The sequence below is a fragment of the Chlamydotis macqueenii genome, chromosome 5 (genome assembly GCF_036417535.1).
Source record: "Chlamydotis macqueenii isolate bChlMac1 chromosome 5, bChlMac1.mat, whole genome shotgun sequence".
Lineage (NCBI taxonomy): Eukaryota > Metazoa > Chordata > Aves > Otidiformes > Otididae > Chlamydotis > Chlamydotis macqueenii.
In genome coordinates this window covers 7,684,681-7,828,844 of record NC_141560.1, presented here as the reverse complement: position 1 = coordinate 7,828,844, position 144,164 = coordinate 7,684,681, and the positions used below count along the sequence as shown (strand labels likewise).

General features: G+C 40.5%; 2 protein-coding genes across 11 annotated transcripts; both read left to right on the top strand.

Moving 5' to 3' along the window:
- The first annotated feature begins 7,227 nt into the window (after positions 1–7,227).
- On the top strand, positions 7,228–25,055 carry WDR89 (WD repeat domain 89). Of its 7 annotated transcripts, XM_086750180.1 has the most exons (5): positions 7,228–7,392; positions 7,836–7,908; positions 17,130–17,187; positions 17,294–17,443; positions 23,401–25,055. In XM_086750180.1, exon 5 carries the CDS (start codon positions 23,432–23,434, stop codon positions 24,599–24,601), a length of 1,170 nt encoding a protein of 389 aa, XP_086606306.1. In that variant the 5' UTR covers positions 7,228–7,392; positions 7,836–7,908; positions 17,130–17,187; positions 17,294–17,443; positions 23,401–23,431; the 3' UTR covers positions 24,602–25,055. The 7 variants fall into 7 exon arrangements, with proteins under 7 accessions (XP_086606306.1, XP_086606305.1, XP_086606302.1 ...); XM_086750179.1 differs by lacking the exon at positions 17,294–17,443 and having other exon boundaries at positions 17,130–17,289; XM_086750176.1 differs by lacking the exon at positions 17,294–17,443 and having other exon boundaries at positions 17,130–17,293.
- A 25,237-nt stretch (positions 25,056–50,292) lies between these two features.
- PPP2R5E (protein phosphatase 2 regulatory subunit B'epsilon) lies at positions 50,293–128,824 on the top strand. Of its 4 annotated transcripts, none has more exons than XM_086750174.1 (14): positions 50,293–50,947; positions 53,735–53,898; positions 96,134–96,330; positions 107,823–107,924; positions 110,040–110,132; positions 114,635–114,765; positions 114,851–114,910; positions 115,561–115,669; positions 116,713–116,766; positions 116,873–116,923; positions 117,780–117,899; positions 119,006–119,133; positions 121,506–121,592; positions 124,280–128,824. In XM_086750174.1, the coding sequence occupies exons 2-14, from the start codon at positions 53,742–53,744 to the stop codon at positions 124,377–124,379; spliced, it is 1,389 nt and encodes a 462-aa protein (XP_086606300.1). In that variant the 5' UTR covers positions 50,293–50,947; positions 53,735–53,741; the 3' UTR covers positions 124,380–128,824. The 4 variants fall into 4 exon arrangements, with proteins under 4 accessions (XP_086606300.1, XP_086606298.1, XP_086606297.1 ...); XM_086750172.1 differs by having other exon boundaries at positions 50,296–50,947; positions 53,738–53,898; positions 121,506–121,607; XM_086750171.1 differs by having other exon boundaries at positions 50,296–50,947; positions 121,506–121,607.
- The last annotated feature ends 15,340 nt before the right edge of the window (positions 128,825–144,164 follow it).

Sequence of the window (144,164 nt, the reverse complement as noted above, 5' to 3'; positions counted from 1 at the left end):
ATGATGTGGTTTTAGTACAGAATATAGCAGCCCTTTCTGAGTATGGCTGGTATGCTTGCTTTTACTTAGCTCTGATGTTCTGACCCTCCTTCCCCCTTCTGGGGCTAATACTTTTTCTATCCCCACAACTATTGAATATCAATCACATATAGAGAGAAACTTTCTTTTTTAACTACATTTTTGGGTATGAGAAAGGATTCTAAACCTGCTAAGAATCTGTGGAGTTTTTTTTTTTTTTTTTTTTCCTCCCTAAGTGCATGTACATTGCAGCAATTTGTAGGGGAGGCAACTTGTTTTCTTAATGTTAGGAGGAAAGTAACAAACTTCCTTTATGCTGCCATAAAAATCAGTGAAAGGCTGTTGCTTAAATAGGTGTTTTATAATGAAATTCAGTGAAGTTTAAACTACAGCAGACTCAACAAGAGAATCTTTATTTCTTGTGGATATTACTCATTAGTTCAACAGAACTAAAGCCATTTGTTCTACTCTAGAAAACCCTACAAATTAATGAGATAAAACAGCAAGTCTGCAATAGGTGAAATTCCCTACAACTAGATTCTAATCAGTCTTTCCTGAGTGGGAAAGCAATGATTTCCTGATTGTGTACAAGTGGCCACGTTGGCCTGCCAGCCACCTCGCGCTTTCCTGTGTGCAGCTTTCCCATGTGCTACAAGTCATTTTTCCCCACTGTCTTGGACACTTACTTCTCATGTACTCTTCAGCTTTCTGCCTTCAGGTAGCTCCAAAGACTAGCATCCTGCCAGACTACAGCCGTACTTCATGCTCGGTGATACGCCACAGCGCAAGGGTCCTTCACCTCACAACAGAGAGCATACGTGTGCCAAACTGGTTTCCTTAACGCGGTCATCCTCTGCACAGTCGGGTATCTCCATTGTGTTAAAACACTGCGGCTGGTCTGAAATGTGCAGAGTAAGACTGTAGATGATGAGAAATAGGAAGAATGTCACGAGCACTGTAGAAAGAAAAGGGGGGGAGGAACTTGTGTGCAGCAGAGGTAAGATGTTAGCATATGCAGGAGAAAAGGGTTGTGGGAATGGGTAAGGATAGGACATAAGGGATTAACAGAGGTGCTGAGGAAGAAATTGAGGGTTGCAAACAAGGCGTGAGCTGTAAGTCCTTTGCCCTTTTCAAAACATCCTTGAGGTTAGGAACAAAATTAATTCAATCTCTGTAGTCTTTTAATAACTTTTTTAATTCCTTTGTTGTTGTTTTTTTTTTTCCCTAGCTGATACGCAGTTATGTCTGGATATAGCTGATATTCAAAAAGGACCTAGTTAAGAGTTTTGCAAAGTTGGAGAGTGGGGAGCTATTTTGGCTTAGAGTTGTGATCATCTGTTATGGTAGCTAGAGAACAGTCCATCGCCTGTACTAATTCTAATGCAGTCTGATTCCAGGCAGTCTCAGACTTGAGTTTGCAGATGGATTCAGCAGTTAATCTTCTCAGAATCTTTAAAAAAAAAAAAGAAAAAAAAACCACCAACCCCCAACAAAGTTTATTTTCCAAAAGTTCCCCTTAAATGTGTAAGGCTAATTTGACGTGATAGCTTAGCAAGCATAAGCAGAAAGTACATTCTGCTTCCATATCAGTTAGAGACAAAAAAAATGCCCCTGAATTATTTAATCCATCACATTTGATCATCTCTCCTGGTGTGCCAGTAGCCATATTTGGATAATTCCTGCTGTAGTGAATTCAGTCCTCGTTGCTGATCGAGTCCACAGCTGCCTTGGGAAGATGGCCAAAAAAACGCCTGTCATGAAGAGTTACTTTGCGATTGCTAATCTCACGCTGTTAAGCAAAGGGATGTAATCATGTTTGCCTTGTACAGAATGATTAAATTTCAAAACGATAACCCAGACTTCTACTAACCTGCAAAGATTTTTAAACTGAAAATTTAGAGAGGTTACTACTGTACACAGCACATTATTCATTTTTGTGATTGACTTTACAGCATTATTCATGCTGTAATGGCTATTAATTGCTTAGCAGTTATTGCTGTGGAGGACAGTGGATCAGCTGCAGACACTGAAACTATAAATTAAATAAAGCTGTTACTCAAATTGATGCTGCTTTAAGAATATTTTCTCTGGGCTGATGCTTATAGGACATAGTGCTGTCTCATAATTTTTTGATAAGGTTTCAAGGAGTAAAAGTTGCCAGCATATTTAAGACAATGGTAAAAACACAAAGTCAACCAGTTTAGCATTCAGATTGATTACATACTGATGCTAATTAGCACTGCATTCTGCTTGCCTTGCAGCAGCAGTTCTGTTCTTTCCCGATGCACTGGCCTTGTGACAGTCTTGGGACTGTGTCTAGACTTCAGGCTGACTAACCTCACCAATATGTAATTGAAAGAAAAATAAAAAATTCTTATGGTCAGGTTTGGCTCTTTTCACTGAGAGGCATGTCCAGGCATCTTTTTTAAACATCTGGTTGCTGAGATTTCTTTCTTGTCAATGCAAATAAATGTCTATTTCAGAATTCATACACAGGACACTTCAGTAATTATGTAAACACTGTATCTATACAGCACTTCTGAAATACCTATCTGCTCTGATGGCCTAGTGCTTCTCTCTCCCCTGAACCTGGACTTTCAGGAGGCTCGTCTTCTGTAAGTCATCTTCCTGTCAAACACTTTCAATTGGAGTTAGAAGACCAGAGCTTGAAGCAAAGATAGAAATGGTACCAACAAAAAAGTGTACAGCATATGGAATCTGACAAATAAATCTTTAGAAACTATCCCCACCCCCTCCCCCCCCCCAAAAAAAGTCAATAGGTAGCAGATTTGAGCTGCTTCATGATGCACGTCTGTGCTGTATTCAGGAACCCCCCACATGAATGCATTGTCTTAATATTGAGGTTCTTGGGAAAAGCCAGGAAGGGTCACGGCTCAGGCTCGGCTATCCTGTTTACTCTCTGTACAGATGCAAAAAGAGCTGAGAGTGCTATAAGGTGAGCCTTCCCTGGTGCACTTTGGGCGCCCTCGGCTACCACTTCGATACAAGCCTGCTGTTGCATCCAGTTTGATGGTTCTGCTTCAGGGAGGAATAAGGAATTCTTGCCACCAACCAAATTGCCAATTAAAAACCAAATCTCAATATGTACACCCCTAGCATGGATGTTCATAAAGAAAGGATGACTAGGAAAACAGAAATACTTGTCTGCAGTCTGTTTTCCCTACTTGAACTATGCCTGGAGCGTCCACGCAGCCCTTTAGGGACAGTTACCTAGAACACGTGGGGGGAATGAGGAGGAGCCCACAGTCAGTGGCCTGATTTTCTGCTTTCGACAGGATCAAATAACAAATCTTAAAACGGCACTCTGTGCAGGTCATGAGAAAATGTGAGTGGTGTTACCTACCAACAGCAGCATTATTAAAATTAAGAATTCCCACAGCAGAGAGATGACAGGGACAGCTCTTTCACTGCAGGATGCGGAAAGTTAGCTTAGCTCTGAAGTCAGAAGCTGTTAACTCTGAGCTGAGCTCTAAAAAATGGTGTCCTTACTGGCAACTTGACTTTGCAATCAGAGCATCCTTTTTTGTACTATATAATTAGACTATATGGTCTAATCAACATTTGATTTTGGTTTACTAAGTGCTTATTCAGCACTAAGTAGCAATTAAGCATTAAAGTACCTTCAGTAAATCCAGGAACTTTATAATTATCAGTCATAATAAATTTGCCTTATTTTTACATTTTGTGTCAAGCTCTGCAGATAGAATTGCAAAAAGTGATGGAGAGAAGTTTGCCAACTCTCCCCTTGGCAACAAACAGATGAGAACTGAACATGAGCTGTAACTTTTAAAGATCTTCAAAATAAACTCCTCCTTTTCCAGCAAATCACATTACCTTCTACTACTTCAGCTGCAGGAATTTGCTGATGGAATTATCTTCATTGATTCCTGGTATGTAACACTTAACCTACAGGCACATACACGTTAATTACAAATTGCTGTACTGTAAAAGTTGGTATAGGTGGCCAAAATACACTGCCACATAAATAACCTTGACATTCTAGGTAAGACAGCCAAGTAGTTAGGGTGCAACTGCTTGATTTGATAGACCTTACCTGAATCATTCCAGTTAAAACTGCAACAAGCAACATTCAGAATTATCAAACCCTACAAACATTATTTATGAAAGGGCATCTTAAAAAAGTAATTTCAGCTACATTTAGATACTCTCATTTCTTTCTCTGCTTTGAATGCAGTCACAAAATGACCCCAAAAAGAATTATGCTTTCATTCCCCCTCCCTTTTTTTAACTTTGCTGGGGGGAGGAAACACACTTCTCATTGACCTGCATTTCATGCAATACAACCCAAGCAGAAAAAAAAAAAAAAAAAGCAATATGCAAAAAAATATTTGTTGCTGTGTTACGGTAGCACCCAGAAGTTGCTGGCTATAGTCAGAGACAGTTGTGTCAGAACATGTTGTGGCATTATGAAAACACACAGCAAAAAATTCTTGTTCTAGAGAACTTGCTGTTTTGAGTACTTTATCTTAGTCCTAGAGCGCATGACACTGAAACTCAGGTTTGTTTAGGCTACTTCACTTTCTTTCAAGCTAGGAATCGTAAAGATTCCTTTCTAAAAATGTCTTTTAAGTTCTGTCTGTAAAGTAACCGTCAAGTGTTACAAACGATCTCTGGAGCAACTGCCATGCAATAACTGTGGTGAACTTTACAGATGCATTTCTACTTAATATACACTGTGACTCAGCAGCGTTGGTGTGCTATTGCAAAAATTGTACTTTCTGTTAATATGGCTAGATTCATCTGGGAGTACTGAACACCAAATGTGTGTCTGTAGAAGTCTGTCACTTCAGTTGAGCTTGCAGCTGTTTTTACTACATGAACAATGAACAGAAGGTATTTGTTGAATCTGTGGTAATTCTAACCGCCCCAGGAAACTCGGACGAAAAAGTACTAGCTGAAAATGTTTCTCATTGCAATATTGACATTTGCGATACAGCCTTAAGTATTATAATGTATATTGTGTCAAATTCAATATTGTCTCCAGTGAAATAATATATATATTGTTTTGAAATTTCCAGAACAGCTCTCATCAGTTTGGGCAGTGATTAGCCCTGGGTGATAGACTGCAGGGAGACCAGGCTTCATAGCAATGATGGAAGGTATTCACTGTGAAAACAATACACACATAATTTCGGTCTTTGTGCTGTGATGTCATGTGCTTAGATATTTTTCTAGCTTCAATGTACCATGCGGGAAACAAAAAATGGCCCCCAAAAATGATTTTTAATAAGGAAAAATAAACAAAAAGCAGCACTTTTTCATGGCAGTTGGTGAATTGGTCTGTCTTCTGTGATACCTGCTTGGCTGAGAGGCTTCTGTGAGCCCTGCACCTGTGATTCCTCACAAATACAAATAGCTGTATGAATATCTGGTCCTAATAAGCTATTTGGAGAGCACATTTTAAGCTGAGATGTAGGTGAATCATCAGTGCATCTGTGAAAAACACATCAAATTGACCGTCTCACGGTATGGCAGAGTGATCAGAGAGAAGTGTATTCTCTACTCACAGAAATATTGTCGTGCTGGTAGGTATATAAATAGCTGCAGTAATGAATGTAACAGTAGTTACACTGGAGCATGTAGAATTAATCAAAATTTTGCACACTACTAGTGGCAGGCAACTGAACTTGCCAGTACTTTTAAGTATGTTTTGATTTACTTTCTGCTTTTGTTACATGTCAGAGTTAAGGCGGCCATTAAACTGAGGTACAGGTTGTATTTTTTTTCTCATGTTCTGTGGTTATTACCCGTGCAACTGGACCACATTATTGCATTTAGATACAGCTCTTTTATCTTGCTAGAAAAATATACAGTCAGCTCAAATGTTTATATTTTAATTTAAAAAATTGCAGTGGAAACTAAGTGGACAAAAATATTTCCATGTTTAAAAATACTTCTTGAAATAATGTACTTACTCATCTATAACACTGGCAATATTATTTACTGCAACTTACAGCATTTATCAGAAAAGACTACAAGTCTGATTTTAGCTGGTACAAAAATAAAGGTACAAATTACTTTTCTCATGGAATAACATCCATCTAAGATTATGAACTAGTGCAATACTCTGCAATTGGGGCCAAGCAAACCTCCAATGCTGAACAGTTAAGAACAAAACAAGGAATTTTGAATTCTAACACTTTGGGCAATATTAAATAAAAAGTTAAAAGAAGCAAATGTTAAGTATGCTATCCTTCTAATAACCTGTATGTGCTAGCCCATTAAATGGCAAGGAAAAAAAAAAAAAAGAAGGAAAAAATACTGTTTGGAACTTGAATTGGGATAAAAGGCATCTGAAAAAATGTAACAGCCAGCTGAAGGAAATAAAATTAACCCTCCTAGTCTGTTGTTCTTCTTGTTTGGATCCCTCTCAGAAAACAATCCCTTCTGTTCCCGCTGTCCTGGAGAACAGCCGCTCTACGGGCACCCCAGTACAGCTCCGCAAACACCCCCAGCACCTGATGGATTTGTGCAGCTCCTGCTGTAACCGCGTTACTGTGGCATTTCCCTGCTCTTCGACAGGTATTATTTTTAGACACTGTTAGCTACTGCTACAAAGCTATACAGGAAAATTCTGCCCCTAATCCAGCTGACCGCATCGGACCTTATGTGCCACGGGGTTTCGTTACAGAAGTAGTGCATCCTCGTCAGAGACATAAAAATCAAGAACTAGGCCGGTTTTAATTATTAAAGGCCAAATTCTCCGCTTGCTTGCCAGCCTGTTGCGTGACTCTCCTGAACGCTGCTCGAACATGAGATCATGTTCTTTTCGAGGCCTCGGGCACGGTGCCAGGGAACCAGAGCCATCTCTGCGAGCGGACTCAACGCCAGCCGGGGGGCCCCGCTCGCCCTCGGCAGCCCGGGCTCCGTCGGAAGCTGCAGGCCGCGACCTTACACCCACGCCGGGCCTGTGGCCTAGCAGAGCCCCGTGAGCCCTTCTCCGCGATTTCATCGCGCAGCGCCACCGGCTCCTTCCCCTTTAAGAACCCGTAATGGCGCCCGGCTCCCTCAGCTATGGCTGCTACCGCTGCCCAGCGGGGAAGGCCCCGCCTCCGATGCCATGGCAACAGGGCGGAGCTTCCGTCAGCCGCGCGCCGCCGGCGGGAGCCAATAAAGTTGTGACGATTGAAGAGCAGATGGTCACGCCCCCTCTGCCGCTTCCGCCAATCCCCTTCCTCTACGGCGCTTCCTCTTCCCGCCGCCAAGCAGGGAAGATGGCTGCCGGCGAAGCGGCCGGAGCAGCCAATGGAGCGGCTGAGGAGGGCTCCGGGGGCGGGGCCTACGCACGCGGCTGCCGGCCGGCGGCGGGTCGGGCCGCTCTGAGGGGCTGAGGTGAGGAACGCCTGGGGCGGCCGCGCCGGGGTGAGGGCAGGGGCCACCCTGGGGGGGGGGGGTCCTTTGGGACTTGGGGACCCGGCCGGGGTAAGGGCTGCTGCGGGGGTCGGGAGGCTCCCTGGGACGAGGGGGCAGCCGTGGGCCGGGCAGTGATGCCGTGTGGGCGTTGCCGTGGAGAGGGCGGGGAAGGGGGTGCCCTGAGGGGGGGTCGCCGGTTGATGTCGGGGGGGCTCCTGTGTGTTTGGCAGGGGTTGCCCCTGTGGGGTTTGGGGCGGGGGGGGAAATAGGGGTTGCCCGGGGCGAGTGGTTTGGGCTGGGAGAGCAGCCTCCCCGGCGGGTTGGACCCCTCGGGGTGCGTGCGGTGCCCTGTGCGGTGGGGAGGAGGCGGGGGGGCTCCTGCAGTTTCGTTCCCTCACCGCTGTCTTTCCTTTTTGCGCTAGGCTAAGCTGAAGCACCCTTGCTTTTCTGATAGCGATGCTGGTGAAGCGCGAATAGAAACACTCGACCTACACTGTGAGTTTACCCCGTCACTCAGCGAAGCCTGGAAGCTTGGGAAGACCTGGCTGTGCTCTCCAGGCCCTCTGAACAGGGGGCAGAGGGCTGGCGCAGGGTTGACGCTGGCATGGTCACCCTTTCCAGCTTTGATGCTGCGTCCGGGAGAGGGTGGGCTAGGATTGAGCCTGGCATGAGGACTGGGTCGGTGTATCGCTAATTTGGGCAGGCACATCTGATTAGACTTGTGACTGGCCACTTATGGGCTGTCGGGGTTAAAGTTGAGACCTGTATTGCAGATAAAATGTGTTTATTAAGAAGTTACACTGGTAAGTACTAGCAGACCTCACCTAAGTTTGGTGAAGATGGAGATCTTTCTTAATAATAGTAAGAGTCTGAAACAAATAATCTAGAGAAGTCAAAAGAAGAAGAAATAAATGCTTTGATTTCTTGAAAAGAAACTATAAAAATATTTTTAAAGAACAAAAAAATATTTAGAGAATTTACTGCCAAAGCTGTGATACTTATATCCTTTAATGATGTTTTATGTAACCAGCAGGCATTTCAAAATGTGCTGTGTTTGAGAACTAACTTTTTCCCATTGGATACAAGGAGTGGAATTGTTAATACTGTGTTATATTAAGGACTCATGTTGTTTATAATTGTATAATTCCAAAGTAATTTTCCATAGAAGTGTATTGTATATTTGAAAGAATGCAGAAACACAAGGACTTCTCTTACTGTGTTCTTTTTTGAGTCTGTAAAAACTTTGTTCTCACAACTAAGCTATCTTAATGCCTTTTATTTCCTAATATCTTTAATGGGTTTCCTGTTTCAGAGCAATCATCAGATTCAGTGAAGTGTGTGTGCAGAGCAGCTCCTGTAACAGAGTGGCTGAAAAAGTTTCTGTTCACGTGTATCCCAAGGATTGCTTTCTAGGTGCTAATTTTACATAATGCTTGTCTGAAGTTTACATGTTGGTTTCTGTTTGTTTAGAGTTAAAGACTACAGTAGTTATTTGCATTCTCCTCTATATATCTTTTTATGGGGTTAAGGAACAACCCTGTAGGGCAGGTGAGCCTAGGACTCCTCAGCAGCCTCTGCATATTTAGGCAGTGACGTGGGTCCTGGCTGTTTCTTCTGTCTTCTCAAACTTTTTGGAAACAATTATCTTCTTTTTTGCCACATAAGAGTTCTGCTGTACATGGGATGATTGATGCTGTTCAGGTAGTTATTTTTTAAATTCCCTAAGCGTAAGATGAGTTTTCAAAAATTTTTTTTCTTTCACAGTATCAGTCTTGAGCACAGGGATCCTTTGCTGGGCAGCCCTAGGATCTGGTCTGTACCTGACTGTGTGGGAGGTCTCGTGTAAAACCAGAGTGCTGTCATCATGTGCTGACAGCGCTTCCCAGATAGGTTCTGCAGCTTTGACAAGCTTTTACTGTAACTGTATGAATAATGTGATTTCTGAGATTTTCTGAAAAAATCAAAGCAGAAGGAAATCGGCACTATCGTGCTGATTAGCCACATTGATGTGAAGTTGCTTGTGCAGACTTCTAGGGTTTGGTTTTAACTGGTGGGTGAAAAGACATCATCTGTGTGGATCAGCTTCTCCTGTGCAGCGACAGGTTTGTTAGTGGGTTTCACACCAGATATAAAAGAAGAGTGTTGACACTCATGACTTAGTAAGGCCAGGTTTTGGAGATGAGTGTGTTTTGTGGCTTGCAAGTAGTTTAGGTGCAATGAAGGACAAAAGAAAGGCAAGAAAAGAGTGCGTTGCATATATCCACGTGGGGTTGGGAAGTTTGACTTCAAATACACCTTCACCTGCTTCAGACTTTAGCCTGACCCAATATCCTCTTCTCCCTTAGCTCGTCCCCTTCTCTTGTTCCTGTACTGTCTTTTCCTTTAAAAGAAGTGTTAAATAAATTCTTGTTGGTGCATTTCCTCTCTTATTTCCTCCCGCTACCATCTTTTCCTTCCTCTTTCTTCCACTCTTAAGCTGCCCTCAGACTGTTTCATCCTTCCCACTCGCAGCTGTTGAAGCCCTGGAAGAGGACAGCTCTAGTGCAACCCTTTTCACCTACAAACCAACCAGAGCTGGCAGAAGCATGTTTTGTTATTTTGCGGGGCTGGTGCAGTCACCTTGTAGAGATGGGATGTGTTCGGTGCAATCTGTAAAGAAGCTTAGAGCATTTAATTTACGGTTGGTTAGTTAAAAAGATGCGGAGGTAACTTTGTGCATGGATGTGACCAAGCTGTTAGCTTCAAAAATAAATGTGAGTGATTGTGAAATTGTATATAGAAGATTGTTGCTTGGGTAGATAGAGCTTTAGACTGGGAGTGAAGAATGTCTGACACGGAAATCTTGCCTTCAGATTTAAATTTCAGTCTTTTGGATTAATTGTTTCCATGATGTATTTTTGCCTTAGCTGATACTTTGATGCGAGTTTCAGCAAAATATTTCAGTGAGAACAAAGCAGGAGATGGGAGTGGACAGCTCACTGGAAAAAAAGAAAGTAAGGCAATCTGAAAAAATCATGCTCAAATCGCAAGACAAGTACTAAGTAATTTCATTAGGCTGTTCTGAAGGTCCTAGCATAGAATATGTTTTCTGTCCTGTGTCTAGGCCCTACAGGATATTCGAGTGTTTTCAACAATCAAAATATTTTGTAAGTAGTGGCAGGAAGCAAATATTGCACAGCTGTCCATTGTAACAAGTTCATATTAATATTTTCTTAAAAACTCTTCAACCTAATATGTTTTTATTCTGTTTCATTATGTCAGATGTTTAAGTGTATTATCTAGTCTGATCTCCTTTGCAAGACAAACCATCTGTACTGTTGTTTATTCCCTTCACAGACTCTACATAAATTCATCCCCCCTTTTCACATCAAAATGAAGGCACTTCTTGCAGACTGTTAATACTCTCAGACTTTTGTTATTATTTTTATTGCACTGTTTGTATCATTGAAAATGTTTTGAGGTGACCTTAATGTTTAGTTTCAGACTAAAATTTGCAACAGATAGAGGAATGAAAATATTTTAAAACCTCTTAGTCCCTATTGTTTTGCTCTTTGAGACTTATTTTATGTAAGACTTCACTGTGGTTTTACAAGGGCACTTGCTATTTTTCTTTAATTCTCTAGTATTCCAGCTAATGAAAACTTAATGAAAAATCAAAACCAAAGGGTTCTGGAAATCTTTCTTTTAATATAGCAACTGAATCTTATCTGAAAAAAACAAGTGCATTAAAACACTTGTAGTTCCTATGCTGGATTCAATTAACTGACTCAAAAAAAAAAAAAAGCTTCAAAGTTAAGTTTTTGGTTTTTTTTTTTCTGTATTGTGCTTGTGTATAGCAGTGATTCAGTTTGAAAATGTTAATAGTCTTCTTTGCAACTTCACTTTGCTTTTAGATGGATGAATGAACATGTTGTTAATATCTGTAGCTGATGTATGTTACTTTTTGTTTTCTTCAACAGAATCTTCATCTTTTTTCTTTGGTTTTTTTTTTGGTTGATTAGCAACTTTTGACTTGCCCCTCTCTCTGCAGCTAGCTGTAACTACTGTGGTCTTTCTTTTTTCCCATGCCTGTTATTTCAAGGCAAAAACATTGCTCAGCTTCTCATTAAAAATAAGAAGATGTGAAAGTCCTGTACGATTCGTAAGCAGTTAAAGTGGTGAAAAGACAACCCAGTGTTTATCTAAAATTGGCAAACTGCTTGCTAGATGGAGTTACGTGATGGCAGTACCTGGAATAGGAAGCTCCAGATACTGATCGCTTCTCAATAACTTGACGATCTTTTAGTACTAAGCGTTTGTGTATGTTTGTTGATATGGGAATGACAGAGAGCTGGAATTAACCGTTATTATTCCTTTGTGGAATCTGAAGGGACAAACAATTGGCTGTGAAAGCAAAAAATTCTTGTATGCAGTTTGTGAAGGAATTTTTTTGAGGTAAGTGGAGTTGATTTTAGTTTACTCAATATCTGTCAAGATGTCTAAGGAAGTACATGACTCAGTTTTGAAAGGGTGAAAACCAGATTTAAGTAAAAATTAATTGTAGTGGTTTAACATCTCAGATGACTGTTATCATGTATGTGTATTGAATGTTTGTAACATGGGCATAACAGATTGAGAGAGGAAGGGTTTTTAGTTGCTGGATTTAATTTGTTCCTCTGCTTCCCCAGAAAAAAATAGTGATGAGTGTTTCTGGACTTGACTCTTTCTGGATGCTTAGAGAGTAAATAGGAACACACAAAAGTCAGTTGTTCCGTATATGCTTCTGTGTGCGTTGCATGGAAATGAGTCGCAACTTGCGTTGTCATGAAGTCTGAAAGATCAAAAGCTTTGAATTGAATTAACAAAAATGATTCTTTAAAAGAGTGCGTAACTTATTTTTAATCTCTGACAGATCAGAAAGAGAAAATTGCAGTGTCATTGAATTTGAGAGTTGTTTCTTCTCCAGTTTTTGGTGCTAGACAGTTGTAAGTGGAGGCTGTGATTTTTGATTAATAGTCTGATTTGAGGAACTGAGGCTTTTAAAAGGAAGGAAAAAAAATCCTGGTACCTTAATAACGTTCTTTGTAGTACTTCAGGCTTATTTCCTGTGCCTTGCACTGTAAATTAAGTTTTTTTTTTTCCTCTAATGCCACTCTGTTAAGGAGACAATTAGCTTATAGTAAATGATTAAAATTAGTGTAGGAAGATATAGATGTAGTAAAAAAAGGAAGTGCTCCCCTGTGGCCTGAATCTGTGACTCTGCAGCTCCTCGAAGTGATTGAGCTGCTGGTGAGCGGTGGTCATCAGTGACATCAAGTGGGCTGAGTGCGAAATGACAGCGTCTTTCCGTCGGACACCCCTGTAAGTCCCCACTGGCTGTGAGGTTGCCTTCGTGCTCCCATCTCAGCCATGCTCACGTCATGTTTATGTTGCACTGAGAGATGCAGTCACTGCAGGGCAACAAGTCTTCAGTTCTACGTTGCAGTGACTGATAAACATTTGAACTCGAGAGGGAGGCATTGCATTTCCCACACAGCAGCCTTCGCAAAAAGCTGCAGCTGTTTGGAGGGGCTTCCTCAAGTCCTCAGACTTTTATCCCGACAATTTCAGGAGCATGGGGAGAGGAAGCTGCCTTAAGCTGGAAGTTGCGTTTTCTCTGTACACATACATACCCTCTTACTACACTCTTAATACGGCTTCTGAAACTATGCAGTAAGCAAATGTTGTCTGGCTATTGTCTGTCTGGCTACATGGTGTCTTCCAGAAAGAAATGGTGAGCCAGCTTATCTCCTGATTTTCAGTCTGCCTTCCTATTTGTGTTCCGTGCTGTGCAAGGGCAGTTGTGGATGCCAGGCTGATGAGGTTGTAGAAGCTGCTGAAGACAGTCAAAGTTTTTGCCCCCGCTGTTCTAATTGGAAACTGTTTTGAAAGATAAACTTTATAATTTCTGCTCTAATTTTTATTTATGGCCAGTTTATGCTCTTAAACTGTTGTGCCAGTATTGTTCTTGAGTAGCTCCCCTCCCTCAGCATGTATTCCTTTGATGTATTTGTAGATAGTAATCGTATCCCCTCTCAGTCTCTGTCTCTGCCAAGCTATACAAGGCAAAGATTCCCAGCTACTTCTTGTAAAATAAACAGTTCATTCCCTGGGTCATCAAACCTGTCCTCCTCTGCACTTGATTATTGTTTAGTTATCAAGAGATTGGCTTCAGCGAAGAGCCCTGCTGGCAACCTGCTATGACCTTGCAAAATACAGATCGAGTAAAGCATTGAGAACAAACATGGCTTGAGAGCAGGGTTGTTAAAATGCTTTTTATCCTTGTCTTGTTTTGGGGCAACACTGCCTAAGATGCTGGAAAGCTCTTTGTGGATCTCGGGGAAAAATAAATTCCCCACTCAGGTCTTAGAGGTTTGTGTGTGCTAACAAAAGCATATACGTTTTGTTGTGATGTGCCAGCAGGGATTGTCTGTGTTGCTACGTACAGTGGGTTTCTTGATCAGAAAGTGGTGCAGTGTCAATACCTGGTCTTTTGTCCTTCCCTTTTGTTGCTATTCCATTTTTTAAGACTGAGTCCTAAATCAGTCTCATAGTGAAAAAGAAGTACAGGAATTTGCAGTGCAGTGTGGTGGAAAATCACCGTGCACTTGGACGTTACAAAAAGGGAAAAATTATTTTTTAATCTGTGTATGGCACTGGGGTGCTGCATATGGTTCAAGTGTAAACACTGTCTAAAGGCTCTTGAAAACAGAGCTGAAGAGTGCCTTGCATGGGTACACTGTGCACATACTTGATGCCTCAGCATCTTTTAGGCAGACTGAAAGGTAACCTCTCTTGAAGAGAGTATAGTCAACATAGCTCTAAAACCCTTTATTTCAGCCTCTTCCATCCTACTGTTGTCACTTAGATGACATCTTTTCCTTTTGTCTGCTACAAAGCATTGAAAATTGAGCTTAGGAGATGATAAGGATTCAGCAGAGCCTCCAGCTGTCAGGCTGTGCACAAAGAGCATGTTTTGGAAGTTCCTAGTCTGTGAACTGTCATGGGCACACAAGGATCTCCAGTCCCTGGAAAGGGTCTGACAAATTACCTTGATGTGGTGATGTTCTGGATGAGCTAAATATAAAATATGGATATCGCAGGATGTGACTGGTGAAGTTACCTTAGCGATCTGCATATTCCTGGGGAAGCAAATAAGGAAAATGAGAAGTTGTTTCCCCCGCGTAGTCTTGACTGATGGTTGTGCTTGCACAGTACTGCTGGAACTGCAGAGGATTGCTTAGGCACTGATGGTAGCGTAGTGTTAAAAACTGCCAAGCACACGAATGTTGAGTTCAGAAAATAACTGGTGCCACATCTCCACATCCGTGGTAAAGATGAGAACTATAGTAGCTGATTTTTTACAATTTTAATACCGACGGTGGCGAAGCAGTGGCCCGGGTTGCCCAGAGAGGTGGTGGATGCCCCATCCCTGGAAACATTCAAGGCCAGGTTGGCCGGGGCTCTGAGCAACCTGATCTGGTTGGAGATGTCCCTGCTCCTTGCAGGGCGGTTGGACTGGATGGGCTTTGAAGGTCCCTTCCAACCCAAACCATTCTGTGATTTATGCTTGGGTTTTTAAGAAAAGAGTCTCGAAAATATAATAGTCTTGTGTTTTGAGGAATGAGCTCTGGTAATGAAGTGTACTTAAGCTAAATTACTGTTGTGAAATAACTTCTAAAGTATTCTGGTAAATAAAACATTTTATCTCATTATAGGTATTTTGGCACCAGTGTGTGGTAGTCAGAGCTATTTTCCTGCTGTAGCTAAATTTCTTTGTATCTTTTTATTCCAGTTGCTGCTAAATTTAGGCTGAAATTTCCCAGGCTTCCTGTGGTGTAGGAACAAATTGTTTGGAAGAATTTCAGCAAAATTTACTAATATTTGGGAAGAATCTTCTTACTTATTTCCAATGTTTTTTATATGAGGATGTTGGTACCAAGTGGCGATGTCTAAATCAAAGGAAATAAATGTTATTATTTCACAGTCACTAATGCAACTGCATAAGTAATTTTTCCATTTCCCCTTTCTCTGTAGGGTGGATCACTGGGGTTGCCCATTTATGTGGTGGTTTTGTTTAGCTTAAAATGGCCCCAAAAATCATCGCTTTTGGAGTCCTTTCTTGTAATCCCAAACTTGAAAGCACACTGAAGCACTTTTTGATTGTGGAATTTGCAGGTGCATTACAGTGTTACTGTGACTTTTGCATTTTGTCTTGTAGTGTAGGTGTTAAGAACAAAGCTTTTTCTTTTGAAAGTCTGCTGCTGACCGTACTTACTAATGTTTGTGTACACAAGTATTATGAGTTAGGCAAATAGTGTCTTTGTTTCACTGATTAAGAAACTAAAGAGTGAATGTTGCAGCTTGCTGGGAATTACTCAGTAAGCTGTTCTGCCAGAATCAGGACTAGTAAGTGTTCATGGGCCGTGGTCTTGTTCAAATCTGCTCCGACAAATAGCTGTATTTCTGTCTTCTTTATCTGTAAGATGACCATCTTGGTGCATAGCTCTAGTGCCAAGTCAAACAGCAAGCTGTATGACCTTTTAACAAAAGAAAATGCTGTTAGTGAGGAGGTGCGTGAGGAATAGTTCAGAGAAAGGTATGAACCTTCTCTTAGCTGCCCATGGTTATAATGTGGAAGTGTGAATGGAGAAAAACACAGTATTAGATGCAGGAGAATGTTGTAGCCTACATGATTGATTTCCAGCAGTTGCTGGCTGTTTGCAATTGAGAGACTGATTAGTTCTGTATCTTCTTTTCTATGTCTGTGGTTACAAAAAGTAACGTCAATATGGTGTCTACGGTGGGAGGTGCTCACAAGAGAAAGGAAATGACTTTTCTGTGGTTACTGTGGTCCGATGAGATAAGAAAAATGCAGGAGGCTGAGACTTGGATTCTCTTCAGGTTTTGCAGTGGGTTATGTTACAGACAGACACCAGGACACAAAGGTGCTGTGTTCTGAAGCTGTGAGTTATCTAGCATCTGCTGGAGTTGAGAGGATTCCTGTTTGCATAACACTTGGACAGTGAGGTCTTCTGGAGCTGCTGGTTGCATACAAAGTCCACCTTCTGTTCATTGTGAGTTGTTAACCAATATCCTGCGTCCCATCCTAGGAGGAGGTGGTTGTAAAAGAGTGAGTGTTGCAGAACTGGCCGTGACTTCCCTGCTAGATGCTTACCCTTCTTTTAGAAGGTGATCTAATTCCCTCACCCTGTATGGTGTTAGCATGCTGGGCTGGAGTGCAGGTTAGGCACTGTGTGTGCCTGGGAGGAGAGGGGAGAAGGGGGGAGCAGTAGGCACAAACTTCACATCTCAGACTTGTTCCAGTGCAAAAGCCAAGGCCCAGTGCTAGGACAGTTTTCCTGCAGCTCTTGCCCGTTCTGTAGAATCCACTGGAGGATGCAGAGTTTGTCATTTACCTGTTCGGAGGCCATGAGTGTGCAATTTAGGTATAGATTAGCTTTTGCAGAAGGCTTTAAAATATGGTATTCTTTACAAAAATGAAGGAGAATGTATAGGATTTAGAAGATAAATGTCCTGATTACTGTATCTCTTTCTGTAATTTAGCATTCGCCTGGGAATCTATCGGATCTGCCTGTGTAAAATAGGATTGCTTCAGCTGCAGCTTCTGTCAGCTTGATCTGAGAATAGCCATCAGAGAAAACTAGAGCATCTCTTATCCTCTTATTACTTCGCAGGCTCCTTTATTGGATGACCACCTCATCAACACCTGGATGCGATAACATCCTCTGCCTGGTGAGGTCACTACTGGGAAGCCTCTGCCTGGCAAGAAGGTTCTGGGTTGGATCCAGTTGCTCGTGTCAGTGTGACAGAGCTTAGTTTGCTGCTTCTCTGTTGGTAGGTGTGTGTCACTAGCATGGAACTGGATGAAAATAGAAGATTGGAAAAGGAAGATTCTCAAACATGTTTGAAATAATGACACAGCTGCTTAGAGTATTTAGAAACTGTTCATGTATTTTATGTTCGAGCCTCCTAAATTGTTCTAGAGAAGGTAGTTTAGCTATCTAAGCATCAGATTTTAGTAATTTTGACTTAAATTTGAAGCTAAAAATAGTAAGTTTAGCATTTTATAGTTTTGTATGGTGTTTTCTGCCTTATTTGATTTTTTTAATCTGTATATTAGATTGTTGTGCACTTAGATTATTCTTAGGAGGGCTTATCATCTAAATCCTTTGCAACTCTTTACCCTCTCTTTTGGTTCATGTATTTACATCAATAGGCTTTCAGTTACTCAAATTTGAATATTAATTCATTGCAATTTGGACCTGAAGGCATCCCTAAATTTTCTACATCTTGCCTGACTCCAACATATTTTCCAGTGTTGGATACAAAATCAGAATAGATCTTTGTACTTGGAATGCAAAATCTTACACCAAAAAACGAATTTTAAAAGTTTTATTTTGCTGAAAATTTTCAATGTATGCTTTTTATGATTTATACATTTAAAACTACACCTGGTCAAATCCAAAAGTTGTTTTTGTATTCTCTCTCTATGGATATCTGGTGTAATAGTCCAAAAGAGATTTTGTTTCTGTGTTTCTGTACTGACATGAACACCTACTTATGCCCCCAAAAGGTGTGTACACAGAAGTTTGTTTCCTGTTTTTTTTTTTTCTTTTTTCTTTTTTTTTTTTTTTTAAATTGTTGAACCCCAAACCACCGAGCACCTGTAACCTTTTCCCTTTATTCTATCCTAGTTCTGGCTCTTTATCTTTTTCCTCTAACCAGTACTGTTGTTTAAGGCCATTTCCTTGGTTCTTTGTCCCACCTACAGCTCTTCTCTCCATTTCTGGAAAGCAGTGTACCCTCAAGGTCCATACTGGTGGGAGGGTAGGAACTGATTTCATGGAAGGCTGATGGTTTGGTAGACCTAATATTTTTGCTCTTCCCATAGACTTTGTTGTGGCAGTGTTTTGTCTTTTTCCTCCTCTCTGCTCTCTTGATAAAATATTTTCCTCTATACTGCAAATGCAAAATTACATGGACTTTTTTCTTGCTGTGCTTTATGTTTGGAAACTAGATGTAGCTGATTTGAAAGGATGATACAATCCTCTTGGCAGTTTACATCTTGTCTCTGCACTTTAGCACAGCCTCTTGCTCATCTTACTCTGCTCCTGCTTGATAGAGTAAATGCGATTCTCTTTGCCTGGGAATGCTGGAAAAACACCTTATCTCCATGCTTTGGTGAAATTACAAAATCAACTCTAGGAGTTTGTATCCTGCAGAAATTATGCATGCTTGATGAGTGTTTTGTGCTTCCCCTCAGTGCTTAGATCATTTGGCTGAGCCGCCTTCTGTTGTGAAGTGGTGCCAGCGAGGAGAGGTCTCCAAAGGCGTTTCGCGTTAGTGAAGTGCAGCGTAGTAATGCCTTCTCCTCAGCCAACCTTGCGCTTTGCGGATCTGTTTTAAAATGCAAACCACATGTAATGTTGCATGCATGAGTTGCTTTCCACTGCCCAGAGCTCCAGGTCTGTTCTTAGGTTGTTCTTGAACTTTTAATAATCGTGAAAATAAAGGGAGGGTCTGTTTGTATTGTTTATAGTAGGAAAGAACAGTGCAAGATTTCATCTACTGCTGTTCAAATCCCTTGCTATTTTTGGTATTTGACCTCTGCAGAGATGATTGCCAAAACTACAGGTTGTTTTCATTTTTATTACGTGTTTCTACCCTCCTACTCTAAAGTTACTCTTACGTTACTGTTTAAATCTTTGAGGCAAAGTTCCATTTCCATGGTATTTTTCAGAGAGGTAATTGTATGTTTCTGTATGTTGTTGAGCTAACGCTCCCTTTTGGAAATGAGAACGATGCAATTTGGCAGCATCTTGTGTACACAACTAAAAGGAGAAGGAAAATAACTTATGAATTGCCGGTTTATTTTTTGAAAACCTGTCTGGATTAAAGTGAGGCTGTTGGCTGGAGTTGAGACTGATGTTTAGAACACTGCAGAAAGAGCACAGCAGTATATGCTGAGACAATAGTGAATGTTTAGTTTGTGAGGATAGGTGCTTACCTTTAATTTCTCTGTCGTTGGAAAGGCCTGCTGTGGGCACCCGTCTCTTTGCTTCTGGTCTTGCTGTATGGTTGTTCCCACACTCCACTAGTGATATACACGTAACAAAGGCATCTGAAAATGCTGTTCTCCTCTTTGGCATCCCTTCTGCTTCGTGCCTTCTGTGCTAAAAATCAAATTTCTTTAAAGAGCCTTGTAGAATGCCCTGGAGGTCAAAATATTTTAGATTATTTCAGAGTACTGTATGTATTCTGAGTTCCCAAGATGTAATGAGTTTTGAGTGTCCTTCAAGAGGCTTATTGGTTTTGGTAGTTGTGATATCAAGGAGATGTGCAGGGGTTGCATGTAACTGTGAAGTGAAGTCATAGAAAAGATCACAGGAATGTAGTTCCAGAGATAGAATAATGCAGAAATTTCAGGGTTAATTTATTAAAGGTGGCTTTACCTCGTTCAGGGGGTTTAGATGTGAGTGTAGATGAGAGATGCAGCTGTTACATAGGAGGAATGGTGATCACTGAGGATGGGACTGGACTTCTGTTTCAGGCACCTCACCATCCCCTGGATTTTGCCTGTGTTGAGCCTGTAGAGCCAGACCATGGGCCGCTGTGCGTTGGAACAGTGCAGAGCCTGAATTGAATTAACTATCTCATGTACTTGGGGAAAGAAGAGTTTTTGGCCAATGCTATCTCTGCTGTTTCTTCTGAGAGTGGAACAGTTCAAGAGCAAACCGGCTGTGTCAGACAGTTTGTCACGTTAGCATGAGCAGTTTCCCTCACTGATCATGGCAACTGGCTGTTACGCTATATCCAAATTGTGTCCGCTTTTGAAGATACTGACTTTGCCAGAGGATTCTTGGGGACCATAACAAACCAGATACCTGTGTTGCCGAAGTTAAGGAGCGCTAAACTAAAAGTCCTTCGCTTCTGTGGTGCAGAGCACCATGTGCTTTGTAGGTGGCAGCAGTCCAATGCTTAGTTATCTTCTATTGTGTTTGGAAGACCATTGTTTCCTTTTTGTCTCGTAAATTTAACACAGATCCTATTCCTGCCATTTAAACTTTCCCATCAAAATACAACAGTGACTTCCCCTCCTGAAAAGGAAGGGCTGGCAGCTACACCCTGAAGTCTGAGCATGAATTGTTTATATAACCTTCAATCACAATTTTGTAATCATCTGAAGACTTTCTTACTAGGGCAGACATTTTACTGAGTTTTTAGCAAAAAACCTGGCTGTGATCAAATGCAATTTCAAGGCTTCTTAGTTGTTGCAGTGGCAATAGAATTGAAAGCTGTACACTCTGGCTTCCGGATGATACAAATTGCACATCTATCTGGAAACACGAACAGCATTTTCTGGTGGTTCAGAATAGCTGTACCTGTGTCATTTGGGGGTGAAAGCTTGAGAGCTATCTTGGGCTAAGTTTATTTCCCAGAAAATATTTTTAAATCTGGATGAACATCCTTTTGCAGACTCGGGCTTTTTGCAACTTCTGGGTACTTGTAGAGTTCTCTTGCCCTCCCCAGCAGTAAAAGCTCTGACATGAGTGTTGTAGAAACTGCTCATTGAAGAATATTCTCTATCAAAGTCAGTAATATTTAAACAACTGCAGCTTGCTTTCCAAATGGATAACATTTGTCAGGAACATGTCTGTTTGAGTTTACTTGGCCTTTTGAGTATAAAAAGTCTGAATATTTAGAGCCTGAAATTCAGGTCAGTCTGGAAAACTACATTTTTCTTACAAAAAGTTTACAGAGGGAACCCAATTTTTTTTTAGTAACCATAGCACTCCAGGATAGCTGGTTTATGAAAACTCCTTTCTCCACCTTCAAGCATGTGTTTTTGAAACAATATTTAAATAGAAGCTTCCACTTCTGTAATTCTTCAGTAAATTGGATTAAGTAGAAGTTCTCCTTATTAATAATACTAAAATATTTTTATTTCTTAAATTTAAATTAATAATTTGCGTGAGAGTTTTAATAGTTTTGTGTTTGAGCAATGTAGCAAGTAGTGTTTGAGAACAATCTACTTTATGTAATAGTTCTAGTAAAAGCTTGTTCCATTTGAGGACGTACCCAGAAAAGTAAGGAACAAGCTCTGTGGGTAGGGTTGTACGCAGGCTAATGCCAGAAAACATGTTGAACTTCTCTTCAGAGGGGAAAGGAGTTTCCACAGGATGTCTGCGTTTTATGGCAAAAATTACTTGTAGATGTGCTCTGAAAGCTTGCTTTGATGTAGAAGATTAACCTGAGGACCTCATTGTCAGGATATTACTGAGGCAAATAGCTTAGTGAGATTATTTGTGACTTGGGAATTAAGCTTTTATGAGTATGCCTACTTAAGCTGTTTTTTTAAGAATTTGCTCGTTTGTCATATGGCATCATGAATATTTGTATGTACCAAACAGGAGGAGGGAAAGCAAAACCCTGAATCTACAACACCACTGAGAAAAAGGGGGGGGGGGGGAGCAGAATGCAGTTTTGTCATAGCAGCTTTTCCTTTGTTGCTGGTCCCTCATGGACCGTTAAAATAATTACCCCAATACAACTCATACATGGAAACCTGCTCAACCTATCACTAAAAATCCAGCCTGAAGAATTTGCAGAAAAATTTATGATGGGAGAGCTGGGAAGGCATGAGACTATCTTCTTGCATTCTGGGTCTGCCTGATTTTTACCCATTTCTGTTTGGAATTTTTCAGAAAGGGTGCTTTCGTGCATATGGTAACTAGGACTGGGTGCTGGGCTAGTCCTTGAGGAAATAAGGAGATCCTTGAGTACCCTTATTTGCAGTACCTGAAATATGTTTACCAGGGAGAACTCGCTGGATTGTTGACCCCCTAGCAATTGCTGTGATTCCCTCAATGTTCAGGTTTTTATAACACAGAGGAGTAGTCTCACTGAACCTGTAACTTTAACAGAAGTCATTCATGTCGATGATTATGCTTACTGAACATACCCTACCTGTGTCTTTCCTTTTTAAATGGTCATAGTTTGTGAACTTACTAAACCCATGTATTGTTTATGGTGGCAAATATCTAAATTTAAACGCTTCAGTACTTTTTCTGACTCTAAATTGATTAACGCCTTTACTGCAATTATAGAATTCAGATTTCGTTTGTGTTAGAGAAAGGAATTAGGGTTTCTAGGAGGGTTCAGCATTGTCAGAGAAGAATTGCCTCTGAAGGGAAGACTTTTATCAGTTGCACTAAGAGCCAGTGTTACGTGGTTTTCTAGGAGGCTCAGAAAACATTTAGGTTCTAAGAAGAATTGTTGAAAAAGCCAGCGGTGCTTAATTCCATTGAATTCCACTGATGTCACGTAGCCTGTTTAGGTGGTCCATGGTATGCTGACAGGTGTTTATGTGCATCATTGGGTACATAAATTCTTGTAAAATTTCTCATCTGGCCATTTCAGGCTGTAGCTCTACATAATTTTGGTCTTGTTCTCTGCCTACCCTGTGCATATTCCCCAGAAGAAAAGTTCACCGAAGCCTCCTGCAGTTGTACTGATGCAACTCTTTGTGGGCTGTGCCTCCTAGCAACTTCTTAGAACAAAAATTATTCCTCCTTAGGTAGTGACGGTGACTTCATCTTCTTTCCACTTGGGGAGAACATCACTTTACTATTTACTTTATAAAAATAATAAAGCAAATCTAGCTAAGTGACTTTCAGAGGATTCACAGACAGACTATTTAATCTTCTAAGGGGATTATATGATGTAGTGCCTACAGTCACGAGAGACCGAACTCCTTAGCTCGGCCAGCCCTTCCGGTTCTCTCTTTCTGTAAATGAAGTTGTAGTGGGTAGGACACCAAGATAATTGAATTTTTATTTCATCTGTTATCTCTGTGCAAGATGCTTGTTCATATATATATTTTTATAACACTCTGAAATAATATTACCTTTAATTAAAACTCACCTTGGATTTTATTTATTACAGGTTTCTGACAACATTAGGAACAGCGTTTGAGATGACTGCAGTGGAGAGGATTGAGGAGCAGCTTGCTAGTCTGCGCATAGCAAAACGTTCTACGCTAAGCAAGGAACCTGCTTACTTACTGGATATCGACGTTTCCAAACCTGCTCAGTCTGAAAGCAGTCGCTTTGTGGCGGTTTCGTGTTCCAATAAGTCAATTAGGGTATATAACAGGGAAACGTTAAACTTCCTGCGGGAGTACAGTAGCCGTCCTGGGATACTTAATGGAGTCAGATTTGCACATGCATGTGACAGCGTAGTGTTTTCAGCGTGCAGCGACGGTACAGTAAAATGTTGGGATATTCGTTTAGCAACTCAGAAGGCTGTGCAGGTATTTAGTGGCTATCCTTCCAACGTCTTCATCAGTTTTGATATCAACTGCAATGATCTCATAATTTGTGCTGGAACAGAAAAAGTTGACAAGGACACGTTTCTGGTGTTTTGGGATGCAAGAGGCATTACAAACTGTGCCAGCGGAACTAAAGAACCCTTGGGAGTCTATGCTGAAAGTCACAATGATGATATCACTAAAATTTGTTTTCACCCTATTGAACCCAATTTGGTAGTTTCTGGGTCAACTGATGGGTTGGTTAATGTGTTTGACATTAATGAGGATAATGAAGATGATGCTTTGATATCAACTTGCAATTCAGATTCATCAGTAAGTTTTATTGGCTGGTCTGGGAAAAACTATAAACAGGTCTACTGCCTGACACACGATGAGGGATTTTGTTGGTGGGACATTGCTCAGTTAGATACTGAAGAACCAATAACACTGTTGCACGTTCTGGATGTCAGAGACGCAGTCTGCGTTGGAAATGACAGCTTGCATTACCTGGTAGGTGGCTTGTACCACGAAAAGGCGGACAAACTCTTTCTTGTTGGGGGAACATCCACAGGAAGCATTCACCTAATGAGCTGCGGCACCGATGGACTGAGCCCGCTGGGTACCCTTTGCGGAGGACACTCTGCCACTGTTCGCTCCTTCTGCTGGAACCTGACGGATGAGTCTCTCTTGACAGGTGGAGAGGATGCTCAGCTGTTGCTATGGAAACCCGGAGCTGTGGAAAGGTCCCTCGCAAAGAAAGCGTCTATGAAGATTGCTTCTTCCGTGCAGAAGAGAGTAAGAATTCACAACAGCTCCCTCAAAAGCAGGAAAAAGTAAAATTCTGGAAGTGGGAATCTCTGCTGTGTGGAGTTTTCCTGGTGTTTAATCTCTCAGGCAATACTTGGCTGTGCTTTTTCTGGAAGTATCCTGTGGAAAGAACTTGCTTGAATTCTACCCGGGAATGTATTTCGGTCATCGGATGAATGTTGTGGGTTTTTTTTTTTTTTTTTTTTAAGTTGCTAATATTAATGAGAAAAGAGTAAATGTTAGTTCTCGAGTTCTTGAACAATAGGTCTTAAATCATATTATATTAAAATGTTTCTGAGGTTGTTTAATGTCTCAGCCAACATTTTAAATGTGTAATATAGGCCTGTGGCTTGCATAATTTGTTACCTTCCCACTGAAATTTCCTGGCATGTTTTAAAAGCTTTTGTATTTCATGCTGTATTTTGCTTTCTTTACAGAGAACTTAATGAAATTTCTCAATATATTAAAAGATTTTATGTCACATCTTAAAGCCTGAGGGAATTACTTCTTGATGAAACAGAAAATAACTCCTGTTTTGCACTGTCACATCACTGGTTTATAACAAGCTCATAAAGAAGCAGTTGATGGGGCCGTATTTTTCATAGCAAAGATGTGAATGTATTCAACCGAACGGGAACACGTGATTCCAAGCAGCTAGTTTTTAAGAATATGAGAACTGTTAAACTGGCATTATTCAGGGCATATTTCCTGCGTGAAAACACTCAAGAGTCTTGCAAGCAGCTTCATTCTCTCCTAGTAAGTGCGATTCAGAGCGGTGCACCTGGAAGACTGGGGAGATCTTCACTGGGTTAAAGAAATTGATAGGTGTAATTACACCAGCAGTGCTGAAAATCCCAAATCCTGCATTTGAAATAAGCTAGTATCACATTCCAAGTGGGAATGTTAAAAACCAGAAATGAACATTGCCTTCTGAGGCTGTAATTACAGAGTAACAGACCAATATGAGAACTTTAACCAAACCTTTTTGAGGTTAGTGTCTGTCCTTCAAGAAATGTTTCTCTCTGCAGAGAGGTTTTATGCTTAGACATCTCCCTTGAACAGCTTTGTTTTAGTATTCCATCAAATACCTATTAAGCGGTGCAAAAATTGCCCTGTAGTTCTGGAATGGTTGAGTCTTTACGCTTACTCTGCTCCGCCGGCAGACTACAGCCTGTGCATCTGGCTCGGAGCACACAATTACCGTCAGCCTTCTGAGGACCACTGCAGTCAAGTGGTGGTTGGTAATTACGCCGTAGTTAACATACGTGGACTGCAACTGAGCACAGGTGTATTTAAGAATTGCTGTGTTATAGAATAGTTGGGAAGGGAGTTAAGAGGGGTTGGTTTTATTTTTTCACCCGAGGGTGGATAGGTAATTCCTTCAAAACAAGTTTTGAATGTCAGTTTTAGAGGATCAGCCTGCAGTTCAGAAATATCTTCCGAAGTATAGAAGACACCCCTAGTGTATAGTTACAGCTGCGCTGGAGATGCTTTAATCATCTCTGGAAATGAATCCTATTCAACCAGAAGTATCAAGTTTCCACATGATATGTTTTACAAACTGCTGATGTCCTTCAGCCACAACTACGCATCTATAGTTGTTCTGGGTCTGCCTGTTGGTGATAATTAAGATGATTCATTTGCTTTTGTTACTGCTGGTTATTTAAAAGTGCAGCTTCAATTTAAAAATCACATTTCTTTAAACTTTTTTCTTTATTCCTTGCATGAATTCAAGTTACGCCCAACATCCTTATCTGTTGCTTTTCAAATTATTTTGTGCTATTTTGAGACAACTTGGGCAGCGAGTGTCAGGGCTATGACGCACCTGGATCATGTGCCCTTTCAAGATTTGTTCTCCCACGTTGCTAGTTGTTGCCTGTTTCTGTGGAATTCACAGTTTTGTAGCTGAATTGACCAAAAGCTTCAGATCCCTCTGAATTCACTGTAATGCCCTCGCGGGCCTGAATTGGTTCAGTACCAGTAGTTGGGGGTGGGGAACTAGATGATGATTCTGAGACCTATTTCATTGCAAATGCGATGTCTGACTTGCTTTTTAGGGGCTCATCCACTCTTTTCCTGGTGTCTTGACACACTCAGTGGAGTAGGGTCATTGGGTCTCTCTAATGCTTGATTTCTTGAAGACGCTTTTCTGTGCTACATACAGAAGTGCACGGTCAGGGAGCTTTTGGTTGCCTCCACTTTCTTTCAAGTGTCTGTGGAGAGATTCCGATGTGTTCTGCCAGCTGTCTCTGAATTAGAGCAGCAGAGATGGGAGTTTTGGTACTGAAGTGTTTGAAGTATGCAACCTGTATCTGTTATCTTGTTTCTGAACTAGATTGATACATAACAAATCGATACCCATCACAGTTAAAGCTATGCTTTTCCCTGAAAAGTTGGTTTCTCTCTTTGACATACATAATTTAAACAGCAACAGAAGGGGGAAAATGTATCTATGTATCTAAAAATTCTGCAAAAGCACAGCAGCTGTCAGGAGTCTCAAGCTTCTGTTGCCTCTGAAAACACTTGATTATTTTCTTTTTCTTTTGTGTTGACTTAATTTCAGGTTATTATCCATAAAATAAACACAGATAGAACCCACATGTTAAGCAGCAATTAGCGTTGCTTGCTTTTGTAAACTGCAAACGCTGTTTCATAGACCACAGCGCACAGGCAGGATACGTACGTAATCATAAAAATAATAATAGGCTTGAAATTAGGCAGGTTAACCTGTCTGACATTGTTTAATCTAGATGAGTTTTGATGTCTGTAAGTTGACTTCAGCATTGTTAAGAAACGTATTTGACCTTTATGAAACTTATGTAACTGAAACTATGTGCAAGTAGCAGGCGTTCAGAAACGGTCACTGTGTGAATTGTTTAACCCCAGGGGAAGCCTTAATTCCGGAAGCGCTATCAGATTCTTTCCAGTAAATGAAAAGTAAAAATCCAGACAGACTACCCAAGTGCAGAAACCAGTGTCCATCTTTATTTAGAGATGACAGTAAACACGCTGTACAGTGTTTCTGAGCAGCAGGAGAATATCCTGTAGTGAACACATCAAAATAAACTTACGTTTGGCACGTTCCTAAATGTCCTCTTCCTTTTTCTTTTCTCTGCAGGTAAAATCCAACACCTGCACGCTTGCCGTCGCCGTGTTTAGGTGTGTCCCCATTGAACATGGACTTGCCGTCTTTCCTCGCAGTACTGTTACACGAATTTATTTTGGCGGAAATTATTTGAGAAATCTAAATAAAGGTGTGAATTCATTTAGAGGTGGAATTCCGTTAGCCAGTTGTCAGTCATAAGCTATTTTGTGGCCAGATTGTGTATGGCATGTGTCCTATGTATTCAAACGGACATAACTGCATATCTACGTTAAAATCTTAATTAGCAAAGATGCTGATACAGTAAAACATAAAGACACAAAGTGCAAGCTTTATACTCTGTTTCTGAATGGCAGCTTTCTCTTGGCCAGCGATCTTATGGAGCCCTGTAGGTCATACTATTACCTGAAACGATATGTTTTGCCACGTGAAGGGCTGACTCAGAAATAGGCTTTTAAAGGCAGTTGAAGCCGGGCACCTGCACACTTGTGCCTTGTGGTAAGGCATCCTCTCTGTTGGGATGGAGTCCAGCCCAAGTGTAACGGGGGTTTGGAATGGATGGAGTTAATTGCAATGTCAGTTTTTCAGCAAAGCTTTTGTACAGGGAGAAACTCTTCAGTAGGACCTGTTGTGACAGGACAAGGGGTAATGTTTTTAAAATAGAGGGAGGTAGATTTAGATTGGATATTAGGGAAAAATTTTTTACACTGAGGGTGGCAAAGCACTGGCACAGGTTGCCCAGAGAGGTGGTGGATGCCCCATCCCTGGAAACATTCAAGGCCAGGTTGGACTGGGCTCTGAGCAACCTGATCTGGTTGGAGATGTCCCTGCTCCTTGCAGGGGGGTTGGACTGGATGGGCTTTAAAGGTCCCTCCCAACCCAAACCATTCCGTGATTCTGTGATTCTACTCCTGAAATAATTGACACTTTTGGCCTCCCTCATAAAGCTTATCTGCATTTGCCATTGTTAATTTGGAATCATTTCTCTCCATCCCTTTGAAATTATCTTCTGTCATTTAGCTTCTTGGTCTTTTTTTGGGAGTAGTAGTGAGTTATGTTTCAATGTCTGCTTTTCTGGAGGGGGATGAGCCCCGTCCCTTTCCCCTATGCGCTCTCCTGTCCTGTGCGTAGGCTGCTGGACTCTGTGCCACTGCTTACACCAAGGGGGGGGGAAGCAGAGAGAGGCAGGAAAAAAGGGAAGTTGGCCCCTGCCAACCCTCTGACCGGGTGTGTGTCCAGGGAAGCTCCTCGACTAAGGAGCTGACACTCTGCCTTTGAAATAAGCGTAATGGCTTGCTTGTGAGCTTGATGGAAACAGGATAGGACCTTAAATAAATTATGCAAGACATAAACACCCTTCAAGCATAAAAGCCAGTTCCTGTTTGTCTGCGAGATGAACAATTTGGCAGTGAAGCGTGCAAGAGAGACAGAAGGTGTTTGCTCACAGGGTCTGGGTATTCTTAACTTCTGCTAGCAGTGAGGAAGGCTGCTGGTCAAACCAGTACCACTGCTTCTACCCTGCAGGAACCAGTGGATACGAGGAATTCATGTGCCGTGGTGAAAAGGCAGGCCAAGTGAGTGGGGATGGCAGCTAAAGGTAGCAATTCAGCCTGTGAACTTACAGCTAGCTATCTGCTAGGTTACAGTGCTCCATTCCTTGGTTCCTTATCAGAATTATTTCCAGACAACCTAACAGCCAGTTGTGAGGATCTTTGGTAACTTCTTGTTTTCTGTGTGCTTTTTCTGTACCAGTTTGTAAACTGGCGCAGGTACGTGGGCTGATGGGAGTGGAGTGGGGTTAACTTCAGTTACTGCTGCTGACTGCTTGGCCTCGGCTTGCTGTCACAGTGTTCTGTCCTACTTGGGTGTCAACACGTGCATTTCTTCAAATCTTGTGTCCTCGTGCTGTTAAGAGACTTTGAAATCTGTATTTTGAAAGTCTACCTACTTTTCTTGAAACTGAATGACAGAAAATCCTATTCTATATACTCCTGCTGCAATCTTGGCACTGGTATTTTTACGGGAATATATTCAATTTCCAATTCAATATCCCTTCCAGTATTATTCTCTCACGTTCTGAATAAAGATTCGGTGCCGCTGAAGTCCCGTGAAGGTAGTGCTTGAGCAGCCCGTTGCCACAGGAACTCAGAACTGGCAGTGAGAAACGCTGGGAGGAATTCAAGAGAGTTCTCGGTGCTAATTTAAAATGATCATTTCGGAAAGTCTAATAAAAAGTGGAAACAACAAAGGTCCAGGGAACTCGCAGTACGCAGTAGATCTTCAAAGGACTGTGCACCCCAGGTAGTATACTCGATATTATTAACACTGGAAAGTGCATTAGGCTAAAGCTGATGCACAAATACAGACCCGTAATTCACTTTTCTGGATGTTTTTAATAGAGGAATCATTAATTACAAACGGAGCTGAGTACCTGTGAGTGCAATGTATGCCAACGCTCACTACTGCAGATCCAGGTGTAAAAGTACTGAATACACACAGAGCAGCTAAAATAGGTGGGAGTTAATTACTCACCTTTCACTGGGACTTCTGGAGGGCGCTGGGGAGCTCTGCCTAGAAATCAAGTACAGTGGTTCTGATTTCTGTCTTTGAGTTCAGTATGGTGGATACATGAAGAATGAAGGCAGAAAGGTAAACCAGTAAGTGTCTCTAACATGGCCTTAAACTGTTATTATTCCTGCCCAAAATTATTCCACCCTCATGGATGTAAAGTTTGCAGAGTTTCATGTTTGTTGACTTCTCATATCAGAAGCAAGGGAGGAAGAAGTATGGATCCTGGACTGGAAATTCTGGCTCTGTTGATGCTCTGCCAGTGACTGCCCAGCTGCACATGCCTCTGAAATATGTTCCTGTGTCTGAATCTGGTTACAATTTCAGCTGTCTCTTGGGTAGCTCTCAGCACCACAAAGCCTGCAATACTCACCAGAGTGCTGCAGAGGAGACTTGTTGATCAGAGAGGTGGTGGATGCCCCATCCCTGGAAACGTTCAAGGCCGGGTTGGATGAGGCTGTGAGCAACCTGATCTGGTTGGAGATGTCCCTGCTCCTTGCAGGGGGGCTTGGACTACATGGCCTTTGAAGGTCCCTTCCAACCCAAACCATTCTATGGTTCTGATATGTAAGCTGATCGCTGGGTCTTGAAAGAAACGGAGGCTGACATGCTTTGATGACGGGAACTCTTATACATGGAGATCTCCAATGTTGCTTTAAAATTCTTGCAGAGACAGTGCCCATCAGGTGTGTCTTGGATCAACTAAGATGGCTTTTGTGCTTCACACCCTGAAAATCAAAGTCTAGCTGAGGCCAGTACTAAACAACCTAATGTCTACTAGAAAGAAATTAGCATTTTATAAAACAATCTTGTTTTCCTGCATGAAGACATACAATGATACGAGTCAGAGGGAATACCTCTAGATAGGAAGCCGTTAACAAGAAAGTCAGAAAGATCTTGGGTAGTCTTCTGTAGTATATTAGAGCGACAAGAAGATTAAATGACTGTTGGAATCGATTCTTAGAGTTGGGTTGAATTTACTGAGCCCTAACTGTTGCAAATAGTAGAAAGTATGAAGGCAATTAAGGAATGTAACAGGAGCACACAGGCATCCCACCGCAGGCCAGGGAATGAATGGTGGCATTTTGTTAAACTGCCTAAAATAAGCCCAAATTCTTATTTATTTTTATTAGTGTTGTTATTTTAACATTTCTGTTGTGGTTTATTGCTAGGATGCCTAGACAGTGAGTGAACGGTAGCTCTGCGTTGTTACAAACCAGCTCAGTGGCGCGTGCAGCTTCTCTTCCCTTCATGCCTTCACCTGCCGTCCAGGACACGCGCGTCCCGGTTTTCACCTCACTTTTGCTCCAGATGTTCTAAGCCAACATATTTATCGTATTTCATTTCAGAATTTGCTCCCATTTATTTTCTAAGCTGTTAGAAGGCCCCAAGCCTGCCTTAAAACGAGACATAACGGAAGTATTTGTGGTTTCTTACAGGGCTGTGTAACGTATCAGACGTGTTTGCTGATCGCTACATTTATTCACACAGTAAAGTTAGCACATGGAGAATTGCCTATTTATGCACTAATATGGCAATTTTAACTGTCCTGTCAATACTTCTTAAATACACCAAAGAGAAGTCCGGAGACTCGATTATAGGTGTGGGTGTTTTTAAAGAGTTTGGTTTATGAAGCAATTCCAAAAAGCTCCACAGTATCTTGTAAATGAAAAGCCAGTGTTTTTCAGATGGCTCTATAAATAAATTTGGTAGATGCAGAAATAAGTAAAGGTATTTCAAGAGCTGCAGGCGTGGTTTTGCACATAATGCCATGGTGAGCTAACAGAGGAAATGAACTTCCTTTTGTTTGCAAAATATAAAAACCCTCAAGTTCTGAGCGTTTTTTCCACACTGCTGGGCGAGTTCAGCTACTACGCAGGTTTTCCTTGTCGATCAGAGGTTTCCATGCGTAGCACGTTCATGAACCCTCCTACAAAACCTCGGAGAAGAAAGGCCACGGATCGCTCTAGACAGCTCAGGCAGATGCAAACCGGAGCACGCTGCCGGGTCAGCATCCAAGGTGTAGGAGATTCAGCGTACACGTGAAGCTGGCCGATAGCGGAAAAGGCAAAGAACAGTTACTGGTGTGTTTGTGTCGTCTTCATTATTTTTCCTATTCTTTTAAAAGTTGATTTAACTTACCGTGCAATCCAGGGTCTTCTTACCACAAAAGAGAAAGAGTTACTGAACTTCTGTAATATCTCTGAGCACCTCCTGTATTTGTTCCCTGCCTCGCTCTTCTTCATCTCAATTTATTTCTGTTCTTTAGGCAAAGGTGAACTGGGCAGTTACCGGGATGATTGCCAACGGCCCGTCTCGCCAGTGCAAGCACAGGGACAGCACCAAAGAAACGGGAAACACACCGGTTTAAAGAGAATGGTTTAAATCCCCAGGCTGCAGGAACGTCACCGAGTGACGCTGGTTCCTTTGCTGGGCTTCGTGCGGCTTCTTGAAATAAGAGTGGAAAGTGCAGAGTGTTGCACCTGCCTGCTTTCTTACCTGTCTGAATGCGCAAAGGGACCTTGCGCGTACGCGCGTGTGCGTAAGTGGGGGTCCCAGGGCTTCTGTGTGTAACAGAGCACGTGGAGGACCCTGGAGTCGCTTATGACTGCGATCGGCTATCAGAAAGGCTTTAATGTGGTTGATATTAAAGCCACTGGGTAAGTGGAATAGTCTAAATATATACTTGGAATAATAAACTATTGCTAATCTTCTGAAAGAAAGTGCTGCTCTGTGATTTAAAGATTATTTTTCCCAGATTTTAGACAGGATTTGAGCTTTTTTTTCTTCCATTATCTCCAGTGTAAGTAAAAGAAACGAGCTCATTTTTAAAGGTATGTTACATAGTTATTCTCACAGAGTGAAATTAAAACGCCTGAACTTTAGAACCCAAGCAGAATTTAGGGTTCTAAAAGAGCAGCTTTTTAATGTGTATAATATTAATTCTATTCCATCAGGCTGGTTTCATTATTACACATTTCATGAGCAGAATGGTCTTGAAGACTGTTCCATAGATCAGCTTTTAGAGAACGATACGGAACAGCATGTCTCTTTAGCTTCCCGTAGAAACTCTTCCCGAAGTGCCCCGAGCTCACTTCCAGCCTGCGTGCCTGCCTGCTCATTCCGTTCGTTGTGGCTGGAGGCAGCAGCCAAGGTTCCCTGAGCAGATAAACGGCTCCGTACGTGCTGTACGTGGTGCTGCACAGCGAATTGTCCTGCCAGAGAGCTTATCGTTTCAGTGTGTCAAACAGAGAGTGGATGCTGGACTTTTCATTTTGCAGACAGAGAAAGTGAGGCAAAAAGCTCCTCAGTTGCACGTAAGGAATCCGTGCTAGAACTGGAGCGGGAGGTGAGACCTCCCGCTCCTCTCCCATTCCTCTGCACCACAAAGCTGCTGCTTTGGCCTCTTCTGGAGTTCATAATGTTAGCAGCAGAGGTAATTTATTTTGTTAATTTAAAGCTTCTGTTGAGGTCTAGAACCCCAGAGGATAGAAAGATGACGAGCACGCAGACAACGTGCTAGAGGGAATAAACCACACATGAACAGAAGAGGTGAGAAAAGCCGCTAGCCAAGTCACAGCCATAAAACCAGAAAACCCTTCCCCAGCCCCTGACCAATTTTTGTCAAGATTTTGCGGACAGTGTTGGCTGAGAGGAGAATGTGCGCAAGGTTTTAAAGAATTCTTGAAAGACAGCAAAGTCATGGTTTGGTGGTTGCTTCCTGAGAGCGCCTGGGAGGGCAAGGGGTAGCAGCAGGAAGCAGGAAAACGTTCATTTGAAAGTCAAAGAGGTGACGCCCACTAGATGTGGATCAGCAAGGCGGGAGTAAGATGGGTGTAACCCGTGTGGCCAGTCATGTGCTCTGTCAAGGCTAAATCAGAAACCCCAGGGCTCCTGTAGGGATGGCAAGGGGACACTAGGGTCCCAGAGCCCTCAGCGAGATTGCACGGCTCCAAAACGTGCTGGGGATGTCGTGATGCCTCTGTGGTACTGTGCTGCAGGTGACTGGTGGAGAACGATGAGCCTTCAAAGGACCCAGTGGGCAACTGTTTGGAGAGGAGGAAAAGTCAAGATAACAGTGAACAAGTTGTGCAAGAGGAGCAGCAGCACGGTGGCAGCCAGTGCCAAAGGCAGCAGGACCGAGGAGGAGGAAGCGGTGCTGTTTGGGAATGGGCTAAGATGTTACCCATGGTGTTTTATGCTGCAGCCCTGCAATGTGATCTCTGTTTACATTTTAATAGATCCATTTAGCAGACGCAGTGGTAGGATTCCTGCCAGCTCTGTTCCACCAACTTTGTTTTCCTTGCTAATGAGCGCCAGTGGAAGGCAAGCGCGGGCAAGCAACCGCTTGTGCCGGTCCCACCGGCAGCCACGCCTGGGTATGGGGGCAGTGGGGCTGAAGTTTGTTCTGAGCTCAACTTCTTCCTCCTGAGGGAGGGTTTTTGCCAAGCTCTGCCCTCGGACCGCTGTCCGCTTTTGCACCTGTACGCACGTGTTACCGGAGTACGCACTGGCCCGGTAAAACACCGCAGAGCTCGCTCCCGCGTTCTCTGCCACTGCCCAGCCGCACGCCCCCAAGGCCCCAGCGCGCAGTTCGGTAGCGTTGTGTTTAGTGCCCTAAAGGCGCTGACAATCCCTTTAAAGTCATCGTTCTTAGAAACCAGGGCAGGCACTAAATGGCAGTGATCGTTCATAGCCTCCGTCACGGGAAGGCTGAAGATGATTTTTAGTACACATTTAGGTTTTCCCCAAGCCATGGAAAACACTTGGCAAACATATGAAACAAACACTAAAACCTGAAAAATCTCAATTGGGAAGTAAAGTCACATATTGCCTCTGTCTCCCTTGTAGACTTAAATAACTTAAGGGAGAAAAACCTCCTCACACAGCTGCAGAGCTCACCTCTTGTGATGCTCTCGGGTGGAGCTTGCCCTGTCAGAAAACGGCACAAAGCCCCTGGTGGAACACTGCCTCTGAATGTTTTGTAATATTTATATTTGTACAACGCTTTGTAATAAAGCTATGCCCTGGGTGTCTGGGGTGTTCCAGTGCAATTCCAAGTCACCGTCATCAGCGCCGGTGCTGCGCAGGGCCCCTTGCTGAGGCCACCGGCGGGAGACTCACCTGTGAGAGGAGGAGGAGGTGGCGGTGGTACTGTACCACTTGCACTGTCAGACTGCTTCAGACTCTGCTTATGAAATGGACTCCCTTAGTCCTGGGATGCTGGAAATGAAACAATGAGTTTTTCCAGAAATAAAATGGGGTTGATCGAGGTGGCAGCTCTCACAGCGAGACACGAATGCTTCTGACTCAAAAAACCCCCAACACAAGCTTACTGTGAAAATTACCCACTCATTTTGAGGGCACTTTTGGTGTTCTCTAAGTGGGGTACTGGTACCAGTGGCTGGATTGTACACTTACAGGCTACATAAAAGAAACTTACCTAATGTGTTTTTCATCTGGGACTAAGAATTTCCCAATTTCTTCCTGTCCTTAGTTAACTCAGCCTGACCCAGATCTAGACTTGGCTCCATAAGATGACAACTTCATGAATTTCAACATTGTCAAAATTTTTGGAGTAAAAATTTGTACTTCAATGTCTTCCCTGATGTTTGTTTTACCTTGGTTTCATTCTTACTGAAGTTTTGCATTTGTTGCTTACTCCATAGGAGTAAGTGCCAGTATCATTACATACCTGCCAGTCGTAAATCCTTAGTTGGCTTGAAATGTGCCCATAGCACCACAGCCTGCAGTAGTAACGCAGAAATACACACAACAGCCTGACCTCCGCAAATAATTGTCCTTTCCCTGACTTACGGTGCTTTAACTCAAATACAGTACATAACGCAGCTTGTGTACCGCTGACGTCTACTTACATATGAAAAACTTCCAGCATTAAATGTATAAAACTCAGACTTCAGCCATGCTTAACATTTATTTTGGAGCAAAGGCTTCTGGGGATACACTAGAATTAGTGGTAAAATTAATTAACAACCAAGAATATAAGTATCTAATCCTGCCATGCACCTGTGAGAACTGCTGGATTCAGGTTTGGTGGGATGACTACACAGAGCGGGAGTCCTAAACTCATCACTATTTTCTTTGCAGAGGTCATAACGTAGAGGGAAAAAAGCTACCTCACCCCCCCACCCTATCTATTGCGGTTTACATGTGTGTAGTATAGAAATCAATCTTTGTAGAATTATTTTCCATATGACATTAAAATGAGAGGAACCTTACAGTTTCTCTGAAGTGCATCAGAGTCTGGGCCATCTAAACAGGGTGTCTGTCCTGTGCTGAGGGGTGTGTGCTGCTTTGGGACCTCAGGTTCCATGTGATCCCCTGCAAAATACAAGCCCAGCTCCACGGCCTCTCCTCCTCGAGACCCTGTAGCCCTTCCCCTCTCCCGCGTGCTGGAGAAAACCCCGGGAGAGAAGACAGAAGGCTGTGAAGAGGCTGCTTATCCCCACCTGCACAGCCTGCGAGCGCTGCAGACTCTGCTCTTTCGTTAACGACGGCATATAGAAATAACATTTGGTAGTAACACTATTTGTTACAATAATCAACGTATGACAGGACGAATGCCTGGGAGCTGACGCTGGACATCGCTCAGATTAGAAATAAGGTACATTACAGCGGCAGCGGCCAACAGTAACCGTTCCAGCAGCTTGCCTACACCCATGCAAGACCATGGCAATGGAAATCCTAAAATTAAGATTGGATTTTCTTTACAAGAAATGACAACTGCTCACTTACTACAGCATCATGTTTAAACACTGATAAATATTTCCTTTTTTTTTTCTCGTCAAACTCATTTCACTGACAGAATGCAGGAGAACAGATCTTTTAACTCTTTAGCCAGGAGCATTAACTTTCATTGAATTCTTCTCCCTTTCTTGCCCCAGTTAAGAAATTGTCACTCTCGTTAATTCAGTTTAATAATTCTCTTAAAGGCAGAACCAGGTGCTCCACCTGGAGAAAGAAGAAGATGGACCATTGATTAAGCAACTGCTCCGGAGATACGCTAACATTCCTGCTTCCTGCTGTTCATTGCCACGCTGGGAGAGGGTCAGCACTCACTGGGTTCCATCAGGAACGGAAGGAAAGGGAATACCTCCAGTCTGGCTTTCAGAAGATGTCCGTCTGTGCTTGTGGTGTATTTTCCATTTGTTTAGCTTAGGTGTATCATTTATCAATTTTCATGAAAAACCTGCAAAGCTACAGTAATCTGTGCATCCCGGGATGTGGGAATGAGTAGAAGCCAGTGAAGGACGGGACAGGGGATGTTCTTTCCTCCTTGGAATGATGCATAAATACACTTCAGGTTTTTAACTTGCATTTGTAACACCAATGAGAGCAGCAGGAACAAAGATATATTTAAATACATACTTATATATTTCATAACTATATTTAAAAGGTGTTAAAGAACAACAAAGCTATGGGAGAAAATGATCCTGAGAAAGAAAAAGAAATAAGCGATTCACAGGAAGAGGAGAACTACGAGATGAGAGAAACTTGCCTGCTAAATCCCGTGTTTTGCAGCACGGGCATTGAGCACCGTGTTTTTACAGACTAATGCATTCATGTTTGACGACGGTATTTTTGCCTCCATTTCCTTAAAAGTTAAGGGCTGCAAAGAAATAGTTCTGGTTAAGCTGAAAAGGACGGAGAAACGGGTGGTGTTTCTAGAGGAGAGGCATTTTTCACTTACTGGGAAGGTTTCAGAATTCTGCTCGCAACACTGTTGGCCCTGGTTCCTCTCTCTTGTTTATATTTTGAATTTTCAAGTCACATCCTGAATTACACCAAGTGACAGAAAGGAAAATGTCCATGTGGAGCAGAGTCGTGCTCCCACGAGGAACTGGCTTCCTTGGCCTGTCGGTGTTCTCAGGCACAGGTGACCCTCTGAGAGAGAAATGGAAAGAAGGATGACGAGCCAGATTTTCAGACAGGCACGCACCATGAAGCACATTTGAATGTGCTGTATTTATGCTCGTAAGGAGTTGGATGCATTTCTCTCCTGAACAGCGTCAGCCCACTGTCACCTTCCTTAGCGGCCACACCGGTCGCTGCCCCCTCCAAGGGCTTCGTTTGCTGGGCCTTGCTTTCATCCTTTCTAGCAGCAATGCCGCCCCTGATGGGGTAGAAGAGACTGGGGTAGAAGACAGCTGTAAGGCACACACACTAGGTACAAGTTTTCGTGAAAGCCATGAGGAAGATGTCAGATACACATGTAATGCAGGATCCACGTGTGACTACGGAGCAAGAAGGCAAAAGGCTGGGTGTGCTTACCGAAGGCTTCTGGCAGCGTGCGTTTCAGGCTGTGATGACGATTAACATTTTCATATGAAGCTTCTCTTTCACTTAAAATTTGCAAGGCTGTACACGTGGCCCATTGCTTAACATAGAAACATCAGTAGAAATTTTATGGGCTCTTGTGACTTGGCTTACACCTGAATCCAGCTTTCTGGGTGAGGAATAAATGATTTGGATGCCTCACGTGACCACTGATACCAGGTACGACATTTTTACTCAAGCACACCTGTGCCAGAACCATATTTTTTTTTTATACAGGAGGAAAAGTTAGTCTGGTTTGTAATACACAGGTTTATAGTATTGTCCAGCTTTCCAGAGGAGAAGGGAAGTCTACATCCATAAACATGTGTCTCACTGCAGTAGGGAAAAGGGTTCAGGGAGGCTTTTGTTGTGTTTGAAAAACTCAGTGGAAAAGCTGAAGAGGCATGGCTATGGTAAAAAAAACTGCAAAAAAAGAATCAAGAAGTAAATACAACTGTGTGGTTCATAGTTTATTTAAAAACTCCTGCAAGGGGGTCAGTACAAGCAGTCCTGAAATCTTTCTTCTGGATTAAAGAAATAAAAAAATAACTGGAATATTGCAATTAGCAAAATATATTAAATTATTGGCAGAGTTCAATGAATGCAGGTAGTCCACTTGATTTCAATGCTCGTCTTTCTGTGGCCAGGATACGGGATGAGAGAAAGCAAATGGAAACTCCTCCCGATACAACAGAAACTGTTGATAGGTTGGTTTTTTTCTGTAATATTGATTTTCCCCAGCACAATCTTTGTAAAAAACCCATCATCTCAAGAAGCTCTTTGGCTGCATACACCAGTCAATGACACTTAGTCCCATTAGTGGGAAAATGGACATAACCACCTAGGGACTCTCTCTTCAAGGAAAGAGGAGAAGCTGTTGGAAGACAGGCTGAACAGAGGCTCATCTCTTACTCAAACTAGTTAGAGATTTTGACCAACAGTCTATTCTTTTTAACCACCGAAAAACTACTCCAGGAGGATGTTCCCATTATGGGGAGTTATAAAAAAAATACCCTCTTTGTGACCAGAACACTGGTGAGAGACCTGTAAAATCTCTGGTTTCACAGTTCTTACCTCCTGGGTCGCTCTGAAATGACCAAATAGTGAACTGCAGAGCAAGGTGGCTAATGATAAAGTGATAGAGTGCAATGGACATGGTACAAAATATCTTAAAATAGGATGAAATTGGGCTTAACAATGGCTAGTTTGATAAAAAAAAAAAACAACAACAAAACCAAAGACTTGTAAAGGAAACCAGAAATATAAATAACTTTGATTTAGGAAATAATGAAGACTTGATGGGTTTTGGAGCATGACCGGTCTACTGGACCCTTAATGAAAATACGCATTCGAGAGTCACTGGGAGCTTTCTGTGTTGGTATGAGGGAGGAAAATATCCCGTGATATAGACCTGTTGTGTACTGGTTTTCAGGAATCAGAGAGGTGCTGGCTGATGAAGGTACACAAGGATAGCCAGTGCTAGATTAGCTTGCACTCAGCCATTTTGGTAAATAGTATATTTGGAGGAGAAACAGCAGAAATTCCTTAATTCTTCAGAACTACTTCCTAAACAAATGGCATAATTTTCAGGGCCTCTGAATGCAACAGAAGAGATGTGTAGCCCACTGAAGATCATCCATGCAAAAAAGTTAGTACCCAAGTTCTAGAAGAATTCAAGGTGGTTTTTCAAAAGCTTTTTCCTTTGATGCTTAATACTCTGACACGTGATGGAAAGTGGGCATGAGTAGCGGAGACCAAGCCTGCATTTCAGTGGAGAAAAGTTTTAAACAAGAAAAGATGAAGCCCACTCCCCTACTCCCAAATTGCCTTTTCCCTCAGGACAAAACGTCCTCAACATTGTTTTTAAGACTTAATAGAGACTACTTGCCTGGATTTGCAGCCAAAGTAGCTCCCTTGTTGCTTCTTTTTAGGAAAAAAAAAAGAGTATTAAGGTGAAATCCAGTCATTCTAAGAAATATAATCTATCCCCAGAAAAACTTATTCTCAGGAAAAAAAATAAATGCACAAAGGTTCTAACAAATAGAAGTATGGCACAAAGGACCTTTAGGCTTGACGAGCAAGGACCTACACATGGAAGCTGTTATCAGTCCTCCTTCAACTCTGGATGGACCAGCAATGTAAGGCATGCCCCACTGGACATCCATTCCAAAAAGCAAGGGGGTCCGAGCCAAGGAGAGTCGCCACGCAGGCCTGATTTGGGCTGAACGGCTTTGTGGCTAGATCAATGTTGCCACCTGCAAGAAGTACACTGGGTTTGGATTCCAGAAATAAGTCTGTTGCATGGGAAATGTGAGCCATCCTATTCAGCACAGTTTGTAAAAGTAGCAGCCATCTGTTGGGGTTTACAGAAGGCTGAGAAACACAGGATGTTTACTTTTATTCAGATGTGCGGTGGATGTGCCTTGTATGAGCAGACTTCTTGTTACACTACTGATAAAACAACTGGGACATTAAGCTCAAGAGAAAAGCTTGTTTTATGCAGTAAAATTGAACTTGAGCACGATAGAAAGCATTGCCAATCTACATGCACACACACATATACATAATCATTTAAGTAAAGGTCAGCAGAAAACAGGCCAGACAGAAATTCGGAACAAATACGGCACTGACTTTGAGACTAAACTGACTGCTTTCTGAAAACCACTCCCAAAAGAAATAAGCTACAAAGGTAAGATAAGGAAGGGTCTAGTTTCGAAATAATCCTACATGGCAAAGTTAGGAGCTGAGGTTAGTTTAGATAAACTCTCCAAAAGGCGATTTGGCATTCCTGACAAAACTGAAACATGAGCGTGGACGGCGTGAATCCAACACCTCTGAAGACGAGGCAGAGGCAGTCCCTTATCGTCGACAGTCATCACCAAGACCATGTAAGACGCTTGAGAGGGAACTGGGCTCAGGTCTTTGACTACAGGAAAATGTCACCCACAATGTGAATAAGTCCATGCCGCTGCGAACGTTAACCACCAAAGGGGAAAAACTCCCAGGAGGATTCGAAGGATGCAGGCAGAATTCTGCAAATGCTAAGAGAACGAATCCAAGAAGTAACCAAAGGTGCAGATGGAGATGCTGGCAAACTGCATTAGCAACAGCTGAGGTTGTTTTTGCCAACAAAGGAAAAAGTTAAGTATAGTAAATCAAATAAAATGAAACATGTAGCAGCAATAGATGCCCTACTTTTTTTTTCTGCAAATGTCTTCTACCATTTTTCCCCACCAGGAGGTAATGAGTATTTCTGTAAATCTCAGTTGAAAGCAGACTACCTTACTGATATTACTGTCTAATGGCTCGAATAAGCAGATAACAGTTCAGATGGCAAATATTTTTGCAACTAAAATAAAATAAAGAATTCTGCATACATGGCATTCTAGTTGAAATATTCTGTAGATGATCACCAGCAGGACCAACGCTAGATGGTCATTTTCTTGGAGAAACAATTTGAATGGGATGATAGGTAATGGCACTGTATGAAAGCTTTGGCATGCAAATTTGTTAGAATTCTGTCAATTTGTTAAAAGCAAAGCAGTGAGTTGCAGTGGGGAACAGGAGGCAACTCAAATTGCTTACACATATGTATCAAATCAGTTTGCTAAGCACAATGATACCACAAATTACAAAAAAACTCTCTAAAACACATTCAGTGTTGTATACGAGAATGGTAGTGCATTACATCCTAGAACATCCCAAAGAAAAATAGCTGGGTCACACTGGGAAAAGGCCTGAGGTAGGTTTCTGAGGGTGTGGAATTACATTTGATGCAATCAGAACTGTTTGAATGTCACGGAATGAATTTCTGGATCAAAACCAGTGTGCATCGGAAGAAAGTTTGGTAACTCAAAAAGGATGCTTCATGTAGAAGATGGAGAAAATTTATTTTCATATTTTCCAGGATGTGGCTTACCTAGTATTTTAAGATCCTAAACAAAGCTGCAGTGAGTTTTCAAGAGAAGAACCTAAGATCCTAATATGGATTTGACCTGGGTATAAATCAGTGAAAAGAAAAAACCTCACATTTTAAAATTGTACTCAGACAGGCATTGAACAGCACTGCCGAGGAGTAACTCGCTCTCAAGCTACAAGACGGCGATAAAATTTCAAGAACTGAGCTCTACAAAGATTACAGGACTTCAAAAATTGCCTCAACAGCCCACCATTAAAACCCAGTAACTGTGAGGCACTGCAACTATTCTAAAACAAACGTGCACGGAAGAGCTCGTTTGAAGGGCTCTCGTTAGCCATTTGTGTACTAAAAGCTCTCAACATTAGAATTTCATTGTACAGCGCATTTTTTATGGTCTTTAGCACATGAAGTACAAATGCACACCTACAGAATGCAGTTAGAGATGAATCTGTTTAGAGGTAGGAGCTCACCTAGAAAGACACACACTAGACCTAAACTTGACTCAGAAGTGCACAATTCCCTTAAATATTTATTCAAGATGAGCTAAGAGTCTGTGATCTGATTATTTTTTATCTCTATTTGAGCTGAAATGGCTCAAGTGGGAGCCACGATTTCTTCAAACGTACTAAATATAGCTAAGATGAATTTTCCAGAGGTTGCTGGTGCTGCTCGATGCCTTAGCAAATCATGTCTTTAACTCCTCGTTGCATCCTCTTAAAAAGGAAAATCTCAACTCTATTTTTGATCTTCCTTCATTCAAGTCTTGGCTATTGCTTCTTGCTGTAAATTCTTCCGGGACCCACCTGACACAGAACAATGTTGGAAACTCTCCAAATGTGGGGACTGGACAGCATGTCAAAGAAGCCACTCAATAATGGTAATATGCCAAATCTTATCATAACGCATCACAGACAATTGGCTCGAATTCTTCTATATTTACTGAGTTATGTTACCCTAAATGTGGTGTCTAGACTTCTCTACAGAACAGATTTTTGAAGCTGATGGGGTGCATTTTTATTTAGTGGCAAACACGCTCCTGAACTCATTAATGTGTTGTATATGTAATGTGTGTTGCAATTATGGTAGCCTGTTACAGTGCAAGGACAATTTGGCACCTGGTTGGTGTTCTTGGGCATCTGGTTTTAATTTTTTTTTTTTTAATTTGAACCTTTTGCCTCTGTAACAAGACATGAAGGCTTGTTTTATCTTGCCAGATAACACAAGAACAAATAATACAAAGCTGTTTTGAAAAATAAGTCACTCACTCACGCATCTCAATTCCATTGAAGATCTTGACAGACCTCTAACAAATTCAGCCTGAAGTTTTTTTTCTTCTGAGCTCGAGATCCCCAGTGTATTAATCCTCTCCCTGTGTGGGAATTGTACCACACCATCTTATTTCTTGGCTTTCTCTTTATTCTCTTTTCTAAGTACAGTCTACACCAAATTACACTGACTGAAAGATAAGGAAGCACGCATGATAGATTTGTACAATGGTCTAGTGATCTTTCCTGGTTTATTTGTAATTTCTTTCCTAACCTTAGCATTCTAGTCTTTGTCATCAAGTACTGCGGAGGCTTTAACGCCATTCCTTCTCAGTGTTTCCTAAAAATCAGTTCTACCCATGTGCTCCTTTAAAGTGAGACATTCTCTTCTCTTCAGCTAAGTTTTTAAACTTCCAGCACTTGCACAGAAGAGTTCTTTACCCAGTTACCTATTTTGGTGTGGTCTGCTTTGGCAGATTGTTTAGGTGGTTCTCAACTATTTTCTGTCTAAATCTAATCAATTTCTGTCTTTTTCTAGGATTCACAGCTTTGGGATTTCAACTCCAGTTCCTGTCTCACATTAAATCCTTTTTTACTGGTAATTTCTAGGGGATCTGTAATTCCTGTACAGGGTCACGAAAGACCTACAAGCCTCCTACTCACGTGATTTTCTCAGCGGCTAAATTATCCTATTTGTTTAACCCTGACAGTGGATCTGGGAATATTTTAGAAAATGCTTACACAACTGTTCTTTTCCTGTCCTTCCCATTTCAGCAGTAGCCATACAGATTCCCTTCCAGTGTTTGTGGTCTCTGCTGCTGCATCCGCCCGCAGCGCTGACTGCCTTGCACCTGTGCTGCGCACGGCTGACTCCCGCTGACGGTGGATGTAGCGGGGCCCGCTTTGTTTCGCGCTGTGAGGGCGCTCCTGCTCATGCAGCAGACTCCCAGGAGGATTTGTGTTCAGACCTGTGACCAACACTCAGCCACTTTGTTCTGCGTAGCTTTGCTTCTAGCAAGTTGTTCCAAAGCTCTGTGGAAGCGCCCTCGGCACCTGTACAGCCCTTCCTCTGCCCAGCTTCCTACCGCAAGCTTTGGAACCCATTAGGACTTATAATTGAAACATATTTAAATGCTTTAGGACTCCCCCTGATGTTCAGCATTCCCTACAACGCTGAGCAGATCTATGGACTACAGAACACCACTTGCATTTGCCATAATTTGAAAACTTTAAATATAAATTATCCAATAGGTTAAAGCTGTACCATGAGATAAGGAAGAGAAAGTGAGTGGAAAAAAATACAACACGAACACTTGCTTCCTTTCTATAACAAAGAACTACTCTGTCCTCAGGGTCTCTGTGCTTGGCGAAAACCTCAAGTGTTTCACCAGCTGCTGCAATAACCATGAGATGCGTAAAGCTTGGGAGGGAGCTGGTAGGTGCTTCACTGGAGATGCGGGAAGAGCTGTCAGAGCAGCAGTTCATACACTTACAGCACTGCTGGACACCTTAATCACCCACCAGTATTTTCCTCATTTCATTTGTTCTTTTTGGGGTGTGACGATGCAGGAAGCTGGGCCACAGCAGAGAGTGCTCACCTGAAGACGATGGCTTTATACTGGGAGCTCAGAAGAGCATACGCACTGGCTTATAACACATTAAAAGCGGAGATAACTGGAACGAAGAGACTTAATCACAAAGCGACACAACGGAAGCAGACCTCATTTCACTTGGGACTCACATACCCCAGTGGCACGGGGGACCACGTCACACAACGGGCAGGCGCTGTGTTTCCAGGTGTAGTTTCAGGCGCCAGAGGCAGCCCCGTGGGCGGACGCCCCGGCAAAGAAGAGGGAAGTGCTAGAACCTTCGAAGGCAGTTGGGGAGTGACAGCTGGAGAGAGCAGGTCGGCTGAGGAACGCACCGCAAAGCCCAAAGAAGGCAGAGGTAAACAGGCAGCAAAGGAAAGTTAAGAAAAAATTCAGAAAACTAGGCTTAAAGGAGCACCCTGAAGACAAGTTAAGACACTGGGGGAGGGGAACAAAATAGGAACAAAAACATGAATTGGGGAGTCAGTGAAAGCAGCGTTGTGCTAGGAGGAGGCAGCTAGCCAACTGCCGAGGCGAGCAAGCTTCTACTTATCTTGCCACGTTGTCTACAGAAACAGACTTCAAATGACGCAGTGTCTATAAACACAGAGGAAGAATTAGTTCCCATTCAGGTAGTTGTGTCTCTGACCCTAAAATCCTTATCCGACACACGCATCAGGCATTCAGCTCCTGAGGGCACTGACAGCGTTATAGCAGAGCTGATACACGGAGGAGCGGTAGGCAAAAAGGAATAAGGATTTGCTTATTATTACAGAAACTTGGTACTGCGATTATAAATGTTGCCCGGAAGTTGGACATACCCTTCCTCCCCAAAACGTAAAACACAGGAATCAGAAGTCAACTGCAGGGTAAACAGACTAAATAGCACATTTTTTCATTACACTTGAATTTGATTCAACTGTAAACAAAAATATCAGATTATGCTGTTTCAATCAAATTGATGGAGCGGGACAGTTACTTTGATGCAGTATTCCACTGTGTTCATTTTTGTTAAAAGATGTATCAGAAAAGCCTTGTTCGCATGCTGATTTGCCTCTTCAAACAGCACTGCTTCTTCCTCCATAACACTTTCTCTTTCTGGTCTTTTTCCTGCTGGTCTGAATAATTAGTTCTCTGGGGAGCTCCAGTCTTTTCTTGCTTACTAGTACTGGAACAGGGAATATCTGAACTAATCCCACAGTGCCCCCGATAATGCTTCTTTTGACATATACAAGATCCTTTACGGAACATTACGTGACCCTTACTGTAGACAAATCCACATCAGACGTGCTACGTGAAACACTTACAAGCTCCAGCTAGATCCACTCGTGTTTATCACACAATGGAGCAGGACTCCCAAGGTGGTATCTACGACACGATCCTGTCTGACAAGCTGCTACGTGAAGAGCAGAACGCCAGTGTGGATGCAGGCTCCCTATTCCTGCCTGGGTGGCCATAACAGATGGTCCATAGCGGAACTTCAGTCACACAAAAAAAAACGTGAAGTGGCACAAATCTGAGTCACTGGTACAAAACCTCTGTTTTGGAGGACTCTTGAGTGCTGTTCTGAATGTTCGGGTGCTAAAAAGGACAGTGCCTCACTGGTGAGGAGCTGGCCCTGAAAATTCCTTTCAAAGCTATTTTTAAAAAATCCCTTCTGTAGGACACTAAGGCAGTATAACTTTTTAAAAGGAGAGGCTTGTCTTGTGCCTTTGATAACAGTGGAGAAACACTGATCAAAAGAACTTGCAATTGCTTGTAGATCTTCAGGAAGGGCTGCAGGTTGTGAATGCGCGCATAGTTCTACGCATATGCCTACACACTTGTATGCGAGATGTTGGTCATGTGAACTTCATCTGATGAGAGTTCATTTTTATTCTTGCAAATTGATATTATATATATTTATACAAACACATATATAAATATATGCACATACACATCTATGTAAAACACCTGTAGTACTTATTTCTTTTCCATCTCTGCTTGGGATTCATGTAATCATTTTTAAAGTAGTAATTTTTACAAAATACAGACTAAACAGAATAGGGGAAAGACAAGTAATAGTGTCCCTTAGAAATATGAGCAATTTTACATTTGTGTCTTACATTGAAAAAAAAAAAAGAAAAAAGAAAAAAAAAAAAAAGAAAGCAACTTGGAAATAAAAGGGAAGCCGACTCTGTAAATTCTGATGGCCAAGTGAAAAAGAAGAGGTAAGATTTGTGTTTATGCACTGATAAAGCTGGTATTTTTCTTGAATTGTTACCACACAAATATTACCTGATACAAAAGACATTAAAAATGCTTTACACAATCAAAATGGACGAAACATACAATTTTTCATATAAGAAATAAATTAGCCAAATGCATTATTTACCGGCTTGTTCAGCTACAGACAGAACTAATTGTATAGCCATTATACAAAACCAGAATGAACAGTAAAAACCTCTGTGTGCACAGGACAATGGACTTGCACAGCAGTCTTGATTTTTGTCCCTTCCATGGCAGTTATTTTAATAAATACCCACATGATTTTCAGTGTTTGGCAAAGATGGATTTCACTTCATACGGGGCAGATCAAAGTACAACCGTGTAAAACGACATGCTGAACTTCTGCAGAAAAGCCAGTCTAGCCATCAGGCCGTGCCAGAACTTCCCTTTTGGAGAGTGTGCTATCCATGGCTCTCTGAGCTGCTCACGGCACTGGTCAGTCCAGATCAAAATCATCACACGGGACAGTGAATAAATCTAAGTGTTAACGTATGTCACTGACAAACACAGCTAGCAGAATTAAGTAAATATAACAAAGCAAAACATGTGCATCTGCAGGTTCTGTCCCTCACTGATGGGCTCAACAGGAAGTCACACTGTTTTTGCCAAATTTTACCTTATACTGGTATGAAACTCCCTGACCTGCAGTCTTTATTATCAGCCCTTGCTTACTTTTAGATTATTTTAGCTGGTTTGGCTTAAGTCAACTTAAAGATTTAAATATTCATAAATACGTACAAATATCTCGTCTAAATTTAGAGTTACACAACTGATGCGTAACTGTGGCATCATTCAATCTTAGTTAAGTTTTGGTTTTTAAATACAATTCTTCTGAGAAATGCCATCAATTTACAAAGGATGACAAACTCTACAGTTTTCTGACGTAAAATCACGTGGAGTTTTATTTTAAAAGAGGTCTTGACTGCTTGACTGTCCATCTGTCCTGCACTAAAAATGAAGGGACAGCATTGGGGCTGTTGCAGTAAATCATTTTTCAAGTAGCATTACTGTCTACTTGAGGGAGAAGTAACTGGCTTGGTAGGTCAGCAGAAATGGATGCGGGGGTAAAACAGGTCAGCAAAACAGCAAACAGGCCATACTGACTCAGAGTATTTGTACTGGCACACGTAAACAGGAATGTAGTCTGTGCAGGCATGACAGCAGATGCTGGTGTTGTTGAGGTCGTAACTGTAGCACTGTGTCCAGTCTTGGGTGCTGCACTTCAAAAAAGACGTGAATGATTTTGAGACAACACAGGGAGAAGAAAGAAACATCTTGAAAGGTTTCAAACTGTGACGTACAAGGAGGGACAGAAATGAAGTAGAATTACTTAATCCAGAGGTAGAAAAAATGAGGGGAGACATATTTCTTAAGAGATGCATGCTGAGAGACGAGAGGCAAAAACCATTCACGCCCATTACAGTTATACTTCAGTAGCGGTGAGCTTTTAGAATCATAGAATGGTTAGAGTTGTAAGGGACCTTATTTTAACTCATGTGCCAGGTTCCTCAATGTGAGCTGGACCAAGGAACTTACTGGCTGAAAAATCAGCAATTTTGAAACTTTCACAACAGCTCAGTTCATTCGAAATCAAGTCTGCCACAGTCCCACCTCCTCCGTTATGCCAACACCGGTACTCACGGACCTGGAGGGTGAGCTGAGTCAAGAAGCTGAGTGGGTCAAAAACTCGGTACCCTCCGTAAGATCAGCAACGTTCAGAGGGTTCAGGCACTCACTGCCTGCACAGAGGGGATGTGACTGACTCTTCAAAGCACCCAGCACTCAAACTGCCCTGGAGCTCACTGCCTAAAAAATTACTGTACCTTAGAGGGTTCTGGTCATATCAACACTGCAGGACTGCTGCTCATTAAAAGTAATTTTCTTTTTTTTTCCTGCCAGACATACAGGGGAAGCAGTGGACAGTATTTTCAAACACAGTAGCCATTTTAACATCATTAATTGTATTTTACGGGGGAAAAAAACTCCACAGCAAACACCACGCCATCAGGTAAATACATTTAAACAAAATTTATGATATTTAACAGTACCAGCACGTGTGGTGTTATCCGCTATACATAAAAAGACACTTAAAAAAAGGCAAAATGATTCAGATATCAACCGTACACCGGCTAAAGACACCCAAGGGCGAGGGTGCCGGGCTGCAGAGCCCTGTCGCCGCTGCCTGCTCCCCGCCTCTCACGGCGGAGCACAGCGAGGAAGCCGCGGGCCGCGCCTGAACCGGCCGGGTCCCTCCCGCCGCCTCCGCCGCCGCCAGGCCCTTCCCGCCCGCCGCCCTCCGCGGGAAGGGGGCTCTGGGCTCCCCTACGAGGGCCCGGCGCGGCGGGACGGGGACGTTTTTACCTGCGCACTGCCGGGTTCGTTACCTCAGCCGATGGGCCTCGCTGTGCCGGCGGCCGGCGCTCGCCCGCCTCCCCCGCGGCCCGCAGAGGGACGAGACAGGCAAAGCCGATGGCGACAGCAAACCCCACGCCGCTGCGCGCCGACCCTGCCGGCACCGCCTCCTCTTCCTCGTCTTCTTCCTCCTCCTCCTCCTCCCCCGGCAGCGCTCCCCTTTCCCGGCTGTCCCGGCGGCGGCGGCGGGCGCCAATGAGGCGGCGCGGCCCGGCGGCAGGCTCCAGTGGGCGGGCGCGGGGGGCGGGCCGCGGGCCGGGGGGCGGTGGCAGCAGGCTCGGTTGTGAGTGAGTGAGTGAGTGCCATGGCCGGAGCCCGCTGAGAGTGACAATAGGAGCGAGCCGGAGCGCGACCCCTGACGCCCACCGGGACCCCCTCTCTCACCTGAGACAGCCGCCGGCGGAAGAGGCCTTCCCGCCCCTCGCAGCACCGCCGCGACGCCCGCCTGGCCTGCCCCCCCCTTCCCCGGCCCCGCTCCCGGCCGCCCGCACCGCGCCCGCCGCTCCCCTTCGGCTCGGCCCGCACTCGGCTCCCCCCCGCACCCCCACCCCCCCCAGCTCCGCCGCGCCTCCTCAGGGCCCCTCCGCAGGGCTCCGCCGGGAATGTGAGTGAGGCAGCAGCCATCGCAGGCAGGGGGGCCGCGCCGAGTGCATGGGACTGAGCGGAGCCCGAGCAGCCGCCCGCTCCTGAACCCGCCGCCAACGCCGCCCTGCGCTGGGGAGGCCGCCAACGCCGCCGAGGCCTACAGGCTCCTGCGCCGCCGCCGCCGCCGCCGCCGCCGCCGCGGCAGGGACCGAGCCCGGCGCGTACCACACTCGGGCCGCCGCCGCCAGGCATCGGCCGCGCTCCGCCAAGCCCGGCTCACGCCGCCGCCTCTTCCCTCCCTTCTTCGGCTTCTCAACCAGGAGGGTCAAGGTAAACTCCATCCCTCCGGCCCGCGGGGGAGCGGCGAGGCGGCGGTGCGGGGAGGAGGAGGAGGAGGAGGAGGCGCGGGCGGGCCGAGGCGGGGGTGAGGAGGCGCGGGGGGCTGCGGGGAGGACATGTTCCAGCGGCGGTGCTCCGCGGCTTCCCTTCTGGAAATGACAGCCGATGGCAGCGGGCGGGAGGCAGCTGATTCCACCTCTGCCTCGCCGGGCGCCGAGCGAGCCGTTGGCTCCCGGCCCCGCTGGGATCCGTCGGTATTTTCACCTCCTCTCGCCTCCCCCCCACCCCGGGGACCAGCGGGTCTGATGTGCGTGGCTTCGTATTTACCAAAATACTTGGCGAATACAATGAAATCCCCTGCTGAAAGAAACGAGAAGCAGTGGCTGGGTTTGCAGCTTTCCCACTAGCACACAATAAATAATCTCGGGCTTCCCCCCCCCGCCCCACTGTTCACTGAAACAGTGTGTTTCACCGCGATTGTGTATTCAGGGGAGGGAATGTTCATTTGGAGAGATAAAAGAAAGATCAGTGTTTACTGTAAGGTTGTTAGGCTGGATGTAGTCTTGTTGAATTAGAATTAGATTTTAATAATTTATAAAGCAGGTTAGGGAAACTGTTACTAAATTTACAGCAGGGAAGTGTCAGTAAAGCTTCTTGCTGACACAATGATCCTGCAGTTTAAGTGATCCACTTTAGTCCCTGTCCATTATTGTTATTATTTTTGATAATTTAATTTTGAGAGAGCGTGCAAACATTTCTGTAGAAATGGTTACACTTCAATGATGCACGTGATGAGGAGGTGAATCTTTTTGGTGAGATTGAATAAGGCCAAGCGATTCAGGTTTTTAAGAATATATTTTTGCTGATATTTCCAGAATTTGGTTTATGTAACAGGTAACTTTGTGTTTGTATGCTTTTTGGCGGACTGTTGAAATCTTAGAAGTGGATGGCTAAAGTACAGGCCATTCTATTTCAGTTTATCTGACTTTTTTATTTATTAATCTTGGCTGGGGCCTGAATGCCCTGGTGATGGTGGCATTTTTTCCCCCCAGATGATAAACAAGACCAGTTTAAGGTACGGGTTCATGTTGCTGATAGTGTATTATATTTAGGAAGCATAAGTTGAAAGTGAAAGAATACCTCAGGAGAAATCAAAAAGATGGAATAAGTTTCTTTCATTATTGTAATGCCAGCTGTACAGTTCCGCTTCTGGGTGCTGCACATGCTTCCTCGAAGAAGCTATGAAGTTTATACTTCCATTTTTGGTAGATTTAATACACTTATATATAATTTTGCATTAAGTAGTTCTTACCTTTCAGTACTTGTTTACACTGTTGCAATAAATCATACTTTCTAAAGCTTTTCTTACAGAAGACAAGCCCAAATAATGTCTGTTTCAGTGGATTTAGTGATTTATGAAGCGTATGAGTAATCAAATATTTTAATAAAATAAGTACTCGAAAGTGTTCTCTATATTGTGGAATCAACTTCTTTTAGCACACGAGTCACTTTGGTAATTGAAGTCAACAGACAGTGAGGATGAGTAATGCTTTCCAAGGACACGTTCTAAGACCCTGATCCTGCAAATGCTTATGCCGATGCTTAACTTTGCAGGAGCGTGTAGCCGTACCGAAATCAACAGAGCTGCTGGTGTTACTGGTTGTGGTCAATCAGATCATTCTGTTGATTTCAGTAGAGGTGCACACGCTGGTGAAGTTAACTGTGCACAGAGCTGCTTGAAATGTGTAGGCCTAAATTCCTCCTGTCTCGTTTCGCTTAAGTATTACTCATGTATTTCTCCAGGATGTGATGGGCCTTTTTAACAGACAGGGCAAGACTAGTAAATACGATAGCTGGATGGATTAATTCACTGGTTAAATGTTTCCTTTTGGTATTTCTTGGTAGCATGGCATCAGCTGCAGGAGTACTACCAAGGCAAGTTTTGTAGAAAGAAGCAATGCTTATTTCTCAGACCAGCTGATGGAGTTGGGAAACAAACAAACTTTTGCTTGCAGAAACCTTCTTTGGCTCTCTGCCTCTCCCTGCAAACCTTGTCTGGCTTATGCCCTTAGAACAGTTATGGCTACCACACTGCAATTCTTACAGGAATGCCAGGGCGTGGAATAACTCTGTGTAAAGAGACTCACAAGAAAATAACTGAGTATTTCCAAAATGGAGAATAAAGAAGTAATATTTAAAATTTGTCAGTTTTAGTGAAATTGTGATGCATAGCAGTACTTTTTGCTATGCTTTCTTGAATTTCTATAAAATCTTGTATGTAGGTGTGGCAAACTGTATTTTTCTTCTGTCCTATTTTTTTGTCCTATGCATACTGATGACTTTAATGCCAAAAAAACCTTTGTCTTTTTGTGTACCCATTCTTCAGCACGCATGGTCCTGTGCGGAATGAGTTGAAATTACTTTGTCCTGAAGAATTCATAGTTTAAGGCTGCAATCCTACCTCAAGTCTGCAGGTGTATGAAGTTCTATTGACATAATAATGTCAGCATTAGGTCTGAATTTTTCCTGTTGCAGGAGACACAGATAAAAAAAGTGAGTGAGAAGAATTGTTACACATAATTAATGACATTAACATTAATTTTATTCCATACGATTTGTACATATGTTGGTGGGTTAGCCCTCTTAACAGTCTATCAAGGTGAGTTTTCAGCAGCAGAGTGATGCAGAAAGAAGATTTTTTTTTTTTTTTTAAATTTAGGTTAATCTTTACCCATTTTATCCATTTGGAATATGTTTGTAACATTTGCTTTCCTTCAGTAGGGATATGTCCTCAGCACCAACTACTCCTCCATCAGTGGATAAAGTAGACGGATTTTCTCGGAAGTCCGTCAGAAAAGCCAGACAGAAGAGGTCACAAAGCTCCTCCCAGTTTAGGTCTCAGGGCAAGCCTATCGAGTTAACTCCCCTGCCTCTGCTAAAAGGTAAGATCAATAATGATTTTTAATGAATAAAACAATTTTACTCTACAGTCAGCTTCTAGATTCACAGTATTCTGTTGCAGAAATTGCAGGAAAAATTTGCCAGCAATGAGAAATGTTGCATGCCAGAAATCTATGTATTTAAGCTCTACAAAATATTTTATCTGTGACTGGAGGGTGTGGTAATTGTTTGCAATGCTTTTTAAAGTTTTAAATGCGAATGTTAACCCGTACCATGACTTGAATTTTCAAGGCACGGAGGCTATGTGGGAGCGCGTTATTTTGTGAATCTTCAGCAGTTGACCTAAGTGAACAATAATTTTGGTAAGGGTTAGTGGACTTGTGAGCAGAGGGAAACTGGTTTATAGTATCTTTCTTTGATGTGTGTGTCTGCAATTTGTGACAGTGGTGCCAAGTGCAGCCCACAGGTGTATTTTGAATGCCCTATGGCAAGGTATTAGTGGGGAGATGGGACCCCTGCTCATGCCATTTGTGAATGGGTAGCTCCCAGCTCCTGGCTCTGCTGAGTTTTGAAGGCGAAAGGTCCCATGAGCTGCAGCCTCTCAAGAAGAAAGACGCTGCCAATCAGGTCTTAGGCAAGGCGCTACTGTTTTGAGAGCCTGTGTGTCCCAGCTACAGTTGAGTTTCTGCTGGCAGATTTAACCTCTAATTTGGGAAAGAAAATTATGATCCAGCATACTACTCTTGAAAGGATGCCAGTATCTCTGTAATATCTTGAATGCATCCCCTAAATCCCAGTTGTCACTGAATTTCAGTACAAATCCAAGGGCTAAAAGCAGCTCTCATAATTATGTCTGACTGGTGAGGAAGTGGGAATCGCCTTTCAGAACTGTTTCTTTACACTGAATTCTCAAATATTAGTTTTGTGGATTGTTTTCATTGCTAGTTGTCTTTTCTGCTCTAAGTAGTGAAAATAAGCATGGTTGATGCTGATAATTCTGGAAAACACAAGATTGATAGGCTTAATGTTATGTCTGTCCCATTTTTGCATTATGGGCAAGTGTATTTCCCACATTCCCTCCTCTTCCTGTTGGACAAAATTTGTTAATCAGAGCATTGAAATATGTAATAAATGTGTAATTGTACTTTGTTCTAGTTCTTAACCCCACTTCTTCATAAGAAGAGAGAATTTGCAAAAAAAAAAAAAAACCAAAAAAAAAAAAACCAAAAAAGAAAACGGCCAACCCTGACCAAAGTCTATGCCTTAATGTGTGTCTTTCGATTTAATGAAAATCGAGATTCTAGGATTAGATCTAGTGGAGTTGTCATAAAAATATTTGTGACTTCTTTCTGTGAGATACCTGTAAGAATGCACAAATGGCCATACTGGGTCAAAAGAAAGGTCCATCTAGCCCCCCTGTGTTGTGCCTGACAGTGACCCTCTGGGAAGCGGAGAGGAGAGTAGAAGAGCAGGAGGCCTGGAGTGATGCTGTACCAGCAGTATCACTGCCCTGCTTCAGGATTTCTCCCTTTGGGGTCTGTTGGTGCCAGTGGATTTGACTTTGTAGTCTGCAATGAGTATTATTTTATGGATTTTTCTCATTGTTTTGTGACAGTGTCATAAAGACACAAAGAATTTTAAAGCTTGGTTTTGTACTTTGGTAGGTCATTTTTGATATGCAGGCCATTTCCTTTGAAAATACTAGCTGCTACGCTTCAGAAGGTGAACAGTGTTTATCTTTGGACTTAAATGGCAAGATTACTGTAAAACATTGAGATTCGTGTTTGTTTAAATGAAAAAGTTGATGTTACAGTTATTTAATTCTGTTGTGTAGTCCCGTTCAGGGATTAAACTAGGCATGTGCACAAGCGTAAGAAAAATGTTGCCTTTGTCTCAGGACCTGGTCTTGCAGAAACGTAGGCATATGCAGGTGCTTAATTTGACTGCTGTAGCTAGTCCCATGGATTGAGATATAAAACTATAATAAGATAAAACAAACAGATGGGGAGCAGAGAGTGTTGGTGAGACATTTATGATTAGTGTCATAATGAGTTACCGTGGTCCAGCTTCAAATTAAGAATCTGATCCTGTGAGTGAGTTTTCCCTCTTTGACTTAATGCGGATTCCCAGAGGCACCGGGATGTACCTGTGCAGATTAATTTGCAGGATTTGGGCCTAACAATCTATCTGAAACGGCACTGGTGTGGGTCCCTGCTGAAGGGACAATGGCAGTTAAAAATCACGCTACTGTTTGGAAATATTCTTGACCTACATTAATACTTGTAGCATTCAGGATTATTAAACTTGAAAGAAGTGAGGAAACAATTTCCTCCTGCATTTTTCGTACTTTTCTTGGGCAGTTGCCTGAATGTCCTAATCTTGTAAACTCTTAGATTTACACTTCTGTTCAAACAAGTGACTAGTCCTATTACTTCAGTCCAGTAATCATATGATTTCCAATTTCATACTTATTCTTTGTGTCTTTCAAACAAAAAACAGAGAAGAGATTTCAGCAAAATAGCTTTTTAAAGTTTCAGAAAAATGAGATCAGTTAGTTGCTAATTTTAAATAAACTTCTTGTTTGGGTAAATCTCAAGTTTAATTAAACCTCTTCAGAAATATTTCAGTACAGGAAATTTTTAGAGGACAGACCTCAAATTCAACCTTGGATGTCTTTCATATTCGTGATGGGGGGGCTTTGCTGACAAAAACATACATGCCGTGCTCTCTTCTTTTCTTTTTTTTTTTTTTTTTTTAAATTACTGTAGTGCAAATTGGCATTTGCAGACTGCCTTCTCTCAAACAACACTTTTATGGACTTCAGTATCTTCTTTGATTACAAGAATTGTGTATGCAATTAGATAAATGCTTAGTCCATTCTTCGCAAGTTTTTATACTCTGCCTGTCACCATAATGATTTGAGCACCTTCCAGTAGTGTATTAAGTGACGTGACTACACATCTGTCACATCTTATCTGCTCTCATTCCTTTCCCCAGGGACAGAGTCATATATATAGTGAAATGGCTTGTTTTGGGAGTGTTTTAATGTAGTCTCTTGCCTTCTGTGAACATACATGCCAGTATTGCAAAACCAGATAGATAAGTCAGCACTGTTGTTGTTCATTTGGTAATAAAAATGTTTCAGGAGAGAAAACTAGAAGAGACAGTATGTTTTGATGCTATGTACAAGATGAAGGATAACCTGCTGTTTAGGAAATACAATAAGAAGAACTGGAATTGTCAGTATTGCTTGTTAAAAAAAAAAAGTATAGAGCAGTTAAGTTCTTACTGTTGGGATTTTGGGGGGGGGTGTTTTGTTTTTTAATTAACATAAGTGTGTATGTTGTATCTTTTTGTAAACAAACATTTAACGTGTTTAGAAAAGAGGATGTGCCTTCTAAGGCTCTGTTGGGTTGAGTTTGGGCTTTCAAAAGCCACAAGCCAAAAAGCTGCTCTATTTGCCTACTATAAAGACTTAACTTTCCTGATAATTTAATTACATTTTTATTTTTATTTACTTATTTGTATTAATTTTTAAATCTATTTATTGTGACTAAATCTAATTTGAGATTATCTTTTTTTAACATGGCTAATGTCCAATATAACACTTTAAAGCCAGCCTTTTCTACTTTGTCTCAAGTGTAGAGAGACGGGACTAGAAGTGCATATGGGAGTTGTGGGAACAATTGTCCTGCATTTCCAATATGTGTATTCTTGTGTATGTTTCAGTCTCAGATGCATTTTTAAATGTTTGCATGCTCTTGCCTGGTGTATCTTGCAGTGCTTTGTAGCTTTTTGATTTTGGCTTTCCTTTTGAAGAGGCTCTTGGTATCACAAAGGCTGGCAGGTCCCCAGATAACAGGTTTGTGGCAGAGCAGCCCTGGTGAAGGGCCCTTTTCTGGGGAGTGTGTACTTCCACCTCATCAGCCCCAGCCCAAGTTTGTTAACCAAGTTTGTGGCATGCCTCAAATTGTGCTTGTTCTGTAGAGGAAGATCGTTTTGTGTGTACACTGGATAGGTGTAGTATTTATTGGAGGGTTATTTCACTTTCATTTTGTATAGATACTCTTTTGACTGAGAAGTCTCTAGAGGTAGATCGGTAGGAGTGCAATGTTAGAAAGCAACTGGTTGGAAAAAATTATATTGGGGTACTGGCCACGTGCAGAGCAATTTCGGTATTACCTGTAACAGGGGAAGGGGTGGTTCATTTGTGTTTCTGACGATATCTGTAATGGTAGGGGAGTGTCTAGAGGATGAAGAGATACATACAGATGACTAAAAAGATCATATGCTGTATGAATACGTGTTTAGCATCTTGAGAAACTGGACAGAAAATTTGCATGTAATTCACAGTACTCTTCGCATCCCCCTCGCCCTCATTAAAACTACTTAAGTTAGGTAAAGCAAACCATCCAAAAGTAAGACTGTTAAATTTTAAATCAATGTATCCTGTTTTTGTAATTTCAAAGTGTGCCTATTTTTTCCTATCATCCTCCCACATTTTCCAATGATCTAATATAGTTAGTGTAGTTTACTTTCAGGTTTTCTAAAACTATTGTATATTTTTCTTGAAAACAACTCAAAGTATGATTTTTATTTTTAGATATTTTGTCTTCCTTAAAATAGGCACTCAGAACAGAAGTTCTCTGTCAACAATACCAATTGCTTTGCTACCTCAATATTATGAAATTTATTGGGCTTGTGATACATTTATCAGATAGTTTCCATGGCATTAAAGAATCGCTGTAGTGGCAACCAAAGAGCATTGCATAGTCAAAAAGGGAAGATATCTTTTTCACTTACTGTTTGCTATTGATCATTGTATTATTTCCCTATAGTTGAGATTTTATTATAAGCTTTTCTTATGCATCTTATCTATAGGTCAAATGCTGAAGCTCCTAAATAGTAAAAAATCCTGCCAACTCCAAAAGGCTCTTGGCTAAGTGAGAACTGCAAGATGTGCACCTTATTTTTCAGATACAGTTACTTTTGATTTTGTTAAAATCTCCTTTATCACAAAGTCTGGCTTTTTCAGACTTAGAGGTACCGCTTTCAGAACTGTACATATGGGAAATAGTTATGATTTGAGTTGTAGAAGAAGAAAGGTACAACTTCTATTTTCTGTTGGCTTCCATGGGGGTTGGCTGCTTGTCTTTCCTGTGCTACTCTCCATTTGTGAAATTTGGAATGCTTTACAGCTATCAATAAGCTGTTAATAATATACCTAAGCTAAATACTTTCTCCTAATTTATAAACAGGAATTTAGGGTCATAGTGGTTATGACTTTCCAAAATAAAATTTAGCTTTATTTCCATAACTGGAAATAGAGCCCAGGACTCCTAAATCATTTTGTGGAAGAAATGCTGGGACTTGCTTTGTGCTGTACATGATCAATGGTGAATCAAGCATCAATCCTGGAACTATTAGGAATTTTGTGCCCTTTCTGGTTGAAATAAATCTGAATGTAAGAGGCGATCTCTGTGTAAGATTTGGGAATAGGGCCAGAATCCCAAAGGGGAGAAGGGCTTAGCGTATTTATTATTTTTTCTTCAGATGTATGAGGTTCTTGTCATATGTAATTAATTTCTTCACCTTCTCTTGTGCTCTTGGCAGTTGTTTTTGGGTATATGCTTAACTTTCTTTTTAATTTTTTTTCAACATCTGGGCATTGTAGAATAATTCTTTCTGATAATGTTAAAGATTTCTGTTTTTTACAAAAAGTATTTGTTTGATGGTGTTTAGAAAGGGCCATATACTGATTACATTCTCTCTTTTTTTGAATTTTTCTCTGCTTGTTATTGTCTCCCACATTTGGAATGTGGTTTTGCAGATCTACATTTGTAGAGAATGAGCATGTGTAGAAATGCTGACTTGAAGTTAAGGTCATAGTGAAAAAAACCCTCCTTATCTTAACAGCGTGTTAGTGAAACTGCAGTTGGTGAGAAGTTCTCTCAGCTTAGTTCTGATCCTCTAATGTTTCCATTCAGTTGTCTCTGTTTCTAAGTTTCTTTAGGTCTGGCGATTTTCCTATAGCTGTGGTGGTGGTGGTTTTTTGTTTGTTGGGGGGTTTGTTTTGTTTTGTTTTGCTTTTTAATCGGAAGCCTTCGGTGTAACTGTTATACTTCTGGAATTTCTCAGTCTACCTCCTGGAAATGTTCAGCGATGAGCATTCCCACCCCTTCCTGTTCTTTAACGTATTTATTTACATATTTATTTATTTATTTATTTTTAAAGTGAAGTATTTTGTAATCACTGTGTAAAATGTATTTCTGTACTCTTCACAAGATTGAGTCTAATATCTTGATAATTTGTTGCAGGAATATTTAGACTTTGCCATCAGAAGCTTTTGGTTTCAGTCTGTATTTTTACAGTATGGCTCTATAATATTTTAGCAGTATTAGTTATTTCTCTAATAATATTACAATTTTGTTTGTGTCCAAGTGTAACCTTACGGATCTGTAATAGACTCTCCTGTTTCTGTACTAAGTACCTCCTTTCTATTCCTTTCCCAAAGCACCTTTGACAAATACAAGTACTGGTTTAGCTGTGCAATTGTTCCTATATAGTATTCATGATGGTTGAAGTATAGTCCTGCCTTTATAACTGATTGTGAGGTAGAGCTTTACTGTTGTGAAAGGTACATTTTCCGTATCTCTGGAATTATGTGTGCATTTATAAAACCTGTGTTTGTGTATATTAATTGTTTATAATATATATCTATGTATATAAATAAGTTTTATATATTTACTGTCATATAATGTTTTGGTTTTGAGCTTATTTAATTTTCTATTCTGTTTTTAAAATTCAGTGCTTATCATGGGATACTCCTGTTCACTGGTAAAGCTTTATAGTAAGGAAGCAGTCCCTTCACGTTCATCCATTGTAAGCTACTGCCTCCCTGAGAAAAGAGCGCTTTCATTTATGCTTTCTGGGGAGTGGGAGGAGGACAGAATACTGTTTTTAGATTCAGGGTAACTTCCTTTCACCTACAGTTTTTTCATTCAAGTTATTACTGTTTCTTTGGCTCAATCAAGCAAAAATCCTTAGAAGGAACAGACGAGAGGACTCAGTGAGTTCGATGAGTTCTGGTAGGGTTGGACACTTGGGGACTGTGTAATCTTGGTAACTGTATAATTCACAAATATGCACACATAACTTCATAAAATGTTGAAGAAAATCTGTTAGAAGAATACTACAATCTTCTTTCAGAGGGATGTAGCAGGGCTTATCTTAGTTTGAAACCTTACTGGTTTTAAGTGTCTCGTTGCAGGTGGAGTTACATGAGGGCTTTTTCTGGTGGCAAAGCTTCTTTGAGAAGTTCCCAAGCGTACACCATAGTGCACTGCCTCTCATCGGTGCTGGGACAAGTGTCTGCAGGGCCCCAGTGTAAACTAGATAATTATAAAATATTTCACCTCCCTCTTTTGATTATTTATTTATTTTTTTAAAACCTTCATAATTTTAGTGATTTGATCCTGTGTCCTTTCAAACAGTCAATACAGCAGAACTGAAAGGGTGATGAACTCTTACATAGGGTTGGTAGCTTTTGTGTGTGTAGTTTTCTGCTTAAAAAAAAAAGTAGTAAAAAAATTGCTGCAACTGCAGTCTGAGGATGTTGTCAAAAATGAGGCTGCTGTGCAAAGAACTGGTGTAAAATACTTTTGTGCTTTTAGTTGTTACACTTGATTGAAAAAAATTACATGTTTTGAACAAAGTCTTGAAGTCAAGCTACAGGGGAATCAGTTTTGATCAGGAGTGATAGTAATTTACAATAATGGAAAGTTTTTCACCAGTAGGTTTTTCTAATAGATAGTGACCTGTGTGTGATTTTGAAAATGTATGTGTTCTTAGATTTCTTTAATATATTAAGTAGTTTTTCAATCTCCTGTAGAAAGTTTATTTTTCAAGTCCCAGTATGTCTGATATTGACTCTGTAATATGAAGTTCTATTGCTTGAAAGCAAAGTATGTAATATGATTTTATTTTCAAACACTTTAACTTTTTATCATCTTTTATTAATACATTTATATAAAAAAGGATAATTATTTTGCATTTTTTCCCTTTATTAATTTTTAGTGCTATTTTTTCCTTTCTGATCGGTACAACAGGTTCTTAACTGTGCTATTTTCTTTGCATATAAAGTGTATGGTCCATCCCCTCGCATCTACAAGACTCTGGGGCAGAGAAGGAACACAGCCTAAAAGAGTTCATGTACCTGGTTAAATGGGTGGAAGGTGAGAAAGTGAAAGGAATCCTTTCTGGGTAGCTTCCTAAAAGAAAAAGTAGAATAGCAGATTGCTGGAAAGTCTGTTGAACATGACTGGACGTATTGCTAGCTCTTCTGTAACAGCAGCTTCTTGTGTTCCATGCTCTGAAGAGCTTGTTCTAATAACTTAATGTTGGACTTCAGAACTGGCGAAGTTAAAGGAGAGGTGGAGGCAAGCGGTTTGTTATTCTGATTATAAAAGTTTGTGCACAATTAGGGGTTTTCAGAAGATTTTTATGAATTTAAAGGAACATACCTGTTGCACAACATCAATCGCAGACTTAGCCTTCCGTACTTAGTTTACGTTAGCTACTTTGCAGAAGCTAAAGTAAATCATCGGTGGTATCTTAGGGATGATTGGGATGATGAATAAATGCAGAGAATGGTGTGTACCTACTGGTAAAGTATTACTTTTAGGGCTTGACCCCCCCCAGTTGGAAGTAATAGTTAAGTACTCAGATACAGTAATTTTTATTCAGAAAAATCAGATACCTTCGTGAAGAGTAAGGTTAAACTGAAATTGTATATTGTCTGGAGAAATACTTTACTGTCAGATTTTGATTAAAACCATGAAATGAATGTAACCTGCATAGTTACCCGCTTTATGCTTTTCACTGTGAATAGTGGCTAGGTGTAAATTTAGTTTGTGTAATGGGAAGGAAGCGTTCCTTTAGGTATTTTTTTATCATAAGGTTAAGAAGATCTGTCATTAGAATTGTTGTTTTTAATGGATTTGTACGTCTTTTTGATGAGCATCAGAGAAAACGTTTAATGTCATTAAGAAGAACTAGCTGTGTCTTGTCTTGGATGCGGTGTCATTTTCTGTGGGATTCCTGGCAGATTTTCAGGAAGTGTCAGGGGTATATGGTGTGAGACCTCTTATTTTTCTCACCGTGCTTGTCGTATGTACCTGATGTGAGCTGGTCTTTTGTTGTTTGGGATTTCTGTGCCTCTTTGCAGTGTCATGAGTTTAATGTAATATTATTGTGATATTCTTGGCTTCTTATTTGTGTGTGTGCGCTGGTTTTGGCTTGTATCAAACCTGGCTTTTCAAGTTTTAAAATGCAGGTGGCAGTAAATTTGTTTGTTGCTTTCAAGGTTTTGTATATATTGTCATATAGAATCATAGAATGGTTAGGGTTGGAAGGGACCTCCAAAGGTCATCTAGTCCAACCCCCCCTGCAAGGAGCAGGGACATTCCTGACTAGGTCAGGTTGCTCAGAGCCTCATCCAGCCTGGCCTTGAACGCTTCCAGAGATGGGGCCTCCACCACCTTTCTGGGCAACCTGTTCCAGTGTTCTATAACTCGCATCGTAAAAAATTTTTTCCTAATTTCTAATCTAAATCTACCCCCCTCTATTTTAAAACCATTACCTCTCGTCCTATCGCAACAGGCCCTACTAAACAGCCTTTCCCCATCTTTCCTGTAGGCCCCCTTGAGGTACTGGAAGGCTGCTGTAAGGTCTCCCTGGAGCCTCCTCTTCTCCAGGCTGAACAGCCCCAGCTCTCTCAGCCTGTCCTCATAGGAGAGGTGCTCCAGCCCTCTGATCATCTTCGTGGCCTCCTCTGGACCTTCTCCAACTGGTCCATGTCCTTCTTGTGTTGGGGGCTCCAGAGCTGGACACAGTACTGCAGGTGGGGTCTCACCAGGGCAGAGTAGAGGGGGAGAATCACCTTCCTCGAGGTATGAATTATGTTGCAAAGGAATACTACTGCAAGTTAAATTTATTGTATTACAAACTGATATGTAGGATTGTTAGAAACTGAGGAAAAGATGATTCCAGATTTTAGAGGAATTAAATATTCTTATTTTTCTTTTGTGTTAAGATGCAATGTGAATGCATAAACTTCCATTCATTTCCTTTGCAAGTTTAGCTCACGTGTTCTCTGCTTTCACATTCCAGCAGCAGGGCATAGATGTTACATACAGTCTCTTTACAAAGAAGAAAGTCTATCTAGTAAGTGTTTCTGACTTCACACAAGGTTAACTCTTCAAAACTGTTTAGAGATAATATGTTTCCCTATCTATGTGGAAATAAACATGCAAAAGATGGTGATTATAGCTGAAACAGTACTTGAATCATTGTAGAGGACATAACTTATTTGTTGAATATTGTCAGAGTTCAAGGGTGAGTAAATTTGGCAGCTTGTTATCTTTGGTGTTTTCAAATAACATTTTTTGGATAGCTTTTTGAAGAAGGTGAGGTGGTGCTGTGTTATTAGTCATCTCAATTCTCCTTCACTTTACCTTTATTCCACCCAGCCCATACTTCTCCTTTCTTGTTTGCTTGTTCTTTATCACTGTCTTCTTACTCCCACTTTCTACTTCTTCCTGTAACCTCTGACGGATACAATTCACTTACTTTTCCACAAGAGGGTGATAAAACTCACTCATAGGTCTAAAAACAAGTGTTCCAGGTGGAGTGGATTGCAGAGGTTATTGAAAATCTCAATATAATAAAGTTAGCTATCTTTATAAAGAAAAAAAGTAGTCGGTTCATCTTCTTAAGCTGCATCAGTGTGTTACAGCGGTTGTTTGTCTGTGCTTCTGGAGACAAGACTAGACCTGTCAGGATGGAGATCCACCCTCTTGAAGAGCATGCCAACTCCCTCCTGCCTCTGTTGCAGTAATCAAACCTTACTGCAAGACAGTCTTCCCTTTCTGTTATTCACACCATAATTTTCCTTGTCCTTTCTCCTCCATGTGCTCTCTTGACTTTTGTTTTTCTTTTTCTCCCTCCTGTTTATTATTAGAAGAAACAGAACCTCCTTCCCAGACAATGCTAAGAAACTGCACTGGTTGAAATTTCTACTCATATTTTGAAAATGCGAAAGAGTGAAAAAGGCAAGGCAAAGAGAGAGAGAAGACAGTCACCACTGTGATTTACCTCTAACAGAGGATCTTAGTAGACATCTGTATCTACTTTTGGGAAGACCTAGGTCTTAACAGGTATTTTGGTCAAGATTAAAAGACACTCTAGTTTCCTTTGTAGTCGTAAAAGAGATGTTGGAGAGAGGTGGTTATTAGTCCTTCTGAGAAGAGTAGCTCCAAAATGGGCTTGTCTTAAGTGATGGAGATTGTGGCTAAAGTTCTGGCACCTGGCTTTGGCTCTTGGAAAAGTGGTGCAATTGTCTCAAGGTACGTTGGATGGCAAAGGTAAGAGAGCACACCTATTCGGTGTGTGTGGGAGGGCTGGGATGATGGGCTTTTTAGATGCACTTTGAGGAAGAGGCAGCATATCAAAGTTGCTGTTAGCCTATATTTTGCCTGCCATAAACTCCAAAAAGTGACTGTTGCTGTAAACCACTTTATCATCTGAGCTGCCAGATTACACCTCGTTAGCCGAAAGTAGGAAGAACTGCAGAGAGGCCCTTTAATATTAGAGAAATGAGCAAATGAGATTTATACTGTGGGTTAGGCATAAGCTAAGCAGTGAAAAGGCTTGTGGAAGAATTCTAGACACTTCATTGCAATGAGTCAAAAGGAGTCCTGGCAAGAAAGGACAAAGGAACAAAATGCTTGAGGTTATGTTTACTCCATCCTCCCATTCACTGTGAAATTTCAGGTCATGGAGTGAAATTTCTCACTCTTCCTTAATTTCAGGAAAAACAAATAAATGCCTTAAATAGTAAATAAAAAAGATGCAGTCTTTTAAGAAAAAGACAACTACGGAGCCAGTGATCTCAATATTTTTTCTCCTCCTAATAGCAGGAAATTCCAAAGGCAGGAGAAATGTGTTGAATTTCCCAGGTCAAGTCTGTTCCTCTTCCTGTTCTTTCAGTGTCCTGTTGTCCCTAAACTGCCACATCCATAATGCGCACAGTCAAGTTCAACAAACAGCATTCAGAGCACCTTGCTTCTCAGGCAAGAAGGAACAAGTTTAAGGGTTGGTTCAGGTATCTCAAAATCTCAAATGGGACAGATTCTTCTGGCTAACGCACTTGAGGGGGACGTCCCCACCCCAAAGCAGCCGTTCTGTAAAAGAAAAAATAAGCCCCACGAAACCCAAATAATTTTCACAATTTCTGTATATGCTTCTTAGCTGGTTCTGAGAGTGTGTAAGGGGATTGGAGAGAGTCTAATTTGTATTAGCAATCAGAAAGTATTTGTCTTAAGTTTTCAGGATATTCTCCTACTGAAAGAATGCCGTGGTATCTGGAAACAGAAGTAAGTGGCTGGAAGCAGATTTTGAAGTGGCTCTAATTATGTTTCTTTTATTTCCTGCTTGGTAAGGAGCAGTCATTCCTGTTGCAGAAACTTTCTTATTCAAGGATTTTGCAGAGAGGAAGACTGAGGTGCCCTTCAGAACAGATTCAGAGGTGACCTCATTTGACATGAGCGCGTTGCTGGTCTCCCCTTGTTTTGCACAGTTGTTCCTAGCATGAACAGGCATTGCACCACAGCAAAAATTCATTTGAGAGCCAACATCTTCAAAGTTATTTCGCATGTGGTGAAATGTGCCAAAACTTCATGGTCAATAAAAAGCAAATGGTTTGGAAATGAACGTATTTTAATGTTTAGTTGTTTCTGGATAAGTATTAAACTTCTGGATTAAAAAACCCTAATAGTTCAAAAATAACAGCAAAGCTCTACAACAATACATGATCTACAATAATAAAGCACGGACTGTTTTTTCATTACAGTTGGATGTTTTAGATAAAGCAGTCAGGACTTGATAATATTTTTGCCCATATGATTTTAAATGACTCGAGCAACAGGACCTATCTTGTGTCCAGAGCTACAGCAAAGGTAGTTGAATAGAGTGCCCGGCCGTGTGTGCTCGTTTTGGGAGAAGAGTCAAATGAGTGAAAGGGAAGTGATTCAGCCTTCCTTCCATTCCTAGATTCAGTGGCTGGGTAGACAGGGCCTCCCCCTCTTTTGAGCTCCTGCTGCATTTGTGGTCAATGCAGCTTTTCTGCATTGTTGTTTCCCAGGTTTCTTGTCCATATTGAATAGCTATATTTGGGATTATTTTTCCCAGATGCATTAGTTGGTGTTTTTCCAAACTGAATTTCACTTTATTTTTTGGCCATGTAAGGAATTTGCTTAGGTTCCTTTGTATTATTTCTGACTTTACTGCTACTCAAAGTTCCCTATTTAATATCCTCAGAAGATGTTATCTATATGCTATTTTAATCATATAGATCATTAAGGAAGTTATTAATGTCTGCACTAAATTGATTCTTATATCTCACTGGCATTTCTTTCCAGTTGGATACTTTTGAGATTTTTATCCTTGTATTTCTAGACTTTTCAGCAGTACTGTGTTTCTCTGCCTCTCCTATCCCAAAAAAACCTGGAATCTGTTTTAAACGCAGGACTCTAAGGGAAAACAGAAGTGTGATTCACACTGGAGTAGAGTAAGCTTTGTAAATCCAGTCACAGTCGAAACTGAAGCTGTATTATAATCACTGCGTATATATCTTCACATTGATTTCAGTATGCTGTCTTTGTACTTCAGTTTATACAGTAGTAGTTCTTAAATGATAAATTATTAAGTAAATATTTTCCTAGTGGAATGTGCTTTCTATTTTTGTATGTCGTGTTGAGAACAGAATGTGATTCCTTTTTGTAGGGTCAGCTGTTTGAAATACTGGCCTGTTCTAACTGCATAATCTATAATCCTCAATATGTCTTTAATCCACTTTATCTCCTATAGAGCTACATCTTTGCAATAGCGAAGAATATAGTGTGGTAGATAGAATCTAAGACTATAAAGTTTGGGAACAGTAAATCCATTTCTGAGGTCAGTATTGATAGATTTTGGCAAATACTGGATAGAAATAATGACTAGTTAATAAAATTAAATAGCACTTATGTTTTCATTGCTATGGAATGAACAAATAATAAGTGACAAAGAAGTTTCAGCGTATTTAATATCTGGAATTATGATAAAATTAAAGATGGAACTTACCACCTGGCTAATCTTAAACATCTCAGAGTTAAGGGAACAGAATTGATTTATTTCCTTTTGATTCTTCATGGTTATTGTGTGAAGTTGAATTGAACTTAAAAATGTTTCTACCTTAGTCGTGCATGCAAGGGTAAACAAGAGTGCATGTTTGTTACCACTGACCACTTGAGACTGAGTGGATGCATTAACCTGGAACAAGTGTAGCTGTGGGTTCAAGGAGAAGTGTATGTTGCCAAGCACACGTGTTTAGAAATCTGTTCTTGGAAGACTGAGTGTGTCCTGGTCTTGGTTAGTAATGTTTTTGACAATTTGCTGTGCTGGTTTTTTTTAAGGATTGCACAGAGAGCTTTGGTTCTGATTGCTTCCTTAGAATAGTGGAGGAGAGGAACTTTTGAAAAAATTGCCTGTAGCCTACATGTATTAATTGTCAAAATGTGGGCCTTTGGCAGAATTGGTGGTGCTGTTGAGGGGTGTCTGTTTTAATGGCCTTGATAAACTATGTATTTGTCAAGCAGGAGAATAACAGAAGACCAGTCGTCAACAATCAGTTAACAAAATTTCAGAATTTTTTTTTTTTTAATCTAACCCCAAACAAACTTTATTTAATACCACTATTTTTTGTGTGTAAATACCAGGTAGAATGTTTTATTAGGTGAATATTCATGTGTTAGCTGCAAATATAGCTGAATTTTTTTCCAAGTGTTGCTGTTGCTTTTGTATGTTTTGGTAACTGACAGCAATTGAACGTGGTTAAATAAAACAAGTTGTCAAAGGTCAGGTTTCTGTGTTTGTCTCATACAAAGGTATTAGGTACCATTTGTCAGGGAACGATGGATTTCTCATTTTGCCTAGTGACAGATAATCTGATCTTACAAGGTCTTTGGGTTTCAGAGATGGGGATAGGGATCATATTAGGTGGCAAACTTGCACAGCACAGTTTTTTGTTAATGAAGCCACGCTGCATAGCAGGGGTCAAACACCAGCAGTGCTATTTTTTTTTAATGTAGTTGATGTTAAATGCAACTTTTGAGACAATGAGAAGTTTTTTCCTAGTTTCACTGCTTAAATTCATATTGTGCTTTCTGTGCTGCCATACCATTTTCAGTAAAAGAGCAGTTGCATGGAGACAAAGAGGCTGCTGATTTAAGTCTCAATAGAGAAGTCTGTTAGGCTTCAACTGTGGGAGGATACTAAATGCAGCGAAGAGGTTGGCAGATGCTACCTGGACCAAAACTACTTGAAAATATTAAGCAGTTGTTTAGTAGGTTTGCCTAAAAAACACATAATGACGGAAAGAATTGCTGGGAAAAATATGACAGAGGAGTTTAGGTTTAAAAATGTACTTATTATCTGGATGTAATTTGCTATTCATGTTGAATAAAAGTAGAGTTCAGCCACAAATATTTTGCTAGTGTTGATGCAAGGGGAAAGAAAGTCCAACTCCAAGCCCTGCTTTCTCTTCCCACCTTTCTTAGAATGTTTTGATAAATTATGTCAGTTTATACAACTTCTTGGCTTTCATTTTTAAAGGGAGTGATCCTTTTTTTTTCTGATTATGTAAGTTAAGTTGAAAGCTTGTGGAGCGTTGTCTTCTAAAGTTTTGAGAAAGCTCAGTGTATCTGCTGCTATTAATGTTTTTCTAAGCTGTAACACTGTGAAAATTTACCTGAAGGGTTTGTTTTGGACTGCAAGCGTTGAGAACACCATAAGGAGGCCTGAAGTGAGGTGATGAGACTGGGCCTGAATTTCTACTGCGTGCACACAGAGCTCTGTGTACAGCCTGAGAGGGGAAGGTTTCTTCATCCACACCTTCCTCATCCCTGCGCTGGCTGCCTCTGCAGGTTGGACCGTCCGGGGAGCTGCCCTGCCTGGTTCCTCGCCTTGTTGCTGAGCTGGAGCGTAAACACTCTTTAGCCGTATCATTTCTGACCTGTGAGATGCTGTGTGGGATGCATGAAATGAGCTACCCCAGCATTTTTGGTTTGTTTTCCCTTTTGGTGGGTGGAGAGGGGAGATAAAAAAGTGTGAAGCTGTTGTGCTGCATGCCTGAACGTAGAGAAAAGGCCTTAGGAAGCCATTGCTCAGGACTGGGGTAGTTAATTTAAGCAGGGAGTATGAACTTCTAATTCATTTCTAAGTGCGGTTCCCTTTATGACCTGTTCCATGGGGAGCGTTGATTACAGGATCTCTGTGCTGGGTCATTAAATAGTTAACATCAATGCAGATATTTATGCTGCAGAAGCTGAGATTTGCACATGTGTGGGTATAATCGTTTCCAGTAGAACACATTTGATACTTAACCTGGAAAAAAGTCAAAAGAGGTGATTAATGTTTTGTACTTTTGCAATAGGTTTAATTTTGTGTGCCTAAAGCTTCTAGCAGGCGCTATAGAAACTGGGGGGAAAAAAACCAACCTGTTCAGCATGTCCCACCCGTACTGCTTCATACACAGCTACAAAATAATATTCAAGTGAACAAGAATCTCTTGATTGAATCTAAATGGAAAATGCAGTTTTCCGTAGCCTGATTATTCCAGAAATGATGATTTCATTGTAGGCAAATTTAACTAAAACCTAGGAGATTTCTGCAAAATTATCTGAAAGGAAAAATACTTTTCTCTTTTAACACGAGGCAAAGAAATAGCACGAGCTTTTTCACGCAGTCTGTGTGGATCTGTCCCGGCTACTATTTCTGCTTCTGACAGAAAGGGGTTTTCAATTTTCATAAATATATTCTTTGTCGTTTGCTTGCTATTTTGTTTGTTACTACACTGTACAGTAACGTGGCTAAAATTTCTGTACACAGTCTCATAGTTTTTCAATTTTTCTTGTAGAATTTTCTAAAACTTTATTTTTGAAAGGGTGCACTTTTTCCCATGTGAAATGGTTGCTTTAGAACTTCTTTAGTGGTCCCTTGCTGTTTGTCAGGGGTGGTTTTTGTGCCCTGGGTCAACCTTTTGCTTTGTCCATGAGTACCAACCCAAATTTGGCAGAGTTCTGAGACAGCAGAAGATTATTTTGTGTGTGACAGCCTAGATAGGGTTATCATAACAATCAGGCATTTTAGCATCTGTTATTAACTGGAGTGTACCTGTCATTCTCACAGAGAAAGGAGGATGATTTGTTTTCCTCTTACGTGTGACAGAGGCACCAGTGTTACCTCTGTTTGCAGCGCTGGTAAGATCAGTACTGGGACGCATCACATGGAGTCTGGGACTTGGCATACTTCAAAAAGCGATAGGAGAATGAGAGAGATGTAGATGCATTAAATGATCGAAGATCCAGAGAAAATGCCTTATGCAATAATTTTATTTTTTTTTTTTAAATCTCTTAGAATAGTTTGTCAAAAAGCTTGAGAGCAGATATGGTTGTAGTGTCTCATGGGAAGAAAGTACTGGTGAAATACAAGAACTATTGCTGTTGGCTAAAGCCAGAAATTAGGCATGCATTTTTAATAATGAGGAAAAATATGTCCTAGCAGGAACTATTTAAAGTGATATTAGAATCTCTTGTTTGTGTGCTTTCAAATCAAGAGTCATGACTTCTAAAAGTTATGTTTTAGGTGAACACGTTATGAGACTTAATTCATGGAGGGTTGCTGCATTATGAAATCTCGGGGAGTGTTTAATTTAGGTTAGACTGTCTGCTCTGGTAGCCACTTCCAGCTTGCATTTTTCTAAATCAGCAGCCATAAGACCCCAGCCATTTTAGAAGCTTTGAAGGAAAGCCAGTAAGGGATTTGGGATGAAAAGTGAGGCTTTAATGAGTTAGACTAGTTGGATATTTCCTTGGAGGAATTAGACTTTGTTGTTTCCTCTGCTGTGTCTCTCTTGAGTGATGCTCTGCTGGTTGTTCAGAACTGCTTGCTCTTTTTGCTGCTCAGCCTGAGATGCTGGGTTGTGGTTTACAGAATGGGTGATGACTCAAAATGTGGGTGAACTCGGTGGGAACTCGTCCTGAGTACTACACAGGGCTAAGTAAACATTCAGAAAGATCAGGATGTCTCAAATTGGGCATTGAAAATTAATGGATGCTTTTAATCTGAATCTTTTTATTTCTCAGTGTTCTTTTAAACTAATATCTTGTGAGCAATACAGCGTAAAAATGACAATATTTAAAAGTGTTATTCTTGCTTGGTTTGAGAAAAACAGATAAAAATTAAATATGCCATTATACAAACTCTTTAAGATTTGCTGCTTTTGTTACAGCTAAGTAACTGAAAGATTGCTCTAATCTTACTTTAATAGAAAAAAATCTGATCAAATTATTTTTGTTTTCCTTTTCAAAAATTATAGACAAACATTTTTCAGAAGTCTTGATTAAAGGTAATGATGCAGGCTGGTGAAATTCAGGTACAGTCCAGACTGGAGCACTCTCACTTCATCGGTGCGCCTTTGGTGTGAAGTCCCTGCCTTCTCTATTAGATGTTGGGGGTTTTTTTGGTTTTTTTTTGTTTTTTTTTTAAGTAATAAAACTTCTAAATGAATTAATTTGTTTTTAATTCATTATTATAATTAATTTTTTCATTATGCAAAATTAATTTTTCTCTTAAGAGTGCTGTGTATTTTTTACTGAAATCCGTAATTTATTCTGTTACTTCATCAGGTCCATTTCTGATTAGCACATTTTAGCAAGCTCTGCCAGGTTAAAGTAGGGCTGTAGACTTAAAATAGTTTGAAACTGCGATCCTGCATAAGCTCTTCTATTTTTCTCACGTCCTCCTCCCAGTCCTGACCACAGCTATCTTTGCGTGTCCTTCCTCCTCTTTTTCTGCTGCTGGGGAGAACGCTGGTACCACCTGCATTTGCGATCTTCTGAAAACAGTTCAGCGGCAAATACCTTGTATGTTTGCTTGTTGTTCCCTTCCTGGGGTCAAAATCTTAGGGAATATTAAACAACAACTCCCAGTACTGTGAAGTAATACTTTACAGCAGCAGAAACTTTGTCTGTGTGGACTTCTGGTATGTTTATTCCACTAATTTTGTGGTGTAACGTGCAGTAATTTGTTGTGATGTGTCCTTACACTAACTTTTGCCCTTCTTAGGCATTTGCTTTCCCGTCTCAAAACAAAAGTCTTAAAAATAGTCAAGCAGATCCTTGAAGGTAGAAAGGAATGACTGCCCTTACAGAAATGAGGGAAACCTTAGAGATGCTGATGATGTGATATAAAGAGGAAAAAAAAAAAAAAAGGAAGTTTCATCATGATTTTGTATAAAATCCTTAAAACTCATGTGTTGTTTTATTCTTTTTGTGAATTTGGGGAAACTAAACACAATGTGCTGATGAATCCAGAATTTGTAGAGATTAGATATCTACTTAAATACAAGCAGTGAACGGATGAAACGAAAGCTGTTCAGCGTATCTGCTTGAAAAATGGTTGTACTCTCATTCTCTGAGAGTAAGGAACTGTAATTTGAGCCTGCCTTTTTAAAATAAGGGCTTCCTCCAAAGTTGTCTCAAGGTAGAGTTTGAAAAAGGAAGCAATTTGTAAAATGCTGAAACACAGTTCAGTGTCAAAGCAACCAAAGAATAAAATGACTCAAAATAAATAGTTGCTCTTATTTTGAAAGCGTGTCAAAGTGGAGGAGCTTTCTTCATGTGTAGTTGCTATTGGCTGCCCAAAACCCTCATTTCTGCGGCTAATGATAGACAGGAATAGTAATAATTCATGCCTTGTCATATTTTGCTGCTTAATCATCTTGTTTGGCACTCCCCTGCTCGTGCTCTGTGTGGCCATAATTCAGGAATGAAAGCTCACTCGGGCGCTGGTATTACCGTTCAGTAATCAGAGGCTGGGATTATGCAGATAATGAAAGGACTGGCCAGCGCGTGTTTACCCACGAAAACTGGAGGGAAGTTAGAGACAGTAAACAGCTGGGGAGCTGCCTTCCGCGCTGGACCGTGGCCGTCACACCTACGTCACGGCTGCTGTAACGATCCAGGGTGGGTGAGCAGAAACCGAGAGCGCGTTTGGGTTCAGAAACATGTGCCAGCAGTATTACTTGGAGTTTCCACCACGAAAAACTTAATCTCTTACAAGTCTGTAGTAGTGTTGTCTTTTGTATGCTGTTGCTGCTGTCAAAAGTGGTATTTCAAGGAGGTTGCTAACATTTGGTTAGAAAATGCTTCATTTATGAGGAAAGAGTTTCCTGGAAATTAACACAGATTAGAAATATAAAGAGGGGCTACAGCATAAATCTGAATGCAAATAAAATAGAAAGCCAGTATTTTTTTTTGTTTTCCTTATTTTTTTTTTAACAAATACAGTTTTAAAATCTAAACCTAACAGTTTTTCAGAGGCTAGCACTGAACTTTGTGAATCACTTGTGATTCAAAGCATGGCTGGAAAACTTTTTAAAAAATTCTGGAGTAGTAAGCAATTGAATGGCTCAATACTGAAGGTGGTTGTAGTTGGGAGGCACTGTCACGTAAAATGATGAGAGGACAAAAGGAAGTATTTAAAACATATGAAAGGAGAAACTAAATTTGTTGGTTTGAGGGGGGGGTTTAAAAGTTTTTTAGTTTATTTTAACTCAAGAAGCCCTTTCCCTCTCTTGGTTTGTAAATGATTTTCGTCTTTAAGTAGCGTAGATTCTTCCAAGACACCCATGATTTTTTGTGAAGTAGTTTCCATGCTCTTGTCAATGCATGAATAACAAATAATAGAATGGGTGGGGAGGAAGTTGATTGTAATTTGACTTAAAAGCATGAACGTTTTGACCTCAACGATTGGCAGTTTGAAAAGAATGATTTGCTGTGCTGTTTGTGTGAGTGTTGGGTTATTTAGTGTTAATCACCATCCAGTTATGAATATAATTTACTCGTTAGACAAGTGAATTCGACTCTAGGCTGGTGCTGGACTTCTAAACATACCTTCAGTAGAACCCAGGGTAAAAGGAGGGATGTTCGTTAGAGTGCTGTGTTGATGGAAAGAAGCAATATTCATCTTGTGGGTGTAATGAAGGTAAGGTTCATCGGAGAGCTCTGAAAAAATAAGAAATTTTTATTTTTTATTATAGTTTCTTATGTACTTAGATGAATTTTCTGAGATACTATTTTGGTGCTACTCATGAAATTTTAATGCATAATCAAAGGAAAAGATATTGGGGTTTTTTGGGTGGTGTTTGGTTTTTTGATTGCTTTTTCTAGTTGTTTATGGTTTAGGTTCTATGTTTTGAGTAGGATGCTTTTTTGTTTGGTTTATAACTTGAGATGGCTTTCTTTAGCGGCTGTACTGTCATTGACAGGTATCATTTACACATATTCTGTCTGTGCATGCTGTAGCAAAGCAGTGAACTGAGAGGAAAACTGATCCTTTTTTTTAAATGATACTTTTATTTCCCTTGTATTTAAGGATGTAGGATGAGCTTTATGAGACAGTGAGCGGACATTAGATCACCTTATAACCTGATCCTATATTCAGAATTCTTCTAGCCTTGAGAGCCCTAAAATCTGAGGAAATGTAGAATCAATTTCCACGTTGTAACAGTTTTTACTGCATTTCAGAATTAAGACCAGTTTTCGTGTTATTCAGAAACAAGTCTAATTTGATTATATTAGCACTTTGCCTAATTAAGAATTGCTGAATCAGGTTCAATATTTGAAAGGCAGGCATGTAAAGGGAGATGTGTGCTAACGCCTGTGTTGCTCTGGCTGGTGTGTTATGTGGTAACGTTGGCAAGGCAAGGGCTGATCTCGGTGTTCAGGGATATTAAAAGGAACTGTATTTGTATTTTAATTTAGAAGAGAGATTGCAGTATATTTTATATTTTGCACAGCTTTTTGTTGAAGTTAAGAGAAGTTTTGAAGTTGTCGTTGAACATGCCAGGGCCTGAGTTGGTTCTCCTCCAGATGGAGGCAGAGAATTATGTGCAAAATAAAGGCAAAATTGACTTTGAAAAACAAGTTAGATTTCCAGTTTTCCGGGTTTTTATGTGGAAGTTATAAATCCAGAAGCTTTTGTACCAGTCACGTGTTCTTAAATATTTCCATGGGAAAAAATACTGTATTTCTGTTTGGTTTAAGAAAAGACACCAGCATTGTTTATTATATATAATAAAAAATAAACTTAATTTCTAAATACCAGTCCAGTGGGAATTTTATATTCCTCCTGTTAGCCTGTGTATTCTACCCCTTGGAAAACATTAGGCATTTCTGTTATTATAATTCAGACATTTCTTCTGGTCATCAGGTAGTTGTAAAGTTCTTCTTTCTTCAGGTTTCAATGAGTTCATTACTTATATTAAGAATATTAAGAAAAAAAATTCCCCCCCCCCCCTTTTTTTTTTTTCTAAAGTGTAGGAAGCCCAGAAACATAACATGGCCCATGATCGTTATCTTAGAGCTTCCCAAAAGTCAAAGGTTAACGGCAACTTGCTAAGTAGTGACAAGAAAAGGTAGGATGATGAGGAAAGGGGGAAAGCCAAGGGAAGTTGTTTCTCAGTCACAGAATCAGGAAGCAGAGAGGAACTGGCCAGACCTGTTGTGTAAGAGGAGCTGAGCTGTATCAGGTGCAGTGCAGTGGAGAGGAATTGGAGCTCCCAAATACGGAACAGGGTCCGGGACGGAGGAACAGAGAGGTCTGCTTGAGCTAATTTATTCTACAAGTGAGCCAGGAGGGAAGTGCTACTGCAGGCAAACTGTTTGCGGTATCTGAGATAGCTCTAATATCTAAACCACTTTTCTCTCAACTTTTTTTAACTCCGAACACTTCATAATACTGGAAAAAGAAGAAGAAAATTCAAGGGTTACTTAGTATGCTGTTCCTTGGAGATGATGTGAGGATGTGGAGAAATTATAATAAAATGTTATTCCTGAATAGGTGAATTATATTATTGTAAAATAATACAATTTTGTTTGCCTTACAAGTACTTTAATCAAAAATATTGAGGCATAAATCTGCATCTGTCTCCAAGCTGGTTGAATTTTGGAGTGATTTAATTTTTTTTCAGGTGATCTGAGCTATTGAAGGGAGGGCCGGGGGTAAATACTTCGACTGTGGGTGCCCGAAGGTGGTGCTGATGCCTCAAGGAAGGATTATCTCATAGTAGGAAGAGTAGTGCCCAAAGCAGAAGAACCTACCGTTTTCCTCTTCATTGCACAAGCAGCCTTTTTTCATTTTCTCTGTCTTGCTGTATCATGGTGGAAACCTCGCATTGGGCCAAGGAAACCTGTGTTTCCACACACAGGTGCGTGCAGTGAGAGAGGACAAACTGGGCTGCTCTTTGCACCTTATCTGAGTGAGGACAAAACAACTCAGGAGAGCTCGTCCATCGCTGGTAAGCCTGGTTGACTGCGGAAGATGACACTGAAATGGCAGAAAAGCCCCATGGGCTGTAGAGACCTGTGACTCCAAGCCAGGAGGGAAGGGTGCTGTGTGGATGCATGCCATGGAAAGTCAGCGGTGTCCTCGCCTGCGGCTGGGCCCAGCCCAGGGCATTTGAACTGGCTGGAGCTGAGTACCACCAGGTATCTCTTGAGTCTCTAGGCTTGTCACAGGTTATCGTACCTCTGAGGCTGACTTGCCTGCCTGCCATGTCTGCCTCTGAGATCGGAGGAGAGGAGCCTCCTTTAAAATGATCAACAACCATCAGACCTTGGTCTGTGCAAAAACTACTTTGGTTGTGCCTGAACGTTCCATGGAGAACCATAGAATCATAGAATGGTTTGGATTGGGAGGGACCTTTAAAGGCCATCCAGTCCAACCTCCCTGCAAGGAGCAGGGACATCTCCAACCAGATCAGGTTGCTCAGAGCCCCATCCAACCTGGCCTTCAATGTTTCCAGGGATGGGGCAGCCACCAGCTCTCTGGGCAACCTGTGCCAGTGTTCCACCACCCTCAGTGTAAAAAATTTCTTCCTTTTATGTGAGAATGTGAGTATGTAACTGGGAGTAACCATGTCCTGTTCCATCAGTTGTGTCCACAGCTGGAAACTCCCCTACGTTTTACCAGCACTTTAGATAAATAAGCATGAGGTGAGGAGAAAGCTCAAGAGTGTCCCTCTCACTCTGGTTTCTAGGGCACAGGTTGCTCCTGTGATGGGCTCTGCTTGTGCTCCTGGGGCTTGCTGTCCCTCTGCTCACTCCTTGCTCCCTCCAGAGAGTGAATGTCCCTTGCGGTGCTGTCATGGGAAGCAAGGATTCCTTGTTGGCTTTGAGACACTGTATATTTGAACCCAAATACATGTGCATGCCTTTTCTATAATATAATTAACTTGAGTTTTTGCTGCATTACTTGAGTCCTTCGTCTGGACCAAAGTTGTGCATAGCCACACCAAACTGTTTCTTTAAAAACAAAAATAACCCAAACCAAACCAAAGTAATGTGAGAGTGGGAAGTGGGGATGTGCAGGGCTTACAGTGGTGGTGATTTGCAGGGCAAGGATTGCAGCCTGCTGTTCATCCTTTTTGGCAGAATCACGTTTAAAGCAGATCTTTTTTAGCCTTCGTTTCAAGTTAAAAGAAGTTCCTTTTTCAGCAAAACAAACCATCATAGAAACATTCCGTTTCTCATTTGCAGAATAAATGATTTCAGGTTCTCTTGAGTCCGCATGGAAAAAGTACGCCGCCGTTTTACTGTATGCTGTGTTCTCCAAAACATCCCATTTTTTTTTTAAATGGCCGTTTCTTAATGATCCACAGCTGAAGGCCTTTCCCTTTACTCTTGGCAGCCTGTGCCGTCTTTATGGGGTGGAACAGGATCTTTCTCTCGTCCTAGGAAATAGAATTAATCCTGCCAGTATTTAACTGAATCCAGGATTACTAATCTGTCAGAAAGCTCTGCCTTTAGTTTTTGCAGATGATGTTCAGGACATCTGATAGTTGCATTCATGTTGTCAGAAACGTGTGCTGCGTTTGTCTCTGGTAACCTCAGAATTTCTAGAAGGGATTCGTTATATTAGTGTTAAACAATTGCGGTCTTCATTAGTAAAAATGAGTCAAATTCTGTTAATAAAATGGTAATTTTCTCATTTACTCAAGTAATAGCTTTTAAATACTCAGCATTTAAATTTACCTTTCTAGTGGAATAATAAAGTATTACAATGACTGTAAAGTAATTTGGGATGAATTTAGATCATTTAGTTGTTTACTTTTCCCAGTGTTTTCCAAGTAAAAGCTGCCCAACTAGTCTGTCTGCCTCATGATCTGTTTTCCCTCTTTTCACCAGTTTGGTTGATAACTATGCAGAAGCAGCATAGTTGAGAGGAAATTCTAAGATGCTTAAGTTCAACTTTTCATTAGCAGAGTGATTAAGAAGCAAGCAGGGCTCACTGAGTTGTTCTGAAACATCATTTTATAGCTGTGAAGCCAGCTGTTTTGTGTCATTTATATAAGAAAGAAGTCTGCCTGGAAAAGCACCTGTTTCAGAATGAGCTGCTTGTATGTTTGTGTTGTCATCGCTTGTTTCACTTTTAAAAAATCTAGCTTTACGTGGGTTTTCTGTGATTTCTTTTGAGTAGATCCTTGCAAGTTTACAGATTGATCTAGGTAAGATGTGGAAAAAAGCCCCCAAAAACTGGTGAATGGAGTACAGTTGATCTCTAGTGTTACAGTTGTCTCCTATTTTATGTGGTGCTTTCATGCAGGATTTAGAACTTCAAATGCATTAAACTCTTCGTGTGAGAAGGTCATTACTTAAAAAAAAATGTGTGACTGAAGAATCTAAGAGGCTAAATTATTGGTAATTTGTATTAAACTCTGGGCTTCATCTTGCATGGGGACAAATTTACTGGAAGCTTCCTCATTTGAATTAATACAAGTATGAGGCATACAGATTCCTCAATGCAGCAGCTCAGAAAGAGTTACTCAACTAGGTTACTTTTCCAGTTGTGACTAAGGGGCCAATTAGCAGCATCCGGAATGAGACGGCAGCGCCTAGGTAAAAATAGATGGCATTTGGAGAAGCTGGGGGCTGTTTTGAAGGTCTTCAGCTGCAGACTGAGAGAAACAAGACAAAGAGGCAAGCTTCAGAAAAGAGTATTACAGACATGATTTTGAGGAACTCCATGAGCAGGCAAAGGTAGGAGCAGCCCAGAGAAGCGGCAAGAAGTAATACCAAATTGGACTCTCAAACCGAGCAGCCTCTGCCAAAGGAATGCCTGAGCTGGGATCTTCAGTAGCTGCTGACAAGAGAGAGAATGCTAGCATTGATATTAAAATGAAACAAGCTTGTAGCATCCTCTGAAAATGACAGGAACCAGAGGAGTGGGTGTAAAGCTCGCTAGATTGTTAGGCCTTATGTGAAGGATTGATACTTGAATGCCTCTGTCAGAGAAAGGAGTAAGGCACACAGAAGTGCTGCTTCAGTAGGTTTGCGTGAAGGCGATTAGTTGACTGTGCTGGGGTCTGTGGGACCAAATAAGTAATATGCCAGGTACAGGGAGGGGAACTTGATGGCATGGGTTTATATTTTGCTTTCTAATCTTTACAGTTGTAACTTTGTCCCGTGACCGCAAGAGTTTAGATGGTCTTTCTCTTTCATTTCTGTGGGATACTGAAGCCACTGGATTAGTATAGTTTAAAACTGTTTTGTTCTTCGCTGACCTACTTTGACTGCATGATAGCTATTGGATTGGGAGAGGGCCATCTGTATATGTGCCTGCTGGTACAGCCTGAATGTAAGGTAAAGGGAATGCTGTCTGCCTTCTCTTGATGAACTTCAGTCCAGTGGAGGTAATTATTTGAAGTACTCAATTTTATTGTAAATGGCATGTTCTACTTGTCATTTGATAATCATAGAATCATAGAATGGTTTGGGTTGGAAGGGACCTTCAAAGGTCATCTGGTCTAACCCCACTGCAAGGAGCAGGGACATCCCTGACTAGGTCAGGTTGCTCAGAGCCTCATCCAACCTGATATTTCATGAAAAATTAAAAAAAAAAAAAAAAAGGTGCTGGCAAGAAAGGACCCACCTGAAGGCCTGTCTTCAAATGCATGAAGGATGTGTGTAAGTTAAGAGTTCTTGCCAGTGGTATGGTAGTGAGCCTGCTGCTTCTGAAAAAGTATGGGCAAGCTAGAGAATGTATGGTCTGTGTGTTCATGTGGTCAGATACCAAGCGTGTTTGCTGTACTATACGTCTTTCTTGATCAGCGATCTGTACCTGCAAAGACTCTATTAAAAAGCCTTTTAAAAGTTATCCTAATTCCCAGTAGTGTATTTGGATGACCTCACTTATGAAGAGGAGCTTTCAGACTTACCTAAGTATGTATACACCTGCAAAATATACGCTTTTCCTGCTGAGGAGTTCTCCATTAATTTTTCATGGAATACATAACTAATTGCTCTTCCTTGTCTTGATTAATAATCAATTAGCTTTCTGCCAATTAGAACAAAGGTGTAATCACAATTCTAATGAACAGATGTTAACACTCCCACTGACTTCAGTTTGGCCAGCACGCCAACTGAAGATGAAGTTTGCGACCAAAGTACAGCTCAGGATAGATACTGTTGATAATCTCATTTCAGTTTATCTTCCTCAGTTGAGAAGCACCTTAAATAATGAGTATTTTGGAAGAAGTAGAAAGAGTAGCAGTTGATGATGAAGAGTGTTGTTTGATAACCATAGAGGAAAGGTTTTAGTTACATTTAATGCCTAAACTATTATGTGTGGTTAATATTTGTAACAGTCTAAACTAATGAAGTTTTGCAAAGTGACTTGATACTCAACAGAGCGATTCCTTTGGTTGCATGACATAACGTTATCTGTGTAGTTTTCAGTTTTCTCAAACTTGTTGGTTAATACAAACCTCTTTGTAATGGGTCAAATGTCTATTTTTTAAAGGTAATAGACTGTGGTAGACTGACAGTCACATTGCGGAGGGGCTAAATAATCTCTAGTGAAATTCACTTCAGGTGCCAGTGCCCATTGATTCTCAGATAGATTTGGCTGTGCAGTAGCAGATTGCACTCCTGAGGGATAAGAAAACCTTATGATTGGTATACATACATGCAGGTAGACATATTCTGCCAAAAGAAAACAACATTTTTTTAATTCATTGTTTTTGGAAGAGGTTGGAGGTAAAAATGATATGAAAAAATGCCCATACACATGATAACGCAAGGCTGTGATAAGGGTTCTTCTTTAGACAATTACAAATATTCAGAAATGAGGTCTTTGCTCTCTAGAACCTTGTGTTGGGGAGATAAACTGTCTACTCCATTTAGGATTCAAGCAGCAAAAGAAGTTGGTGTTTAAAAGAGAGAAGAGTGACATAATACACTATGTCAGTCAGGTTTCCAAGTTTTAGCAAAAGTATCCAATTTACATGGTGAGCTCTAAATGTGAATGATAATTAGTAGTAAATGATTCTCTCATTTACTTTGTTTTAAAACTGATAACTTGAGACATGCCATTCTGTGATGGAGACAATTTTTAATGGGATAGCTGGTATTTTTACATAGGCATATGTCATGATAATACAAATAACATAAAATATCCAGTGTAATACAGAGTAACTTCACAGATTATAGAGAAGTATTATATAAATGTCATGGTTTTATCCTCTATTGGTGAATTTTTCCAGATCCTGAATAATCTGAAGATCAAGAGGTTGCTGTAGAAATGGTCTAGAATGGGGATGTATGTCTGTGCACCAGGGAATGTGAGAGCTCTACAGTAACTGGAAAACCAAAATAAAACACAGTAGATTTATTTATGTATTTGCTGTCACTTAGAGAGGCCTACTGGGCTTGGCAATATGAGAAAGGGCATTCCCTTAAACTAACAGCTTGACTGATTCGAGTTATTGTCATAAGGTACTGAATAACATAGTCTGAGCCTTACAGATGACCGTATCTCAGGGCAGCTGGTTGGGCATAAGCACTAGAAGGCCCTATGCAAGGAGAACAGCATGAAGGAGGGAATGATGTGGTAACCTCCTTTCTGAACAAATAAACCACATGGATTGCTTGTGGATGTGAAGTCCTTACGTAGCATCTTTGAGTAATGCTTTCTAGTTGCTCAGTTGGCAAGGAGATGTCACCCCAGTGTGAAGATCAGGATGTACCTTCAGGTTTTCCGATGTCTTCTCGTGGCTCAGCCGGGATGTAGCAGGGGTTTTGTTCTTGTGCTCGTGAAATGCAGCAGTGAGTGCTGTGGCTGTTGTTCCTGAGGGACATGACGCTGCAGAGGCATCTCCCCCTGCGACACCAGTTTGTTTATGGCATAACCTTGAACCCAGCTTGAGGTGTTGATTCTGATCTCAAAGGATCTCAGTGGACTGAAACTAGTATTTAGAAGACTATGTGAATAATGAAGGCCAAGCCCAGTAATTCTGTTCTTCTGTTGTGCTGGAGCATCTGCAGTAAAGAAGAAACGTATGTAAGAAGTTGAGCTTTCAGGGTGATCTGTTTGGGGACTTCAGAATGAATTCCCAGCTTATTTCAGCATCTTCCATCGTAACTTCCGGGTATGTTTGTTAAATCCTGTCTTTTTCTTACACAAATGTAGCATCTTACACGTGTGCAGTTCCATGAAGGTTTTATTCCATTACACACATGGCTCCCTCTACAGAGAGAATGAGAGAGCAAACATGATGGATGGTCGGATTGCGTAGTTCATTACTGGAAAATACTGGGAGACTCTTGTGAATGAGCATAGAGTAGAATATGTTCCTGACTAAATGTATACTATCACATGAGAAGGGAATGGAAGTTATGTTTTCAGGGTTCAGTTGAACTCTTCTAAATGTATAAATAGGGTTATAGAAGTCTATATTTTACATGTATGTATATTATTTAAGTTAATAAATGTAAATATTTTAAAATATAAGCCTGAGCTCTTAGGTAGTGGGTTCCATATGTAGAATAGCTCTCACTTAATTACTTCTTTCACTGGAGAATGAAGTACTCCTGTGACTTCTGGGATAAATTAGTGGGTCACTACCCAGCAGAGTAGCAATCCTGGCACTTGTTGTGAGCCCATTTGGCTGAGAGCTGTGTTTGGGGTTTCCTCTGCTCTTGATTCAGTTTTTTTGCAAGTGTCTTAAGTGTTTCTGAATAAATTTCATAGAGTGACTCTGTAGTTTTAACAAATTGAATATTGCATATTTTTATTCAGACTCATGGCAGTTCCAGAGCACTTAGTGAGCAAGGTATAATTTTTGCACTCTTACAGGAAGTATGTACAACTATATAATTGTATCATGATTTCATTATGTACTTAATACATCAAACAAGCCAATTCCAATGCAAATCCTGAACTGCCTAGTGACCGCAATTAGAGTGGAAGGTAACGTTAAGACTGCTGTGACACGTTTGTGTTGTTGTATTTAATTATCATTACAGGGCAAAAGCTTCTCGTGTCATGTAGGAAAAAAAAAGTGATCTGATAAGAATCTTATCAAAAGGAAGACAGTAATCCTCTTAAGGATTCTTCTGTCTTAGGTCAGCAGACCATCGTGGGTTTTTTGCAAAGGTGTTAGTTACTAGTCTGGAACTTGTGAACAGTTTTCTGGTGTTTAGATCTTTTTCCATCCAAGGAATCTGGAAACGGTGAAATGTTTGTTACAAATTACTACTCTTGCCATTTTTTGATATTTGCTATTAATCTACAATGCAAAAAAAAAAAATCGCACACGATGTAGCAAGATAAAGTTGTGTAATCCATCAATTTCTCTAAAATTAACAGAAACAAAGTACAAGATAAAAGTTATTATGAGCATAGCATGACAAAGTTGGAATGATGAGCCAAGACTTGTGTCTCTGTTGACATCTGGAATTCCAGTGCTCTACTAAGAATTTGGGAATGGATGAACGATGGCAGGGTCCTAGAGAAGAGCTAGGCAATTACAAATACACTGAAAGACAGCCTGGAGGACTGTTAGTTATTCTAAAGGAAAGGAAGGCAGCAGCAGGGTGACCCAGTGAAACACTGAGTTACTATTGTTTAGCTTTGCTCTGCATCTGTAATTTGAGAAATGGCTTGGAAAATCAATGTCTTTTTTTTTTTTTTTTTTTTTTTTTACTTTGTTCCCATCTCTGGTCTTTGTGATGCATTTTAGGGCAGAGAAGCTGAGCGAGTAGGTAAGTTCAGCTTATTTTGGATTTGCATTTGCTCTACCTGTAGCTTTTGCCATTCAAATGTCTACAGAAAAGCTTGAGTTTAATTCAGGTGTACAGCTCCTCCTGGTAACAACTGAAAGGAACCAATGCAAGGTTCAGCACTGGCAGCATTACCAGCTAGAACTGAGCAAACGTGTAAGGAGTAATACTTACTAATCCTGGAGTCTCAAAAAACCCAATTGCAAAGATTTTTCATGTGAAGTCAGTCTTGTGTTTGTAATGGAGCGTGACGTTAAAATTCAGAGATCTTTAAATTTGCAGATATATTTATTCCTAGACCAGGGATGTTCTAACACAGCTCTGGGAGCTCTGAAGTGTGAGCTGATTAGCTGATTGTACTGGGGTTTAGTGTTGTCTCTCAGGACAGCGCTGGGTAGTTTTTTACACACCTATCTACACTAACAGCTCAGTGCCTAAAAAAAAACCAAAAACCAACATAAAACACCAATCAATACTCAAAAACTCCCGAACAACCCCAAATCTTGTATGTGGACATAGGCTTATGTTTATATGAATGGAGAAAGTAGAAGACGAACAGATTCTGGTTCAAAGAACTTGTAGACATTGCACTTCAGGACATGGCTTAGTAGGCATGGTGGTGTTAGGTTGATGGTTGGGTTTGATGATCTTGGAGGTCTTTTCCAACCTTAAAGATTCTATGATTCTATTCTATGGTTCAACCTCCTTTTTTTTTTTTTTTTTTTTTTTTTTTAAAGAACGCTTAAAATCCATCTCTTTTTTTTTTTTTTCCCTTCCCCTTGGAGAAGACTTTGAAAAGTAACAATTTATCTTTCATATCTAATGGTAGAAGGTTAGGCAGATGTGTGGCAAAGGTATCCTGATAATTTCTTCACTAACTCAGGTCAGTATTCTCAAGTGGCAAGAAAAACATGGGCAGCAGCTCTCTCTGGTGACTGTTCAGCAAACCAAGGGACTTCAGCTTTTCTCACAGAAGGTTAGCTTGTACTTTGAAAGTGCAATTCAGTAATAACCTACTTAAAACAGCTAGCATAAACTTTCTGAGCCAGTGTAAAAGAAACTTCAGTCAGTCCAGGAAAATTGGCCACAATAACTCTCAGTGTTTCAGCAAAGTATTTTTGTCTTATTTTGGGATTTTATGCCACATATTCAATTTGGGAAATTGAAATAACATTAACATGTATTTTTGCTAGCCTTTTTGCTTCATTTAAAAAAAAACAAACCCAAATTGCTAATCATTGGTTTTGAAATAGAAAATTTATGGTGGAGGCGGGGGGGTAGAGGTCGAGAAAGCAACCTACAAAACCTGTGATCAGCTTGGGGCTAAAAAATAAGTGTTAATTTGATATCTAGGCAAACTCACCATAAATAATGCAATGCTATAAATTAAAGATGTCACAGAGTGTCAGGAACCTCCTGATACGTAGCTGCTCAATCAAATCTAGCCTGTAACCAATAACTCATTCATTCTTCTTTTGCTTAAACACTTTAAGCTCCTGTTTTTTAATTTTGAAATATTCTTCTACTTTCATTGTATTATCTGGTCCCCAAACGATTTTTTTCCTCTCTGTCTTTTCTAAAACTCCTACACATGTTGTACCTCTTCCTCTCTTGATCTTTTAAGACTTTTTAATGTTGTCACTCTGCCTTCTTTGGCTTCCCTTCTCGTAATAGCAGAGCTACTTTGCTGTTCTTCCATCTCTTCTGAAATTTTTTGGTACGCTCACCCATCTGCTTTTCTCCCATCAACTTTTCTCCAAAATTTGTGTCATACGAATCCTTTTCCGTACCTTCTCTGCTGTCTTCTTTGACCTGGATCATTTTTTGGCTTGAGTGTACTTGTAGGTAGAATAGGTAAACTTTGACTGTCTTGGATTACTCAGTTGGTCTAAGCTCTTCCCATTCATTGAAGAACTATTGAGGAGTTGAAAAGTGTTGTCAGCTTACCTAAGGAAGAAGACGCGGCTTGGTTATGAAAAGGCATGGTTACTACTAAGTGATTATTATTAGTACTAGCATGAGGGACACTGTATACTACCAAAAATCTTGTGAGTCTCTATTTTTGTGGGACCTAGAACATGGAGTGGTATACCCAAATACCCTGGTACTTGTCTTCTGTTAGTTGCTCATGAATTCTCACTATCCACTGTGTATTTTCTTGGTTGTTTATTATTATCTGAGATGTTTGATTCTATGTTTCATAACAGATTCATCATGTTAGGTTAGTGAAGAATAAGATAACCCAAAGCTGTAAAACCTAGGGCACCCTGGAAGGTCTCTACTCACTTGAGGGTGGCACATCATTGGGGCTAGTGTGCACCAATACAGTCCATTTGCAGTCAATATGGACGTAATAGTATTTTGCTGTGGCTCATCAGGAATTTGACAAAGAAGCTTGTGGGCTTGGCCCAATTCCAAGCTGAAGGATGTTCACAGCACAAACAGTATTGGTATAGTCAGTGGCGGGATGAAAAAGTGTTGGCCACAGATTGACAAAGTGTAGCCTGAAGGAATCCTTCCACTGGAAGCTTGACTGTTGTGGCTCCGGATTGAGCCGTACGGGCGAAAGTGAGGAAACTTGAACTGTTGCCTGCACCATGCTTGCTGTGGAAGTAGGGAAAAAGTTTAATTGAAGTTTCATAAACTTTAAAAGTATGGCTTTAAAAAATACGCTTTATTGTCATTCTTTTTATTATCAATTTGTTTTTAATTCTTGGCCTTTTGATGAAGGAAATGGCAACCCTTCATCCATGTGTTCTGTTAAAGGGCTGAAGCTCGTAAGATTTTACATATGTGAGTAAAGGCAAAATTTTGATTAATATATTTAAAAGTACATCTACGCTATAAAATTTGGCAGTGTAAGATTAAGAGTACGTCTGTTAAGGAGTATCCCCTGTTGCTTGTCGTGCACTCAAGGCACTCCAATCAAATGTTAGATCTACACTGCTTTCAGAGTACTCATCCCAGTAAATTATGTTTGTTGAAAACCTCTGTGAAATGACTGGGAAGTACTGACAAGTAGAAGAGAAAATCATGGTATCCAGGATCCCTGAGACACCACCCAGGAGACTCTCACTTGGTGAGAACTTGTTCGGTTTGATCAGGGAGAAGTTTGTGGTCAGGAAAATAATTCTCAATTTTGTGATTAATTATCTGAAGAGACACTGATTATCAGGAAAAGTGGTGGAATACGTCCCGTGTTGCCCTTTTAATCATGCATTTTGAATGTGCTGGAACCAGTATGTTAATGTTCTGCTTCTCTTTTCCTGTGTGTTCACTCATGAAAGTCAGCTTGAGCTTGTCCCGCCGTATGTATTGCTGTGTGAATAGCGTTGGTACTGGTTAGACTTTATATATTTGGAACACAATGCCTAACTGCTGCCCTGCCTGTATAATTATTAAGTATAGAGAACTGGTTGGGGAAACAGCTTTGAAAAAAGCACCTATTGTAAATGAATGATTACGGACTTCTCAAAGCATTAGTAATATTGACAGCCAGTCGGGAAAGTTAAATGAATACAATCAGGATGGTGATTACTTTTCTCAAGAAGTGTTTGTAAGAAAGAGAGGGCAAACACTTGTACTTCTTGCCATCTTAAGAGCACTATTCTGCTGTGAAAAGCAGCTTATGGAAATGGGGCTCGTTACATACTATGGGATGGGCATCACAGGACCTTCAGTTAGCGAAAGCTTTGAGCTGGGTGTCGCTAGACCTTCTCTTGAAGTGAACTTCTCAAAGAAGACCAAAAGGCTTTCCAGTTCAAATTTGCAAGTTTTATTTGAATAAAACCTAGATCGTTAGCTTCTTACAAAATAGAATTTTCATAGTGACCTGTGGGGGATAGATGTAGGCATGTAGAGATGGGTGCACAGCTGCCTACTTTGTGCAGGTAGATCCTTGCTTCACTCGTTGGTTATGTTTAACTTGGTGGCTTGGTGAGTGGCAGCAAAGCGGGAGGAGTAGGTTTGGTTTTTAGAGCTTTTTTTTTGGCACAAAGAGATATTTACTTAACTAGAAAAAACATAATCCTAGATTTATTTAATAACTGGAAAATACAGAAACTGAAGAAAAATTGGGGACTTATTTTGCCATCAAGTTGATAGGGAAAGAATTCAGGAAACAATCTTGGGGGGCAGAAGTGACTGAATACATAGTTCTCAGATGCTGGGAAGTTCTTAAAATTAATGTAAGTAAAAAAGTTACTATTAATCTCTCTGTCCCCCATTTTAGGCACCCTTTGGTTTTAGTACGTGTTTCCATTTTTCATGCTTAACATGGTGTTCCTTACTTTTACTGATGTACAAGGTGATGATGGTCGTTCTTTATGCAAATATCATCTTCAAGCTAATTAATAACAGTAAAGTATATACTGGAAGCAATAGTTATTCTGAGAGCATTTTGCTTTTAATTATTAATAAATGTTCTGATAGTACATATGTGAGTGCAAGGTAGCATCTGTGAGCATATCCTGGTTTTGCTGAATATTTTATATGTGATTGTCATAGTTCAGCCCCGACCGGGACCACATTACGCAGTCTCTCTTGCTCCCCCCATCCTCCGAGAGAACAGGGGGAGACAGAATCATAGAATGGTTTGGGTTGGAAGGGACCTTCAAAGGTCATCTAGTCCAACCCCCCTGTAGGGAGCAAGGACATCTCCAACCAGATCAGGTTGCTCAGAGCCTCATCCAACCTGGCCTTGAACGTTTCCAGGGATGGGGCATCCACCACCTCTCTGGGCAACCTGTGCCAGTGTTCTACAACTCGCATTGTAAAAATTTTTTTTCCTAATATCTAAATCTGCCCCCCTCTATTTTAAAACCATTACCCTTTGTCCTATCACAACAGGGCCTTCTGAACAGGCTCTCCTTATCTTTCTTGTAGACCCCCTTGAGGTACTGGAAGGCCGCTCTCAGGTCTCCCCAGAGCCTTCTCTTCTCCAGGCTGAACAGCCCCAACTCTCTCAGCCTGGCCTCACAGCAGAGCTGCTCCAGCCCTCTGATCATCTTCGTGGCCTCCTCTGGACCCTCTCCAACTGGTCCATGTCCTTCTTATGTTGGGGGCTCCAGAACTGGACACAGTACTCCAGGTGGGGTCTCACCAGGGCAGAGTAGAGGGGGAGAATCACCTCCCTCGACCTGCTGGCCACGCTCCTCTTGATGCAGCCCAGGATGCGGTTGGCCTTCTGGGCTGCAAGGGCGCATTGCCGGCTCATGTTGAGCTTCTCGTCCACCAGCACTCCCAAGTCCTTCTCCTCAGGGCTGCTCTCCATCCATTCTCCGCCCAGCCTGTATTTGTGCTTGGGATTGCTCCAGCCCATGTGCAGGACCTTGCACTTTGCCTGGTTGAACTTCATGAGGTTGACACGGGCCCACCTCTCCAGCCTGTCAAGGTCCCTCTGGATGGTATCCCTCCCTTCCAGCGTGTCGATGATATAAGAAAAAAGGCTCCAGGTTTGAGATAAGGATGGGGAGAAATCCTTAAAGTTACCATTACGGGCAAAACAGACTCGACTTGGGGAAAGCTATTCATTTATTACTAAAACCAGCAGGAGAATGAGACAGAGAACAAGATAACCTCCCCCCACGCCTCCCTCTTCCGGGGCTTAACATTATCTCTACCACCTTCCCCCCACCTTGAGTGGCACAGGCAGGAAGAGGGATTGGAGGTCGCGGTCAGTTCATCATATGTTGTTTCATGGCACTGCTTCATCGTTGGGGGAAGAACTCCTCACATTCCTCCCCTGCTCCGGTGTGGGGTCCCTCCCACGGGCTGCAGTCCTTTGTGGAACTGCTCCGGCGTGGGTCATCTCCTCCACGGGGTGCAGTCCCTCTGGAATGGCTGCCCCAGCAGGCCCTCCACGGGCCACAGCCTCTTTCGAGCATCTGCCTGCCGCAGCGTGGGGTCCTCCATGGGCTGCAGGTGGATCTCTGCTCCTCCGTGGGCCTCCATGGGCTGCAGGGGGACAACCTGCTCCACCATGGGCTGCACCGCAGGCTGCAGGGGAATCTTGGCCAGGAGCAGCATTACTGCTCCCCCTCATTCTTCACGGACCTTGGCGTCTGCAGCCGTTCCTCTCACAAGAAATTCTTCACAACAGGCAGGCAGACGCCTCTCAGGTTCTCTTCACATCTCCTCTCCTCTCCACTTCTTGCAGCCAGGCCGGAGCGAGTCAGGCACAGTCGGCCGCCTGGCGGGAGGCCAGGTGTTGAGGCCTGCAAGGCCCACAAGGCTCGTGCCTCCCCCTCTCTGCCCCCGCTGAGCAGCTTCACATCTTTTCTACTTTTTTTTTTTTTTTTTTTCTGTTTTACCCTTCTTAAATACATTATCGCAGAGGCATTATCACGGAACATTCTGCTACCGATTGGCTCGGCCTTGGCCAGCAGCGGTCTGCCCTAGGCCCGGCCAAGTCCACTGAACAAAGGGGAGCGACTTCTAGCAGCTTCCTACAGAAGCTGCCACTGTAGCACCCCCCCCCCTCCCCCCAAACAAAACCAGAACAGTGATCTACATAATTTGTCTTGTTTTATTGTAGTTGTAGGCTGTGTATTGTCTTATCTTGTGTCTGCAGTCCCGTGACTTTTCCTTACAATTGCTGTGCTGGCTTAAGCAGCTCAATCCCCCCTCCATCTTCAGTTGTCAGCATTATTCTCTTCATTGCAAAACTGCAGAACTGCGGGCTGCGGTGGACCAGGGAACTCCTCCAGGTGTTCAGCAGCTCCCCCTTTGTGGCTTTTCACTGCTGCTGAGAGAACCATAGCTCTTTTCTCTGGATGCATTTTTGCTGATCTGATGCATAGTCCTCTATGATTCCAAATCGGTTACTTGTAAATTACTTTAATTAAAATATGAAGGAGTATTTACACATGAAAATACACATGAATATTTTTAATGTATGTTAGAGACTTGCGGTAAAAGTATGCTATCAGATTTTTCTTTCTTCACTTGATAAAAAGGTGCAGAAGGCAGAGACTGCAGAGAGGACTCATGAGGAGGGATGGGCTGGTTGGATTAGGATTATTTTGGAAAAAAAGCTGTTAAGAGAGAAACTGAATTGGTTTGGCCATTTTAGAATTAGTATTTCAGGCTTTATAGTAACAATGTCTAAAAATTGCAGTACTTTCTGTCTACTTTTTCTGATAACTGTATAAATTTGTTAAAGGCTCTGATTCGGTCTTGATTATCATTGTTCAGATGTATCAGTACTTGCTCTCACTGAGGCAATTGAATCTGTGAATCCTTTGAATCTGTGAATACTTACTGTATTTCAGAAGCTCTGTACATTTTTAAATGGCTAAAGAGAAAACTGACAAGCCTGAAAATTAACTTGTAGCAAAGACCTTCTGAAAAGGAGAAGAGTCCTTAAAGTCATCCAGACACAAGTTTATCTTTCTTTAAATTTTGGGTTTAATAAAAGTGTACCCTCCTGTGCATTGGACGTAAATCACGCATGCCTCTTAGTAGTGTAATTTTGATTTTATCTTATAGATATTATAGGTATTTACACAGATTTATTAGTGCAGTTGCTGAATTTTCAGTTCTTTCAACTTGAAAGCAAATACAATGGTAATATTGAAGGTTATTAAATTAGAGAGCCTAAATGTTTGCCTGCACATTAGCAGAAGAGTAAAATGTTAACAGAATTCATGGAAAGCTCTGAGTATCCGTCTGCTGAGAAGAAAATGATTTGTGGTTTTTCATCAACGGACTGTGAACATCTGTAATGAACTGCATGTTTCATTTCATGTGGAGCTCGGTAGGTCTGTACCCCGAGTACCAGTGCGCTCCCTGCTCCAGACAGTGGCCTAACGGTGGCCGGAGAAGTGCATTCTCTGTGATCTTTTGGTGAGGTTTGTACAGCTGTGAAAGAGATATTACAGGATTAACAAAAACACACACACAAAAAAAACCCCAACGCAAACAAAAATACCCCAAATCAACTAATGGCGTGGTCCCTGTGGGAGGGTTGGAAACATGGAATACTGGTGTTATTGATTTCTGCTGCCCTTTTCTTGTGCTGTGCGTATTAGGACCCTCTAAAATTTACTCTCATAGTTTTCCTGTTTCCAAGTGGAAAAATGCCTAAGTATTAGGCATTACCCTGTTCCCAAGGCACCATAAATTCCCAAGAATTATGAGAAATATTATTGCATGAAACTTCTTGCCATTTTGTTTTGTAGTGTGACTGGCAGCTTGCTTAATAATAAAAAAAAAAAGCAGATATGGCCAGAACAGCTGGGTTGTGGAGTTTTATTTCATGGGGCCTCGTTTTTTTTTCTTTTCGTTGTTTGTTTGTTTGTGGGTTTTTCTGGTTGGTTGATTTTTTTTTTGTTGGCCCCTATAGTCTGCATGGGTCCTTGACATAGTAATGCTGGTATGAAAATCATGTACTGTTCTAGAGTGGTTTTTCTTGAGAAGAACTTAATTATATTTTTCATTTTATTCCCACACCTCCAGATACTTAACTGGAGAAAAAAAAAGAAAGCAGACTTCTATTAGTTATTTTAATGCTTTAGTGATTTTTTAATTTTTTATTTAATACTGACCCTACCTTAAAGGGAGTGTAATCTTGAGTCGTTTGGGTCTGGTTGTAACTTGCACGGGATTGTATCTTAATGGATCCCCATTTGATTTCAGCCTGTGTTTTTCTTTGACTAGGGTATCCTTGTCAGCCAAACTAGATGTCTGCAAGCTGTGTAGGACAATGCAACCAAAACCCCATGTGTTCATGTAACAAGATAGATTTTATTGATACCACTTACATGTTTTCAAGTTCTCCGGGGGATTATAGATAGCATAAGAAAGAGTGGAAGCTAGAATTAAAGATAACAGTCTCTTGAAAAGTAACCAGTTACACTTTAATCTCATTCTTTCTTTTTTTCCTCTCAGCTTATATTTACAGTCTATCTTTTGGAAGAAATTATTAATCAATTAATTGTTGCCTACTTACTAATAACAGTGAATTCTGAAGTTCAGTCTTTTTGTATTATTTGAAGGCAGGTAATGAAGAAAGCAGTCACAAGTACTTCAGGCCCTATATCTCCTGTAAGGCTTTAACCTTAGAGAGCTTGCTAATAGAAGTGGTCTTTTTTTTTGTAATGGGTGAGGGCTCATGACTTTCTCTGACTCCTTGGCTTATCTTAGGTTTCAGCGTTGCCTGCTGTGGAGCATCTGAACCCATGTGAGATGCCTGGCCAGTGGAACAGCTTTAGAGTGACCTGGTTTTGGGACCTTTAATTTTCCAGAGGTGTTTTGGGGGACTGTTTTCCAATGTAGCTCTTCTTGTTGGGGTTCTGCAGGACCACATTTCTTGCATCTTCTGTGCCACAGATGAACATGGCCTGTGGGAATGCAGGGTGAATAATTACAATGATACAAAGCATGGTGTCATAATCATACTACTACTTTTCCTCCTTCATTTGCTTTGGACACAGCTGTTGTAGAGCTTACCCAAGCCTAATGAATACTAGATTGGTGTGTGCTGCCTGGTATCATCAATTAAACTTTATCAAGATCTTGGTGGTTCTTTGTGGGATGCAGTTTGCCAACCTATCAAATCCTGTCACTACTGCAGTGCTGTAGGTGGAAGAAGATTGAATAAACTGTGTTGTACTTTACCATGTCAGGTCAGAAAGCATGTAGCTTCTTTATTTGTTCTGCAATCCATATTTATTCTTTTCAGTGTTTGAGCAATGCAGAGAGTTGATGTGAAGTGCCGTGGGGTCCTTGCATCTCTATCAGTACTTCTAAAAACTATGCAACGATGTACTACGACCTTGGAATATTTCATAGGTCTTTTGAACTTGAAACAAGTAACTGTTGTGTATGTGGTTTTAATTAAAACAGATTCATGATACTTCGTCCTTAAAACTACTGTACAATTACTAACACCTTCCAGTGTTTACCAAGCATTCATTAACTTGACGTACCCTTGTGTCAACAATAAGAAGTTCCATCTTAGGTTGGCTTTTTACTAGTATCTCCAAGTTGTAAGAAGTAAACATCAGTTCTTTACTATTATTTTTTTTTCTAGTTGAAATCAGCAAGACTTTTCATTTACATGTTGTATGGTGGCTTGGAAGGTCATTCGTTGGATTCTGGTGCTGACAGAGTATTTGTGCCTTTAAAAAAATAAAAGTAGGTCAAAGGAAGGGATGTGCCCTCTGGTCTGAGGGCATACTTTCAGAGTAAAAATGCATATGGCACTTCTGCAACTTTCTGCTATTGTTAGCCTCTTGTGTATGTGAACATTGGATAAACTAAACTTTCTGTGTATTCCTTTGATGCATTTGGTAGACTAACAAGCCACTGAAAAGTTGACATTCCTTTTATTGCTTTAGGAAGTCTTTTATCTGCTGAGAATTAAGAAAACAGAGCAAAAGCAGTACATTCTCCTTACTTTATTGGTCAAGCACATACTGTTATTTTGTGTGAAAATGTTCGTATTGATGCACGTTGTGTGTTCATAGTACAGCAAAAAATCCTCGCTGTGTTTTGGTAAGATTGATTTTGCTATAGAAGGTGGGAACACGGGGGTGATGGGGTAATCATTAAATCCGAAAACTTGTTTGCAGAATTATAGTCTTGCTGTGTGTTCATGTACATATTCATGTATATTCATATAGAGTTATAAATGACTCAGTGTTTTCAGAAATATAAATTAATCAAGTTTGATCTGTTTGATAGTTCTTTCATCTTTCTTTGGAGTGTAAGGTAATGACGGTGAGTGTCAGCCTCCAGTGAAAGGAGTGGCGTATCGTAGAATTAAATCTTGAATGCTGTTGTGTTTGCATTCTTCACTTAAGCTTGCACTTTTTTGGTGAACTTTATTTTCTTAATAGCAGATGATTATTAAATTACCTCTACAACATGTTGTTCAAAATCTCAAACACACAGCAGTAATATAGTTCCTATGAGAGGTTTGTTTGATAATCTGAGCTCTGTTTTACAAAAATTGTATAAATTATGCTTTCCTTTGAAATTGATCTTCAAAAAGAAATCCTGTTTTGTATAATAAGATGCCAGACTCACAAAGATTTCCTTTCTTGTTTCATAGACGTTCCATCTTCAGAGCAGCCTGAACTGTTCCTAAAGAAACTTCAACAGTGCTGTGTCATTTTTGACTTCATGGACACGCTTTCAGACCTTAAAATGAAAGAATACAAGCGCTCCACTCTTAATGAACTGGTGGACTACATTACAATAAGCAGAGGCTGTTTGACAGAGCAGACTTACCCTGAAGTAGTTAGAATGGTGAGTTCCTTCTTTCTCATGGTCTCTTTAAATCCACTTGCAATTCCAGTTACGCATTGTGGGCGAGATTGAACCCCGGAGTAGGAGGATTAAATGAGGCCTTTGGTTTGTATTTTCTACTAGACATCACTTGGGGATAACTCTCCAAAGACAAAAAGATTAATTTTTATATGTTCTTAATTAAAGTCAAGTAGAAGATGGTGGTTATAGTGTCACAAATGTATGAAAGGAAACATGGATTGTTTTCTAATGGAGAAAGCCAGCAGCCATAAAATCAGAGGCCCTCACACTTCCCCCACCTGCCCTCACGTTTCCCCCCACCTACCCTCCCTTTCCCATCCCTATTATAAATGATGGAATAATTTTTTCAAGTTTCTTATCTTTCTTTTAACTTTATCCAAGCTCTTGAGTGTGTGTTCAGGCAGAGATGGCTTAAAGTATGCATGGTTAATTATTTTTAAACACTAAATGCTAAAAATGTTGTATAGGATCAGTGTGAAAATTTCCTGGTTGTATTATGTGGATTAGTAGCAGCTAACATTAGAGTGAGCAAGACTAACCAACAATAAAGCCATACCTTGTATATAAAAATTATCAAATAATAGTGTTTTCCATGTAAAAATGGAAACAGTACCAGATGCTGGCTATATGGTGAAGAACATTCATTACGACTGGCAAAATCAATCAATCAGTCCCTGCTTTAAAATGTTTATTCCGTACTACCATATGGAACCCTTATAACCTGTTATCTAAATGAGATGGCAATTAGTTAAATATAGACTTGGTGATGTTGGTTTCCTAATGATACTGTGTGATCATGGAATCCACCAGCTATGTGCTGTAAGAAGAAAAACATGAATAGATTTTACATTGCATTATATATGATCCTTGTTTCTTCTCTGACACATGGATACATGCTGTGTTGCTTGTCAGTAATGTTTAAAAATGGCTGTAAATTGTGACAGAATCACCAAGCAGTTAATAGTGAAGAAAAAAACCAGAATTAATAGTATATGGAAAAATGTTAATATGGCTTCTTTGTGTGTATACATTGTCAGAAAGCCTATAATTATGTGATCAGATTCTTCCCCTTCTCCCTCACCCTCCCTTTTCCCTTCTGTGCTGGACCAGTCTTCTGAATGAACGGCTTTTCAGTCTGCTGTGTTATTTGTTCAGCATGTGGTGTAATGCACCATTCGAATACCGGTCTGAATGCAGAATTACTCGTTCTTAGCTGAATTATTCTGCTGGTGCTGCACTATAGTATCTTAAAAGGTTTGCAAATGTTAGTTTAATCTTACTTGCAGCCCTTGTGATGAACAAATTCTATCATACCCTTTGTATAGACAGGACACTGATGCACAGATAACTTCAATAAAATTGGGTACTTTTTCTGTGTGTAGGAGATGCCTCCAAACTCACCTCCTGGGAGAACCTGGTAAATTTTTTTTAGCATTTCTATTATTGAGGTTGTATTCTTGCATTGACTTCGGTTATAGTTGTGTCCTGCAGCAACATTTGTAGAATAAAGACTCTGCAAGTTAGTGTTATCTTAAGCTGAGCCCCAAGAAACAAGAAGAATTTGATCTGTAACTGCTCATAAAGTTAAATTTGAATCATAAATCACAACCTATGAAGCACTCTGAACTGTAGAAGAGATGCCAAACCCCTTTGCTAGCACATCCTGCTGTCCCCGGAGTCGCTTCTGTTGATTCACAAAACTGTTTTTATCTTAAGGAAATGGTGCGTTACCTAAGCAGTTTGAAAAGCATGGTTTTAAATAATTTTCTTAAATACAGTCTGTAACTATGATATGGAGGAGTCACTGGAAGATAGAGCGTGAGTTTTTCCAGTGGATTTCACAAATATTTGCTAATGGACCTTCAGGAATTCCAGTTTTCAGCTAAGCTCATTTTTGGTGGAAAACTGTTCTGTTTTCTTTTCTCCAGTATTCTCCCAATCTTTTCTTTGCAACATGCCCTTCTTCATCTTACTTTATTCTGCCTTACATTTGGGCTCCAGTGCTCGAGCGACGTTTTCTCTTCAGTGCCAGGGTACTTAAGCAGGGGAGAAGTGAGAATATTTTTCAAGTCCTATATCTGGCTACTCAGTGGCCCCTGACTGCCCAAACCTGGCTTTTTTACAAGTAAAAAGATGCCCAAGTAATGAGGGAATTGGACATGTTTTTTCCTGAAGAATTACCTGAGAAAAGTATAAGCTATTGGAACCTGGAGTCCCCTAGTTGTGCCTGTCACAACCAGCAGTGTTCTTGATGTGCTCTTGCAAAAACACTTTGGTGGTTGTATTCCATGTGAGCAGGGTGCTGTGCTCTGCTATTGAATTTATGTGAGTGAATCCATGACAAATGCGTGACTGATTTCTGTTGATCACCCCAACGAATGCTAATGCAGTGCTGCTGCTAAACCACATCAGCAGGGCTTTTGTGCGTTGCAGGTATTTTGTATTTTACAGGTAGGCTATCTAGTAAAAGTCCTAATTTTCCTCCTGGTCTTTGCCTGTAAAAGCAAGACATCTCCATCGCTTTGAATGCAATTATACAGGCCCTAGAGGGAAAGGTATGACTCCCAATATTACATAAAAGAAGTTTTCAGCGCATATTGCCTGGTGAATAGGCGTCATTAGTCACTTTGTGCTGAAGCATCTTCTTTGCACTAAGTGCATGTTCTTGTTTCACGCGGAATTGTACTCATAATCTTACACTGAGACAGACTTAACTGCACACAGTTGGTTTCATGTGTGCAACCGCCACCTTTATCTACTTTTGAGGATTTACATCTAGGTCTCCAGCTGTGTTCACAAAGGAGCTGTCACACTGACAAGCTCTGACCTGTCATGATGGTGAGAAAAACAGCAGTATCTCTGTCCTGACCAAATTAGCGTCCCCATTGACTGCCTGCCACAACTGCCATGGGAGTGTTTTGATTGAAAGACTGGTATCTTAAAACCGATCAAAATGGAGCACAAGTGTTCTTTGTCCCTTTGGATGGTCTCCTCCCTGTTAAGTTTAGTGTTTATGAATCCAGGAATGAATACTTCCTGTGCGGCTCTTTGGGCTACTGTGATTTGGAGATGAGGGAAAATATTGTACACAGGGGAAAAAGAAAGAAGCTGTTTTGGGAGTTTTGGCATCATTTAAGAGCAGAAAAAAAGACACACCAATCTGAAGCTGATATTTAGAAAGTTACTAATATTTATAAAAAAGGATTAATGGCTAAAGTGCTTTCTTATCTTAATTATTTAAAATATCCAAAAGATAAATATCTGTGGAAGAGCCCTTTTTTATTTTAAAGTTTTATAATATATGTGTGTTTTAGTGTTCTCTATTCATGACCCAAAAGGAGTTTGGCTTTACAGATACTAGGATGGCAAAAGATTACCTGTAAAATTCTTCAGACACTCTGATATTTTTAATTACTTCTAAAATACGGTGGTGTTATGATGTAAGGGTCTGAGAAACAGTCATTTGTGGCAGCCAGCATAACAGCTCCTGGATGTTTTTGCTACCAGTCATCCTAAATTAATGCCATTAAAACATTAATCCCTAATTGTAATGCCACATATTTTCATCTTGTTCTCTTGAGCGTATGATAGGATATTGTGTATAGCTAAATGTGAAATCACTTGGCTATTTGTCAACCTAGGAGCATGTCAGCTTCTTTCAACCACTCCTTTAGCTTGTTATCTACAGAAGTGTTTGGCATGTTATTGGTTATTTCAAAAAACAACATAAAATGGAATTTACTAACGGCCACCACAGCAAGTTTGCAGTGGCCTGGTCACTGTCATCAATATTAGTTGATGGGAAGAGCATTTGGGATTTGTGTTAATAGCCATGAGCTGGACAGATTTATTCAGGAGGGTATTGCTCCGTGCGCTTCCCCTACCGTTTGATGTGTTGTTCGGAAGGGCAGATGACATTCTTTAGAATTAGACTAGTCTTAGGAAAAAAGGCCCTTGCCAATTAAACCACACTCTGCTAAGAAGGAAATGCCAGTAATACGACTTTATGAGCCAATAATTGGACACTTAATCTAAAATTTGTTCCTGTCTGAGCAAAATGTGGAGGCTTAAACTAATGATGCTGATTTTGCTGGTAGATTAAGCAATGGTAGTTGAATGAAATAAATGTTTGTTATTATCTGTGGTATCCTAAAGGGGGTATGTAGTAGAGCTTTTGTGTTTTCTGGGTATTAAGACATAGATTGAGGAAACTGCTTTCTTTCATTTAAAAAATTGAATGTGAGAAACTGGCAAGCTGTTAAACTAAGAAATCTGGATGAATCTCTTCGGTGAGAAGCATTTCAGCTCTCCTACTCGCTCTTTCAAAAATTGTAAACCCAACCCCTGACGTTTGCCATGACGTTTGTACAACATCCGTGGGCAGTTGCCAGCCCATAAGAGATGGCCACTGAAAACTTTTTGAGCGATAACTTTTAGAATGGAGCAGCATTACTTTGTTCTCCTCTCTTTTAAGTGCAGAAATGCCTATGGCTTCCTGCTGTCGTTTTCCTCTTTTCTGAAATGATGAATCAAGTAAAATAAGATTCTCATTTCTATAGCCAAAGTGAAACATCATATTAGGTGTCTTGTGGCTCAGAAGCTGTGTGGAGCAACACAGTGAAAGAAACTTGGTTAAATGAGTACTCAAATAAGTACAAAAAATTGCACTTTAAAGGTCTGATTCTATTTTTTTTTTCCTTCTTCTTTCTACTGACAGAAAGGTATAAGGATTACATTCTTTTTACTGCAGGTTTGTCTCAGCAGATGTGAGGGCAGAGTCTGCTCAGGAGTTTGTTTGTGACAGACCTGTTAAACATAAAGAATATCTTGTTAAGCCATGATTTTTTTAGCATGTTAGGGAACCTATTTTTAGGAAATGTTCTAGCTGTTAGACTTCACAGGCATTATGAATTTCTTTATTTTCTATAGCTTTAGCTATAGCTTATGGCTAAGTGTGACACCCTGCTTGCTAAATGTTCATCTTGTTTAGGGTTTTTCATGTTAAAATGTTCTTGGCTAGAGATTTTTATGCAAGTCTATCTATATTCAGTCTTACATTTTTGATGTAGCAAAACCCCTGTGCCCCATTGGTTCTTACATTAGATTTAAAAATGTAGTACTGAATGTCATTTTCAGTGTAGGAAATAAATTAGATCATATACTCTTACAATAATTGACAAATAATACCTCTTTTCTAATATGAATTTTATGTAACTTCAGGAATTCTGTAAAATATTAGCAGTTAATCTTAAACTCAACTTGAATCAGTAGAAGTTGAACAGATTGTTTTGAAACCATCTGAAATGCTGAAAGGAAGATGCCATGTCCTTTGACCCCCAAAATGGACTTTGATTAAAAATTGTGTTGTAGGTGCAGCCATGATGGATCAAGCGTGCTATCGAAGTTTAAAAAATAAGGATAAAAACCACATCATGTTTTAAATTCTGTTCTTTTTTTCTTTAATTGTGAAGGTTATCAATTCTGTAGAAGAAAAGAATCCAACTTTGGTTTCTTTCATGCATTATTTCCAAATTCCTCTGTTAGATGCTCTTTATTATTCACATTCTTCATACACCTAGTTTGTACAAAAAATACAATGCTTATTAAAAGAAGAGGCTCTGATGTTCTGTTCTCCTCTCAAAAAATCAGTTGGAGGCAGCTCCTCTTGCAGTAGTTGTCCCTAATAATTTTTCCCGACAGTATGTAATTACATTTACCCGTATCCATTATTCCCCCTGTTGGTTACACAGGCCTTTCATTCGTCAGACTTTATCTGCATAATAGTACAGTGACTAGGTCTAAAGCAGAGAAATAAACTGGAAAAACATTTTTGTTCCAAGAAGTACTTGTGCCAACTGCAGCTTTTTTTTTTTTAAAGGAGTGTACACACCCCCCCCCCCCCCCCCCCCCCCCATTTTGGCTGTGTCATCTTAAATACCTTTCAAGCATTCTGTCTGTAGATAAGCACAGTGTGACCCTTCAGGGGGGATTGTTTTCTTGGGACTTGAATTTTTTTGTTTTGTTCTTCAGCGTGGAGTCTGAGGCAGTATGAGTTTTGTCATGCTGTCCAGAGTTCAAGTTCATGTATCGGCAGGCTTTCACTTGCTCTGATGCCTGCTCTAGGGATGAGGGGCTCTTTCTGCTGGTACTGTGCTTAAATTTGTCTAAGGTACTTGAGTTCCTGCTATGCTTTTTTTAGGTTGTATTGTACAGAATTAGCTGGGCACATATTAAAGTATCTCAGTTTTGCTGCTTGCCCATCCGTATGGATGGAAGCTGCTACCACTGCTGAAGTGGTGATGGTAAGCTAACAAGTTTAGGAGCCTTGATCTAGAGCTAAATTCTTGCAGGTTATTGATTGAATTTTTAGAAGACTTAAAGGTCAAGAAAACATGAGAAGAACTGTTTACCCCCTACCCTGTGATCTGGATTGTTGACTGTGTTCACAGTCCAACGTAGTTCATTTTAACACAGCCAAGTCAGAAGTGATGCTGCTGGGCAAGAAGGTGGCGTGTAACATCAAACCCTGAAAGACTGTATCCAGGCAAGCAGTGGTGCAGAAAAGGACCTGAGCGTTGTGGATTACTATCATGAGTATCTTAATACGAGTTTCTGGTGCAGTGCACTGTTCAAAAATGGAATGTTGATAAATTAAAACAGCAACATGTAGGAAAAAAAGAGAGAGATGGTCTGGCTTTTTATACTTGCCCCAGTACACTTGTTGGGCACTGGTGGGACCTCAAAGGAAGGAAGCAAAAATAATTACAGGATTAAAAACAAACAAAGAAGCCAACAGCTGCCCGAGTTCAGAAGCTCTATCTTTCCATTGAGCAGCACAGAGGTTGAAAAGTATCATGTCTGTATAAAAATACCTATATATAAATAGATACATACTGCATATGCAAATATATATACAGATGTAGAAGAGATCGGGTGGTTTAATGAGAACCATTGGGGAATCAGGCAGATTCAACCTTGAAATCAGAAGCAGAGCTGTAGATAAATTAGCAGTAAAACTCTTAGAAGAGAGCTGGTAGAATCATTTATAATATTTTAAGATAAAATTAGATTTTACATTTTGTAAGATGTACTTCAGTCAAACTTCTGGGAACAATTTGATGGGTTATACAGAGAGATTGTAGCAGAGTGACTGCAGTCATCACTTTGGGCTCTAAAATATGTAAATCCATAAACAATATTTTAAAAAACCACATAAGCAGAGATATTTCAGAAGGACAAGTTCAGTGTCTGTTCCAGGGGCCATTGTTGTCTCCCAGTTAGCATGGCTTCACATTATGGCTTAATTCCATTTTGTTGTGAGTGTGTGTTAATATGCACAGTAGTGTAGACATCGTGTCTGCAGAGATTCTCACTTTCAGTTTGAGGTGTACGTGGGGTTTATTTGGGTGGTTCCACATACTGGTAATGGAAGGGCAGGTGTTCCCTGTGAGCTAATTGGGTATTCACCTCTCCTGGCTTTATAAAGCTAATATGTTGGGCTTCCCTGTGTGTGTGTTTGTTTTCATTTCAGGCTCCATTCAGGAAAACTATTACTGATAAAAATCTTTGTTTCAGACAGCACAGAGTAGGAGCACTGAGCTGAAATTGAATTTGTGGAGTGTTCCGGTTACAGCGTTGTTATTTTTATAGTGCTCCAAGTGAGGGACAAAGAGAGGACTTTTCAAAGCATTTATTCCTGCCTTCAGACTTAAGCCTCTTAGTACTTTCTTTTTTTAAAGTTGTTTCAAATATAAATGTGGTGATAAAATCATAGCTTTTTTGAGGCTTGTTACTTTTAACTGTATATTCAGAGTTCCGTAGTTCTGCATTGCCAGGGACAGTCATCGGATGCGTTCAGAACTTGCACCTCATTCTTTTTGGGGGTATCAGAGCAGCCTTCCCTATCTTTTTGTTTGTTTTTAATGAATTGCCATTGACTTGCAGTTGTCTGGAAAATTTTTTTGTCTTGCTTCTGGTCAGAGTTGGCCCTGACTGATACACTGACATGGAGCTTCGAGGTTTCTGGGCATCTGCAATTTAAAAATCTGTCATTTTGGCATTTCCAACTTGATCTTGGAAATTTTAGATTTATTGCTAATGGGTAGATTTTACTGATTTGTTAAAATGGTTTCTGGCACTTGAGTGTTCAAATTGTGCATAGCGGAGGAGCAGCAACATGCTTTTCTACACCCACATTGATGTGTTCTTCTGAAAGGGGCAGTCCCTGGGGGAGGGCGGGCAGATGTCTTTGAGGACATAACAGGGGAGATCTGTCATGGTACAACTTTCCAGAATATTAGTGTTCTGGTTTGCTTTACAAAAATATCATCTGAGCTTGGAGGCATTCCTGATCAGTGGAAGACGGAAGTCAGTATTGATCAATAGTCGTTTGTGTTGGCTATGGGAGAGGAATCATCAGGGACCGTATACGCAGGCTGGCAGGGATGTCCTTTGGCCTGATGATACACCAGAGGTCAGAAGAGATATGATTCAGCTCTGCAGCTGAAGGAATTTTGGCATGCTGCTTGGGCCCGGGGATAAAGACTAAATAGCTACCTTATGCCTATCGGAGAAAAATTATTCTTTCCAGATCCGATGTAGCGTATTCCCATCTTTGTGTGGTGGCTGTCAGTCTCTAACACACAGCTGGGCAGTTCACGCATGGAAGAACTTGTTGCCTTCTACTCTCCCTCAGAGGCTTATGAACATTAGCCACCCAGAGGCTACTGATTCAGATAAGCATGCTATAAATTGACACTGCATGTAAATGAGCCGTCATGCTGTGTTGTGGTGATTAATGTAACTGTAATGGCATACATTATCTTTTAAAATTATGATAACCTGGGGAAATTACTTAAAGATAACCTGTTCTGTCTGTTCTCCTCAGCCCAATATCTTAGTTTTGTCTTCATATAGCTTATCTTTACTCCTAATGCAAAAAAGATAATTAAAGAGAGCAAACTGCATACTAGGACCATATTCTAACTTGCATTTAGTCCTGCATGTTAATTTTCTTATGCAAAAAATCTGCTTTTGAGTTGCCTTGAGACTGGCCTTTTTTTAATAAGCACTCTCCAGAAATCATACTGGTTTTATTACAAGCTCAGGATTCAGGTATCAGTGCTGGCACTTAAATAATTGTTGCTGAACCCTTCGTACTTCTGTCATGCTGTTGAGGCCCTGGCACTGACTGCTTGAGGCTTGGTTTTACTTATTTGAATCTTACAGGAATTTGTGTTGGTTTAGCTTTTCATTCTGAACGCATGTACTTTTCCTTGCGGGTTTAGCTTGTGCCATAATTTAATATTTGTTCCAGTTTCTAAACACAACGTCTGATGAATACTTACGTTTTCTCTGATCTGTTGGTAGAAGTTTCATTAACTTATGTATGGTTAAATTTGTAGAAAAATTTCTTTCTTGTCTCAGATTAACTTAAAGCAAAAAAAAAAACAAAGCAAGAAAAAAAAAAGCTGTGGAATGCCTTTGGTTTTGCTAGTTCCCTATTTTGGTCCAAATCCTGAGAAAGCTGGGATTTTTGAATGTGAAGCATTAACCAAAAATGCTTCAGTAAGTGTTGCAGAATCCCAGATGTTTGGATCCAAGGCACCAGTAGGTACATTTCCCCGTTCTTACTCGGGAATCCTTTGGGCTCTGCTCTCTTCTGCCTTGTGCTCTAACACAGAAACAACTCTTGTCTTGCTAATTCTGATCACTTTCCTCCTCTCCCTGCTTTTTCATATCAGGGATAGTAGGAGGAGGAGCCCAGGAATCCTTGAGGAAGGACAAACTATGACACGTGTGTATTCCTGGAATAGGTATTTGGCCTCTCCTCATGAGACTAGAGAAGTCTTTTCATGGAGGGGCTCTTGAGGGAAGTGAATGAGTCAGGGAAGAGGATGGAGAAGGGAGAATCTCCTAATAAATGCTAGTAGTCACTTGGCAGGTATGCCTGCAGGACAAGGGGAGTTCAGTCTCTGTCATCACAAGCTGTAGGAAGCGCTGTCTCTGTTAAGGCTGAAAGCCATGCGACTCGAAAACATGGGATTTCATACCTGGTGAAGGCTTCTGTGGAGAACTGCCTGTCCCTGTAACTGCAGCGGAACGCCCCCTCTTGTGGCAAGAAGGAAGAAGTCCAAGCAGAAACACATGTGACCTCTTTTTTTCCTGTGCTCACTGGTTTGCCTTACTTATTCTTCTTTTGTCTTTCCCTTGTGTTCCGTGAATATTCCACACTGGTATGCAACACATGTGCTTTCCTACAGTCTTCTGTTGTTTCATCTCTCTGTTTATGCAGTACCTGCATCTGTTCTGTTTGGCTTGCAAATTCTAAAACTTTTTTCTGTCTATTTCTGTCTGGTTTTATCAGTACTTGGATTGTATTTAAACTCTTGGCTTTAAAGTGCCCTTTCTTACCAAGTTGCCAACATATTGAAAATATGCCTTACAGACTAACTTTAAAACATTTACAGGAGTAAAAGGCTGGAAAAATAAATAAGGATGTGGAAGAACATGCTAGTTTTGTTTCTTAAATAGCTTAGTTCGTCTGAACTGCTATGAAGGGGTCATGTATAGACAGGATTAGCAGGTAACATGCTGCTTTTCCCAGCTGTTTGATTAACCAGCTTAGAGATGGGTCAAATGCAGTAGCAGAATGCAGAGAAGGCACATCACCACCTTCAAAGTGTAGAAAAGGCCCTACAGCATGCTTGCAGTTTATCAGATTTGCTGCATAATAAGCTGTACACCCCATTCAGCACTGTTAATTAACCCAGGAAAGCACGCCGGTTCAGCCTTTGCTGATAGCACGAACCTCACAAAGCCACGCAGTCTCAGCAAAATACCTCTAAATAAGATTAAGCAAAGCGAACCAAGCATGAAATAAAATGCAGGCTAAGTGTCAAGCAAATGCTGGTTGTTGCTTGGCATTTGGTATGAAATTCTGTACTTGGCACGAGGTGTCCAGGCATCTAATGTGTGGATAGAACTGGCCACTCTGAACAAGTGCCGCAGATGAGACCCTAAGCAGAAATCATTACTGTTTTCCCTGTGCAAAAGAAAATAACCAAGTGTTGTATGAAAACACTTGTAAATGCATGTTGATGGCATTTCCTGCAACTCCTAGGCATTCATGGCTCTCAGCCCATCAGTGCCCAGCAGGATTGGGAATTACATGTTGGTGGGCTCCTCTGGAACATGATGGACAGAAATGGTGGCAGACTGGGTAGTGCTGGGATATCAATGGAAAAAAAAAGAAACAAAAAGACCTGGAGAAGGGAAAGCCAGGGCTGGTGGAAGGTTTGTAAAGTGACAGGTTCCTTTGACCTCTGTTGTTGCTAAAGAACTTTGTCAGAGCAGGTAAAAGAAATACTGCTTATGTGATGGAGGATAGAGTAAGTATAGACATTGCTGAGTCCTGAAATCTAGTACCTATTTGAAAAATAGATCTCATCATTCTTTCTTTCACTTTTCAGGTATCTTGCAATATCTTCAGAACTCTCCCACCTAGTGACAGCAATGAATTTGATCCAGAAGAAGATGAGCCCACCTTGGAGGCATCATGGCCACATTTACAGGTTTTTGATCATTTATCTTGGAACAATGCTTATCATTGCTTAATGTATCCGATAATTTTCTCAGCTTTTTTTTAACCTGTGAATCAGAACTAGTCTGTGAGACACTAACATTTATTAGTATTGTTCATGGCTATCATATAGTACCTACAAAGATGGGAGAGTACCTTGTGAAATTTGCAAAATGTTAAAACTTTCTTTCAAAATTGTACTGATGATGTCCCTCATATTCCTGTTTTCCTTAGTCAGTTTAAAAATTATTTTGCTTTCCAAACTGCTCTGATGCACAAGTGTTTTTCAGCAACTTCAGCAAGAACATTGCAGGGAAGATAAAGCTAGCAGTTTTGCTTTACCGAGAGTAGTTAATTTTCATAAAAAAAGCACACAGGTGTTGGCAGCTGATCAGAAAAATGCATGAGAAGCTGCATCTCTATCTAAGTCTCCCTTCTTCTCCCTGGGTGAAGATTTGCTTTCAGGTGCTCGTAGCAGGATGTGTGCTCACTGCTCTGTGTTGTCTCTTCCTCTGTACCTAAACACAAAGTATTTTGAACAAAGAAAATAAACTAATTTTGGAGAAAACGTCATTGATGCTAATGCAGTAAATTCCTTTATAGAAAATATAGATACAGATCCTGTCTGCGTTAGGACAACGACTTCACATCGCTAGTAACTTTAGAAGAAGCTTGCCTGAGTAACAGTTCATGAAATCTGGGGAGTTTGTGAGGAAAGGAGCACAACTGATCGCAGCTTGAAATGAGGATTTTATTTGACAGTTGCATGCACAATCTTGGCCTGTGAGCAGTTTATTTCATTCCTTTGTGCTCTGAAATTTAGAATCTGTTGAAATGTAGGTTTCATCCCTTATTTATATTTAAATTTCACAAAAAAAAAATAAGAATCTTAAAAGCTTCAAGGCAGGAAGGCGGCTCTAAACACCTCTGCCTGCCTGGAAACAGCACAGGCATGCGTGTCTGTTATCTTCTGTTTGTTGACACTAGTGCTGTAGTTTTGAAAGTCATTACTTATGTGGAAATAACGGAGTTTCTTAGCCAGTGAATGATTTACATTGTCAGGAAGAAATGCACTGAAGTATTTTTCACGGGTTGATGGAATTAATTTCCTGATGATTTAATATTAGTTATGTAAGCTGTCACTTTTTCCATGTCGTATTTCTAAACCCCTTTCCCCCTTTTTGATTTCGTGTTGCTTCCTTTGAGAAGTCAGAGAACACTGACGTAAAGCAGCAGCAGTATTGCAGTCCATTGGCATTTGCATGGAGAAGTTTAAAATTATTTTTAAATGTAATTTTTAGCTTCCTATCTCCTTTTACTATCAAATATTCATATTCACCTAAGTCAGAAATGAAAACTATTTTCCATGGCTGCTCTTCTTGAAAAGGTTCAGCAAAGAGAATTGCTAGCTGGTAGCTCAGTGCAGGTCTGAGTTGCTGTTTCACGAGGCCACAGCGGTCCCTGTTTCACTTCACTTCCTTTTTGCCTGGTTGTTATACTCTTCTTTTTCTCCACTAAATGACAAGTCTGTTGCTGTCCTACTGCATAGTTTAGGCAGAGATGGAATTGCATGAAAGTAAGCAGTTTTTCTCCAGCCCTGAGGCTAATCTTTATAGTAAGTTAGGAACTTCTGGATAAGTTCTGGTTTGTATTCTTCTGTGTTTCAAGTTGTAGAACGCTACTCTAAGCAGTTTCTAATTTAATTTAAATATTTTCAACTGCTTCACCAGCCCTTTCAGAATTGTGATGTCTGTATTTGATGTGAGTTCAGCGGTTCAGAGGGCAATTTAAATGTGCTTTCCATTTACTCTAGGAGGCTTTACAAGATGATAGCAAACATTATAAGATGGCAGTGCCTGTACTTGGTGATTAAATGTTTTTGACTGAAGTTAAATAAACAAAACTAATTTTAAAAGCTCATTTAATTCATTTTAATTTTAAGGTAGCAATTTGATAAAGGAGGAAAATATTTTTCTTTTCTTGACCTTTTGCTCTCTGGAAAAATAAGTATTTTATTTTCTAGCAAAAGGATTTAGGGAAATACTTAAAAATATAAAGTGTAATCAAGTCATAAACCAAACCAGGAATATTTTTTTTTCTTTTGCAGCTTGTATACGAGTTTTTCATACGATTTTTGGAAAGCCAAGAATTTCAGCCCAGCATTGCCAAAAAGTACATAGATCAGAAATTTGTATTGCAGGTAAGCTGTTTTCTTCAAGGCTTCATTTTGCCTTTGAAAAAATGTCTTAAAATAGAATTTGAAAGTGTAACTTTATTTGAACAGAAAAAGGATAAACAAGCATTATACAATGAAAGTTTTCAATCTACAGAGGTAGGGGGGAGATATGTGTGTGTGTGTTTATATGTCAGTCTGTGTTGCTATAGATAGATAAAATAGTTGGTTTGGCTCCAGTTTTGATACCTTAATAAAAATATTTGACTGACTGGTTATGAGGAGGAGCTGAAACAGTAACTGTTGAAAAATGAAAGGTTTACTATCAAGTAGTCTAAAAATGCTGCTATCTAGAGAGACTACTTAAATGCCAATTTTCATATGTCTTAATATTGTTAAAATATTTCTCTTGGAAAGGGAGACTATTTCTCCCTTCTGTCTCTGCTGGAGAGCTGGCAGCAGGGGCAGAAGTTCATTAACAAACCTGTTCCCAGCGCGGTACTGAAAACAGTGATGCTGTAGTGGTCAGGGAGGAAGTAAATCAAAAGGCCATATGAAGTTCAAGCTTTGTTAAAAGTGTGGAAGAAGTAGTAGAATCGATAATAACTAACATTGGCAATGAATGGGTAGCTTTATTTTTGTTGTTTGCTTGCCATTGTTATGGGTAAATGGAGGAGATGGTCTCTATCAGCTCGTAGCCAGGTATTATCCATAGATTTAATGTTCCTCTTCGTTGTGTACTAGCTAGACTTCTCGTGTGCTTTTTTTTATTTCGCTTGAAACTACAATAGTTGGTCATCTTTACTGAGGAAAATTTCATCCAGGCCATGGCAGATGCCAGAACAGAGATGGCTGAAGGGAGATGTTTTCTGGGATAAATGAGGAAACTCCATAGATATGACTTGTCTTCAGTGTTTGGGAATAAGTTTTTTCTGTTCCTATTGTGAATTTTTGTATGATTGCAGAGTCAGAAAGAACTGTGTTTAATGTTTTCTATAGCTTGCTTTTGAAATTAGGGAAATTTAGAAAGATTCCTGCTTAGTTAGAAAAGGGAGTTTCCTTGTGGGCTGAAACTTGAGTAAAAGCCAAATTAGAAGTGGCAGGAGATACTCAGCGTTTCTGAAGACCTTCCTCTCAGCTCTTTGTCATGGAGCATTTCTTCTTCTCTGTAGTACTCAGGCAATAAAAGTATTGTTTTTACTGTCTTTGGATGTTATTCGTATGAAGAATACCTGAAAAACGTAGCTAAGAGAGCCATTTCTGTCCTTAAATTTTAAGATTTAAAGAAGGGACTTCAGTTTCCATATTAATATCACAAGACCTTCACCTGACAAAAACAATGGGATATACTTATGTTTTTGTTCCATCCATCTCCTAAATAGAAGAGCATTTTTCATCTGGATGAAACCTCTGTGGTGGAGTTGCCTTTTGTTCATCTAAATATTGATTTGAACAAGGGCGTGCACCAGTCTGATCATCCAGTACCTGGTGGAGATATAAGGATATGCATGGGGAGTAATCACTCTTGACAGGTTTTTCCAGGCTGATTTTATTTCCTTTATATGTAGCAGGGTTGCATTAGAAGGAATGCTTGTGTTCTGCTTAAAAATCTAGAGAAAATTGTTCCGTCGGGGCTCCTGTTCCATGCTGCTGAACTTGGCCATGACTGGTAGCATCTCACTCAGGTCCTTTCAAGGCATTAAAACCTATTACAGTTTGGAACAGGAGAATGGGTCTAAAACATTTTTTTTTTTAAATGAATCTTGTTAGTCTTTAATAAATCTACTAGATGAAATAGTGATATCTACTGAAAGAGGGAAATATGAGATTTTGCAACCTACGTATCTGAAAATGTTTGATACGACAATTAAGAGTTCAAAAGAATTCTAAGAATTTGTAAGTTCTTTCCATATGGTTAGGTGTTTTTATATATTGCTATGCACAGTGTGGCAATTTACAATGCACATTTTTCTATTAAAAGTTCTGTTGAGCCTTATATGTACGTTTCAGTAGATATATTTCTGTATGTATAAGTGTTTGTGTTTAGCCTATAGGAACTGGGGTGTCCTTCCGCTTCTGACTGTGTTTGTTCCCATGCCTTGAGTAACGCCTGAGAACGTGTGACTGGAGATCACTTACACTGGAAACCAATTTGAGACTTAGGAACATGAAGCATGTTTGGTGTTTCATGATGCTGACAACACAAGTGTGACAGTCCTTTAAGTCAGCTTTCCCTCTAAATTAATTTGTTGAGTTTTTTAAATTTGAGGAACTTCAATAAGTGTTTCTTGGCAGTAAGAATGGCTATATGGAAAGATGATACAGTATTTTTAACGGGCATTTTCCAGTCTTGTTTGCTTGCTTTGTTTTTGTTTTTTGAATGTAGATGTGTTTCTGGCTTTCAGCTGTATGTTTTGGTAAAATGCTATACTTACCAGTGTAACTGTTCATTTCCAAAGCCTGCTTATGTACAGTCTGAAATGGTTGGCAGTGGTTGCTAAGAGACATACTATTCAAATATATCCACAAGTGTCTATGTTATGTAGGTTGCTATTTTGGAAAATTTATTTCCCTTTTCTGTGTATGTTTAGTGTCAGAATAATCATGTATGATGGAAGTCTTGTAGCTTATCCGTAAAAATAAGATTTTATTGTTCAAACCTGGTAACAAATTGGATGGATCAAAATAATTGTGTCTTTTTTTTTTTCTTCTTTTTAAAATGAGAGACTGAGTCTTAGTTCAGCAATGTTTCCACAGAGAATCTGTGTAACAGAACTGGAAATATAAATATTTTGCTCCTAAAACAATCCAATAAGAAAATGAAGAACATAAGTGTTTCCAGCTGTTTGCTGTTTTTGGGTGAAATTTACTATTTAGGGAAGGATGAGGTGACTATTTATTTATTTAACTGTAGAGCTAATTGAACAAAGCAGTGTGTTTATAACCTCTGAAGGGCAGCTGACAAACCTCATCCTTTCCTCAAGAAATTCCCACCACAGATGGTTACTGCAAGGAGAAGATAGCGGGATCTCATTACAAGCTACAGAAACATCCAAAACAATGAAGAAGAATATGTACATCAGTCCTAAACCTAGATGTTAGAAAGCAAAATCTGAGACAGCTTAACACTTCTAATCATCTTTTTTTTGTGTCTTTTTTTAAATTTTTCCTCTAAGTTGTGTAGCAGTTTAACAGAGATCAGGCAGTATACAACCACTGACATATCTACTTCTAATAGATATTTATAATTTATCTGTTTGTGAATCCAAGATAATTTTGTTTTCTACCATTCCTGTAATAATTTTCTGACAGCATCTTATACATTTGTAAGACCTCTTTGACAAACTGTCGTCTTTTCTCTTGCAAGACAAGTACTTGTTGACAATTACTTTCTTTTTCACGCAAGAGAGATACTGGTTGCTTGTGATTACTACCTTAAACTTCCCTATTTTCTGTGCATTTGGAGGAGGGCGGGGTTTTTGGGGTATTTTTTGGTTTTGAGTTTTTTTTTGGTTGGTTGTTTTGTTTTTAAAGAAAGTTTACCTTATAACTTATTCCAAATGTCCACCGGAACAAAAGTCAAAAAAGTGAAGAAGAAAGGGTAGGGGGAAGCTCATGCTTTTGTGGCGCAGGATTCAAGAAGAATAGAACGAAAATCTGCAGATGATATTCCTGCTGATCATTTCACGCCTTGATTCTTAGAGGCAACTTCAGGTGTCAGTGTTTCGGGATGCATTTTGTACAAGACAAGACACTGGATGACATTCTCTTTTGACTGAGCACCACACAAGCATTTTGCTGTTTTAAAATCTTACTTAAGAGTCACTTAGTAAAAGTGGATTTTCTGTTGTTGGTTCGGGTTTGGGTTTGTTTTGTTTTGTTTTTCAGCTGGATATTACAGTTACAATTTTATTCAGCCTGGAACGTTCATTCTCCCCGGTGCTTTGATTTTGTCTCTGGTTGGAGATCCCGTGAGGGCAGATCAGTGCTGGCATAGACCTCACTATCAAGTCTTTCCACAGCAGGAAGGCCATGCAGTCGCTAGGAAGGCTTAAGAGCTCATAATATAAATTACAAGCAATTAGAAAAGTTTGACCTTGACACAATGTTGTGGGAAGAAAATGTTAGAGCAAATGAGGATCTTTTAGTTCTGCAGAGTGAAGTAATTGTGGATGATAAGAGGCAAACTGTCTTATTTTGTAGATATGACAGCATCTAAGAATTTATTTTGTTTATTTTTGGGCAGAAGGAAGGCGGCACTTTGGAGCCAGTTAATCAAAAGTTTATCAGTTGTTTGAAGATTGCCAAAGTTCTGTTATGTCAGAAGTGGAAATCAGTAAACTGAGTTTTGTGATGTTGTATTTGTCTTACAACAGATTTTTTAATACTTTATTTTTACACCTTGGGTAACACAGATACCATATTCTTACATACATGTGCTTTCATGAATTAAACTTTTATATAGAAGTCTGTGTGTCATATTTGTCAAATGTCTCCTCTTTTAAAATCTCTTTTTACTTTAAACACAGCTGTTGGAGCTGTTTGACAGCGAAGACCCTCGAGAACGAGACTACCTAAAAACAGTCTTGCACAGAATTTATGGCAAGTTTCTGGGTCTTAGAGCATTTATCCGAAAACAGATTAATAATATTTTTCTACGGTAAGTTGTGGGAGACAGTACTTTTCGCTTACGAGCATTTTGGGAAGCTGATACAGTACTTATATTTAACTTTTTTTTTTTTAAGATTTGTTTATGAAACGGAACACTTCAATGGTGTAGCTGAACTGTTGGAAATTTTAGGAAGGTAAATGAGTCTTTGTTATCTATCTCAAACTTCCCTTCCGAACACGTCAGAATAGTGTCGTATTCAGAAACCTTATTACTGTAAGCCCTGATTCTGAAAACAGATGTGTGCACATGCTCATCTTTAAGCCCATGTGCAAATCTCTAGCATATCTTTGCCAAGAGTATGTGACTGGATGCAAGTTACAGCCAAAAGCGTTGGATTGATTTTGTGTGTGTGTATGTGTGTGTTAAATTTTGTGCACCTCATCCTTATATGCTGCAGAATTTTTTTTTTTTTGAGCACACTAGTAGCGTGAATATTTTGAGTATGTTTAATTCTGGTAAGTTAATTACTCGAGAACACCTTGCTTACGTGAATTTACAGACCACATAGACAAGGTCTTATCTGTTTGGCAACAGGTTTATGCAGCTGTTTATATGATTGCTCCTAAGTTGGAGCTGAGTTGCTACCTAGATATGTACTGCGCTGCTCATAAAAGCAGGACAAAAGTCAGCACCTGATTACGAATGGCATGAGCCTGCTGTTTGTAAACAGGTGCTAACTGCTAAATTATTTTAATCTAGAAAGTACTAGAAAGTGCTTTTTCAGACCTCAGGAATGTTTTCTGTGATGATAACACTAACAAATATTTCTCTTCTAATTTCTAGTATTATCAATGGTTTTGCTTTACCTCTTAAGGCAGAGCATAAACAGTTTCTGGTGAAGGTGCTGATCCCTTTACATACTGTCAGGAGTTTATCACTCTTCCATGCACAGGTAGAAACTATAAAAGTATTTTCTACGCAGAATGTTTTGGTTTTTGTGGTGGTTGGTTTTTTGGTTTTTTTTTTGTTTTTTATTTTTTAAGGTTGCTTTGGAAATTTAATTGTGTAGCACATAAAATATGGAGGTAAAAGGTGGGAGAAAAGTTTTGAAATGTGGAAAAAATGCAATAGATTAAAAAAAAAATCATTTAATGTGCTTTATGTGATAAATGTCTTGCTTCTGTTCTGATTAGATACTTAAAAGCGTAACATATATGTGTGTAATATTTTGGGGATTTTGTTCGGTAGTTAAACTCTCCCAAGAGGTTTTCCTCTTTTCTGTTTTCTCATTCTCACAAGTTTGCCCTTCCCATTCCTTCTCCCAAGAGGATGTTTGGGTTTCCTTAGTCTTGTGCTGTCAAGGCTCTTCTTCACCCTGGCAACTTTCTGTATACTATACTCAGATTTTGCATAATCTAACGTTTTCCCTCACAGATTTCTTGATACTGCATTTATACTCTTGTATATCTTTTGTACATTCAGCTTTCGTGACATACTTTTTCTTTTGATAAGTGATACCTGTTGCCTTTCTCTCTGATTTTCAGATAGTGTAGTCTTTCTTATGCTGATAAAGCTGTGCTTTCTAAATATGTTATTCCAGGTTTTAGCTGTGTCGGCTCATCTTGCAAGAGTTTTCATGATTTTGCCGATGTATAAAATGTGTAAAAAGACGCAGTTTCAGGGAGTAATAGAAACTTCAAAATGTTGGTTGTATGACTGTGTTTAGAATTCCAAGTTGTTCTGATTTTTACTGTATCTACTATTTTGTCACCCTAATGTTTTTGTAATGTGTTCTGTTGTTTCTTATGGACTGAGCTTTCAGTGGATTTGCAGAGTGCAAATTATACATCTCAGTTTAAAATTGGATGCAACTTGAGAAAGCTGTATAGCATTCTTGCCTTGAGTCTCTCTTTTTTTTAAAAAAAAATTGTTTCTTTGTGGTTTTTTAATAGAAATGTTTTAACTTCATTTTCTTAAATCTTTACCTCTTCGCAGCTGGCGTATTGCATAGTACAGTTTCTGGAGAAAGACCCGTCACTCACAGAACCAGTAAATATTTCTTTCATATTTTCTTTTTTTGCATCATAAACGGCTTACCCCATTGAGAGAAAAGTAAAAAATCAAACTTTTTTTTTTTTTTTTCCTTCTAATTTAGGTCATTAGAGGTTTAATGAAATTCTGGCCAAAAACCTGCAGTCAGAAAGAGGTAAGTGATATGCTAGTATTAACAAAACATAAGAATTATTTTGTTCTACAATATAATAGGCAGAGAATCTTCAGCTGTTTCCAGGTAGATAGCAGATGCTGTGGTGGATCTTGGTATTAATTCTTGTAGGTGATTTTTCCATGCTTGAATTCTGTTTTTTTGGATAGTTTTGACTATGAAGAGAAAAGTTTGATAACCATTGTTTTTGTTCACAAAATAAGCACTGGTTCTTTGTAGAGAATTTCTTTTTGTTTTAGAAAGAAGAAAGTAAACATAGTTGAGGATAGATTGGAAAACTCTGTTAGATTTGATATTGTTTATATGTGAGGATAGTATTTTTCCAGGGAGGATCAAAGATATTTTGTTGCCTGGCATTTGCCTGCTAAACATGTAAAAGATGCAGTTAGACCTTTGCATTTTTATTTCAAATTCTTGATGCAAATCTGAGCTTCCCTAATAAGATTCAGTGACACAGCAAAACTGTTATTTTGAATATTGCTTCCAAAAATGAGGTAAAATTAAGCTACTCTTCTTAGTTATCAAAGTTTAAACCTTGGCCAAATTCTTTGTCTGTATCATGCTAGGTTTTCAGCATGGATATACTGGTGCAGTTCTGAATTTTGTGTTAAGGATTACTTTAAATACAGCATTTGCACACACTCGTCCTCCTTCTTTTAAGAGACTGCATCCAGAAGCTGCTAAAGGTAGAACTGGTCATGTTTTTTGAGAGAGCGTCTTGCTGAGCTAGTGAGGCTTCCATTTCTCTGTGAAGTGGTAGAATTTGAGGATTACCAGCATTATGCTGATCAAGATGATTCAGAGGCTTTATATTCAACGCTTCCTTGCTTGCCTTTAGGTCATGTTCCTAGGAGAGCTGGAGGAAATCTTGGATGTAATCGAACCATCACAGTTTGTCAAAATCCAGGAACCCTTGTTTAAACAAATTGCCAAGTGTGTCTCTAGCCCTCATTTTCAGGTCAGTGGTAGAGGTTATTGTTTGTATGGGAATGTATAGTCTCATTTTCAAACATAACACCCCCCTGAATGTAAATATTATTTTATGTTACATGGCTTTAAATACTTGTTTTCTGGATTTCTATGGAAGAGGATACGTTGCAGTGGAAGTTTAGTTCTGAGCTCCATTAAGAACTTGTTAGGTCTGTCTGGGGTTACAGCACAGCCGTTCTGAACCACATAAGGCCTTATCCAAGCAGACTTTGAGCCCTTCTCACCTTAGGTAACGCGTGCTCCCTGTATGGCCTTCAGACTGGTAGGCCGTGTAGGATGTATTTGCTCCCTTTTTTAGCACAGTATTGTGAAGCATTCTTCTTTCTCTGCTTACTTCCATCTGTAAGGAGGTATCTGGTTAGAGGTGATACAACACGTAGTCTGTTTTCTTCGCATGGCGTAATGGGAAGGAGGAAAATGAATAGGGATTTACACTGAGCCGTGTGTGAAGAGGAGATAGGATTCACGTAGTGTCTCCCTGTTAAGCTAGGTCACCTATCCTGGCACAAAGGCAGATGTGACTGTTTTCAGCTCTTCCTTAGACTACATTTGTTTTTAGCATCATTTAGATCGGTGTTTTACCTCCTAGCCCTGCCCAGCTCCTCCACAAGGTGATTGTTATTGTCGGTACCTTCCCCACACTTCAGATCTCTCCTCCCTTACTCAGCTCAGTAGCTACTGGGCCTTTCGCTGTCTCCTTCCTCTGGTACCCCAGCACTGCTCTCTTCCTTCCGACTGCAGTCACAGGAAAGGGGCGATGGGAAGTCTGTCTGCTCTCCCTTCCCCTCCACAGCTGCAGCATTAATGCAGTGTCTGCACCTGGTCTTCAGTGAGTAACACGTGTCACTCAGGGGAAAGAGAGAGTGGATGCTGTGGGAACTGAATTATAGGGTAAAAACTTAATTCCATTAATGCATGTTATACCAGTGATTAAAGTAGAGTTTTAATTCCAAGGTTAATGATTCCTGTTAATTCATCTTTGTGAAATTTCTCTGTGATTTGTTTTGCCTTCAGAATATTACAAAATTAGGTGTGTCTGAATTCCTGTTAATATTTTATTCATTTGACTCAAAGGTGGCCGAAAGAGCGCTGTATTATTGGAATAACGAATACATCATGAGTTTGATAGAGGAGAATTCAAACGTTATACTTCCCATCATGTTTTCCAGCCTTTATAGGATTTCTAAAGAACACTGGAATCCGTAAGTTTTTGCCGTTACGCTTTATCGTACCATTTGACCTACCTCTGAGAAACTTAGGGCATGTCTGCTGAAGAATATCTGAAAGGGAGAGATCCAAATTCAAAGCTGGCATGAGCAGGTGCAGCTTTGTTAATGCCAATATTAATTACTCTGTACTTGAGCTTTTCTCAAAATGTTCTTAATTGTCTAGTATGTGTACAAAAATCAGTACCTTATGGGATAAAAATAGATGTTGTCACAAGTTGGAAAAAAGAGAAATTAGATGTTACATTGTTATTGAAGAAAAAGTGTTACTCATCAAGCGTTTCTCCTACACATTTTTTTATAAACTGGTTAACATCTTAAGCCTGATCGTAAATTGTCTAGAAGAATATTGCTTGGCATTCATAAAGCTGTCATGGATGATACTGATACCTCTGGTACTGGCACTTTTCTAAACATCTATGAAGCATATAGACATCAGTATATTCTTAGGTTGGGTTGTTTTTTGTAAATTTATTTAAATACAGCTGTTCTCTATTACCACAGTAATAGAGTGGTTGCTTCATATTGATATCCTGTTAACGGCATTTTAATTTTTAAATTGAATGACCTAGTGAGGAGTGTTTCAGTGAAAAATAGTTACAGTTAGATGCCTTGTATTTTGTACTTTAGTTGAAAAGTCTTTCTAAGTTGAGATGAATACCGTTTCATAAACTCACTATTTTTAATGAGCTGCACTAATTCAGGTCCCAGTTACTTTAAGACCTTACTGTAAAGTATTTGTAAAACATTTCATCTTTTCAAACATCAATCTTTTTGTTCTGTACCTAGCCAAACCCTCAAGTTTCTGTACTTACATGGCAAATCTAATGCTACTGGAAAGCCTCTTTAACTGCTGCTCACAAAAAGACACTTTCCATGGCATTACCAGTCTCCAGCCTGCCCGTGTTCCTGCCCGACCTTTTATACTAGGCACTGGGATGCTTCTGGTAATGGAATATTCCAGTATCCCAGTTTACAGGGTTTTCATACCCGCAGGAATTTTGTGCCTTTGACATACAAGCCAGATTAAGATACGTGTAAAATAAAGAAGATATTTAAATAATTTTTATATTTATAAGAATATTTTAAAATGTGGGCAACAAAAGTCAGTTTGTTGATAGAGGTGAATGACAGAAGGGGTGGATGGGAAGTAGTTTATCTGCTATATAGGTTGGCTCCAAAGGTTCCTGGCACCTGTAATGTTGATTCACTGCTCCGGGCTGAAGAGCTGTTTTTTTAAGCAGCCCTGTCTCTGAATACGACAACCATAGCAGTGGATCAGGAACTGGGATCTCTTGATTGATAATCTATTCCAAATTCTTTGAAAGTTGATTTGTTTCTTTCTCTTCTCCCTTTTCAGTTGCTTTGTTGTTTCTTTATCTTCAACTCTGACAGAAAGGAATTTTGACGTCTAGATAATCAGACTATTGGCAGACCCATCTTTGGAAATTCTAGTGTATTTTAGGGCAGTTATCCAGTCAGATGTTATAAAGGAGTAAACTGATTCTGCATTTTTTGAACCTTTGTGGGACAGAATGCGTTTGAAGCCTTTTTGAAATTATTATTGTTATACATAATTTTTTCTTGTATGAACATGTCATGCCTGTCATGCTTTATGCAATTAAGCAACTCAGATTCAAATAAGCAGTGGTGTATTCGCTCTTAAGTCAGGAACAGCAATAAGCAAATAGGAGAGAAAAAGATATATAGATACTATATACCTTTTAAAAATATATAAAAATATATAATTTTTTTTTTTTATACATATGTATACACACACAGAGTTTTACACAGATACTGCAGCACTCATATGAAGGACTTGTGGGTTTTTTTAAGATCTTTTTGCCATACCAAAGTGAAAATGAATATGAAATGTATGAGTACAAGGAAGTCACTCTTGAAATACAGCCTTGTGTTTTGCATAGATGCACTGAATATTCAGCTGCATAGAATAATCATAAGGAAATATGAATCACTCTCACTTTGTGCTTAAATTCTATTCCTTCTGTCAGCATTGATGATTTGAATCCCTGGAGTTGCATTCAGAATTGCTCCACAGCATGAGGGAAGAGTCTGTAGTTATATGTAATAGCTTTCTGTTGTTACCTTTTGCCCTAGAGTTTTGGTTTGCTCCATTTATGTAGTCAGTAGAGACATGAAAGCTGATTCTCACCTTTAAATATGCTAATCAAAACTAGTTTCAATGAAATCAAAGAATTTACATTATCATACTTGCAAGAGCAGAGTTGGTCACAGAAATGCTGGTAAGAGAAGACACTTTTATTTCACGTTTGATTTCACCTGAAACTAATAGACTCCTTTCTTTTTTCTGTTTTAATGTTTCACAGGGCTATTGTGGCTTTAGTCTACAATGTGTTGAAGGCATTTATGGAAATGAACAGCACCATGTTTGACGAGCTGACAGCCACTTACAAGTCAGATCGTCAGCGGTAACTTTTTAAAGCTTTTTTTGTCAGCTGTGCATAAGGCCTGCTGTTTTGTTTTTCCTGTATACTCAGATGTAATTGTATAATCTCACACATAATAGACACAGTGCCTCATTTTTCCCCTCACATGCCCTTTAGTCTTCTCCTTGTGAGATGTAAGGTAATATGTAGAGGTTGTTCTTTACCCCTTATAAAGTACAGTACCCATTACGTTTCTTGGGAATCCACATTCCTCACAAAATTCCTTTAGACTCTGCATTCCAAAAGACTTAAGTATATCAAGATCTTAAATAATAAAAGAAAAACAAGGGTTTAAAGATAACACTTTGCTTAAAGACTTCAAAAAAGTTACACTGAGGTTTGGAAAGAGACATGAGGGAAATCACTGACTGGATTTTTCCAAACTACTGGTTGTAGGCTAGATGTTGTCTTAAAGCAAAGAGGCATCTCTCAGCCCTTTCGTTTCTTATTTGGAGGTCTTGCTGTATCTGAGTGGTTTAGCATGCAGGATCCATTAGATATGCCACTCATACGATTGTTAGTTCCACCCTAGTAAAATACTTTTTGTCTTTTCTGCTATTTTCCTTAATCTTCATTTTCCAAAAGTAGTGCAGCGTCTTTTCTCTAAAGTTTAGTCTTATCCAAAGTGTCAGGTGAAAAAAACAGAGAAGCTTCAGGAACTCTGAGCAGTTTGCAGCTTCATTGAAGTCATACCTTTTCTGTGACTCAGGGTTCCCTCAAGAAAAGGCAAGGGTACTGTAGGTCATCAGACCTTGTTAGGTCAGTGTAGTCTCTGATGGCTCTTGGAGGCTGTATTTTTTGAACTGTGTGACTGGAGTCACGCTGTCATAGAATCATAGAATGATTTGGGTTGGAAGGGACCTTTAAAGGTCATGTAGTCCAACGCCCTTGCGAGGAGGAGGGACAGTTGTCCCTTTGTTCTGCTTTGTTGTTGTAAAATACAAAGTTTTAGACACAAAATACTACACTTAACAGGTTAGTTCATTAACACAGTATTTTACTTCTAAAAACTTGGATATGTATTTGAGCTAAGATGCCAGATGAATTCTAGATAGGTGTGGATAAATAAGGCTCAGTCTCCTAGTGAAGTTGAGACAATGCTGCGCAGTTTTCTGGCAGAAAAGGCATGTCTTAGGACTTAAGGCAGTTTTAGGACTGGCCATCTAATCTAGCCATGTGCTGAGGGATCTCAGTGCCTGAAATAAATTTGCAGTAGCACTTTGCCTTTTAAGATGAGGAACTCTGCTCTTAGCAGGACCAGACACAGTAGTAGTATGTCCTGTGTCTGGATAATGGGTGAAGTTTATTGACTGAACTGCACAAAGAATTTTTCTTGCACCTACTGACGTTGTATCCCCTATCAAGGCTGGTGGTGACTGTTTCACCATTTTTATTTACTACTTATAATTTTAAAAATAAAATCATGTAAATACCTGAATCTATAAACTGGGATATTTACATTAATGTTTACAGAAAATCTTTAACGTCTTAATAAAACCGCATTTCTAAAGGATAGCTTTGATACCACTTAAAGCTTGAGGAGAAATATGTTGAATGTTAATAACTATGATAGGTCAAATAGGTAAGTTGGATGAGGTGATAATCCTCTAACGGCCTTTTAGGTAAGCAGGTGTGTATTTCTTAATGATTAGAAGAAAACTGATGATAAGTAGACTGAAAGTGTCAGGCTATTTCACTTATTTTTTGTTTGTATTTTTAAATACGTTTAAAATACTCTTGGGAAATTAAAGTTTTAAATAAATGAGCCAGATGTTGGCATTTTGACTGACTCAAGATGTGTAGGAATGTTTCTAATCCGCTGAAATATTTTTAAAGAATTCTCTAATGTGACTGGCAGAGAATCTGTATATCTCTGTAATTGTTAGATTTCCATTTCATCTGAACCTACGAGGTGATTTAATAGCAATTGAAAACATTTTGTGCCTTGCAGTATTAAGGAGATTTATTCAAAGCAAGCTATGGCAGAGACAGGAAATTTAGAAAGCAAATAATGCAGGTAAAGCAAATGTTAGGTTAGCTGTTTAATGTCACCAAATCAGCCATTAAAGTCTGTTGTTAAAGCAAATGCTACATAGATCTCCTTGTAGGAATTTGGTAAGGAAAAAGTAGTAGATCACAGAACAGAAGACACATCTTGTAACTTGAACTTTCCCTTGGCTGGTGCCTAAGCTGTATGAAAGCCACCAGTCAATGTAAAAAAGAACAGTGATTCTGAAGGGATAAGGGAATGGTTATTCTAGAAAGTGGCTGTTACTGATAAGATTTTAAAATACCTTGCTTAAATAAAAAGACTTGAAAATAATTAAATGCAAGTTAGTCCAATTTTTATAATCATGATATATCTGTTGAATAATAGAAGTCCACTGCATTTTTTTTCTCTGTATTACAAATTAGTGCCCAAGAAGACTCACTTTGTTTGACTTTTATTTTATGTTCTTTCCCTACTGCTTTGTTTAGTGATATTTATGTAGGTAACAAAAAGAAAAAAAAAAAAAGAAAAACACAAATTAGGAAAATTACAGTTGTATTCAACAGAATTAGTGCTACTAATTAATGTCAACTATATATTTTTAAAACATAAATATTCTACAGTCGTCTCTCCTGCTAACTCTTTGTTTTCTTTCATCTGCCAGTGAGAAGAAGAAAGAGAAAGAGCGTGAAGAACTGTGGAAAAAACTGGAGGATTTGGAATTAAAGAGAGGTCTTAGACGTGATGGAATAATTCCAACTTAACAAAAAAACAAAACAGCATTATTAACCTGTGGAGTCACACATTTATGTAGTAGAAGATGGAGCAACAGTTTTCTGTATTGTGCAACTTTACAGTAGATTTCACATTTGTTTCATTATTACAACAGCACTGTATATACCTGTCTCTAAGTAAAGGAAAAAAATAAGGACTTTAATCCAAAGTTTGGACAGCAGATGGACTTCTCAGAACTTTGCAAACATAATCATTGTTTTAACCCTTCTTTAAAACCAGTCTTCAAAGATCTGTTGATGAAAATAGCGATGTCAAATTCCATTGTCAGGACCTGTTCCTTATTTATCGTTAGCAGAGCAGAGAGTATAATACAACTTTCAAATGTGAACAATCTTAAAATTTAGCTTGTCTTTCTGCTAAACTGTTAAGTGTATTTATAGTAAAAGAGAAAAAAGACTGTCATTTCCTTATGAGTTTGTGTAACATCCTCCTTCTCTGGATAACTTTACTGTAATTTGACTTGTTTTCCTTTTGCACATCTTCATAAGTTGAATGTCCATTCAGATCAGGGCCATGAAAAACATAGGTCCTGAATAAAAGTTTTGTTTACTGGTGTGAGCATTTTTTTGGTACCAGGCTGTCTCTGGTGCTTCCTTAATTTGAACATTAGGAGTTAAAAAACAAGTAGGTGATAAACATAGTAGGAAAGGGAGCTTTGGATTCATGCACCTATTTATTGCAAATCCAAATTAATGTCCACAGTACTTTAAAAATGGGCAGTGGCAACACCCTGGACTTCAGTACCTAACCAGTATTAGTGATATGGCATTGGACACACATACTGGAGGTGTTTTAGAAATATTAATCGCTAAATTATTACAGTATGTTTTTATTGGACCATTTTGAAAGAATAAAGACAAACGCAAGACAGTGCAAGCATGAAATTGATCTCCAGTGGTCATGCATCTAATTGGAAATTGAGTTGAGTTAGCAGTTTGGACTGTTTGGAGTTGTTGCCTTACTTTTTAATATGTATTTATAAAGTGTTCCAGCAAAAGAGGATGTAGCCTCTAAGAAACATACTATAGTGTTTTTGTGGTTCTAGTACTATTACTCTTCACAGTACCAGCCCTATGGTCTTAGCTGGAAAGGATTCTGGATGATACACTTCTGCATTCTCATCTGGATGCTCATTCCTAACTACTGTATTTGTTACCAAAAGTGGTTCTACAAATGCTACTGAAAAGAATTCTGGAAATCCTAATGTTCTGAGTATTAATAATAAAGTTTAAAATGCTTTTATATCAAAGGTGCATTGTGACCAAATTGTTTAAAACAAAAAGAAAAAAAAAACCAAACAGAAAAACAAAGAAGAGGGCTGTATTATAAGTATACATTATTGGCTATCTGCTTTGTATTTGAAAGTGGAATCTTACATCTTTGGTAGGTAAAATGCTGATAAGACTTATGTACAGTATATATTTAGCTAATGCAGTTGCATTATTATATACCGAAAGGTATGTGTTTCAGGATTTTTCTCCAGGATGCTTTTGAACTGTTACAGACATACGACAACAGTGAATTGATAATCCTAAACCATCAATCCAGCCGTATTTACAGTATAAAACTGAATTGGTGTCCATGAGTCTTTGTGATAGTTGCAAACATGAATTTATGACCTGTTGCCATTGATAGAAGTACAGTATAAATACAAGCTTGTATATTTTTCTTCCTACCATTTAAATATACAGTAGGAGTTGAAGTTTTCTTGTTTTCAGGCACGGAAAAGAGGTAAAAAAGAATTCCCTCCTAGACTACTGACTGTTTCAGGATTATCAGGTCACAGTTTGTACTCCTGGGTCTGCGCACACGAATGTTGTAAACTCAACGATTTTGTAGAAACTTGACACTGTTAATTCTGGAAAAAAAAGTGAAACTAGTCATATGCAACACGAAACACAACGTGGTTTAATGGGATTAATATAAGCTTCTTTTAAGAACACTGACTGGGACGCAATGTAAATTAGGCAGTTACTGTCATAGTTGAAACATTTTATTTTAAAGTGCTGAAGCAAAGGTGCAAGCTGAAATACTGAAGATTAAATAAATTTATAACAAATCATGTCCCTTAGCCCATTGATTTTGACAGTCTTTTATTTCTGTTACCAAAAAAATTCTTGCTAGTGTGATTTCTGTGTGAAATGATCATGCTTTACAAGAGGGTGGACTTAAACTCATGCTCAAAGACTGTGTTCAATTGTGAGAAACTGAGATAGAACGGAGGAAAAAAGATTAATGTTTTCCACCTGGTGGAGTAAAACACAACAATGTGAAATTAGAAAAAGCACCTTGTCCTGTACTTAGAGTTTAGGTGAGTGTTGTTTGTTCATAACTATTTTTGGTTTTGACATGACATTCTGGTATTGATCATACAAAACTGATGAGAACCTGATGGGTTGCAATATTTTGTTACCTCTGATGTTACCTCTGTTGTGGGGATAGTGGGGGGTACCTGAAGTTAATAGATGATTTATCACTTCCAAGAAGGAATGTTTCTTTAAAGTGAACAAGACGATGTGATATTAGTCACTTGACTCTAAAAGGCTGATACGACGCTAGGTTGCACTGTGCCATGTACGTGAAGAAGCACTTGCCACAATGATATGACCGTACCCCCGGGATCCACTGTTTGCCGCAATCCAAATGCGATGTCCTGCTGCTCTGCAGAGCTCCCATTGGTGTCAGTTGGAGTTGTAGGCAAAGAAGAAGGCAGCGTATGGGCCCAAGTGTGATCAGTGCATCTGTTTAATTATGCTTTCTTTTGCTTCTTGAGTTCCACAAACTACCTTTATTTGTGTAAATGTTGTTATTAACTGCTCGTACAGCAGTTGGGTGGTCGCTCGTGTCCTGTACCATATTGGTTTCAGGAGAAAGGGTCGAATGCTCTCTGGTAAAAGGAAAGAGCTGCATTTTCAGTACTAGGGCATTGGTCAGGTCATGGGGATAGAACAACTGTAAAAGTAAAGTTCCTCTCATATACTTTAAATTTGAGCACACATTGCTTTCTTCATCTTGCAAGTCTCCCTTATTGTTTTGCTTTTGTTGCTTTTGAGTGTTTTTTGTCTCTCTTCCAAAGGTTGGAATGCTTTAAATAAAAGTGTTCTAATGCCTTTGGAGCGTTCACTAGCAGCGTTGCAGTAAATTTAATCTCGGTTTTGTTAGCATAAATAAAAGGATTTAATTTATTTTTTTTTATCTCCTCCTATATATGGAAAAATAGAGGATGTTAGAGCCAAGAATTACATGAGTAAGAAATGCAGCAGCTGTACTTAACATTTTACGTGCGTAAGTACAGCCTCAGGCTCTCTCACTCTGTAGAAAGGAAAATACATTAGGAGCTTTAAAAACCTCTTATTGCTTTGTGAGGAGGGGAAAGACTAGATTCTTCTCTCCCCCAAGTTAAACGGAAATAATTTGCTTTTAGGTCTGTCTTGGAAAACAAAGATGGCCTTTTCTCTTGGTTGTGCAAGAATACCATCCCAAAGCAGTTGCCCTAAAACAAGATAAGGGTGACAATGCTCAAGATTGAAGAATGTTTTTATTTACATGTGGCTTTTTTTTATTTTGGTTCACTCGCTTCCCTTAGCAGCTCTGGAGTGAGCCACAGATTAGTTTTTCTAGTTGGTGTGTGGAGCAGATTTTCTATAGCCCAGCTTTTTGTTTTGAAGTCTATGAAACAGTATCTTGAAACAGAATGGAACTAATTTTGATTGAAAACTTTTATCCAAGTGTTGCTTCCCATTCCCAGAAGCACACGCTTTTTACCATGACCTCTCTGAATACAAGTTTTTGTTATTTGGATCACTTACTGTAAATATGTTGTATTCATAACCTCATGTAAGGATGAGGATTTTTCAAATATAAATAGTACTGATACATTTCTTGTTGTTGTCCTATTTTCGACTGTAGTATAGCGAATGACCTGTCATGCTTTTTGTTTCAAGATTAGCGTTAGATTCATAGATATTAATATTTTAGCATTTCATTGTTTAAGCAGGAGAGGGCAGCAAAAGTTCATTTTTCCCCATAGGAATGCTCTGGTCCATTACTGTTTTTAAACTTGGATGCATTTAACTATCTGTGGGTAGGGGGGAAAAATGAAACACTTTTTATATATATTAAAAGGTGCATATGAAAATGTATAGACTGGTCCAACCAGACTGTGAAATTGTCTTCTATTCTACATCGAAGTAATAATAAAAATACCTTCCACCTCTGGATAAAGTACAAGCAGGTCTTAAGCTCTTGGATTCAAATGTCATTCTTTGGAAATAGTTTACTTTCTTAAAAATGGTATCAAAGAAACTCGAACTCAATGGTGCTCCCAGCTCTAAATGTGTAATCTTCCTCTTTTGCACATGCTCAAGAGGCTCTGTACTGAGGGTGCATCTAAATAAAGAAGCAATGAAGTGTTTTCCAGGTGCTTGGCTTTTTATTCCACCTCCTCCCCTCTAAATGTGATGTACTTTTTCAACAGTGAACTTCCAGCAATCAGATGCCCATCCGCATGTGTTAAGTGTAAGGACACTTGCCTGAGGGAAAAAAAAATCATGAAACAATGAGGTGGTAATTTTAAGTTTCTGCCAGAATTACCATACATTCAGTTTTTGTTTACAGTGATGAGCATCCTCGTACTGCACCCAGCCATTCCTGTGAGGGAGGCAGAGGAGATGTTAGAGCCACAAAATGTTCTTTGTAAACCCTTTGAACCTTGCACTTTGCAGCTGATGAAGGAACTTCTTCCTTCGTAACATCATTCTACTGTTTCAGTCCTTGTCCTACTCTGCCTGGCAGTTTGGAAGTGAAGAGAAAGGTGTAAGATGGTTACGTATAGGGGAAACGCGCTCCGGAGAGAACCGCGGTGGAACCTGGTGAGGGGCAGTGCTGGAGAGCAGCTTTAGCAGAAGCCCAGTAGATACGGATGCTGCAATAAAACTGGAGAAAAGATGTATTAAACATCTGCGTATGACTTTAAAATACCATTTTCCTACATGAAAAACTTCTTAAAAACTCTTTTCATTTTGATGTTTTCTAAATTTACATTTTCAGCAGTTGGATCTTGCGTGCCTTTGTTAGAAGAGCTCATTATCACAAATATCTTGAAATACTTGTGAGACTATTCAGAACGCTTAACAACCTCATGTCTCTTTACTTTCTTACTGCAAGGCAAGTATTTTCCAAATAAATTTAAAAAAAAAAAAAGCACACAGCAAGTTGGTCTTCAGGGTAGGATTTGTCTAAAGTAGTTGCAAGTTAGAAAACAAACTTTAAAGGATTGGAATTAAAAACTTAAATTAGTTTCCTACTTTTGGAAATGATAGTTGCTTTGCTAATTTTTCAGCTTTGTCTTTCCTTCTCGGGAATGTTGGGTTTCTCATAGGATAGCAGAGCACGTCATTTATCTTACATCAATTTTTGACCCCAGATCACAAGTCTGTGGCCTACAAACGCAGTGTTTTGTGCAAGGAAAGGCTGTTCCCAGGCCTGTATTCAATTATTGCTCCAATGTGCAGCAATAGCTTGGATATTGAACTAGAAACTGATACAAGGTCTTGCATTATGAGTTCAGAGCTACCTGTGATTTTAAAGATGAAATGCTGAAGCCAAAGCAAATATCCTAAATTTGTTAGTAAATACCTTGAAAGAAATGTATGAACCCACTGTGAGTAGTGGCTGCAGGCTCTTCTGGAAGACTCCATCACCTGAAAAATCGTCATACTGAAACTTTATTTTTTACTATTTTTCTGTTCGGTGTCCCCGTGCCCTCTTCATTTTGCCTATTTGGTATTTCACCCCCCCACCCCAAAATCACGGAAGGTGTCAGAAGTTAGGAATCACTCAGGAAGTTTGGAAAGCTTGTGATACATTCAAAGTGATACATTCAAAGAAATACATATTTTTTTTTATTGCTGGATGGTGGCTCATGTCTTTGATAGACACTTGAAAATGTCTGGGAACTTGTCTTGCATTATCCCTGACTGGGGAAGTCTTTAGGATATTCTAAACAGCTTCTGAATCCTATTTTGTAAATTGTTACTGTGAAACCACCTGGGACAGGTTTTTGCTTTTGTACAAAGCCTCTGCACTTCACTGAGAGAGAAAGCAGGAACGCAGGAGGCGGCGTTTCTAGAGCATCTGGCTCGCGGAGTCTGCACTGAGGATGCGTAGGCCAGGCTGCCCGCCAAAGCAGAAGGAAGCTGAAGCATAAACACCTTGACAGCAAGCAAAGTAAGATGTTATGTTTGTACAAGGATGTGCGCAGACCTCCGGCGACAAGAGGCCGAGGTTACCTGCAAATGTTTTTTGAACTGAGCAGACTTGGGTCAGTTTTGAATCTTCACTTTCTGGTGAAGAGGACGTGGTTTAGCTGTGTAAGCAAACTGGTCCAACGGTCCAGCTCAGTTTTGGGTATCTTTTAATATTAATTCTGCGAAATGCACTGAGTAGGACTCCAGCTTATGCTTGTCTGTCATCACTAAAACTATCCAATGACTCCCATGCATTTTCTAGAGATTACTTTGGCTATGCAGATAACGTACATATGTGGAAAATCACTGTATACTTCACTATTTTAAATAAAGACAAGTGTCTGCTTTAGAATCATAGAATGGGTTGGGTTGGAGGGGATCTTTAAAGGCCATCCAGTCCAACACCCCGGCAGTGAGCAGGCACATCTCCAACCAGATCAGGTTGCTCAGAGCCCTGTCCAACCTGGCCTTGAATGTTTCCAGGGATGGGGCCTCCACCAGCTCTCTGGGCAACCTGGGCCAGTGTTCCACCACCCTCAGTGTAAAAAACTTTTCCTTATATCTAATCTGAATCTACCCTCTTTTAGTAGATTTACCATTATCACTTGACCTGTGGCAACTGGCCCTGCTAAAAAGTTTCTCAGAATCTTTCTTTTAAGCTGCCTTAAGAAGTATTACACTGTCTTCATTTCAGGTGTCTTAGAGGCAGCAGGCTAAAGCCTGGGGTTGACAGATGTCAGAGTAAACCGAAACTTGGCAAAACACACTCTTGATTTCTGGAGCAAGGAAATGTGGAATTCAGACAGTGGTAATTAGTTTATTAATCCACAGACTATTTCACAAACACAAAGGGATATTATCGCTATTTGCTGTCTGTGACACTCATCAGACAGTAATTGTTCACATGGTTGGTGATTATACACTAGATTGCGAACGTCAGTTCTGGCCAGACAAAAATTACCCCAGGGATACAAAGGAAAGAATATTTCCTGCTGTTGCGTGGTGCCCCGTGCCGCCCCCCTTTCTCCTCGCACTGCTGAGTGATGCAGGAAGGCTCTGCGAACGCAAGCGTGAAGGCTTGCAATGGACTGAATTTAAGCAAAATTTGGTTTTGTATTGAAAATGGTCATAAGGGGCACAGGATCGGTGATGATGGACCAGTGGGTATTTTAGCTTTATCCAAGCAAATGCTTTTCCAAGTGGGTAGCTAAAGAACTGGGATTTTTTTGAGAGGTCCTGTGGATTCTCACTGGACCTCACAATGTAACTCCCCTTTAGCAGGAACTGCATTGAAGCTTTTTTTTTTTCAGGTGCAATTCTATTTCTAGAATGACCTTCAAACTGCTAAATCTCTAAAATTTCCAATGTGAATCATTAAAAGACCACTCCCCTGCTTCAAATCACATTGCTTTCTATTTGGTTACTCAGAGTTTGTTGGTAAAGTACTTTCAAAATGTTGAATTCTATAAATTTGCTCCAATATTTAGAAATGCTTCCACAATAAATGCAACAGAACAGCTAAATATATAGGAGATAAGAGCTTTTATTTGACACCCTACCACCCAGGGAATTATTTTTTCCTTCCCCTTTCTCTTCCCCTACCTGACCTATTTCTTTTTTGTCTTGCTCTAGAGCTAATTCTGCTGATGATAAATTTGAATATGTGCAACACAGACGCCAAATGACAGAACAAAGGAGCTGCTCTCAAGAGCTCCGCTTCCAGAGAAGGTCCATGTAAGTCCCCCTTGCAGCACAACTTTCGGTGCTCCTCCCTCAAGCCCTCTTCTGTGCATGGAAATCAGTGCCATTATCCCCCAAAGCTCCTAGCTGTGTAATGCCTTAATTTAGGGGTCAATATCTGCAAAGATCAGATTCTCACAGGCTGCGTGAGCCTTTTTGGTTCTTCTGCTAATACAGTTCAGGCATGCCAAGCATATGCAAGGATTCTTGCTGGTTTGTACGTTTTTGTCAGAATTCAGGAGAGCAGAGGTGACTGTTTGTCCCATGGCATTTTAGTCCATCAACTTCCAATTTTTTTTTTACTTTTTTTTTTTTCTCTGAAGTTTCATCTGGTTTTGTTGCAATGCGTGTGAGTGACTTTCTATGCAGTCCAAATGCACTTCAGTAACAAAGATCAGGCAGTTCCAAGTGCAGCACAACTACCGATGCTGGGTTTCCCATCTCTCTCCTGTACGGCTTCGTGAGTACGGCTTGTGGGAGCCAAGCCTGGGGCACCGACTCCTCTGACACGTGGCTGGACTGGGACAGAAGCTGCAGAGAGGAGAGGAGAGCTGCCAGCAGTCAGGTGCACGTGGCATGGTAACACAGAGCTCATTCCCTTAGGAAACCTTACCACGGAGAGGTATTGGGCTCCTTGTCTGGATTGTGAGAAAGGCTGTTCCAGCTGTGGCCCCCTGGTCCATACCAAGCCCTTCAGAGTTGACCAAGCCAAGAAGAGGCCCTTACATTCTCATGCAGGAGCACACGGTCTTGCAGCAGGTATCAGGTATGTACAGAGTCTGCCCGTTAGCTTAGGAATTCAGTGCCTAGGAAAAAAGTAAGTAAATCAGCTAAACTCTTACGACACACACCTATCTCTTCTCCCCACCCCCCCCACTTTTAATCAAGCATAATTTATATTCCTGCTAAATCCACCGTCATTAAACTGCTTTTTCTTTTCCTATTCTCAATTAGCAAACCAGTTTCAAATTGTTGGCAATGAAATGTATCCAGTATATAACTTGATGGAACAGTATCCAACCTGTTACTGGGATTTGAAATCTAATAATTAAATGTAAATGCTTGGATTCGTCTTCTAGGAAAACAGAACCTATAAATAAGCCACTTAATGTCATACTGCTATTTTCTTTTGATCAGGCTTCAATTAGTCACTGACGTAGGAGATTCTGGTTTGGTTGCATCATTATTGCAGCAGGGAGTGTTCGCATGAAATCCAGACCCGGCAGTGATAAATAACAGCTCAATCTGCGATGCTTAAGCTGTCATTTCTGCATAAGCGTGATTTCATAGGATGACTGTTTGACCAGCCTTCCTTCACTGTGGTGGGATAGTTGCAAGGCAGAACTGGGATGGGTATTGTATCTCAGTGCTTCGTTGAACAGAAAAGAAACAGAAAGAATAGATGAAAGGGAAGCGTTTCCCTTACAACAATCTCTTTCAGTGGCCAGGACGTGCGAAATACAGGCAAGGCTTAGGAGCAGTGATATCAAGAAATACTCGCAGTCAGCTAAAATTGTGTGACCTTACTTCCACGCTGGCCTGTCTCCCTCCATGCTGCCTGACTTGGCAGTGGTTGAAGTCCCCAGAACACAGCTTTGAAATGTCTTTTCCTTTACTGCAACCTTGAATTGTTTTCCGTGTGTTCGCATTCTGTCATTCCCATCCGTTATCCTCATCAGGTTGTTCATGCTAATACATTTTCCAAGTAAGGTCTTACTGTCTGGAAATGTCTCTTTGCAGGGTTGGGGTGGGTGTCTTTTTGCCTGCAAGAAGAGGACTGGGCAGGTGAGAGGAGGAGAAGAGTTTCTGGCATCCCCGTGACGGTGAGACCAGGGCATGAAGATGCAGGGAGGACGTACCTGCTCTGTACGGGCTTGGTTCCTCCCTGCCCTGGGTCCTGGGGACAGCGGGCTGTGGGGTAACCCTCACCTGCTCCCCTGGGCTTTTGGGTTTTCTATTCCACAAAACACTTCCCTGAGCACCTCGGGGACTGGACATCTCCTGGTCCCTCCCTCGCCCCAACCTGGTGTGTGCCCTCTCCCATTCAATTTTCCTTTTCTTTCTCTTACCAGAGACCACCCTTTGTCCTGTCCTAAACTCCTCCCTCTCCCTCAAGAGGCAACCCTTACTCCTTTTTTGCCAAATCCACTCCAGCCCCAAACTACATGCCCCTCCAACCTGGAGCTCCTGTGGGCTCCCCTTGTTGTGTTTGAGCCCACTCCTCCCGCCCTCCACAGCTCACACAGGTGTGGAAGACCTGGACATAGCAAGTTAGTAATGACCCAAAATCTATCGGATGCTTAGAGGGGCAGACAGATAGAAAAAAAAGGTGTTTGTTGGTCCAGAACAGAGTTTTCCCTCTGCAGAAGGGTATTCTGTTTTAATCTAAAAAATAAGCCCCATATTTACCTATCCATGACTATTTTTTTTAATAATATTTTATTATTTTTACTTTGGGTGCACTCATACTTGCTCGAATGACGGAGATCTTCCCTCTTCTAAGTAGAGAAACATAATGAGACAGATTAAGTACAGCTCTTCTGTAAACTGCAGGACTTCGTTCTCTTCCTGCCAGTCAATGATGGAAGTCCTGTTGCTGTCACCAAAAGTAAAGTAAAGATCTGTGAAGAGACTGGATGAATCTGCTGTGTCTATGTGGAAAACTGGTCAGTACTAACAGGAGTGATGCGGACTCATTTCCTCTTCCTGCAGTAAATTTATCCTATTAATATCGTCTGCTATTGTCTGGATATGAGCTGGGTGACCTCTAGAGAGCTTTTATGGATATCAGCTTCAGAGAAAACGTGTGATCCCGCTTTGCTTCCTGCCTGTCTTACAATGATGCACCCATCAGCTCCGGAGAAAAAAATGAACAAATTTATGCTGCATTACTTGTGAACGCTACGTGAGCATACAGCTGAACACTCAAGCACACAAAATAAACCCCAGCCCCTCAATGTTAGGTAGAGACAGTTTTTCTAAGGCTGTCTAGACACAATGTCTGCGCACAAAAGAATTTGGTTATGAACAGGGCAGCATTGTTCAAATGATGATGTTCTTCTACTGGGGAAATTGAGAGGAATTTTTTGGCTTTCAAGGGCAGGGAACTACCCTTTCCTGGTGCCGTTGTCATTCCATGACCAGGGTTAGTAAGATACCGTTTGTTCTCCTCCAAGAGTCTCCATTATTTTTACTCACCTAAAACATACTGTCTTGAGAAAAAAATGCTTGCATAGTCTCTGATGTGAGAAGAAAAGGAAATTAAGCCGTGTAACCTCACTTTCTTTGTCAGGTGAATACCAAATGCCTACAGAAGTATTTTGTACAGGCTACAGTAAACATCAATACTAAGAAGCGAGGTGCGTGCATACTGTTTATTTTGGCACCCTGTAATGGCAGTGGACTGACATTTTGTAGACCATGGAAGAAGGTAGATTGCACGAAGTGCACTGCTCTGACAGACATTTGCAGAGGAGAAGGGACACCAGGGGAAAATATGGGCATGGAACGAAGTTTTATAATTGGGAGTGCTACAAGGAGGTGAAAACAAAGACCAGGAAAAATCTGTTCCAACATTTGTCTTCCTTCAGGGATGATAAAATGTTTAAGAAAACAGAGAAACAAGTCTTTTTTTTAACATGTTGAATCTGTCTAGGTCCAGGAAAACGCTTTGCTCCAATTGTCCTGGTGTATCCGGATTGGGTTGTCACAGCCATATCAAGCAAGGGCTGAGTCTGGATCTCTTGTTCTCACTGCCTGTGCTGTTCTGGTGGCTGGACACCGCAGTTTGTCTCACAGGCTAGGAAGTTCTTGGGTATGCATGAGCACTTCGCTGATGCAAAATTAGCACATCTGACATTACTCCAGCATCATTGCCCCTGATGAAATGTCATAGAATCATTACAGTTGGAAAAGACCTCTAAGGTCATCAAGTCCAACTGTTAACGCAACACGACCATGCCTACTAAACCATGTCCTGAAGTGCCACGTCTAGATATTTTTTGAGCACCTCTGTGGATGCTGACACCACCACCTCCCTGGGCAGCCTGTTCCAATGCTTATGTGGAACACGTCATGCTCTATGATAGGAATTTGGAAGGAAGGACACCCTGACAAGTTACCTGTCCATGTATGCGACTCTTTTAAGCTGGCCTCTGTGTGGGATTTAGAGAAGTTGGAGTCCTTCTCTCCAGTGATGAAGGGTAAAAGGAGTCATTTCCTACTGCATGTGCCAAACCCATTTGGCAAAGGAGAGGTTCTGAGTAAAACCATCTCCAGATTAAATACCACGAGCCTTTTTCAGGCATCTATGAAAATTCAGTGTCCAAAGGCTTCAGTGATAAAAAACCCCTAGACAATGCTGACAAGAAGATCAAACCCCAAAGCAGGGTTCTTTGGACCATGGTTTGAAGTTCCTGCATTCCTGTGACATGGAGAATCCTTCTCATTCCAGAGCTGGCCTTGGATCAGGCAGGGAGACTGAGTGGGCAGAATCTGTTGCTCAGCCTGGGGTCACTGCCTGTTTCTTACATATTAGGAGGTTTAGGAAACATGTGCATAGACACAGTCCTGCACAGACAATCAAATGACTGAAATGGGGGAAAAGAACAGATTAGCCAGTTTTAATCAGTCTATCAACACTGTGGCTCCTTGGATTAAAACAAATGATGTGATTTCTCAGTTGAAGAGAGTGTGAAATTGCGATGTACAGAAGCTGCCATTGTCTCCAGTCTCTTCAGAGACACATTGCTAGTTCCACCCGAGTTCTCCATGCTGCGCAGAGAATATCACCCAAAGCAGGAAAACTGATTAACTGTTGGATTGTGACCCTCAGGTTTGTACCTGTGCCTTTTCAGGACCCCGAGGCCAGTCTCTGTGGGGAGGATTTTCCAAGGAGTATAAACCAGCACAGCAGTTTTCCCATTTCAGTGGAGATTTGGCCATCGCTAACTCTTGTAAATTTAACCTACAGTGTGTGATGCTCTTGGGTGACACTAAAGGACCGTGGGTTCAGAAATTAAGTTTCAATGCAAGTGGAGCCTGTAGGACATCTGATCCGTTCATACAGTCACCACTGATGCTAATTAAAGAGGCAAACCTTAAATTTAATTTTCTAGCCTTATGTTTGAGGTCCAACTCAACATTTTATTATCTTTCCAGCTTAATCTGTGAGTCATTCTTAATTCATTTTCCTTATACAGATACATCTGTATGTTGTATTCTTTACCTATCGAAGGGGTTCAGAGTCTTTTAGTATTTCAAGTTGAGTGGGAATCCCTGGGGTAGTTTGGCACACTACTCTGAAAACATACCTTTAAGTAGTTTCACTGCTGGGTTTAAACTTAAATGGTGGATCGACGATTTAAACAGCTGGATTTCAGCGTCTGTTTGCCACATGCCAGCTGCCAGCAAAGCAAGAAATTATCGTACTGGGCCACGTTTAACGTATTTGACCTTTGAGCATTAGAGGATACAGCAGGCATCGACAGAATCAAACACAGTATAAAGCCTGTGAAGTGTGAAACTTGTCTTGTTAGACTGTTGGATCTTTATAAATTAATCTCTGGTTTGAAAGTGTCTTTAAATGACAAAAGCGTTTTGTTTTTATCTGTCTAATCTAATTAAAGTAGGCATAGCTTACGAAGGCTGCTGAATATGAAGCATGCTTGAAGAAAAGCAAAGGTGTGTAGCACCATGAAATTGAATTTGTGGTGCTCTTTCAGTTAATCTGTATCAGCTAACCCATATGCAGATTACTACAGCTCTGACCTGAACTTTCAGCTCAAATATGAAATAATTACTACTGTGGCATCAGAGTTTGTAAATAAATTATAAATTATAAAAAGTGATGTTCCCAATGGCCGAGAGCTGTTCCCCTCTGGGGCAGAGCTGTGTTTCTCAAAGCCCTGTAGGTATCAACACATTCCCATGGACAGGGCATTTGTTCGTTCTGTGCTGGAGCTGGCATTTCACAGGTCATGACATGTGTGACCGCAGGAGCAATTTGCTATGCGACAGTGTGCCTGCTGTTTGCTTGGTTTGTAACAGTGGTTTTGAGATGTGTTGTGACTAAGAGATTATATTCATGGTTGGTTTATGATCGTTGTAAAGCAGAGGTGCTGTACGTGCTCTCAGCACGTTCTTCTTTCACAAAGAACAGGCTTGGCTCTCTCCAGCTGTGTTACAGCGGACTTAAAATGGAGACCCCTGCAGAAAGGACACGGACGTGATTGCAGCGAGACACTTATGGAGTGGTGTGACCGTGGCAGTGATGCTCATAGGTGAAAGGAGGAGCTTCGTCATCTCTCACTCTTCTCGTCTTCATCACCTGGTAATTCTTCAGTTGCTGGCAAGTTGGTGACCCAAGATAGACAACAGCAAACTGGCAACCCTATGGTCAACTAAACTGTCTCTGGACGGTTGTAGGGTTTGTTTATCAGAGGCCTGCTGGAACTTATTTTTCTGTATGACCTTGTGTCTCTCTGAGCCCCGCTGGTTCCTGTGACACGGGATGGCTCTGCATCCATGAGGAGATTGTTAAAATCACGGGGAACAAGGTGATGAACTTAAACTGGAAATAGTCTGAGGACTCAAAGTGTTGACTGAGATCCACATTTCCCCAGAGGGTAAAAAGAGTTCAGATTGGAAGATTTGATTCTATCTGCTGCTGAGACTTCTTGCCTGTTACTGTCTGGATCTATGCTGTGCCAAGGTTTGGCTTGGCCAAGTGCCTCCCTGGGGTTTGGAACTCTCATCATATTTGTTTTCTTGGCTGGATTTTGATTAGTTCAATAGTTCTATGATTTTATTCTAACAGAATTCACAGGAAGAGATGGTAACTTTGTTTCAGGAGACTTCATTTCCAGCTTCATCTAATTTGTAAACTTCACTCATCACCAAGGCAATGTTGGAAACGGAGCATTAGCACTGGTGGTGATGCTTGTTGAAATAAGGTGTCTTTTTTCCAGTGCACTGGACATGAACAATAGGGAAATTAATGAATTAAGATAATCTATCTTTGAACTTCTGTAGTTTTGATTAAGAAGCTTCATTTCTAACTTCTGAGCCCAGAGGAGAGGATTAATGGAGCTGTGTCATTGCCCATTAGTCTGTCATAAAAGCCTAAAGTGTCCTTTCGAAAGACCATTAGAGGAAAGTTATGGAATGCAGAAGTGATTTGAGTTAAATGGGTTATTGTCAGTCAAATATAGTTTACATAGCATCTACATTCGTTGGAGAATCTTTTTCACATTGCAATGAACTCAGAGCAGATCTCCAGACAATTACCTGGTGTACAATTAGAGAGCCCTGTTCTCACCCGCGTCAATGTTTGGCCAACTCCATTGGATTTGAGTTCATGAATTACACTGGGCTGAATGTGATCAGCATCATCACCATAAACCAACAGTTTAACAGGCAAGGAAATGTGGCCACGTTTGAGGACAGTGTGAAAGTATACTGCTTTCAAAAGTGGCTGTGAAAACCAAGAAGCACATCACTGGTAGTGTGCAATATCCACAGTCACTTATTCAGTGCAGGTTTGATAAAGGCAGACCAAAGTGCAAGAGTAAAGTGCTGCTGTGTTTAAAGCTTGCCGTCCAGATCCTCAAAAATATAAAGCAAAGCACAATGCTGTCATCTCAGAGTAAATGTCTACTGTTCTGTTGTTTATAGCATTTCTGTCCAGGTTGTAAAAAAAAAAAAAAAAAAATGTTGCATATCAGCCTATCGGTCTATTCACCTTAATTCTTTTTATTTCTGTCAACCCTCTTGGCTGTTTATAGCAAATTTGACAGAATGATAATGCTCTGTATTTGTAGGTATTATGAGTATTGTGGATACACGGCCAAGCTATCGCCCTCCTGAGCAAGAGCTGCTGTCCTGTTGCAACACCTACCAGACGTCAGGGACCCCATGTGTTCGTTTTGATACACACTTCCGACAGGAGCACAGATGTCATGTCTTGGTGATCATAGAGAAACCTCTTTTTCTTAAAAATGGTTTCAGATCAGTCAATGTTCCCCCTGCCCCTGCACTGTAATGACATATCAATGGTTGCTCTGCCTGTTTGGGTGGCTTCCTCCGGCACCAGTTCTGCAGGTGTTGCTCAGGCGTTTTTCCTGGTCAAGTTTCTCCTGAGACAGAGTGAGGTGTTAAACAGAGAGGAATGCCAATCTTAGAAGCTGTCTTATAGACAGTGCCATTTATTTTCACACTCAACCATGTATTGCCTTGCCTTGTAGACGTCAAAAGGGCTCAAAACTTGGCAGGAACCAGGGAGTTACTCAAGGACTTCATGCCAAACGAAAGTGTGTGTTCTCTTGGAAAGTTTGCACATCTCTGTATTGAGGATGAGTTTTGCATTAACTAGACTCAGTTTTATGTTATTTCAGGGTGTTCTAGTGAGCCACTCTCAATTTTAAGTTTACATGGTGGCTGTTGTTTTCAGAGCCTGTTTTTGCCTGTTTTTCTTTTTTAAGTCTTAAATTTTTACCCATGCCTTACATATTTTTTTTCCAATGTGTTTGGCATTGGCAAACCAAGGACAGCAATCTGCTTTCCCCCTAATTAATGGTATTTTACTCCTTATTACTAGGAGCTATGCTTGACAAATACACCTTTCCAGAGCAAAGACATGGTGACCTTAAGAAAGGAGTCTCCTTACTTTCCTAAGGACCATGACTGAAGAGTTCCACAACCTGGGCTTGGGGTTGTGCCTTTACTTTCCTCCTCATCTACTCCAGTCATGTGGTTTTCTTTTTTCCTGATACCCCTGTATACATGATAGCTCCTAAATCTTCAGGGAACTCCCCTAGAATGTCTTGGTCCAGATAAATTCTTCCTGGCAGTCAATTTTTGAGAAATGTGTCTTAAGCAGCTCTTAATCTTTGCACCCTGCAGCTTATGACACTGTGGGGTATGACTCCTGAATCAGGATTTGTACTGCTTAGACTGGGACAGATATCAGGCAAACCTGCTTGCTGTATCATCTTTTTTTTTTTTTTTTTTTTTTTTTCTTCAATTCAGGCTATCCTTGCACCATTGGGTCATTGAAAGCCATCCTTTTTCTTGACCATCAAGATTCTTAACTTCCTGGTGCAATATCTGTATGTTATGGATGTTCACTACCAATTTGTAGAAGCTCCAGCTCTTCTAGTTGCTGTAGAGTCTTCAGCACACCTCTCCTGGATTTAATCCATCATAGCTGCAGCCCTTTTCCAGCAGAATAACGTTACCTCACCAGGTTAGACCTGTCTCAAGCAAACTGTGGATTAGCGTTTTTTTTTTTCTTGCTCTTAAGCCTCACCCTTGGACTTCATTTCCAAGTCTGGATGGAAAAGGAGGAGATGAAGAGTGTTTGACAGGTTCCTTGCAGCAGCAGTGGTAGTAGGGCGGTGTCTGTGCTGGAGCAGCTGTTTCACAGCCATTCAGATCTCCTCGGCTAGATCTTGCAGACCGTTCTGCATTTTGTAGCAGAGGTACCCCCGCAAGCAGCAAGAAGTAATCATCTTTTCTGTAAGATGGGTCATTCCTCTAAGTACTAAGTGTGACATGATTTACTCCCACAGCAGCCACGACAAATCCTCTTTCCTGACTTCATTCTTCTCACCCCGATGCTCAGTCTGCCGGTGCCGGTTTGTCTTGTGTTAAGCTCAAGAAAGCGCAATGAGCAGAAAGTCTTCTACAGCAGGAGGAGTGGCGTTGCGTGCCTGAGACCTTCAGCCAGCGCTGGTGTCCCATTGTTCATAGGGAGAGTCCACATCTACCTAATGACCATCTGAGAACACATTTCCTGATGGCCTCGTGCTTTCTGTACTTACAGTTGGCAGAATTCCTGTCAGAGCATTTCTCTGAGCTTTACTGGCTTCCTTTGATGCCTTCTCAAGGTTAAACCTACTTTGTCCCTTTGAAAACCAATTCTTCACATTCTTTAGAAATTTAGCAAATCGCAGAAAGTCACACTCCAAGGCAAATATGCAGCAGCTGTGAGGATGGATTATAACGACTCTTGTTTGTAATGCTGTTTTCAGCACATAAAGGTTATCTTTCTTTCAGAGCTACCAGCAAAGAGTAAACAACCTATTGAGACAAAGTCTAGCAGTAGCTTGTATAGGGAAAAGTGTGGTTCTAATTTTTTTTCAGAGAGTTCATCAGATTACATCCAGAATACATAGCTTCATCTCCTACCTGGTAGTTTTATGATTCACTCTGTTCTAACCTGAATCCTAACCTCTCTTGGATGCCTACTACTGTGAACTTGGCCACAAACCCATATCACCTCATTTCATCATCCATTTCTCCTGCTTTCTTACTTTTGAACCTGTGGGTGCCCTTCCCGACCTCAGCTCCTTTCTCACAACCAAACCAATTCAAACTTCTCGTGCATTAACTCCCCGTTCCTTACCGTACCTCCTTGTCTACTTTTCCAGCCTTCCTCCTCCAACCTCTGTTTGCACAGTAATATTACCTCAGCTCTCCGAGCTCCTCTGCCCTCCACTCTCTCTTCCATTTCTTTACTTTCAGGGCATCTCAAGGAGAGCGTTTGTAAGACCTCCACAAACTGTTTTTCAGTTCCTTCTCCAAACCCAGTGATATCGTTGATGTCCACACGAAGCAGGTGAGCTGAGCTGGCACTAAAATATTTTTAACATTTTATTCACCCTTTCACAAAATTTAGTGAGAAATTTTACTTCTGCTAGAGAGACTTAGAAGTTTGGGGTGAACTCAGTAATGCTAGGTTGCAGGAAAAAAAAAATAAAATCAATGTTTTCAATCTGAAACCAGAAGTTTGGTACCTAATATGAAAAGAAATAATTTTTCCTCAGAAAACATGGTGAGTTAAAAAAATATATTTAAAATAGTGCAGATTTTTTTTTTAACCCAGTCCAAATGCTACATGATATACTAACATAGTCACTCTCAGTATTACTTTGCTTGTGTATGAGCTCTCACCTTTTCCTCCTGCTGAGTGTTTCTGTCTCTTTCTGAGTTGTGAATTAATCAGGATATGGACAGGTTACTCACAGTACCTGGAATACCTTGAGACCTATTGAATATAAGTAGTTCTTGTAGATGGTCAATACTAGGAAATACACATTAGGGCGGGTTTGAAGTTGAGAGGCGCATCGTTGAAGGACAAGGATGGAATTGAAGATTCCCTGCGTGGCTGAGGATGTGGGTGTTCATGTTACTCTGTCTGGGTAATTGTCATTTGGGAGTTTTATGTGGTGTTGAAGTGAACAGCACCTGGTATTGCTTTGTGCATGGGAGAGGAGAAAATAGGGAAAGATAACATGAAGCTGCATCCAGAAGGCAGTGAAAAGCCTGTGGGTGTCCAAGGTCTCTTTCAGCTATGGAGCCCCCATATTTTAGGCTGAGAGCCCAGAGGTCTTTTGAACAAGAGAGGCTGTTTTTCAGAAAGCCTCTTGGAGTGCGCGGGCTCTGTACTGGGACAGGTCAGTAAGGGGCCAGTTCAGGAGCAGAGCATCCTCCCTGCTGGCAAAACCTCCCAGGAATACACCTGGGAATGGTACTGTCCTGCCAAGAGCAACTGGAGTCACTGGGAGTCCAAGGTGGGCTCTCAGGATTTGGTGAGAAGTCCAAAGCCCTCTCAGGATTTGCTGGGAATTGGTTGGATTAAGCCCACAAGTAGTTTACAACCGTGGGTGTTAGACACGCTGGAGGGCTGCAGCAGGCTCCCGTGGCGGCTCTGGTGCAAAGCCTATGAGATTCGCTTGAGGTGCAGGCACGGCCCTAAGTTACCAG

Bases quoted from the DNA above. Each gene is read 5' to 3' on its own strand.
- WDR89 (XM_086750181.1), top strand. From the start codon at position 23,432: ATGACTGCAGTGGAGAGGATTGAGGAGCAGCTTGCTAGTCTGCGCATA.
- PPP2R5E (XM_086750172.1), top strand. From the start codon at position 53,742: ATGTCCTCAGCACCAACTACTCCTCCATCAGTGGATAAAGTAGACGGA. The intron at 53,899-96,133 runs GTAAGATCAATA...CTTGTTTCATAG, and splicing joins TCCCCTGCCTCTGCTAAAAG to ACGTTCCATCTTCAGAGCAG. The intron at 117,900-119,005 runs GTCAGTGGTAGA...TTTGACTCAAAG, and splicing joins TCTCTAGCCCTCATTTTCAG to GTGGCCGAAAGAGCGCTGTA.